The sequence below is a fragment of the Sceloporus occidentalis genome, unplaced genomic scaffold (genome assembly GCF_023333645.1).
Source record: "Sceloporus occidentalis isolate IW3139 unplaced genomic scaffold, rSceOcc1.0.p SCAF_43, whole genome shotgun sequence".
Classification (NCBI taxonomy): domain Eukaryota; kingdom Metazoa; phylum Chordata; class Lepidosauria; order Squamata; family Phrynosomatidae; genus Sceloporus; species Sceloporus occidentalis.
In genome coordinates, this window is record NW_028317023.1 from 8,118,047 (window position 1) to 8,262,225 (window position 144,179).

The window sequence follows — 144,179 nt, forward strand, 5'->3', positions numbered from 1 at the left end:
CAACACTGAAGCCGCGCCCACCGCTGTCCGTGCCCTCTGAACCGGAAGAAGACAGAGAAGACAGAAGAACTGAAGAAGAGGAGCGAAGAGGAGGAAAAGGAGCTGTAAGGAGAAAAGAGGAAAGGTAGGAAAATATTCAGTGAGAGTGGATTAGTATATATGTGTGGATTGGTATATAGGTGTGGATTGGTATATGTGTGGATTGGTATATATGTGTGGATTGGTATATATGTGTGGATTGGTAAGTGTGTGAGAGTGATGGGTGTTATGCTGTACCATTTCCAATGTCTTTTTCATGATCTAATTATGCTCTAAAAGTACATCATAACTCCCATCACTCTATACTGTTCCATACAGTGGCAGAGCTGGGAGGCAGAGGCTTTGCACCCTCACCGCAGGACTCCTGAAAGGTAAGTGAACTTCAAAGAGGGAGAGGGTAGATAGTTAGGAGGGGGTAGATAGGGAGAAGGGCGTGAGACGGGGGAAAGGGGGTAGATAGGGGAGAAGGGAGTGAGAAGGGGTAGATGGGGCAGAAGGGAGTGAGAAGGGGTAGATAGGGCAATCATACTCCTATCATGCCAAGTCTGCGAGTACATCCTGGAATCTGGGTATGCCTGGGCATGATAGGAATGTGATTGCTGTTAACAATCATATATATATACATATAATATTGTTTTTTAATTGTTTTGTCCTATTTTGGTGTGTTACTTACTTTAAATAAAAGGGGTTTTTTTATGGTGTGGGGAGGTCATATTCGGTTTCGGACAGGTAAATGCTGCATTTTCGGTTTCAGTCCAGAATTCGTTTCGGTGCATCCCTACTACTAAGCCAGACTATGAAGTGGTAGGCCTACACCACAACAATGTTTGGCGTAGTATATAGTGATTGGGGTTATGCTGCACTATTGTCAATGTCTGGCTCAATGTATAGTGATAGGGATTACGCTGTACCACTGTCAATGTGTGCCTCAGTATATAGTGATAGGTGTTATGCTGTACCACCGTCATTGTCTGCCTCAGTATATAGTGGTAGGTGTTATGCTGTACCACCGTCAATTTCTGCCTCAGTATATAGTGATAAGTATTATGCTGTACCACCGTCAATGTCTGCCTCAGTATATAATGATAACAGTGAGAAGAGGCAGAGGTGGTAGATAGTGATACAGGGGGATAGATAGTGAGAAAGGGGAGTTTTGTTACAAGTTTTTATTCCTTTCTTTTTTTGGGATGGGGGGGCACCAGAGGAGTAGTCCGCACAGGGCGGCAGAACACCTAAGGCCGGCTCTGCCTTAGAGTGGCGGACCCGGTTGCAGTTGCGGCGGGCTTAAGGGGCTCTGCCTTAATGCGGCCATATAGGCCCAGTCAGTCCGGTCCTGACTGGGCCTATTTTAAGGTAGGAGCCTGGAGCTGCAGCTCCATCAGCCCCTAAGTCAATCCTGCCCTGCCACAGGCACGGTCGCAGTTGCTGCTTGCTCTGGCAACAAGGTAAATAGGGTGAAGGAAGGGGCTGCAGTGAGAAGGGGCAGAGGGGGGTTAGGTAGTGAGAAAGGGGGAGAGGGGATAGATAGAGGCGGTACATATTGAGAAGTGGGGAAGGGGGTTACATAGTGAAAAGGGGGAACATAGTGAGAAGGGGCAGATAAGATGATGAGAGGGGGTAGTGTGAATGCGTATGAGAATGAATGAATAAATGTGTGGATGAATTGTGTGAATGCGTATGACAATTAATGAATTCATGTGTGGATGAATTGCTTGAATGATTTGTGAGACTGCATTAATGAATGTGTTAATGATTTGTGTGAATGATTAAATGCAAAGATGGTACATGAAGGGTGGGCTTTAACAATAAATAAATAAATAAATATGGGCTGCTCAGGCTTAAATGCCCGGGCCTATTTTTTGTCCCAGTCCGGGCCTGCCCAGAGGAGAGCCTCGGACTGAGTGCTCTACAAAAGAACATTCTATGGCACTTATCCCTGTACCCAGGAGGGGCTACATCGGAGCAAGTGACGGCGGTGATTAAAATGTGTCACCAGGAACTGAGCCAGAGTGGGTCTGTATCTCCCAGACTAGGGGAATAGACCACCAAAATATCATACCAGGATATCCAACCCTTCCGAGAACCAGAGGATGAGATAGACCGGGTTACAGCCGAGGTGTGTGAGCTGGAACACCAGCAATGGCAGTTAGAGTCTGTGCCTGCAGACTGGAGGGATGATTTCTCCCATCCCTGCTTTGAAACGTACTGGGCACAATACTGGACAATATGGGATATACGAGTTCCACTCCTGGGGGGAGAACCCGTTGCCGGAGTGGGAAGACGAATTGAGGGGTCTCGTATATGCAGAGCTCGACCTCCAGAGCCGCTACCAGGGATTCTCCCAGCAGTTAGCAGGTGAAGACCACAGCGACCCTCTGATGCTGTATAGCCCCGTCGACCCAGGACTGATATATGATGCCTTCCAATTTGACTCGTCCTTCGGAAGCCCCTGCCAGTACCGCAGGGATACAATCTGGGACAACCGTGCAGAAGTCCTGGTTTATGCTATTCCCCCCGAGCTGGAGGCTGTTATGGATTGCCTGGTCCAAGAGGAATGGCAGCTCGAGAGGGACTATAAAGAATTGCTGCAGAGAGTGGAGCTCCAGGAGTTACAAGGAGACTGGGAGCATGATACTACAACTTGCGGGAGTGGGACCGAGGTCCTCTTCACCTACTCTGCGGCCCCTGCCCTGGCGAGAAGAACCGAGGTCCTCGCCAGCAAGAAGAAGTGGAGGAGGAAGCCAAAAGCTCCGACCCAAGTCCTCACCAACAACCCTGGCTGCTCTACCCCGGCAGAAGAGATGACTGTCCCCACCGCCCGAGTAAGTGGCACAATCCCCCTCACCAAACCCCTAGCTATGCCCGTAGAAGCCAGTGCCCCAGACTGTCCCCCTGATTTCCCGAGTGTCCTGGAAGAAGCCCAGGTCACTGCCCCAGAGGTTCCCTATGAAGTCCCCAGTGACCCGGTAGAGGCACCGTCCCCCGACCTAGCGAGGGCGCCAGAGGGGCTGCCGAGTTCCCTGGGTCCTTTCAGTAGCCTGGCGCAGGCCCTGGTTCCTATCCCTGTGTTCTCCGATTCCCTGAGTATCCTGGGAGAAGCCCAGGTCCCTATCCCTATGTATCCCCCTTGTCTCCCTGAGATTACCGCAGAGCTGTTTGGTTCTGCGTGGCGCCCCTGAGAGTACCTGTGACCTGAGAGAGGTACCGGCTCCTGAACTAGTAAGGACGCCGAAGGGGCTGTGTACTTTCCTAGGTCCTTCCGGTGACCTAATACAGGCACCAGGTCTAGTCTCCGAAGTGATCCCTGGTTCCCCAAGTGTCCTGGTAGAAGCCCAGGTCACTGTCCCAGAGTGTTCCTCTGACTCTCCCCGTGCCCAGGCAGAGGCACCTGTCCCAGAGAGGAAGATCGGGGGTCTGCTTAACCCTCCCGGTGGTCCAGTATTGGCACCTGTACCTGCCCCGGAGTATTCCCCTGGGTCCCCTGAGTACCCCGCAGAGCTGCTTAGCTCGCCCAATAACCCCGTAAGGACACCCGTTCCTGTCCCAGAGTGTCCCCTAGGTCACTCCAGTGTCCCGGTAGAGGCCCCTCTTACTACCTCTATGTGTTTCCCGAGTGCCCCTGGCCAGATCAGCAAGGCTGTCCTTCCATGCAACCGCCCTGGCCTGGCAGCTGCCCCAGATTCAGTTCCCAAGACTAGGGAGCAAGAGTCTCCAGGTGCCCCTGTTACCCTGGTGAGGGGGATAGCCATGTGCCCCCGGCTGAGCTGGGACCGCCCTCCAATTCACAGAGGACTACTGACTATCTTTTTGGGCAACCAGGGCCCTGGCCCACCTTCTATGGATGCTTCTGACAAAGGGGGCCATGAACTAAGGCCTGCACCTGTGAACTTTGTCCACTCGGACAGCCTGCAGCAGACCCGTGTGGATCTGCCTGGTCTGCCGGACCGTTGGTCAAGGGTGAGATCTGTGACAGGGCCAGGCTAGCTGGCTCATGTGTCATATGAAGTTTAGCCGGGTCATGGAGCACTTGTGTGTCCGGTTCCGTATACCGTGACCCGGTAATATTTTATAAGACGTTTTATTGTGTATTCGGCCCGGAGACTGATGTGGCTGCAGCTCCAGCCTTCAAAGAGACGATCCTATAATCTGGCTGGGGATCTTAATCAGCCAACACAGCCCTGTCTGCCCAGACGGCACCCGCACTACAGGGGGGATAACACAGGTGGGGGAACCCATTGTATTCTGTAATCCCCTCACCTGATACATCCCCTGTATACTGATGGGATTTGTGATGGGATATGGCTGATGGGATTGGGGGTTGGGTTCGGTACACATTGCATTGAGATTGTATATAAATTCTGTGTGTTTGTAATAAAGAGAGTTCATCTTGGTTTACTACGAATGGTGGTCTGGATGATCCGTGGATAGCTGAGTGCTATCCGTATGAGGGACTGACAGTTAGGTAGAAGGGTTGAACTTGATGGACTTAGTTTGTAAGGTTGAAAAAAGACCTATGTTACTATGTTTGAGCATTTGCTCACTGAATTCCATTCATGCCTCACTCAGTTTACATACACACATATACACTTACATATGTACATACACACACAGCCACTCCAACACTATACACTTTCAAATACATACACAGACACCCCAACACCATACACTTACACATACATACATACATGCACACATACACACACTCTCTAAAACTTATATAAACTTACACATACAATTATTATTTACTAAAATTGTAGCTCTTAAGATATAAATTTTAAAATATTATAGGCATTTCTGTTAATCTGTATGATTCCTATTTGATCTTTACCTGCAATGCAGGGTTTGCATGCATTACTCAAATGATCTCTATATTTCTATGTGGTTCTTATTTGATCTATATCCACAATGCAGTGTTTGCATGTGTTACTCAGTCGATATTTATGTTTTCATTTGGCAGCTGCCCTGCTACTATGGGGTGCAGTTGTCACACTGATGGATTAGGATCCCATGTACAAAGAGCATGGACGATGGCAGGAGTTGACTGAATACCAGCAGCAAAGCGGTCCAGCAACAGGATTGCCTTCAGGAGACAAAATGTAATTCAGGATCGAAAACAATCTAGAATGTCAAAGCAGATTCAGGAAGCAGGAAAACTCTCTGGAAGAGCTGGGTCAAAAAACAAAAATCAGCAAACTGGAGCTGTATAAAAATGCTAGAAGCAACACAAACTCAGTCAAGCCGGGTTCAGGAATACAGAGATCAGCAATCATCAGAGAAAGCCACACCTAATCAGGAACACAGCTGAATGCACTTGCATCCAGAAACAACATAGGGGCAAGGAGGAAGTGAACCTTTGCTATCTGTTACTGACCTTATCCCAGATGCCTGGGGTCGAGAAGGCTGTCAGCCTCACAACAGGAATAAACTTTTTATTAAAAAAAAAAACCTTTTCCCATTCACATTTGGAGATTTATATGCTAATGTCAGTAGAGAAAGAAACCATGATGAAACTAAACAATGTCACCATTATTAATGTCATGGATTCAAAAAGCAGCTTGCTGCAAGGGATGTTATTTGCTTAAAACATCTATATGGCAGTACACCACAATACTGGCAAACCTCCAAAACTATTATGCTGTTTGTTTACGAGGCATTCTTACTTTGACACACCAAAGATATTTGCATATTTTGATAATAATTGTTCTTGGACTGTTGCAATACAACTCAACTATTTCAAACATTAAAGGGTTATTGGGACTGGTAATAAACTATTGTTTAACAGATACTTTGCAAATTTACCTCTTGAGAATAATTTTTTTGAAGACTGCTTAGCAAATAAGTTTGCAAATTTGCTGTCATTTTTTAAGAAAGGTTTCTTTACATGTTAATTATCTACTGTAAAAGTAATTTCTGTGTTTAAAATAACTTTATCAGTAATTTATTTAAATAAACTTGAAAATGGTATTTCATACTTAAAAAATGTACCAATGCTCTCCAGGTTGGCACCAACCAATTGCATGATGTCATGGGGCACAGTGATACTAACAACTACATGTTTTTATTTCAATATACTTTAAAAATGTGTGGTTTGTCTCTCTTCTGAAAAAAAATATATCTGGGCCAGGACCTCACAGGTGTCATGCACACAATAATGGCACCACGAAATATGGGGCTGGTATTCAGTTATTTTCAGGGCTGTTTTTTATCCCCAGTATGTTGAATAAGGGTGGGTTATCAGGTGACACAATGGGAAGCAGCAGCTGCCGAGACTTTCAATCTTTTACATTTAAGAAAATAATGTGAAAAACAGCATTACTGTTCTTTCAAGTATATGGGGGTTTTTTCACTGTAATTTCTTCTTCATGTCTGGCTCCTAACAGCAGCACCAGTTTTAATTAATTCAACGATAATATAGACAAATTATTATTATGCTCTATTTCTTATCAAATCATTAATTCAGAAAGTGTTAATCTCCTTATTACTGTTCTGGGAGCATTGCAGATGACTGGAGGCGTTGCAGTGGCGCATCACATTAGCAGATATGGATGCATCCGTGATGCCGGGCAGCCTGTTTCATGCGATGCGTGAAAAGCCATCCTCAGAAGTGACTTGGAAAGCAGAGCACCTGCAAACAGCCAGGATCTGTTTTTTTACTCTTCTCTAGATAATGCTCAAAAGGGAAATGGGTTCAATTAAAAGGTAATTGGTATCATCATCTTAAAATCAATTCAATATGTGTGAAGTAATCACTAAACATGTCTGAGTGCAGTTCCTTTTAATATTCAGCTTTCAATAAAAACTATATTTATGTTGCCCGTAGACGTACACTCATTCCCCTATACTGCATTTCCACGTGGTTTTTCATTTCAAAAGATCATATTTTATCTCAAATTAACATAAAATTATTGGGTTTCTCATATTTATCATTTATTACAAGAGACATGTTTTCAGGTTTAAAATGTGGAAGGAATTTGTAATAAGCCTTCAGTGGTACCTACAGATTTACATATGATGAAGGGTATATCAAGGTCATTGAGGGAAAATGATTTCTAAGTGGCATTGCTTGATGAAAATAAGACACTGAATATTTTTAAAATTAAAGTGGATCCCTAAGTAGCTCTAAGGTGTTTTATCTGGCAAACAATCCACTAATGCCACTTACGTATAATGATATTCACCCTGAAAATATATCCCTTTTATGAGAGCAGGGGAGAGATATATTCCATGAACACAGAGATGCCCTACCACCCATACTACATCTTGCTCACATCCTCTTGAATCGTTACGTCAAGGTACAGAGAAAGGTCTGTGCGCAAAAGACTAATATATATAAAGGGCTCGTTGTAATTAAAATGACTAATATTATAATATCCCTCTATTTCACTGCATATTGGACCAGGAGCAGTATCAGCACCAGGCAGTGTAAATCAGGGGTACAATGGGCAGTGGTATATTTTTCACAGGGAGGATGCTCTGTAGTGGTAGCAGTCCTTTCAAAATCAAATTCCTCAATTTTTTATCCTGATATCTTGCGTTAAAAAAGCCTATGTGCTGCATATGAGTGTATAACAATGGTTTCCAGTCATGAAAGTCAAAAATTTTTTACATACAACAGCAGGGCAAAAAAGTGTGTTTATAAATGACAAACACAATAATTATACATACATACAATTAAAGACATTGGGTATTTTTTTAATTTAAAAAGTGATCGTTTTAGTGCTCTTTTTTATTTTACAATTACAAGCTGTTGTTGTGTTTCGGTAGTACACTTGCATAACCAGGAAAGCCTCATATTTTGTTGAGAACAAAATTAATAAATATTGCGCAGAAATTAGGAAGGCAGGCACGCGAGTATTACATTTCTTGAAATTCTGTCCCTGGGCTTTGTTTCAGATATACACTTACACTACCAACAAAGCCTCATATTTTTGTAGCGCACAAAATAAATTTGTGCCATTAATAATGATTAATAGTTACACAGGCCAAAGCAAGGGGTTCTACATGTACTGCTTGTTCAAGTGGTCCTTCAGTTGAACTTTTGTGTCCAACAAAGCCAGCTCCCCCATGCTCTCTGTGGCCACCAAAGAAGCCAATTTTCATTAGGCAGAGCTGACAGGCGTGTATGACAAAGCAGTAAGATAACCCTGGTAAAGTAGGCAGAAGCCTTTTTGCCCAGAGTCAGCAATACAACAAGCCGCATGCAGCTTCAGCAGAAATAACAATACTAGCAAACATCCTGACCCTAGTAGTGGTAAAATATTCTCCAAGGTGCAATTTTTGTTACTACCAAGGTATCACAGAGGGGTCATGTGCTGGTACCTTGGCGGGATCAAAGGCAAAGACTGCTTGCAAACTACTCTATGATGAATCATAGGATAAATGTACTACTAGATGCCACCACAATCACCACAGGTGCCACCACTACCACAAGCTTTGCCAGCCATGTAATGTTTTTATCTCCTCATAGCAAAGATGAACAGGCCACTGATAGTAGCAGGTCTATTTTAGGTCCAGAAGAAAGTGAGGAACAAGAGGGAAGGCATCAATTCATCATAATTGTCCAGTTTTGTAGGAAAATAAGTCCCATAGCATGTGCCTCATTGTGTGCCTGTCTACCAGTGCCTGCCCATTGCCCAATTGCTGCGGCTGCTCTATCACCCTTCCTTACTCTAAGGGATCATTTTATCAAAACGCTAAACTTTTGGGGAAATTCAGTTCCAAAGCATGCTGCTGAATATGTATATGCATTTGTATAGTGCTGCTGTTGTGCAATGGAAATGTAGTCTGCATCTTTTCTTTAAGTACTTAAATGCTGCTGATGTACGTGGAATGTGGGTCCAGAAGGTCGCAGGACCTCCTCCATTGAAAATATTGCTCTGAATGTCGTTTCCCAGTAAAACAACAACAACAAAAACTCCAAATATACTCCAAACTGAAAGGTCAGGCAAACAAAATGTGTGGTTCAAAAATGAACATGGAAAAAAGAAATAAGATTTGAATCTATTTTGCTTGCCATACACAAACCTATTTAGAACTATTATGGAATATCAAGGAAATTACAGATTAACAATTTTAATAATTTTATGGTACCAAGACAGATTAGATCTGACAAGCACTTTTTCATTTGCAGATATAAAAGGTGGATATATTTTGGAGATTAAATGTGTCGGGTGTTATACATATCTACATTTTACACATTTTGAGCTCAATTCTACTCCCAGACATTTGTAGAATACGAAGAGCCCACATTAAATTCACAAGTAAGGTAGTAATTCAACTGCAAAGGCACAAGTCCAAACAACACAATTTAAATGCACTTCGAATTTAGTATGCATATTTAATCATCACAACCTGTTTCCACATCCAAGCCTCTGCATGACCAATTAGATCAAAGGAAATGCTTCTAATTGAAGTTAGCAAATCTCGTTACCACAGCAAAAAGCCCTACAGCCAGTTGAAGGACAGTACACTTGCAACAATCATAATATGTTATAATAAACACCTGCACAATCATATGCAGCGTGGTTATTATACACGTATGAATGTGCGTTAAGATACAGCAAATGACAAAAGGATAAGGACACTATAGCAATAAGAGAGACACAACGGTGTATTCACTAAAGGAGGAGTTCATAAGAGAGTTTGCAGGAACATTGTAGTTTCACCTCTCCTACTTCTCTATTTGCCATCAGAGGCCAAATCTGGCAAGTTTCTCTATCAAAAAGAGCTGAATTGGTCCTGCATAACACTGTCATTGCTTTCAATGCATTATACAACCCAGCTCTTTTTAATACAAAGGACTATGATGGAGTTGAGGTGTTCATCTCTCCTGCTTTTGTAAATAAACCCCAGAGGGGACATTATATTAAAACTAGTGATCATGGGGTAGGGGATTATCAACCAATAGTACATATTGTACACTTATCAACTACCCCCCGATTAAAGTACGTCTTTTGTACATTAAGTCAAACTTTATTATGTTAAATAAAAGTATAAATCTCAGGAGGAGCATAATTAATATGCGAATGACAATTAACCATTTCAGTGTCTGTAAGGAACGCTGTGCATTGATTTATCTCTACAGAGAACCAAGGATTATATCATAATATAGAGCAGCTTCTATTACATTTTTTTCTATGCAGCAGGACGCTGTCTCACACACTGGATTAGGAAATCTAAGTATTTGAGGCAGAAGGGTCGTTCAGTAATCAGTCCATTTTACTGCTTTATCTACACATAGTCAACCTTCATTACTTTTTTTCATGTGAGAAGGGCCATATATCAGAAGTTCAACAGATGTCTAAATCATCCTTCAATAATACAGTGTTTTTCTATTGTATAGCATAGGTTGTCAACATGGATCAGAATCTATTGAATTCAACACTTTTTGTGTAAATATCCAAATAGAAACATAATCTAATGCTGCTAAATATCCCAAACCTTCCCAAAAATATATCTTTAATTATGCAAAACTTGGTGTAATTCATAATTTCTGGGAATACTTGTCATGTGGCCCAAAAGCAGACACTGAAAGATCGTTGCCAAAACACTCCTTTTGTTTTTATGTGGTTAAACTTTCTTTGGAAAAAAATACAATGACAGACCTGGAGTGCAATTAAGTATTATGGAACAGCACCTTTAAAGACTTGCTCACTTGAATATTCTGAAGATTTCCCTAAAAGTGAAGGGTAACGCTGGTATCGACCTCTCACTTTCAGTACCTAGAGAAATGCTGTCTGCACCTCATTGATGGGCCCAAGAGGACTAAAAATGTATAACTGGAGTTGGACTATGGAGCCTCAGATACTTTATCAAGGGGATTGGTCTGGTTCTGTGCCACAGGATTCAACCTGTGTCGCTGTATGTGGCCCAGGCATGTCATTGTTGAGCCATAACCAGGATGGTGTCCTACTTGTTATGGGTCTCCAACATGGAAAGAGTAAAGTGCACAATCATGTAGAATTACCCTTCCAAGGGCAATAAGGTAGTTCCCAATATACCATATTTGCTGAGAGCCTCTTTTGTGTCTTAACTCCGTGGATAGGACTCTGAGAAACATTGCAAATGGCTCTATAGGATCCATGTCTTGCTTTTTCATGCTTCCCTCTGGAGGGACCTGAAATAGGACAAGTGGGACAGCTCCATCCTTTACAACCAGAATACACACTAGTTTTATCTGGGTGTTATATATTTTGTGAGCAAATGCTCTGAAAAATACCCCTCGTCTTATAATCGGGGTCATCTTATAATCAGACCTCAACTAGGTCTGACTATGAGACTAAGATCCAGATCCCCCGCAGCGATGCAGGGGACCTTGATCCTCCTGCCCCCCCCAACTTACCAGTACTTCAAGTCCCCGGTGCGTAGTCCGGGCAGCGTGTAGAGCTCTACGCAATTCGCGTAGACAACTTCCGCTGCACCCGGGAGGAGGTGCAGCTAGCACCGGGGGTTGTCTGCGTCCATCGCGCAGACCTTCCCCGGCCGTCAGAGATCACGGGGAACTCTGATCTCTGACAGCCGGGGAAGGTCTGTGCAATGGACACAGACAACCCCCGCTGCTAACCGCACCTCCTCCCGGCTGCAGCGGAAGTTCTGTACGCAAATCGCGTAGCGCTCTACACGCTGCCCGGACTAAGCACCGGGGACTTAGAAGTACTGGTAAGTTGGGGGGGGGGCAGGAGGATCAAGGTCCCCAGCATCGCTGCGGGGGATCTGGATCTTAGTCTCATAGTCAGACCTAGTTGAGGTCTGATTATAAGACGACCCCGATTATAAGACGAGGGGTAATTTTCAGAGCATTTGCTCTGGAAAAAACCTCATCTTATAATCGAGCAAATACGGTACAACTCTCTTGAAACTCTCCTGACAACTCTAACCTTAGTGAATAAACCCCGAAGACAGACATTTATGCATGCTAAAGGGTTGTGCAGATACCTTGTACATGATATGTATTTTATGGATTGAAATAAATTCAACATGTATGTGTGCCGTTCCTGGAGCTCTTATGCAAAAACATGGAACTAAATTGGACCAGAATACATTTAAGTGATCTGTCTCCTTTAAAGCAACCTTGATATGGCTGAATAAATCACAGATAAACTTATCATGATTATTAAGGAAAGCATGTACGTCAAAGTAATAATGTAAGTCTTACTACGGTAAGAACAAATATACCCAAAGCAAAATGCAGATTGTAATGAATTCCACAATGACTCATCTAAAACAACATAAGCAAGCTTGAGTTGTGTTGGGTTTTCAATTAATATTCATGTAATGGGTTTGAAAAGGACAGTTTCCTCCAGGGAAGAAATAGCCGATCATGATAATGTTCATGATGCATTTATTCACTATGCACATATTAAACATTCTGGAAAAAAAAGTCTGGTTATTTTGCTTAAACAATTAAACATATATGTGTATGCAACATTATGGGCTTGTTTCCAAATATCAAGCAGCGAAAAGCCAGGTAATGAATCCTGATTGGATGACTTAATTCTGTTGATGTTACATATTATCCAGCAGACAGTTGATGAAGATCAGTTAAGGCTTTTCTTCAAATGGGGATTCCAACCAGCTTGCAACTTTTTAACCACAATTTTCTCTGCAATTCTTCGTCGTAGGTTATATCTGCAGATTTCGTTTTATTCCCATTATACAGATAACAGCCCCCCATTCCTTCAAGGTGAGGGGAAACAGATGCATATATTGATGTAGCAGCTCCTTCTTCTGCTGTCTGTAAGATTAAAAAGTAAAAGTTTCAAAGTTTAGCCATTATTTAAAAATAACCCAATTAAAATATTCTATGAAAATTAAGTATTTAGGTAATCATGCTAAAGGGTATGTGTCACTGAAAATTAAACCTATTTCATGGACAGGAGTAGGCAAAGTGTCCATACAAAGACACCATTATCCGTGACAAGGGTTGTGAAGGTCCATAGAACATCATTAAATTGTCCACCACAGACTCTTGCAAATGTCCACCATAAGCAAGTTGTTTTCTACCTCTGGTAATGGGCTTTATAAAGTATGCAATTTGCGTTACTTTGCCCAAAAAATGGCAATATTGTGTACTGCCTTCACATTTACTATTTGCTTTATGATGTGTCAAAAACCACATGCTGGATATATGGTAACTGCATGTTTGTTGGCAGGGTGCATTGCTTTTGTGATAGCAGGGCCTATGAAGGCTTGTATAAACTGATGGGTGGATGTGATATTACTACCTTCCCTATTTATACAGCGGTTCACAAGTCTCTGGAATACAAATGCAGTTAGCAATCTCTAGCAATCAACATAAACTGCGATAAGTAAACAATTGTGCTTGCAAAACCCATTTATTTGTAACTTAAAAAAAAAAGAAACTCTAGGCAGGTATTTCCCATTGATTCCGCTATCTAGTTGTACATTTTGCATGAATAGATCTTGGTAGTAGAAAATTATAGGATAATTAAAGCATATGCAACACTGTTTAGCTGTTTGATGCAATCATGAATGATTAATTGTGGAACAGTAGAAAATCCATGGTACAATCCCTGTAAAAGTATGCAGACAGCAACCTTTCTACATATTCTGTTGACAGAGTTTCACATTTCAAATAATAATCATGCAACTTACATTGCGGAAGGTGCAGGTCAGTGCTATGAGCTCATAATGTGTCCAGAAGTAGTAATATTTAAAGCTATATTCATGGGGTAGAATAAATGGCATTTTACTGATGCAAATGCCACTAGTAAACTTTTTGTAAGCTGTGCGCTTCAATGAGAACTGAAGAAATAACCTTTCTTCCTTTATCTCCATCTTACTTTATCTCCATAAACTCATTTGCCCCAATTGCTCTTTTTTGGGTAACTAGTAACAACATGGACATAGTAGCTGCATTGAATGGTACCCCATAGCCAGACCACAGGCCTAACTGCATTGCACCACCCTTGTTATCATAATACATCCTTAGGATATGTTATTAGACAAATATATTTATACAAGCCTAATGTGAATCCCTAAAAATTAATGTAGCATCTGCCCTATAATGTTAACGAATTTTTATAATTGACATGGGTATACTTTATTTGCCTGTTGATACATTTTCTTTATAATATTTTCAAAGTCAGAGAGACACATCATGTCCTGGCCTCTTATTCTATAAGTACAGGAAGCAGCAGTGAGAAAATAAGAGAATTATTTGTACCATGCAAATGAAAGTACATTGAGCTGCTGGGTATTAACTGTTCCAGAAAAAGCATGTAACAGATTGCTAAGGAAGCTCAAATGCCAAACGAGAACCAATTTGCTCCACGCCTTTCAAATCAAAGCTTTCCAAAGTACACAGAAATGGCTAATTTTGACTAAAAGCCAAACTGCAGACTTTAGGAGGTTGACACAATTTTTCAAAAAATGATTTGTTTCTATTTAGCCTTAGATAATTTTCCAATGGCAACTGCATATATCATTGATTGAAATGATAGTTACACTAAACTGTTATAAAATTACCTTGTTTATATATTTTTTTCTTTCTAAATTTTCAGAGATATAAGTGAAATAAGCTAATATTTGTTTTACAGTAGTACATAAAAAGCTGTCTGAAAAGAATTTGAAAGCTAAATTTTTTTTCATGGCCAAAATAAGTAACTTCTTTAAACCTATTTCAGGTAGGGTTACTGCCATCATTTTTTGTAATATACCTGCCAATCTACTACTTCCACAGGACTATCACTTGCCATAAAATGTAGTTTAAAGAACTAATTCTAATAATAATTCTATTAATTGGTAGTGCAGAGGCAGGCAACCTTTAACGAGGGCAAAATAACATGGCTACCCCACCATACTCACAGAACATTGCTCATCAGCTCATCTGGGCTTTTGTGTCACCTTGAACTACTTTGAAGCAGAAAAAGGCTTGAAAGCAATTGGCAAAAAGCTTAATATCCATCAAAGAGAATATGTTAAGAAAGCTAAACTTAATTATTCAGATCTTTGTGAGTCAGAATTCATAGAGGAAAAACCCAGCTGTGCTTGTATTCCAGGTAAACTCAAGATCATTTGCTTAATTTGCATAATTGGTACTTAGCATTTTTAAAGAATTAAGGATATTGGATTATATGACATGTAACAGGTTGTAACAAAAGCAAGTATCTAGGGGACTACGTTTAAAGGGATGCCACAAGTGGCAAGGGGTGGCTTAATGGTAACTCTACCCACTCATGGTATGCCTTGCCCCCTCCTGCTTTTGTTCTATTTATTTTTTGCATTCACTTCATAAATCTGACACCTATACACCAGCTAATAACATTAGGCATTTTTTCCAATTGGTTTTAGGATGTGGGGATGCCAACAGTTTTGAGGCAACCTAGATGTAGCTAAATTTGGCCCTGTGTCTTCTCCGATATCAAAATGTTACATGCTAGCATTAGTCAATTAGCAAAATAAAAACAGGAAAGAGGGGGGGGTCGGTAATTGTAACAGGACGGTTTGTAGTGAGAAATGGATGGCAATAAAATATGGTAATAGAGAGACAAATTAGAGGAAAGTCAGTGAGTCTGCTTTCACCAGATGTGTGTCTATGCATGGTCTGCAGGGTTCTCAATTGGAAAAACCAAGTGACACAAATGTTATAATCCCTTTATTCAGTTTATCACACTATAGAAAGGGCTGTAGGGATTCTCCTTGAGGATTCTAATTGAGTAGGGTTGTCACACTCATTGTGTTGTCCAGTCACACTGCACCTACAGTTCTGGCAGCTTGTTGTGGCTAGAGTCATGGCTACCTGAACCATTAATGTACCAGTCAAGATGCTGGCAACAAGAGTGCAACAATTGTCTTTTTATTAATGTAAACCCAGCCCACATTGCTGTGTGCGTCCACAATTATCAGTCTGATTTCTACCAACCATAATGGCCATGTATTAAATAGTCTTTTACTGAGCACTACAAAGAAAATACTACCAACATTTCCCTAGTACAGAACAATTCACAGGATTCTCATTCACACGCTACCTGTGTGAATGACATGTGCCACTTTAAATCATGGAAAAGCTGTCATAAATTCTTGGTACAAGTATCAAGTCTCTGCTCTTTTTTGATTGCAGTCTATTAGACAGATTATAATTGTAGTGTTTTAGATCTGTAATTTACAGTATACTGTGGCAACAGATCCCAGGTGAAAGAATTATGTAAGATGATATGATGTGGTTTACATATTTCCCTGATTATAGAGGAGTTTTTAGAAATGCTATTTAGTGACTTAACACACAATGCTTCTCTGGCTTAAAATCCACTGGAAGCAACAGTTGAATAAAGCCAAAGGGAAAACATACAAGCATCAAGCAAGGAGAGTACTGCTTTAAAATGCAGGATCTGTACAATATCACACATCGCCAGATATAACGGATAATTTGTTGCGCTCTCTTCTTCTTGCAAAAACTGCAAAGTTATCCAAGGTCATGGGGAACTGTAAATTGTATCTATGCTAACTGGTATTGTACAGAAACACAAAAAAGAAGGACATGAAACTGGTGATTAAAATTACACTTACAGCCAGACATCCAGGCCAAATTCTTTTTCCAGTCATTGACATATACTATTTTCCTATTTTTTTTTTATATGTACACTCACTGGCCACTTTATTAGGTACACCTTGTTAGTAACGGGTTGGACCCTTCATTCTTCATGGCACACTTTCTACAAGATGCTGGAAACAGTTGCTGCAGATTTCTAGACTGCACATCCATTATGCGAATCCCCTGTTCCACCACATCCCAAAGGTGCTCTATTGGATTGAGATCTGGTGACTGTGGAGGGCCATTGTAGTACAGTGAAATCATTGTTGTGTTCAAGAAACCAGTTTGAAATGTGAGCTTTGTGACATGGTGCATTATCCTGTTGGAAGTAACCTTCAGAACATGGATACACTGTGGTCATAAAGGCATGGACATGGTCAGCAACATACTCAGGTAGGCTGTCACGTTTAAACAATGCTCAATTAGTAATAAGGTGCCCAAAGTGTGCCAAGAAAATGTCCTCCCCACACCATTGCACCACCACCAGCCTGAACCTTTGATACAAGACATGATGGATCCATGCTTTCATGGTGTTTACGTCAAAGTCTGACCCTGTTATTTGATTGTCGCAGCTGGAATTGAGACTCATCAGACCAGGGAAGTTCTTCCATTGTCCAGTTCCCTGTTCTTAGCTGACAGGAGTGGCACCCAGTGTAGTCATCTGCTGCTGGTTATTTGAGTTACTGTTGCCTTTCTGTCATCTCAAACCAGTTTGCCCATTTTCCTCTGACCTCCGAAAACAACAAGGCATTTTGGTCCACTGGATATTTTTGGACCATTCTCTGTAAACCCTAGAGATGGTTGTGCGTGTAAATCCCAGTAGATCAGCAGTTTCTGAAATACTCAGACAAACGTGTCTGGCACCAACATGCCACGTTCAAAGCCACCTAAATCCCATTTCTTTCCCATTCTGATGCTTGGTTTGAACTTCAGCAAGTTGCCTTGACCACGTCTACATGCCTAAATGCATTGAGTTGCTGCCATGTGATTGGCTGATTAGCTATTTGTGTTAACAAGCAATTGAACAGGTGTACCTAATAAAGTGGCCAGTGAGTGTATATAATATATATGCCCAGACATTCATGTGGATTGCACACAAATCCATGTGGATGACAGCATACCACAGGATAAGCACATGCATGTAAGAAGGTGTTAAACCTGTAATCATGCTACAGAAGCAAGTATTTTTTATTAAAAAAAAAGAAAAACAGGGTTACACTAGAGAGTATATCAATAGGAGGTAATAGCTGGATATTCTCTTGTCAGAAATAAAACCTAACTTTTATTAAAACATATAAAATTAGACATTGCTCCAGTTTCCATAATGATGTCAACAGCGAACCTTCTGGCCATATTGAGTTTTTTCTTTTATGGTATAAATGTAAGCTATAGGTAAAAATACTCAATACGTGACTAAAATTATTGTGGTGCCTTAAATGTAATATAAATAATATATTACATATAAACAGTAAGTCCACCAATAAAAGAGCATGGTATAGCTCTGTAGTCAGCAGTTTTAAAGGAGGATGAGGGAACTGGCAAAAACGTCACCATACAGCTGTAGAGCATGAGATAAGGAATGATTAATAGAAAGACAGTAGTGTAACCTAGACATAAAATAAACTGGACTAATAGAGCTTACTTACTACAACGTCAAAGAGGAAAAGCCCAGTAGCTTGGTGATATATGGATCGAAGGCATAAGCTATTTAACAGTAACGTAGGGTGTCGATGATCATCACTCTAGAAATAATACATTTGTAATTGTTCTTAAAGATAAACCATATTATCTCCGTGTAGGTGGATCAAACTGGGAAAACCACTAACACGAGGGTTATATATCATGTGCATGGGGCTTGTTGTGAGTAGAATAACCTCTTAAGATGAAGAATCATGGTTACAGACCACAAATGAGTGACCTTGAATATTGAATCATGCTGTGTCAATTCTATATAAAATAACAAAATTGGTTCAGCGTGTATCGCATGTGTAAAGCAATAGGCATTTTATTTGTTTGTCCACAGAACTTACATTTTTTTTTGGTAGCATTACCCTCTCAGAAAATTGGTTAAATCAGCTTTGTGAGGTGCATTTACAACCATAGAAACACAGGGCCAGTCTCAGAAAACTCAGTGTGAGGCTGTCGGAAAAAAGCAGTTCCTATTGCTTTTAGAATGCCGGCATTCTTTATTTGCCTTGACTCAATCCTTTCTATTTATGTAGACCTCTGTTTTAATATCACTCAATACTGTAGTAGTCTGTTCTTGTGCATGCATGCTGAGCTAATGCAAGTGCTGTATGCTGGCAGCCGCTCTCAGTATGAATACAAAATGATTTTCATTTCCTTTGTTCTGGAGACAAACATCAGGAACAATAAGATTCACAAGGCAGAAAATAACAAAGTAACTCGGCATATCATAGTTGGGAAATAAGAAGATATTGTATAGGAAAACAAGTTTTTTTGAGGGATTAGATAGGTAAGAAAACCCCTACTTGTTTATCTGGTTTATATATGTTTTATATACCATATTTGCTTGATTATAAGACAAGGTTTTTTTCAGAGCAAATGCTCTGAAAAATAGCCATCGTCTTATATTCAAGGTTGTCTTCTAATCAGACCTCAAATAGAGGTCTGACTACAAGACTAAGATCCAGATCCCCCGCAGCGGATCGCAGACAACCTCTGCTGTTGCCGGCACTTCTTCCGGGGCTTCTATGATGGAGCGCCGGTGTAACATGACCTTCTGGTGCTCATTCATAGAAGCCCTGGCAGAAATGATGGCAGCAGCAGCAGAGGTTGTCTACGCGAATCGCACAGACCTTCACTGGCTGCCACCACTACACACCAAGGAATCTGAAGCACGGGAGAAGTCTGGTAAATCTGGGAAGGGTAAGAGTGGCATATGGGGGGTAAGGGCTTTCTGGAGGCAGAGTGGCATATAGGGGGTATAAGGCATATCTGGCAGCAAAGTGGCATTTAAGGGGCTATAAGGCATATCTTTAAATAAATTATATAACCCTTTCAGTACAAAGGTTGTTACATTACACAGGGTTAGTAATAAAATGGGGTGAGCTAGCAAAGACAAGCAATGAGCTGAGCCGGAGCCCATCTTGCTCAAGCAATCAGCATGCAAACTAATAGCCAAGCACCTCTCAGCAGACAGTGATCTTCTTTTATAACCCAAAGGCTAGGGTTGAGCAGGATGTTGCGGACTTCAGTCACACATTAGCCCAATGTGTGGCTGCAGCTAGCATCTCAAGAGAAGAGGATTACCAGTGGTTCTTGTGTATTCCACAGTGTGCTAGAGTATGACAAGTCCTTAATTAACGATGACAGCATGACAAAACACTACATTCTCAGTTATATTAGCAGTTGATACAGTACAGTTAACCACAAACACAATCCATTGGATTGATGTGACTTCAAATGGAGGTGGTGCAACAATTGTTTCTTTCAGTTATTTCCCTAAAACGTAACCGTTAAAAACAAATTTCAGATAAGTCATTGTGAGACTTTGAGCAACTTAAGGGCACTGAACTCAATAAGTTGTATCTAACCAGCTCAACAGCTCAAGTGCAATCAAGCTGTCCTTCAGTATCCAATATGAAGATTACTAGGAAGACCCAACAGGATTAAAATTTCTCGATTTAAAAGACTGACACATTTTATTCATATATTGTTGAGAGCTTCATAAGACCCTGTCAGGGTCCTCAGCAAGGACCCCAACGAAGCGACTCACCCGAGTACCCGCCAATGGTGGGCACCAGTTCCCACGCCGCTGCCGTCCTCACTGCTACTCTGTCGGCTGCTTCTCTGTCTGAGTATAGACGCGCGCGTGCGCCCCCCCACCTCTCTTTGTGGATTCCTGAATGGAGAAGGCGGGGAACGCGCGTCAACGGCATTACGCACGGAGGCGGGGCGACCCCTGGTGGTAGCTTTAAAAACCAGCACTGAGTATCACTCAGTGCTCAGTTATTGTGCCTAACGGAGCTCTATAGCATTGCTGATTCTGTCTATTGATTCCTGTTGCTGACCCTTGGCTATTTGTACACCGTTTATGCTGACTTCTACGTTCCTGACCCTTGGCTATTTGTACACCGTTTATGCTGACTTCTATGTTCCTGACCCTTGGCTACTAAATACCGTTTATGCTGATTTCTCCGTTCCTGACCCTTGGCTATTGAATATCGTTTATGCTGATTTCTCCGTTCCTGAACCTTGGTTAATAAACACCGTTCACGCTGTTTTCTCCAGTACTGGGCTTTGGCTATTTATTCCTGGACTTGCTGAATTGCCATCTATCCTCACCGCTGTGAGGTATCCTGCATTCCGGGTTCCTCACCTCGAATCCCCGACAGATCCTCAAAAACCGTCAATCAGAACATTTGGGGATAGAACATTTATGGCTTTTTCTATGCGAAACACTGAAATATATGGTGTGGGCTTAAGTATACTGCTATCATAATACAAATGACAGAACATAAATATGGAGCCTTGTCAGATTTTGTTCACTCGAGAGCCTTGTTTCTATTGATTAGAATGTAGTTATGCAACCCTCCTCTGACGCAGAATACTAGTCATAGTCGTAATTTTACAAAGGTTTACTATGTAATTGATCATCTTTTCAATCCATTTATGAAAACAGGAATGAGTTCTGTTATCAGTTACAAGCATTAATTCTATTTTTGGGCAAGATAATGATTAAAGTTGTGTAGCCCTGACTATTTATATTCTTTAATCTGTTTAATGGTATGATATCTATAAGAGAACATTTAAACTATTATACTGCATGGCTAAACTAGTGATTAATTAATGAAAGTACATAAATTTCCTATTCAATGAACAATGATTATGAAATGAAGAATAAAGCAACATATTTACAGTGCTGTGAAAAATTATTTGCCCTTCCAGATTTATTCTATTTTTACTTATTTGTCACATTTAAATGTTTCAGATCATCCAACTAATTTTATACGAGACAAAGACAACACGAGTAAACTCAAAATGCAGCTTTGAATGATCTTTTTATTTATTGAACATAAAAAGTTAATCAAAATCTATATCATCCATGCGAAAAAGTACTTGCCCCCCTAAACCTAATAACTGGTTGTACCACCTCTGGTGGCAACAACTGCAATCAAATGTTTGAAATTACTGGCAATCAGTTTTTTTATATCACTATGGAGGAAAGTTGCTTTAATTGGAGTTTTTTTGAGTATGGACTGCCTTTTTAAGGCAATGTCAAAGCATCTCAATCAGATTTACGGCAGGGTATTGACTAGGCCACTCCAAAGCCTTAATTTTGCTTCTTTTGAGCCATTCACAGGTGGACTTGCTTACATGTTTCAGGTCATATTCTGCTGCATAACCCAACTGCGCTTGAGATTTAGGTCAGCAACTGATGGCTATACATTCTCCTTCAGGATTTTTCCAAATTTTTATTTGGTTTTAAATGGTGCAGTTGAGTAAACATTTGGTCTGGTCACTTCTGTAAGAAAGGAACATAGCTTAATTTTTTACATTACTGCAACATCTCTTTACACATTGGCGCCCCCAGCAAAGTTGCTTGATCTCTGGTATTTGTATGGATTCCATTTGAAGTAAACACTTGAAGCCAAAATTTAAATTGAAAGCTAACATGAAGAATTACAGCTACTTCGATGTGTTGGTTGTATTTTATATTCAAGCTAATATAATGTTTATAAGTGTTTCTGCATTGAGGTAATATAAACACATTTTAGAAGGTTGACATTTTACCTTTAGGTTCAAGGGACAGAATGAGAAATTTCAACTGGATTCTTCCCACATCTGGACTCATATTTGGAAGGGGCTAGTGGTACCTTCTCTATGGGTGGCTCTTATCTAAAGGTCATAGACCACTGCAAGTTATTATATGGTTCTATGTTCCACTTTGTTGGCTTGCATGCACGGGTAGGGCTACCATTAAGCCGGTTTAATAGCTGCTTATGACCATTGCTGTTCTTAGGGACCCTGAAAACCTAACCCCACTCCAGCTTACATGTGTCTATTATTAGACATAATATTTTTTCCTCCTCGTTAACTACGTTTTGTAGAATCCTACATTTGGGTCCTCTCTTACAAAAATGTACTGCTGCCAACTTGTTGAGTCTGTTGTTATATTTAAAGGTCTTTATGAAATAATCCCCTAGCTTCCTTTGAGGTCAAGTAACATAATTTAGTCACTATAAATGTGTAAAAGATTTGGAACAATTTATTATTATTATCTACCGTTTAATATAGCGCCATCATATTCCATAACACTCTACAATGGGTAGACAGGACATAACAAGTAGTTATGCTAGCCTCGAATGCCAGGTCCCGCGTCGCGTCTGCTGCTCTCTCCTAATCCGTCTCCCGCATGGCTGCTTCTGGGCGCACGCACGCGCACCCTCACCAAACTTTATCTGTCCCTGATGTCAGAAAGTGGGGAACACGCTCGAGTGACGTCACGCGCCTGGGCGGGGCATCCACCAGCGGGTAGTTTAAAACCGAGCACTGAGTTTCACTCAGACCTTCGTGCCCTTGCAGTATTTCTCCTTTTTGACTTCCCGTGTACCAGACCCTGGCTATTCTATTAAAGGCTTTCTGATTCCTGTGTACCAGACCCCAGCTGTTCTATTACGGTTTGTTGACTTCCTGTGTACCTGACCTCGGCTATACTTTCATTTCAGATCTCTGTGTTCCTGATCCCAGCTATCCGTGTTGACATTGGCTATGTTGTACCCCTGACTCCATCTATCTTGGCGTTTGTGGGTTACGAGTGCCTGCATTCCGGACTCCACCATTATTCTCCTGGTGCCGATTCCCGCCGGTGACACCAGGTAAGAGAGTTAACAATAATTAAGGCCAGAGATAATGGGGTCATGGACAAGAGCCTTAGTGGCATATTGTGTTAGGAAGAGACAGATGTGGGCAACATTTTTAAGATGGAGATGCAGTTTTTAGAGACAGACTGAATGTAGTGAGTGAACAAGAGTCAAGGGTGATACCAGGGCAGCAGGCATGAGGGGACAGGGAGATGATTGCACCATTAAGGTAAACTGATGAGGGAATGTTAGCATTGAAGGAATGGAAGATGAGAAGTTCAGTTTTGGAGAAACTGAGTTTTAGCAAATGTGCAGATATCCAGGTAGAGGCAGATGCAAGGTAGTTAGTTACACAATCTCGGGGGAGATGATAGGCGGATCTGGGTGTCATCGTCATACCAAGATCATGAAGAGTTTGAAGGAGAAGAGGGTGTTCCACAGTGTTGAAAGCAGCAGAAAGATCCAGTAGGATCCAGTAGTGAGAACTTTCTTTATACAAACTATAATTTAGATCTAATTTGGATAAAATGCTATATTCAACTCAACACTTAAGAGTTATAAATAAAGACCATCTAATATTGGGATCCTGGTATTTATTGTAGCTAAAATACCCTTCAACATCTCGCTAAGAGACACAGATAACAATTGAATAACAATAACAGAGTATTAAGCTGTTGTATGTATTCCATTTAATGGTCACCCCATATGAACTAGGACCCGATAGATTTGTACATGAGTTTGAAAGAATAAAAAAAAAGTACAAGTTTAAAAAGGCTGTCACAAGAAATAAACTTGACATTTATCAATACAGGAAAAACAAATGTCTATATGTTTTCCTGTATGTTTTGCAAAAATATTTCCTTGTTTTTTAGTTATGTGCCACAAAAAAAGCAATATTTATAAAAGCATTTATTATTTTAAAAAATCTGACAAGACTTAGTTTTATAGCAATGGCATTCTACAATACAGTCACTAACTAATACTGAAATACCTGGGCTATAACTTTGTGAATAAGATGCTATTTTTGGTAGCACTTACTATCTATCATACATCATCCTGTGCTAGAGACTGGATAAAAGAAAATACAAATGGCAAACAGGACAATATCATAGCAGAGCCTGGATAAATCGATCTTTGTGACACATCATGAATCAAAGGACAATGCAAAAACATATAAAGTGTTTTCTTCTTCAAAACTGTTTATTTTCATCATAGAGAAATTAATGTAATTCTTTGAGGGATTATTTCAGTAGAATGTGTGTGACCTTCACATACCATTGAATTGATATTCTCAAGACCTATTTGAATCATTAGATGTTATAAGGGAATGTGGCAGATGTTGGGTCAGACATAGGGAAGTTAGTGTGTTTGAACAGATGGAATGAAAAAGATAGCTTCCAGGATTAAGAAAGTAATGTTTTACAAGTAGCTGTAATTGATTTCATTATCTGTTTAACTGATTTGAAACTGTTTGTAGGTTTTAAAAAGCAAATTTGGGATATTTAATTATGCGTCCCATGACTAGTAACAAAGTACAAAGGAAGTCAATGCTGCTTCTACATATTGTAGTTTGAAGTCCTCTTGGTTGCTAGCGGTGAGTGGTGTGACATAATACTTTTCTATATAGCATTACTTAAAGCACACCAGTTCTACTGATTTCTTGACTTTTGCTTTGCCTGTAACCTTTGACTGTAGTAATCAATAGTCTAAACCAAACTACAGAAACAACTATGTTTTCCCTATGGTGCCATCAGACCAACAACCAAACCCTGTGGACAGATTGCCACCAAGATCACCATAAAAAAAATAGGTAGCACTGTAATCCTTTTTTTGTTTTAAAGCTAGTAAATTTGAGTTGTAGTTCAAAAGATATTCACGTTTAAATGTGAAAAACAAGCATTTTTACCCCAGTTAATATGTTGGCTGCGCATGTGTACTAGAGGCAGCTCAGAATCTCTCAGGCTGTGAAGGTTCATTAACCATGACAATCATTGCTCCAGCAGGGGACATTTTTTTAATCTGACCTAGTGGGCATGCTGCCTCAACACATCTACTTCCCCCTTATCTCCTCAACTGTCCCCAATCCCAAACTTAATTTCTTGCTTGAACATAAAAAAGTTGGAAAATACAAGAAAAGTTATTTGAAAAAAAATTCGCCCCCACCTGCTCTTTGCAAATAATATCAGACATGACATCACAAATGACATCAATGACATAGTGATGACATCACAAATGATATCTTCAATGGAACTGAAAGATAATTTATATGATATATTTAATTCTAGAATGTCTGAAGCGCTGCTGAACTTCCAGGAAATGATTAATACAATAAGGCTAGCAGGGGCACTGTTTTGATGTTGGATTACAAGGATTATTATGTTAGATTAAACGTAAAATTGCAGTACACATTTATTTTTGCACTGATTGGTTATCGGTGCATATTTACTTTTAGGAGGATGTGTATGTAGTATCCTCCTTAAATGATGTACTATATAGTAGACTTGTGCGTTCGAATTGCAAATTTAACAAATTTTGAATCGTACAAAGCACAGAAAACTAGACCAGACAACCCCCCCACACACACAAATTGGATGAAAATTAAGCACAATTCTCAGGATTTTCTTCTGAAATTCATAGGCCCCTTTACTGCTCTATGCATCTCCCTTCTGGTCTCTGCTATCTTTATCCACATCTCCGCAGACATAACCCAGTGGGAACATCAGCCAAACCGGTAGTCCTTGTAATTGGTTAGAGAGGATGTCACTGATAGCGCCGTCATTATGCCGTAACTTGTACTTAGGGCAATATGGCTGCATGTCTGGTGACCTCCTCTACCCGATCCTCCAATCAGGGGAAGAGGATATCACCGAAACACCATCATTTTGCCATAAATTAAACTGAGGGCAAAATGAAGGCAATTGTGGTAAGGATTGTGGCGAGGATGAATTCTGCCATTTTGGCAGAAAGTAGAGACAAGCAGAAGATGCAGAGAGCAGAAGATGCAGAAGCGAAAGTGGTTGATGGAAGTGGTCAGCAGAAGCGGAAGTGATCAGCAGGGAAAGTAAGGAAACATTTAGAGAGTGTGAAAGAGTGAATGACAGTGTGAGAGAGTGAATGTGGGCATCGGGCAATGAATGGGTCAAAAACAAACCAAAACATTCTTCCTAATCGTTTTTGGCCAATTTGCACATGCCTAGTATGCAGATTGTTGCGCTGCAAGTCTCTTTGGTGTTGTTGGACAATTTTACATATTAATTAGACTTGTGCATTTGTCTTCGGGCGAACATAAAAACGAACACGAAGAGTGCGTTTTCATGTTCGTTCCTAAGACACGCCGAAGAGAAGACGGCGGCGGTAAAACGTAGGCGAAGACGAAGACACACACCACGAAGATCTTCGTGATCGTCTTCGTCTTCGTCTACCATTCTCCCCCCCACCTTGTAACTTACCTTGTCTTCGCGGCATCGCGGCAGTTCCCGGAAGTGGAAATCCGCAGGTTCGCCGTCACGGGTTACAGGGCAGTGCGAATGAGCCTATTGGTCGCCTACAGGGACCTCCTCTGGCATCAACCAATTGGTTGATGCCAGAGGAGGACCCTGCAGGTGACCAATAGGCTCACTCGCACGGTCTTTGTAAGTTAACCCCTGACAGCGAACCTATGGGTTTTAAAACCCCAATGCTGCAACTTACCCTTAACTTACCCTTAATTAAATGTCCGTACGAGCGACCAATAAAGTCGCTCGTACGGACATTTAACTAATTGAACAGGGAGGGAGACCAGTGGGATGTGCCGGGTAAGTTACGGCACCAGGACTTTAACAGTCTGTACGAGCGACCCTATTGGTCGCCAGCAGGGGGCTCGTCTGCCATCAACCAATGGCAGACGAGCCCCCTGCTGACGACCAATAGACTTGCTCATACGTACATTTAAACTCCTGGCGCCAGAGCTGCGTTAACCCCGTATTAACCCCTTAACCGGGAAAACGAAGAAAAAACAAACCCGAAGAATGTCCACGAATATTCGCCCGAAGAGAAGACAGGAACAGGCGAATATTCGCGGAATACGAAGATTTTTTTCCCCCCCGAAGACGAGCACGAAGACGAACACGAAGAGCCCCCTGGTGCCCAAGTCTAATATTAATCTTTGGAATTGGAGTTAATACTGGATGGTGAGTCACATTGCAGAAGATAAAGGGGGTTGGTTGTTGGGTTGGTGTCTGACAGGGATCTGCATTTACATCATTGGTATGCTGTCAAAATATTCATTGCAATATTAATGTTTTGTTTTGCTATTCTAAACACCTCCAGCTCTATATCAATATAAAGTTTTAGTTCACCATTTATCAATGCTGTAAGTATTGGGAATCTAAAGGGACATTTTTCAATTGTTATAGTGCTGTTTCATTTTTAACTTCTTTAATATAAAAACACATTTAAATTATTCAACTAGCTGTTATCTTCTAGAAGCATAAACCACAACATCAAATGTGCTGCTGGTGGAAATTAGTATCAGTCCCACAAGTAACACAGATCATTGATTTAAATGACTAAACGTGCACTTTATAAACCCTATAAGCAGATAAAGAAAATTAGCATAAAGGATGAATGGAAAACCCAGCACTGTTATTAAAAATAAATCAAAAGGAAAACATATGAAATTTTGTGGCAGAGAAGCAGAGAAGAACCCATCTAGTTTGCTAATTTTTGGATCAAATTATATACCTTAACATCAAACATATGGTAAAATATGTATTATATATATATCAGTAAAAAATGTGTTGCACAGAAAACAGCAATAAGGAGTAATGAAAAAATACTGTACAGAAAAAAAAAATTCTGTACAGATTCAATACTCAGTACAGATTGAATATCATTAATATGAAAAACGAAAGAGAATGCCAGACATAACGTAATAAATATTATATACAATGTTATTGGGCCCTCTTTGTCAAGTCTTACTTTAAAATCACTGGGCAGAGTCACTAGGCAAAAAACAGAGTTCCCAGGTATGCTCATAGATTTGTCATGAATATCTGACAACACATATAAGATGGTTATAAAACATAACGTACCTTGAAAAACAGCCAGCCTGTCATCCATTTTACCAGTTTCGCTGCCCAGTTCATATTCTTATACAGATCGGTGTTCACAACCCCAGGATCCACCACATTAGCGGTCATGTGACTACCTTCTTCGGTCAACTGATGTTGCAAATGATAGGTGAACAATACCAGGGAAAGCTTGCTCTGAGCATAAGCACCATGTGGTGTGTAGCAATGACTGTAGAAAACAAAAATAAAGTTTAAAAAAAACAAAAACTGTGAATAATAAAGCAAAAGTCTGGCTCCTAAACTGTTTTTTTCTTTGGGTAAAAGTGGGCAAAAGTCTTCTGCATGTACAATTTAATTTCCTTCAGCGGGAAACAATCCGGTTCTGAAAGTGAAATAGTTTATACAAAACTACCAAAACACTTTTCATATTCATCTGGATTAAGGAAGGAGTTTGCAAATCTTTGGACATTTGGATCAATGTCACCAATGAAAAATATCTGTCCAGTTAAGGTCCAGTATTTTCTGTAGCATTGCCTGAAATTTTAAAATGGCTTCTTTCCCTCTTCATTTTTACTAAATCAGCTCAAGCTTCATTGTACCGGAACTACCACTTAGCTTTTTTCTCACTGTTTTAATATCAAGGCGCAAAGGAGAAAAGAACATGATCACAGCACTGGATATATTGTGGGTCCTGCTGTTATCGGTACCATCAATTTTTATGACCTTGCAAAATAAAAGACAGACAACAAAATGGGTTTTGAAAAGGCCACAGCTTTATTTATGGTCAAAGCACTGTGACACATAAAATCTTTATTTAAAACTTAAAACATACATTATATTGTAACCCTGTAACCTCCATGACTTAGGGTCCCTCCACCCCGATTACAACACTTCACCTCATGGAGGTTACCATACCTGTGAACTTCGTCACTCCGGCTTCCCAGAGACTTCCCTTGTGGGACGCCTCCAGAACTGTCCACTAACGTCGGTGGGTGGTCCCGCTGACGTCAGCAGGAGTTCTTTAACCCCTTCGTGACAAAGGCTGATTTTACTTTTTGTACCCTTCGTGACAATGGCCTTTTTAACATTTCTGCGCTGCTTGTGTTTAGCTGTAATTTTCTTCTTTCCCGTTTACTGAACCCACACACATTAGATATTGTTTTTTTCAGGACAAGAAGGGCTTTCTTTAGATGACATTGTTTTGATTGTATCATATTATTTACTACTAAAAAAAGTATAAAATATGGTGAAAAATTTAGAAAAAAATGACTGTTTCTAACTTTTAGTTGAAAAATCTCTTACTCATCTATAAAAGGTAATGAAAAAACCTGCTAAATGGATTCTACTATTTGTCCTGAGTTTAGAAATACCCAATGTTTTTATGTTTTTTTGCTTTTTTCTACCCATTATGGGGCAATAAGTACAGGTAGCGTTTTGCTATTTCAAAGCCATTTTTTCCAAATCTGGTAATTCTTCCCCCCATGTGCCATTTCGGGTATCTTTGAACCCGGCCAATGCAATTTACCCCATCAAATCATATATTTTTGAAAACTAGACAGCCCAGGGTATTCCAAATGCTAGTATTTTAACTCTTTCCATGCACCATATCTACCACCAGTTTTTGTCAAACTTTGTGGTAGTCATTTTTTTGCATTTGTTTTGTCACACACATTTTACTTCAGGTATGAATTAAAAGGTTCTCGTTTTTATGTCACTATCACAAAACACCCCAATATGTGTTCAGCAACATCTCCTGAGTACAGCGATACCTCACATGAATGATTTTGCCTGGCTGTTTGGGGGCAAAAGGGCCACATTTGGGGCATGCGCATTTTTCAATGTTGAACTTTGGCATTTGGGGATCCACTGCCTATGCCCTATTTGGTACATCTTTGAGTCGGGCCATTTCAGTGTGCCCAATAAACCCATATATTTTTGAAAACTAGACACCCCAGGGTATTTCAAATGCTAGTATTTTAACTCTTTCCATGCACCATATCTACCACCAGTCTTTGTCAAACTTTGTGGTAGTCATTTTTTTGCATTTGGTTTTCCACACACATTTTACTTCAGGTATGAATTAAAAAGTTCTCGTATATGTCACTATCACAAAACACCCCAATATGTGTTTAGCAACATCTCCTGAGTACAGCGATACCTCACATGAATGATTTTGCCTGGCCGTTTGGGGGCAAAAGGGCCACATTTGGGGCATGCGCATTTTTCAATGTTGAACTTTGGCATTTGGGGATCCACTGCCCATGCCCTATTTGGTACATCTTTGAGCCGGGCCATTTCAGTGTGCCCAACAAAACCATATATTTTTCAAAACTAGACACCACAGGGTATTTTAAATGCTGGTATTTTAACTCTTTGCATGCACACATTTTACCACCAGCATGTTTTCAAAGTTTGCAGTAGTATTTTTGTGTGTGTATTTTTCCCACACACACCTACTTTATGTATGAATTTACAGCTCCTGGTATATGCCGCTGTCACACGACACCCCATAATGTGTTCAGCAACATCTCCTGAGTACAGTGGTACCCCACATGCATGGGTTTGTCATTTTTGTGGGAACTAAAAGGCCACATTTGGTACGTGTGCATTTTTCTAATTGGAAATTAGGTGTGTGGCCATCCTTCCCCCGGTGTTAATTGGGACGTTGTTGAACCTGGCCAATTCAATTTACCCCATCAAATCATACCTTTTTTAAAAGTAGACACCCCACGGGCATTTAATATGCCAGTATTTTAACTCTTTCCATGCGAGAATTGTTTTAAGCTAATATGCTAATTTTAGGACTTGCTCACAAAAATATATTTTTTATATATATATATTTTTTTTTTGCCTTTTTTTTTATTTTTTTAACATTTTTTTTCAACTTGAAGGTTCCCCTGATAGTGACATCAGTGGGAAATTATTTTTACATTTTACTGGTTTTTTACTATTTTTTTTCTAATTATTATTAATTTTATTTTATTTTTAATTTATTTTTTCTAATCACACTGTGATTAGAAAGCTGAGCTCCATTGACTTGCATGGTGAATGCAGTACCTGTATTCAACCTGCAAGTGGAGCCAAAGTTCTCTAGATGGTCTGGACCATCTAGCGAACTTTTAAAATGTGTTGGTTCCTGTTACAGGGCAGCGGCCATCTTGCTTGATGGCGAAGATCATCGGCAGCTGCGGCTGTGACCGCTCTCCGGAGCGGTCACAGCCCATCGAAAGGTAAGTGTTTGGTGTCGCTGGATGCCTCCTGATCGAGGCATTCCAGCGACACCATTTAAGTTTAGGAGGCGATCATCGATCGCCTCCTAAACGCTTTTAAAACGGGCGTCCGCCGCCATACAAAGTATGGCGGATGTTGACGCCCCGTGGAGGGGCCAGAGATGGCCCCTTCGTTCCGATCGCGGCGTTGCTGAATGCCTCGAGGTCGAGGCATTCAGCAACGTTTTTTGGGTGCAGAAAGCGAAAACAGATCGCTTTCTGCACCCGTTTAAAGACGTGCCGGTCCTGGCACGTCAATTGTCGTAAAGCACATGCTTTTCCGTGTCGTGCCAGGACCGGCAATTGTCGTTAAGGGGTTAAACACCCTAATTTAAAGGGAAATGGGTGAGGGGCGGGGCGTGTCAAGACCCAGGGAGTTCCAAGGTATGGAGGTTACTAACACAACCCATACAACAATATTCTAATTTAACCAACAGTTCCACCTCCCACCAGGAAGTCTCTCCAGCTTGTTGCCGTGTACCCATACCATGAGCCGTAAAATGCACTAGCACATGGGTATAAGCACAACTGCCCCCTCTTTCCCTTGGAACACTCCACACCCCTTTTAACCCTAACCTGTCTATATTCTTCCCAATAGACCAAGCATGCCCCTACAATAATCACGGCCAGGTCATGCAACCCCTCTTCTTATTTTGTGTGTCTGGGGCCCACTGAGGTCATGAAAGGAAACTTGCCAGAAGAATGAAAACAGAGCTAGCTGTATGCTTTTTCCAGCTTCAGGTACATGTAATTATTAAAGCCGGAGATGCTCATTTTCTGAAAGAAACACACCTAAAATGTAATGACCAGAACTCAAGGGCCACAACTCCAGTGAATTTAAGAGCACAATGTATTCCACAGTTCCACAGTGACCCACAATGCTGATTTAAAAGACAAATCCTTAATTCAATTCTAGAGCTCATGGTAGTTTTAATTTTAATTTCAACCAATAATTTCACTGATACTGGATCCTGAAGTGTATTTAGTTCTTATAAAATAAGAAATTTCCTTTGTACCAACAGAAAAAATGATATATTAGTGATAACAGCAGTTTTTAATATGTGTATCAATTGATGTGCAGCTGGAACTGGCACAATATTCCGCTTGACTAGAGGTTTAAACACACTGCAATGTTTTATTAAAATGTTATGTGTATTTCAATGAAACAGGCTTGGAATCCATTGATTCCACCATATCCCGTACATGTTGCTATGTTTTCAGCAACCATAGTGGAAAATTAGGAAATCTTAAGGATCAATGGTCCCTTATTGTTACAAAATGAAAGTTATCTGTGGTATGAGGTAATAATGGCAAACAATCTTATGCTTCCCTCATTTTCGCTTCAGCAGTCCTTAAGTTTAAAATGGCTGTAAGCTATTAACATACAATCAAGCGTGATTTGAAGGAGAATACACAATACTACTTACACACAGTCATTTTATCTTGTTCACCTCATTAATTTCACATGGTAGAAGTAAATGTCCCGTGAACACAGCTCTATGAAATATCAATGCATTGCTTCAAGGTATTGTTTGCCATCAAAAGCCAAAAGCAACATATTCACTGACCTAAGGGTTTATTGGAGGGTTGAAAATTTCAGCTCACAGATACCACAGTTCATTTTGTAGTGCCAGTTAGCTCTTCTTGAAGGATATGTTCTCTTTGACTCTTTATAATGAATAGGAATATCAGGAATCTAAAACTTTAAGCTCTTTCACAAACCTTATAAACTTCTACGTTAGTGAACGCACCATAAGGACTACTACATAAGGACCACTATATAACAGATCAAGTGAGCTCCAGTTATCTAAAGAAGGCAGTTGCATAACATTACATTTATTTATATAGGGCTTGTGAGTTTACAGTCTTTGGGGTGGTTGAGGGGAAAATGAGACAGTAGGACTGTTGGGTGAGTTGATTGTAGTGAGGGTGATATGGAAAATCTTCTTGGTGGGCATGGCAAATGGCTTCTTTATTTTGAGGTTATTATTAGTGGTGCTTGAACACATTTGGAGTTGGCCTGTCTGGGTGAAATATCATGGCTGAGGTGGAAAACATAAGAAGTGGTGAGTAATTGCAGGAGCAACCTCATCTAGGGAACTTCTAATCTCATAGTTCTAAACTAGTGCACCTGGTTGTATTTTAATAACTAATATTTTAAACAGTTGGCGGATGCATGGCAACCTGGGTGAACCAGAGACTACATATTAATAGGAAAGTGTGCTTTGGTTATAACATGACTTTTTAGTGGGTGTGACAGAATGACCTGTCATACAAGGCCCAAGGTACTCAGAGATGGCTCCAGTCTGGCTGCCAGACAGGCAGGAACTCCATTGTGTTGACTAATCCCATTAACAGGATTGCTGCAGGGGGGGAGATTCAGTAGCTAAAGGGGATTAAAGGTTGGGTTGTCTACATGTACCTGTTTATCAATGTTAATTTATGTTAATAAGGTTCTGTGGCTATATCAGTCTATGTTTTACAATAATAAACTGTTCATTCCTGCTGTACTCAATTCAAGGTAGTTGTGTCTACTTATTGGGTACACATAGCAGGGTTCCAAGGTGCGCATGCTGGCTGGTGCTGGAAGTGATTCCGGGGACAACAGGAGGATACATGTGGGTGATCTCTGGGAGTTACTACAGCTCTCTTGGTGAACCCATTACAGTGGGCAAACATGTGTTATAGGTAATGTTAAGCATAAAGAGCTTAATAAAGCAAATGACTGCATTATTAAGAAACTTTATTCAAGATTTCATGTCAAATGGAATATAGAAAAATGCCCTACTGGTTTCTTGCTAACACTGATGTAACTACAGGCTACATTCCAGTACTTCACTTAATGAGTATGAATGCAATATTTCTGGCTGATGTTAAACTCTCTTTATTATTTAGTTGTTTAAAATGTCACTTCTATTACTGCTAGCCATTCACATTCTTGTAAAGATGTCAATAATCTGACCATGAGAGATTTTTTTTTAAAAAATACTCAATCCAAAACAGTCTATTTCGCAGACAGATTGATAAGGGGTGGTGGGGTAACTGACACCTGGCCTGCTCATATTTCAGGATTTGGGCCACCATCAAAACCCTTTTGTGTAAAGTTTCATAAATACCCACTATGGTGTCTGGAATAACATGGACTCTAGATACAATATATGGACAAAACTATTGGGACACCTGACCATTACACCAACAGGGACTTTGATGACATACAGAGACACTAATATGAAGTTGCAGCTATGAAATTTTCCACTCTTCTTGGAAGGCTTTCCACAAGATTTTGAAGTGTTACTGTGAGAATTTTTGCCCATACATCCAGTAGAGCATTTGTGAGATCAGGCACTGGTGTTTGATGAGAATGCCTGGCCCACAATCTCTGTTCCAGTTCATCCCAAAGGTGTTTGATGGTTTCAATAATTAAGAGGTGTGTCCCAATACCTATAGCGGTACACAAAGCAAGGTCCATTAATACATGATTGGATGAGTTTGGTGTGAAAGAACTTGACTGGCCCACAGACCCCAAGCCCGAGCCCTGATCTCAACCCTATTGAACACTTTTTGTTTATACAGTGTAGTATGTACACCTTGACTGTATAAATGCTATGCTTCTCATGGGTTTTCCATACAGTCCCATTTGTTAAATTTCTGGGGCAGGACTTGATCATGCCCAATGGGTGTTTGTCCTATGACGGCTACTTAGTTGGACTTGACCCCTGGTCAACCAAAGTGTAATCTTGCTACTCATAGAAACTCTATTCTCAGTTAAAATGTCCTTTAACAAATTAACTATATTTTATCAGAACCTTCTCAGAGATGTTAAAATCGTGATGAAAACCATTTACAATTCTCGGGTTATAGTGATTAACGTCTAGTTTAATGTGTTATATACATACGATTAATGATGTGAATATACTCTGTAAGCATGCAATTACAACACATTGTTTATGTGAATTTATAATAGAGTTTTAAATCAATTGCTTCCATGGTTGTTTCATGAAAATAAGTTGATTTTTTTAAATGGAAAGCCTAACTTTCCTCATCACTCTGTACACAAGAATAAATCATTTCAATAATCCCTAGCTCTGCCTTACAGAATATACATTCTGATTGATCTTTCTAAGCAAAAAAGGGATCTTGCTTCTTAAAAACTACACTCGCAATATGGCATGTGCAGATAGAGTGAAGCAGTGATATACATGTCACTCAAATTTAAAACCCAGTATTAGCGAGATTAAAATAAGCATGGTAGGATCTAATGATAGGCAAATTAAGGACATCTAAATCTGCTTTTTCTAAAGTATAGTGTGTGAAAAAGCACTGCATATAACACGTTAAACAGTTTGGCCTCATTCAATTAAAAGGACAATAAAAAAGTAATAAAATACAGCACTTATCTGACACAGACGAGGCCGCCCTACTGCAGCAGCTGTCCTCGTCCCCCATGATCCAACCTGATACTTTGCCCCCCCAGCTAAATGCCATGCAGGAGATGTGTTCTGCATGAGACACACACTAAATGGACAAAAGTATTGGGACACAAAGTGAAGTAGGCTAAAAGGTCTCAAAAAGCAGTGCATGATGCCGCGATCTTGAAAAAGTAAAAAAAACAGATGAGAAACAAAGTCGACGATATCTATCATTCTGGGAAGTGTTAAAATGTCCTTTCTAAGGCTCAGGGACTCCAGCGATGCATATTGAGTGTCATTATCTACAAATGGAGAAAACTTGGAACAGTAGTGAACCTTCCCAGGAGGGCCGACCTATCAAAAAAGCGTGCATTGACTCAAGATTGTAAGCTTGCGAGCAGGGCTCTCCCCACCTAATGTATAGGTTTGTCTTAGTCTGTCAATTCTCGTCTTGTCATACCCCTTAAATATGTGTATTGTATTAAGCGCTGTGTAAACTGTTGGCGCTATATAAATAAAAGATAATAATAATAATAATTGACCACTCATCCAGGAAGTCACAAAATAACCCAGACTAACATGTAAAGAACTGCAGGCCTCACTTCCCTCAATTAACCCCTTAACGTCCATTGCCGGGTCAGGCACGTCATGCAAAACGGTCACTTAACGACCTATGACGTGCCTGACACGTCATGAGACTTAAACAAGCTTAGGAGGTGATCAACGATCACTTTCTAATCTTAAACTGTGTTGCTGTAATGCCTCGATGTCGAGGCATTCAGTAACGCCGAGATCGGCATCAGGGGCCATGTCTGGCCCCTCCCCGGGGCATCAACATCCGCCATACATTGTATGGCGGCGGACGCCCGTTTTAAAAGAGTTTAATGGTGTCGCTGGAATGCCTCGATCAGGAGGCATTCAGCGACACCAAACACTTACCCCAGGACGGGCTGTGACCGCAGCCTCGGTCCCAATGGTGCAAAATGTAAACACAGCCTGGTCCTTAACTCCTTCAATCCCCTATAGACGTACAGGGACGTCCAAAAAGCCCACTAAGAAACCCCTATGGACGTCCCGGTCCCGGTAGCCCTTCGTGCAGCGTCAGGGACACATCCCAGCCGCTGCACGGGAGACCAGGCTGTCCTGCACTCCCCCCTGGCATCGCCGGCTTTCTGCTGCCCGATCTCCTGTAACAGCTTTCGGCATGAAAGCCGGTAAGCTGTTACATTTGAAAGTGCCCGATCGCGCAGATGCAAATGCGCAATCGGGCATTCCCTTCCGGGTTGAGTCACTGCTGAGCGGGTTGCGTCGACGCTGCGATCTCTATGCAGGTCTGTGAGGACCTGCATAGAGATCACAGTGTGATCGGTGCAGGGGGATCGCGGGGAGGGGAGTGAGAAACCATATCTATAACAAGGGGACATCCTCTACGGTTGGAGGAAAGAAGGTTTCTACACCAGCATAGACGGGGGTTCTTTACAGTAAGAGCGGTGAGATTATGGAACTCTCTGCCAGAGGAAGTGGTAATGGTAAACTCAATAAAAGAGTTCAAAAGGAGCCTGGACGTGTTTCTTGAAAGCAATAATATTACAAGTTATGGATATTAGATTAATAGGGACAAAACGTTGATCCAGGGATCTATTCTGATTGCTATATTTGGAGTCGGGAAGGAATTTTCCCCCTGGTATGGGGCGATTGGCATCTGCTTCATAAGGGTTTTTTTGCCTTCCTCTGGATCAACACAGTAGGGACACAATATGTATATAGGTTGAACTTGATGGACTTTGGTCTTTTTTCAACCTTATGAACTATGTTACTATGTTACTATGTCTCTCACCCCCCCTCCCGTCCTGAAAGAGAAAAGCAGAAAAAAAAAACGTTAGTCCATTTAAAAAATGATATTAAAAAAAATCATTAAAATAATAATATAAATAATACTGAAAAAAATTATAATGTGAGCTGTGATGTCATTGTGACATCACTGGCATGTTCAGGAGGTCCCTAGGAGGACCTCTAACCATTTCTGTGTAAAAAAATATATAAAAAATACCAAAAAAATTAAAAAAATTAAAATAAAATTTAAATTTAAAAAAAAATATATAGAAAAAGATGATAAAAAAATTCTTAAAAAACCTTACTTCCCATTGCCCTAGCATAACATCTAGCCATTATAACCCTCCTGCCCCCGTTCACAACCCCCAAACCCGTTAAGCCTTTAGGCATAAAAATTATACAAAATTGCACACCTTATATTATGCTCCCTGGTGCTGGGAAAGTCCGGAAAATCTATATAAATTAGGTATTTCTGAAATCAGGACACCTGAATTGATAAACTTGGAGGGGATTTTCCATCACTTTACCTAATTTTGTGAGGATTCAGAGGGAAAATGTAAAAAAAATTAGTTTATTTTTCTAATCTTCGCTAGTTTTTACTAAATTTATCATTCTAAATTTGCAGCTAATCATCCAACTATGGTATCAAACTAAAGCTCTATCTCTCCTTGAAAAAACAATATATGGTTTACATGGGTACACTATTCATAGGAAAGGAGAATAATCGCTAAACCGACATACCGCAAAAACGGCAAAATTGCTCTGGGCTTTGAGGTACCAAAAACCCCTGGGATTGAAGGGGTTAAGGTCAATAAGAAAGAGACAGTTGGGTTATGCATGCTCAAAAAAGCTCCAATGTGGCTGAATTAAAACAATTCTGCTAAAAAGATTTCAGCAAGGGTTGGTACAACCAGTTATTAGGTTTAAGGGGGCAATTACTTTTTCACATGTGTGATATAGGTTTCGATTAACTCTTTCCCTTCAATAACTGAAATTATCATTTAATCCCTTAATGACAAGACTGTTTCTTTTTCGTAGTACACTGTAGGACAAAGTCTTTTTTAACATTTTTCATTGTTGCTGTTTAGCTGTAATTTTCTTCTTTGTCATTTTGTGCTCCCACACATATTATATATTGTTTTTTCAGGACAAGCATGTCTTTCTTTAGATACCATTATTATTATCATATCATCTGATTTTCTATAAAAAATGACTTTTTGTCACTTTCATTTGAATTTTTTTTACTCATCTGCAAAAGTTATTGGGCAATAAGTACAGGTAGCATTTTGTTATTTCAAAACTATTTCGTGTGCTGACCCGGCTATCCTGACTATTCTATCCGTGTTAACCCCTGCACTGAGGAGACACGTATCTGGATCCTGCGCTGGTTCCTGCACCTTGTTGGTTCAACTCCGCTCCTAATTACATCCGCTTCTACCTGACCTGACCTCCTTGCTGTTGGGATCATCTTAGTTCTGGTATACTTCCGCTGAAGGCTTCTCCTTTGGTAGGAGTATTCTGGGTGGAAGTACTTCCGCGGTGAGTGCCTGGATAGGGGTGGTCGTGACACACAGCTTGCTATTATGCCCCCCAGATATGCCTTATACCCCCTATATGCCACTCTGCCCCCCAGATATGACTTACAACCCCTATTTGCCAATCTTCCCCGCCTATATGCCCCTCCCCTGACTTACCGATGCATACCTAGACTTCTCCCCCGCGTTCCAGACTCCATGGTGTGGAGTGGGGGCAGGCGGTGGATGTCTGCACGATGCGCGCAGACAATCTCTGCTGCTACCCGGGACCTCCATCGGGCCATCTATGACTGAGCACCGGAAGGTCATGTCACACTGGTGCTCCGTCATGGAAGCTCCGGCAGAAGTTTCGGGTAGCAGCGGAGGTTGTCTGTGCACATCGCACAGATGCTCACGGGCTGCCAGAGAGGAGGATCCAGGTCTCCTGCATAGAAGTCCCTAGACTTCTCCCCCTGCTTCAGATTCCTTGGTGTATAGTGGTGGCAGCCTGTGAAGGTTGCTGGCACTTCCGCCTGGGCTTCTATGAATGAGCACCGGAAGGTCATGTGGCGCTGGCAGTAGCACACCACACAGACGTCCACCGGAAATAACATGTGGATGAATTGTGAATGAGTGAGAGAATGAAACAATTAATGTGTGGAAGAATTCTGTGAATGAGTGAGAGAATGAAACAATAAGTGAGAATGTGTTAATGAATATGTGTAAATGTTTTTTGTGAATGAGTGAGAATAAATGATTGTGACTGAATTATGTGGATGAAAGTGTGAATTAGTGAGTGACTGTAAAAGTGTTTGTGTGTATCAAAGATGTATAATTGACTGGTGGAAAGGCAAATATGGCACATGCAGGGTGTCTGAACCTTGGGGACCAAGATGGCACAGGCATTGTGTTTATGGGACAAAGATGGCAGGGGCCGGGCTGTTTGGGGACAAAGATGGCAAGTCCTATGTGTGTTATCTGGGTGCTGGTCAGGTTCTATGTGGGCGGTGTGGACGCCAGGGCTGGCTTTGGGGTGTGCAATCTGTGATGTATGCTTGTAATTTAGGGGGTTTGTCTATACCTTTAATGCTGAGTTTTTATGTCATTTCCAAATGATCTACACATGCAAAGCTGGGTTTGTGTGTCTTATTCAGTTGATCAATACCTGCAGTGCTGTTGTTTATTTAATCTATACCCTCACTGCTAAGTTTACATGTGATTTCCAGTTGATCAACACCTGCAATTCTGGGTTTGTGTGTTATTCTGTTGATCTATACCTGCAATGCTATGTTTCCATGCATTATTATTGTATACCTGCAAATATAGGGTCTCATATTAATATATATTGGCAGCAGGGTCTAATATTAAAGAATGCCAGTTCTGCTGTTATTATTAAAATCATATTTCAATCACGGTCTTAACCTCAAAGAGATAAGTACATATTATGTAGTTAAAAATGCATGTCTAAAGTATATATATATATATACCTGTGTTTGTAATCATGCACTTCATAGTGTGTCCCTGAATGGCAGAAATAAAATTTGGTCACCCTACCCCTACCTCTGCTAGTGGCTTGCGTATTGCCAAGCTGAAGAACCTGTCTGTGTGCAGTTTCCAACCCCCTTGTCCTTGCTACAGCTCATTACCTACTAGACCTTATGAACTGGCTTCTGACCTCTGGCTTGTTCAAGGATTACCCCATCTGTCACTTGCTCTACAACCATTGGCTTGTTAACTGTTTGGAACCTGGGCTGCCTGACATGACTTCTTGAGCTGATCATTTGGTTTTTAAGGCTGATTTCTTTGTTCTCATATCCTCTGCCTCAACCTCCCAATCCAGTCCTGACACAAATCTAATACAGAGCCTTGATGGTTCATTGGCACTTGATATATATGACCTGGTAATTGGTTTTCCCTACTGCTGCTCTAACAATTCAATATGACATATGTAGGCTCTGAATATTTTAAATTAACAAAAGGATAGTATATCGAGTAGTAGTATTCTAGAGTAGTATTGCTCTAGAGCTTTGGGATAAACACAAGCATACAAAATGCTTGTCTCAGCTCCAAGAGAGCTGAACATAGGAATAAGAAATAGGAAAAGAGGTTTTGGTTCCAACGATTAGGTGTGCTTATGAGTGAGATACATTGTGAAACAAGTCTCTATAAGTCAAGTGTTAAATATCAAATTATTTGCATCACAATTGTGAGAAAATAGGCATGCATTATGCCTTTGCTTTCTTCCATAGCTTTCTTCACTTGAACAAGCAGGGAAGATCAATCAAATGAATAGGATCTAAATAGTATGCTTAGGGGACAGAGTTCTGAAATATTGATTCTTCCATCGATCTGCCCAGATGACAGCATCACTTAATACCTTTAAATACAAATGTTACAATATTTTGGTCCCCTAAAGCTCCTACCCATCAAATTACCATCAAAGGGCCTGCCAAGAAGATTGATGCTAACACCTACTACCTAATGTTATTTTGCCTTTCTGAGAATCTCGTAACGTTGTTTTGCTAAAGCACATTATATTGATGACTGTCAAAAACATGATTTGCAATTTCAGACGTTTTTACATTGGGCTTTTTCATCTGAAAATATTGGTCCTTTTTTACGTCCAAGAAAAACAGAGTTACAGATGAATACCCTTTCAGAATTTATTATACATTGTTTCTCTCAAATGAATAAAACATATTAATTAATACATGTATGAGTGTATATGTATATTGATACATAAAAAATTATTGTGTCAGATTAAAAAAACATATATATCATATATCATAACTAAGAAAAATATCTATTCTAAAGAGAGAGGTTTTTGCAAAAAATATGTAATAAATAAAAACAAAGTTTTTAATAAAGTATTGCTTAATACATTCAATATTTTGGCAAATATATATTATTAATAATTCATTTAATAAAGAACTGATCAATGATTTCCAACAGTTCCCGATTACCAACATCATAGTTGGATTCATTAGGGGAGAATTTCTTGGAGAAATATACCCACTGATGCGGTTTGCCATGAAACTGCCCCCACTCAGAGGCACCAACCTCAACAATGAAAGGCTTGGAAGTAGGGTAAAGACCAATGCTGAGGCAAAGGATGGTTTGAGCAGAAGGAAGGCCTGAAGGGCTTCCTCAGACCAATATTTACAATCTGCACCCTTCTTAATCCCTTTGATAATAATAATTAGCAAAACCTAGGAGTCTGAAGGCCTAGGGTGCCAGGAAGTGATTTCTAGTGACCAAAGAGACCAGGTGGGGTTTGTCAAGCCCTGTGTATTTCATATAGGACATATTGGAGAATTCCGAGGGAGGATCCAAAATGGTGGATGGTTAAAAAATATCAAAGGAACACATTATGTCAAATCAGAATAAGAGGACAAATACGCAGATACACTAATCACATTTAATATGAATCCATCACATATTTACTTTAGCAAATACATTAACTTTTCATTACCACCAAGCAATGTTCCCTCTAATTTTTCTTGGGTGATGTGCGCAGAAAATTTCTGTTGTGCAAAATTTTTCCCAGAGCCAAAATTTTCTGCGCACAATATGCTTCTACAGTCCATATAAAGTTGGTGGAGCTGGAAAAAAAAATCACATTGCAAGGGGGTGGAGATATATATTTCCAACCCTTTCGACTCCATGGTCTATTCTAAAGGGGAAATTCTCACCGCAAAAATTAATTATGAGCGAATCATGAGCGGGGGCTCCGGGCTGCATAAAGGATCCATATATATATATATTATTATTTTTTTTTATTGGGAAAAACTGCATACCATTGACAGGGGTACAGCATAACACCTATCACTATATACTGAGGCACACATTGACTGGGGTACAGCATATCACTATATACTGAGGCACACATTGACTGGGGTACAGTATAACACCTATCACTATATACTGAGACAGACATTGACGGTGGTACAGCATAACACCTATCACTATATACTGAGGCACACATTGACTGGGGTACAGCATAACACCTATCACTATATACTGAGGCAGACATTGACGGTGGTACAGCATAACACCTATCACTATATACTGAGGCACAGCACAACACCTATCACTATACATTGAGCCAGACATTGCACATAATGTAGCATAACCCCTATCACTATATACTAAGCCAAACATTGATGTGTTGTAGGCCTACTGCTTCAGTGTCTGGCTTAGTATATAGGGATGCACCGAAATGAAAAATCTGGACTGAAACCGAACATCCAGCATTTACCTGTCCGAAACCAAATATGACCCCCCCCACCATAAAAAAAATCTCACACTTTTATTTAAAGCAAGTAACACAGCAAAATAAATATATATATATATGATTGTTAACAGCAATCACACTCCTATCATGCCCAGGCATACCCAGATTCCAGCATGTACTAGCTGACTTGGCATGAGAGTATTTGGCACCTGGGGCGGATCCTGTATGTGGTACCCCCCCCCCAAACACTTTAAAAGTGCATAGCTTCTATCATTATATACTGGTATGTGGTATATATATATTCACTTTATTAAAAATAACACACCAAAATTGGACAAAAACCCCCAACAACAATATTATATATATATATATATATATATATATATATATATACAGTACACATATATATATATATATATATATATATATATATACAGTACACACATATATATATATATACACATATATATATATATATACACACATATATATATACATATATATATACACACATATATATATATACATATATATATACACACATATATATATATATACATATATATATATATATACATATATATATACATATACATATATATATACATACACATATATATATACATACACATATATACATATACATATATATATACATACACATATATACATATACATATACATATACATATACATATACATATACATACATATATATATACATACATATATATATACATACATATATATATATACATACATATCTATACACATACATATATATACACATACATATATATACACATACATATATATATATACATACATATATATATACATACATATATATACACATACATATATATACACATACATATATATACATATATATATACATACATATACATATATATACATATACATATATATATACATATACATATATACACATATATATATATACACACATATATATATACACATATATATACACACATATATATACACATATATATACACATATATATACACATATATATACACATATATATATACATATATATACACATATATATATATATATACATATATATACACATATATATATACATATATATACACATATATATATATACATATATATACACATATATATATATATACATATACACATATATATATATATACATATACACATATATATATATACATATACACATATATATATATATACATATATATACACATATATATATATAATTGCTAACAGCAATCACACTCCTATCATGCCCAGGCAGCCAGTACATGCTGGAACCTGGGCATCATATTAATGTGATTACAGCCTCCCTATGCCATGCTACCCCCCCCTTACACATCCATGCTATCACACACACACACACTCATTCACAAACATTCAGCATAAACTACAGCATAACACCCATCACTCTCACACACTTACTAATCCACTCTCACTTAATGTTTTCCTACCTTTCCTCTGTTAGTTACTTTTCCTCCTCCTCTTCGTTCTTCCTCTTGACTCTTCTTCTTCTTCTGTGTCCTGTCCTTCCGGTGCAGTAAAGAAGGTGGGCGTGGCTTCAGTGCTGTGTGCCGGGATCTGACATCAAATCCCGACGCACAGCATCAGTTTCCGCACACATAGCAAGGGAGCAGGATCGGAGGTCTGTATTAACAGACCTCCCGCTCCCTTGATTGATTTTAAGCCGGTTGGGGTGAGATTTTTGATCTCCCCAACCGAGCTTGCTCCTCCAGTGGCGGACATTAATGTCTGTATCTGGAGGAGTGCCAGCGTCACCCTGGACGGACTGCCCGCCCCCCCCAGCTCCCCGTTAGGTACTGTGCGCACAATGTTAGAGCGTGTGCGCTCCCTCGAAAAGTTATGTGCGCGCGCAGAAGCGCACAGCTTAGAGGGAACACTTCCACCAAGGTAGGGTGCTGTCATGCTGCCTATAACCACACTATTTCTGTTCCCGCATATTCCCAATTACCCAACACATATAAAGGATACATGCAGCCTGATTCTGTTCTGTTGTCATTTTTCTGGTTCTCTACTCAACCATTTCTCACAAATATCCATTTAACTAAAAGGATGACGTATGACCGATTCTCCTTTATTTTATATGCAGTTTGTATGAACAAGTAAAATGGATACATTTCTCCCTCTACATTTCAGACTGTAAAATCATTTGTGTAACCTTCACTATACCTAACTAAACTAATATACCCCACTGCATATTTACAGTCAAGTAAAAATAAACCTTATCAAGGACATCTAATAATTGACTTTGATCAATGTAGATCAGAAGAGCTTCATTAAGGAGCCCATTGCCATTATTCTGGGATCTCAGCCAACTCAATTAGAAACATGTGTCTCTTCTGACTCATGATGATTGAAGTCTACTATTCACAGAACTTAAAACAGTTACTCTTTCTGTATTACCATTCAGTGATTTAATCGCTATTTTTTGAATGCAGATTTTTTCTGTTAGGTGTTAAATAGTGCTCTTTCTCCTCTATTAGGGAATAAACCGTAATCAGCATTTTCTGTGTCAAGGTCATGCGCTAAAGTTTTTTGTTTGTTGTTTGCATTTGATCTAAAAAGTGACAAAGTGGTAAAGTGTCATTTATTTCTTATGTGCATTTTGGTTGAGAATGGTCATTCATTAGTTTTTAGTCAGGTGCATTGGATTATCTGGTAAATCCTATGTAGAGAACAATTTTTCCCATTTACCCTTTCTGAAAGCCCCAGTGCACATAGACATTGATCTTTTCCCTAACTTAGAACACAGCATGATGTACTTGCATGCCATTTGTATGGAAAGTGGCCGCCTTATTGAATTGCTGAACCTAGTGTGTGGATCACATAACTAGAGTGCAAGCAGCTCTCTTAACCAACTCAGTTATATGTGGATTAAGTCCTACCAAATCATTTTAAAGTTACCATTATGAATGTAGAGAACAGTAAGTTGCTTTATGTCAAAACAGAAATAAAACTCCAAGGGGCATTATCTTTTGTGCTTTGTCGCAATTAACATCTGTTATGGTACACTTTTAATTTTCTTCATTTCATATGTAAGTGGGTCTTCTACACCTGTTATATTATTTGTAAACTATATATGACAAACTAATGCGAAATCATCTATGAATACAAAATAATCTTTTGCAACATGATGCACAGTGTACAAAAACAGCTCTACGGTGCACATGACATTACAGTAAATTGGAACCTTACTCAACAATTCTGCCACACGCAATGGAATCTAATCTCAGAACAGACAACAACCTCCATCATAGGATGACATTCTGCAGTACCAGCCATTTTCATACAATTTTTCATTTCCAGGGCTGTCTTTAAGGGAAGGCAATAGGCATAGCTGTCCAGAGTTGGCACAATTTACAAAGGACCTACAACAGTTGGCCCCTATTCCTAATTCAGGTGAAGGGAGGGACAAGTCAAGGGCACAGAGGGACTGAAATGTGTAGATGGTATATTGGCTCTGGGGAGTCCTGCTTTGCCAATCTAGAATGATGGAAGGTATGTGACCTTCTGAGGATCAATGGATTTTCATCTGAGTGTGTGGTTTAAAAAAAAAAATCCCCAGTATAATAATAAATCCTCAGAACTGTACTATGCATATTAGAAAGAATTCAACCAAAATTGTTTACAAATAAAACAATATAAAATCAGTAAATTCCTTTGTAAACAATGATATTTTCTGACATGCTACCTGCTTTGGAGGTCATCCAAGTTCAGGTCTCCAACGTAGTGGGTGGCAGACGAGACTGTGACAACACGAGCATTACTATCATGTGTTCCAGACATCCTCAGGGTTTCCAGTAGCAGGTTAGTCAGTAAGAAATGTCCCAGATAATTCAAACCAAAATGTTCTTCAAATCCATCCACTGTTTTTCTCTCCGGAACCAGCATTACCCCAGCTGCAACAAATTGAAATAGTTAAACATTAAAATGTACTACATATTAAATGTGATTGCGTTTTATATTAAACTAAAAAAGAATCGTATGGATGTTTAAGAAAATACTACATCTTTGAGGGACAAAAAAGGAGACATGACAAATTTGTCTCTTTGTCTTTGCCACACAAAGGTTATTGAAATTAATCAAACTGTCTAGCTGACAAATCAGGGTGCTTTTTCAAAAATACAAAGGACTTATGTGACGCAAAATGGTTTGTGCATTTAAAATTACATAGAATATAGCACATTCAATATCTCCTTTATCAATAGCAAGAACAGGCATCTTTAAGTTATGGTCCTTAGCACTTAGATGTCACGAGGCCATACATACCCCTTCAAAAAAATAATCTATCATGGCTTTGTCCTGCTGCTCTCAGATAAGAGGGTGTATAACTGGGTTGGTTGGAGGTCAGGTAAGGGTAGCATTAGTGTGTACCATTTTATGTTTAATAATGAGGAGAAGGTGTAACATGGGGACCATGGGTGATTGGTACTGGCAGCAAGCAGGCCAGCTTGTCTAAAGGCTTATCTACCAGCTTCTTTATATAGGATAACATCCAGAGCAATTATGGAGAATATATGTCTGAAACTCCAAGTTTATTAAAGAAAACTATATGTTGAAACATCTGTATACCATCAAATTGACAAACTCACACATAAAGGTTGACAAAGTCCTATGTGCGCGCTTACAAAGTGAATTATGGGATATGTAATGTGTGTATGGGGTGTTTGAGTGGTGTGGAAAACTACATTTCACCCATTAACCTCATTTCAAATGACCAAAGAGGGACACTTATCATACCCCGCAAATAAAAGTATCCATATTTGGTCATTTAAAATGAGATTTATGGGTGAAATGGCCTTTACCAAGGCTTTATAAGTGACTTTTGCAAGCCATTATTAACTATTTAGGTACTATTTTACTATTTAGAAAGACCATGGGGAGTTAACTGGATTGCTGCCTGTGCCAAGGCAAGATTATTCTTCTTTCTACAGGGAGCCTAGACCTTGAAAAAACCTGGGATTGCTTTAAAAGTCCCTGATTCTGGCCAGCACTACAAAATCCAATTTCTTCACAGAACTTGAATTATTAAGGGTAATTGGCTAGAAATAATGTGGTAAATGTTGAAGGCACAGAGATTTGAGTAGTTACTAAAATGCTAGGTTTGCTTGATGGTAAAAGTCAGGGTGAAGGCAGAGGGGTAAAAGTAATAATCTCAATATCACCTAAATATGGTGGGATGACTATGCAATACACAAAGGGTTATCCTATGCATCCTACATCTGTTCAGATGGTTTCTCAGTATCAGTTAATGTTACAAATGTAACTTGTTGGACAAAAGAGTATCAATTTATGAGTGTGAGGGAAGCATGACTCCAGAACGGGATGATTTATGATGTACAGCAGTTTTCTAACAAAGCAAGTTTAATTATTTTGTGCCCAGAAAAAAACATGTAAAGCCAAGTAAATCCATTTTGATACACAGATGATAAATTACAGTTTTCTCATTTTTTTGTATGAAAATAACTTGTTTAGCAACAGCTCAACAAATCACTGCAGCAGATGCATCAGGAGTACTTTAATAATCAAAGACGAGTGACAAAGACTCAGCTAGATGAAAAGATTATAAAGCTAAAGCTTTATGGAAATGTATGAGGAGAAGTGACTCACTGCGGCAAGCTTGTGTTCTTTGTCCAGAGGGGCAGCTCACTAACGAAGAACGCATATTAAAATACTTTGTAAGTGCATTAACATGCATTCTTTAATGCGAAAAAATGAAGCAGTTGCGAGACCCTCCAATTTCACCTGTCTAGCCCTCTGTGTTATATACATGATCAAGGTCTGTGGTTTTGCAGCACACGCCTCAATCTTACACATCCTCTGTAAGACCTTTTAAAAGATGATATGACATCATTTCCAAGGCACCTGCTTCAAAAAGCAGAATGGAGGTGTCACGTCCTACCCAGGCTGTGGAGCTGCATATCTCGCTCTCTTCAGTTTCCCTGTTTTGCTTCGATCCATTCCTGGATTTCCTTTTGCGCTGTTCTGATCTTCCATTCCTTGCTTCTGCTTCAGCTCTGTTTCCTTTATAAGGTGTGCCCCACCTGTGTGTTCTGTTTGTCTCAATCTGCAGTCTAAAGGTATGTCTCAGTGCTATGTGTTTGCATTTCATGTTTGGTTTGTTTCGTACCTTTGTCAGTAGGGATTAGCGTTAGGACCCACCGTCATTGGAGTACTTTGGCGTAGTGGTGGGCTAAGCATACTATGGCCATAAAATGTGACGGAATCTCCAATTGTTATCTCATAGTCCTAGGCTAGTTCCTGTATTCATGTTTGTCTGTCTCTTATGTACCTTTGCCCTCCTTCCCTGAATCATCTGAGGATTTCGGTTCCTCTCTCCTCTCCCCATGTCCCAGTTAAGTAGTCCTATCCTTGCTTAAAGGAGAAGCGTCCGAGGATTCCGGCTCCTCACTCCTTCCCCTGTGATCCTTGCCTTGTTCTCCGTCCTTTGTTGTGCCCTGTATCATGCATGTCGTGTCTGGTTATGTTCCTTGCTTGGTCCCTTGCTCCTTGCTCTGTCCTTGCTTGCTACGTTTCTGTTGATAATCTGCTTAGCTTCCATTCTCCCAGCCTGCAGCATCCTGCACATGATTCCAGTGCTATGTTTCATGCCTGCTCCAGGGTGCCTGCAGGATATCTCCAAGTTTGTTCGTTTTGTCAGATCCAAGTTTTGTTCGGATTTCCACATCTAGCCAAGTTTCATTCTGCTTTGTTCTGGACAACATCCGCTGCTATGCAGGGGCATACCTAGAGTATTTGGCACCTGGGGCGGATCCTGTATGTGGCACCCCCCCCCAAACACTTTAAAAGTGCATAGCTTCTATCATTATATACTGGCGCAGACATTGAAGGTGGTACAGCATTACTGTTATCATTATATACTGAGGCAGACATTGACGGTGGTACAGCATAACACCTACCACTATATACTGAGGCAGACATTGACGGTGGTACAGCGTAATCCCTATCACTATACATTGACCCAGACACTGATAATAGTGCAGCATAACCCCTATCACTATATACTAAGCCAAACATTGATGTGGTGTAGGCCTACCACTTCATTGTCTGGCTTAGGGATGCACCGAAATGAAAATTCTGGACTGAAACCGAACATCCAGCATTTACCTGTCCGAAACCAAATATGACCCCCCCACCATAAAAAAAATCTCACACTTTTATTTAAAGCAAGTAACACAGCAAAATATATATATATATATATATATATATGATTGTTAACAGCAATCACACTCCTATCATCCCCAGGCATACCCAGATTCCAGCATGTACTAGCTGACTTGGCATGATAGGAGTGTGATTGCTGTTAGCAATTATATATATATATATATATATATTATTATATTGTAATTATATTATAATATAATATATTATGTTATTATATTGTTATATATATTGTTATATATTGAACTCAGCACTGGAGGCATAGAATCAGACATACAAATCCCGTATTTGCAGGTATACAATAATAATGTATGGAAACATAGCAAGAGATAAAACTACAGGCATATAGTTGCACAACCCAAAGCCAGCCCTGGCGTCCACACTGCCCACATAGAACCTGACCAGCACTAATTCACACTTTCATTCACATAATTAATTCACACAATCATTTATTCTCTCTCGTTCACACAAATTTACACATTCATTAATGCATTCTCACAAACTCATTAATTATCTCCCTCATTCAGACAATTCATCCACACATGAATTCATTCTCTCACTCATTCTCACTATCTACCTTTCCCTCTTTTCTACCCCTTCTCACTATCTATCTACCCCCCCTCTCCCCCTTTGTAGTTAAAGTTTTTTTACTTACCACCCTGCGGTGGGAGTACGACGCCTCCGTTTTCCTGCTCTGCCGCTGCTTCCTGCTGAGCCACTGCGCTGCTTCACTGCTGAGCGCCGAAATATGACGTCATATTTCGGCGCTCAACATGACATGCCGGCACAGCGACGGAGTTAGAGGCCTCGCGAAGGAGACTGAGGGGCGCCGAGCGGTTGCTAGGCGCCCCTCTCTCTCCTCCGTGTAAAAAAAAATGTAAAAAAAATGACGATGCTGCCGGGGATCCGGACATGTGGTCACCCTAGGCCGTGGCACCCCCCTGACGATCGGCACCTGGGGGGGACTGCCCCCCCCCGCCCCGCGCTAGGTACGCTACTGCTGCTATGTCAGGGTGCTGGTATGTGGCTGCACAACCCTAGGTGCTCAACACCCGGGTGAGTGCCGTCGCCCTGCACCAGGCCCTGTCCAACTCCACTACTGTTCAATACCTCCTGAACTCCATCTTTGGGCGCTCTGGGTCTTTACAGTTGCCTGTATGGACCCAGTTCCTGACAGGAGGTTATATGAGAGCAGCAAGACTGGTAAGTCCCCACTTTTAGAAAGGAAGGGATCAGCGTGCAACCAACAAGTACTATGTAAAAGACGTAAATATTGGAGATTTCGTCACACTATACGGCTCTATGTTTCGTAGCCTGATGCTACGTCACAGTACCTATCTTTGGCAAGTCCTATCTAATCCTAACACAACCTTGGAGCTGAAACGGTGGGACAGCACTGCCATTTTACCCACTGAGACTCTGCCTCTCTGGACATCATTAATGAGGCACCTGTGATGGGATGCTTAATGACCAATAATTATATTGTCTGCTGATTCCTTGCTTTGTTATATGTATATATTGGTCATTTTAGCAGCACCCTAAAATCTGAATTTATGTGCTTTTTAAGGTGTGCTTTTTTTATTTTTTGAAGCCTATGTCTCATTTGGGACTGTTTAGCAGCCCAAAAGCTCAAAATACCCCCCACAAAAGTATATACTTTTGAAGAGAAGACCACCCAGGGTATTTTACTAGGATGATTCGGATACGTATCATGCAACCAGTTGGCCGCCAATCCCTGGCAAAATGAGCAGTAACATTGCTTTTTTTCCCACCAAACTTTCCATGTTTTCTAGGATTGTTTGCACAGATTACATGAACCTGCAGAGAAGCCCACCAAACTGTATTCAGCTACATCTCTAGAGTACAGAAATACCCCCACATGCATAGGTTTTTGTATAATCGTATCTACACTACACCTACAATACATGACACGCTCATTTCGCTACGAAACAGCACACAGAATATGGCAAGGTAGCCACAGAAAATAAAGGGTTAAATGATAATACACTATATAAACACAGCTTAGATACATTTTCACAAGTATGCTAGCCTTTTGCTTCTCTTCCACCAACTTTTGTCATCAGCTTGAAAAGCAAAAGGCTGACACCAGCCCATTTCTCAAAAAAAGAAAAAATGTGGTTATAGGGTATTTCGGTCACTGGCAGTGCACACCGCTACTTTATTTATGATATTCCATGCCATCATGATAGTTTCTTTTGGCCACTTTTTTCATGATGGCATTGAACCGCGTGAAGGCTTTAACAAAGTAAATAGTATTTGCTAGGTGTGCACTAATTACTCGCTTTGTTGTCTGTACATATCAAGTCATTTTAGCAGTACCCGCAGTATTTTTAATACCTATGTGACATAGGATTTACTTCTATGTCTTTGGAAACAATGATCAAGCTCTGCCAAGTGCAAAACACATGTGGTGTTTCATCCAATACTTTGGAGTCTCCCTCTCTTCTCTTCTGGTGGATATCTGCTTTGCATATCTTGCACTAATCAAGGGATTAATCAATAAATAATTTATTCATGCAGACATTAATTTTCTCCATTTGTTTCCTTTGGTAAGAAGATCATCTTACCTCCTATGTGTTTTTGGATATTAAGGCTCAATTCGGACGGTGGGGGTTGCTTCTAATGCAGACGCACTTTTTTTTTTTTCCCATTGGTGACCAAGATGTAATGGTACATCAGACAGCCTGGAGTCTCCCCTGTCACCAGGACCTAGCATCACTACCTTCATGCTTACTGATCCGACGTAATGGCACCAGACTAGAGGAAAATTCCCCGAACTTCCCGTAACACCTGTAAAACACCTCTAACAAATCGTCCTGCTTTTGGCTCCAGAAATGCTGTGGGGTATGTGACTAAAAATCCATTCTATATTAAAGTTGACATTTATATGTGTTATTATTTTGCAAGATCCGAGGTTGTCTATAACCTCATTTGTTATTGTTTATGGCATGAGGAAGCTTGGGGAATTCTTCCAAAACTCTGAAAGTAAATTTTTTTAACTGACCACGATGGCAACATTGAATTTGTATCCTGCAACATCAGAGGGGATAAGGGAGTTCAGCAAAATAAAGAACATATGAGATTTTCTAAGTGAAACACTATAGAAAGAAAACAAAAGAAAAAGGAACCTTCTCTCTGTTATGGATATCTTTATAAATATTTATTTACTGGTGAAAAGAGCCTCATCATCCATTTGAACTTTATTTAGTTCCAGTAGAACATACAGTACAAGTCACATTGTATGTGTTCTGCAAGGAGTAGGAATAGCTTGGATAAAAGATAATTCCTCAGGGTCAGGGACGGACTGTGGAAGAAAAGTGTCCCAGGCCCTTTAAGGCCAGCGCCTGTTAACTGACATACATGTGGCTACCGGCTAGATATATGCTACGCTTTTATACTCTTGCGAAGTGTGGCTGCATGTATCCAGCCGACCACCGACATTGAAGCACCAGATCTGCAATTGGAGTGCCAATCAGGCCACAGGCCCTACTGGCATTTGTCTGGTGTGCCATATGGCCAGTCTGGGCCTGTGCAGTGTGTAGTATGTCGCATTCTAGCACACACAACATAATTTGGGTCTATACTGGTCAAGGATGTATACATGCACAAAAAAGGGACTAAGACTGTGATTTCTATAGAACTTGTGGTGGAAAAAATATACAATAAAATATTAAAAAGTATTTTATGAATGTATTAGGCCCACCTCACCTTACTCCAGTCTTGTATAGATAGAGAATCCTTGCAGGCAATTACAAATGTTGTAGAAAGTGGCATTAAGGTGTTATGTTAAACTAATCTGTCATGTGTATGAGATATGCAAGGTTAACGTTGACAGAAGCTTACATAATTTCTCCTGATTCATTTATGTATTGCTGTTTTTATTATTTTTCTTTTTTCTTGCATACATACACATAAAAGGCTAAGCTGGATTTATTAAAGTTGTAAAAATGATCTTTTTTTTGTATTTCTTCATGAAAAGAGTGTTTTATCCTCCCACGCACATCCTGAAATGTACTCCACACCCACTGGAAATCCTAGTGGAATCACAAGCATGAGGGTTTCCCTAAGATCACGTCAAATCCTATAAATGTAACAACCTCTGTTCCAGGCAGCTCATCATAATCTTGCCAGCTTTAGAATCCATTGTAAAAATTTATAAAATAATAACAATAAACTCAGATCATATGGGTATTTTACTGGCTGTCTAGTCAAACATAGTAAACACGACGATTAAGAACAAAAGTCATTCTCTGCTTGAGATGGTAGTAATCATTATAACACAAATTACTAAATGTTCATTTAATTTTCTGTAGCAAGTTGCTTTTTCTGTTGTCAGGAACGGATAGTCCTCATGTCGTTCATTCATACTCTTCATGCATGCCTTTTATGTGTTTCTGAAGAGTGAATTGACCTCTAACTGACATTGCAAGAGTGGTATCCATGTTGATGAGCACATTAGCTACAGGCTATATGGAAACATCCACAGAATTTCATCCCCATCTGCAGCCAAGAAGCAGGAAGATTTTTTTTACATTTAATGTATTCTGATAGACTTATCTGTTCTGTGAAGAATTAAGCATATCCACGATGTCTGAAATGGTATATGGTCACATAGTTAGGTTGTACCGTAGATTAATGAAACCAGTAAATGAGAACATTGGGCTCTTATTTTTTTTTTTAACAAAGCCCATTAAAATAATAATAAAATAAAAACAAATTGTTAAAGAAATTGAAGAATACTTGCAATATACATGATGCTATCCTGAAGATCAAATACTTATCATTACCAAGATTATTCTGAATTTTCAAAAATATCAGCCAGTGGGTTCTAAATTTACATATTTTATTTCAAAATGACATCTCTTGTGTCTTTTTATTAGCAAACTTGTTTCTTATGAAAACAAGTTAGTTGTTATGAAAAAAACACAACTGTTGTTGTAAGTCTATATGAGTAATCTAGTAGAACCATAAAAGATAAATATCTACTTAAGTAATTGCTCCTGCAATACAAGGAATGAGGGAAGCATCAAAATGTAAAACTGGTCTCATCAACCATTTTTTCCTCTACTCCATTTTAAGTCCGCTTTAAGTCTTCATGTATTTTAAAATTTCACAAAAAGTGCCCTGATGCTGTTACTACATGGAATGTTCATTATTATTATTTATTGTTTTATATAGCGCCATCAAATTCCATAGTGCTGTATAATGTTAACACCTCAGCCTTCTGAAAAGGACAGAAGGTCAGGGGTACCAATAGGTTATATGACATAGTGACCGTTAGGTAAAGTCAAACAGCAAAACGGACAGCAAAGGAAATGAAGAAACAAGCAAGTTGCTAAACACCCAAAGAAGACAAACCATGGTTCAGGATTAGAGTTGTATAGGTCGTGTGACCATTTAGTGATGTGTCTCTATCATAGCAATGAGGCTGGGTCATGTCAAATAGGTAGTAGAAAGCGAAGAGGGATGTCACTCATGGACAAAGGACATAAATGTAAACAATATGTCTCCCTCTTTAATGTGCTTTGAATGGACGATTGTGTGAGAAATATTCATAAATTCCTTTTAAAGATAAAGTATTCAAGCTTTTATACTTGATTCTGTTTATGATTTCTAGAGCAACCTGTCTATTGTCTATTTGCACATGCAAATGTTGTAGGTCATAAAATTGAGCATTCCAAACAGAATAAGAGGTTTTAGTAATCTCAACTAACCTTGGGTTACTATGTAGGAAGTGTTTATTCTTGTACCCTAGGATTTCTACAACAAAATAAGTTTTCTATTGCCAACAATAGCTCTGTAATACAATATATATTTCATATTCATGTCAATTTTACTTCCTACGAGGGTAATGCCTGTTTAAGAAAGAGTTAGACTCTCCTGGGGTAGTATCGTAGAGGTAACCAATTTAATGTTTTGAAGATAATCACTGAAGATCATTGACATGAGATTGCTGGTAGGGGGGGACCATCTTTTTCCTCTACCAGTGTGCATCCAATGCACTTCAAATGCAAATATCCAAAGTAGAAAATATTTTTGCACTGATTTTACATTAAAATTTTATGTAAACATGCATACACATGATACCACATTTGAATTTCTTCAGCATCAGTTTAGAAGCAGCGTATTCTGGAAATTTTAAAAAGGCTGAACATATAGGCTTTTCAAAAACTTGCTTAAATAATTTGGACGTTTGTAAGAAAAAAATCTTTCGAAAATATTTTGTGAAGGCTACTTATTCTTGTAGTGACCCATGGGTTTGTCAGATATTGCAAGACAGTTGGCCCAGTTTCTGATGGCTTTTATGCCCACAATCTAGATTTATGGAAGGAACCAATTAGTCAGATATACATCCCCCATACTGCAGGGCAGCATATTATCTGGGCTGGTCAGCAATATGTAAAAGTTATATGTGTCCTGAAAAATATGGCTGATGTGGTCACCCTAATGCCCCATAGACCCTTCTGTATTGTCTCCAACTAGCCTCACATTGTATATTTATCCCACCACCCAGCCCCCTTTAGTATTGATGTATGTGATGTCTCCAGCCAGCACTCCCTTGTGAATTAATTCCCCCACACCCTTGCATATTGCCCCCCTCCATTTAGTATTATGTCAGCACCCAGACTGCATCCACAGTGTTGGGATAAATAACACACAGGACCTGCCCAATACCCAGATTGGAAGCATAGGATTTGCCGTTTTGCCACAAACAGTCTCCCTGTGGCATCCTAGACTAAAACGGCCTCCCTGTGCCATGCCTCCCCCCCCACTTACACATCCATGCTATCACACACACATATTCATTCATTTACTCATTCACAAACATTAATTCACTCATTCATACACATGCATTCATTCATTAACAGGTACTCATTAATTGACTTATTCAAAGATGCTCATTCATTCCTTCATCCCGCTCGCAGACTTCCGCAGGGGCTGCTGACTCCCTCTATACCACCCAGGGAAAGCAGAAAGTGGAGCACGGGTGCTTCCCCTGGGCAGTACAAGAGACGTTGCTCGCACAAATGTGTGGGAGCAACGCACAGGTAAGCAGCAACGCCCCGGTGGAAGTGATCGCGGGGTCGCAGTTACGACCCCTGCAATTGCGGTTGCTGCCAGCTTTTCCCCAAAAGCAGCTCCATCAGCTCCTAAATTAATCCAGCCTTTATAATACATAGTTAATATTGTGAGATTTCCAGAAAGTTAGCTGATTTGAGCAGGGCTCCCTTATCTCTTGGTTCTCTGTAAGTCAAATTATGTTATACACTGTTATGTCCTGTTTACCCACTGTACAGCACTGCAGAATATGATGGTTCTATATAAAACAATAATAATAATACCTATTTAGTTATGCACAGATCATGAAAATATTACATTTTCATAAGTTACACTCTTTAAAATGCCTGAAACAGGGCTGAACTTTTTTTCAGTTTACAAAAGTCATTATATACAAAGATACCATTGTTTATAACAAGGAGTTTAGTTAGATGTCAAAACAAACCCTGTTGCTATCGATTGTTTGTGCTGTACATTTATTTATTAAAGACATTACTAGCTTGTAAATTTTGGTTTTAAATCAGTGTAATTGTCTATTTTTTTATACAGTAATTTGTGTCTCCTACTGATGTTATTTCCAATACCTTCACCCATCCTTGCTTCATGTATTTTTAAAAATGTTCACTTATGCAAATTTTTGTTTAGTTATGGCATCAAAGTAAATTTTTTTTAAAGTCTGGTACTACACGAAATGTCAAACTCTCAGACTTGTGAACAGGACACAAGGTAGCAGGTATCATCAATGTGCAGCTGACCTAATGGTGACCATTAGGTAGAGTCAAACAGAAAAGCTGAAAACTAAGAGAATAAAGAAACAATTAAGGTGTCAAAAACATGTGAGACAAGCCATGATTGAGTATGAAGTGAAGGCTCTTAGATATCAAAGGAACCGAGCATCAGCTTAATAGCCGTCCTTATATACATGTTTCTTCAAAACTGTGTAGGTCATGTGACCATCTAATGGTGTATCTTTATCAAACCATTGAGAATGGGGCATGTCATGTATGTAAAATATAGCAAAGTAGACAGAGGAACCTCATGCATTGAGCGAGATAAAATTGATCAGATCCAAAGGTGTCTGACACACTATAGATATGCTTGGTAAAACAAAAAAACGTTATGTAGCCGTAATATCTTAATAATTGTTACTTGCCAATTGACAACCTTTCTCTACGGATAACAGAACATGAAAATTACTTGTTAGTGGTTAGTAGTTTAATGCATGCGATAACTGAGTATCTCCTTTAAATTAGAGTGACAGTTCAATATCCTTGACCCTGAACAATGCATTTTAAAAAACTTAATGAGTACTATAATGTGCATTTAGTGAAGCAAAAAAAATAAACCTTAAGGAAACCATTAACCTTAAGGAAAATCTCCCATCCTCTGTGGTCTGATGATTCTTGCCACTGATTGGCTGCTTGAAGCAGCCAGCCACTGGCATGAATATGCTACCATCGAAAGCAATGGGAATGCTTTCCACACATTTGCACAGATATCTCATTAGGCCACCCTTGCGGACACATCTCCTCCACAGAAATTAGTTTGGGCACATGGCACATTACACAGTGTCATGATTTATTCAACAAAATATAGCCAAAGTGGAGATTCCATTTGTGAAAAACTAAGTACATGCTTACTTCTACACTAGAAATTAAGATGCTATGCAGCAGACAGGTGCCCTTGATTAATTGATCACCAGCAGGTGTGACCACCTCTATAAAAGCCAAAGTATTAGCAATCTGGAGCATTCAGGTGTGTGTTAACACAATGCCAAGAAAGAAAGCGATCAGCAATTGTTGCCCATCAATCTGGGAAGGGTTATAAGGCAATTTCCAAACAATTTAAGTTCCATCATTCTACAGTGAGAATTATTCGAAAGTGGAAAACATTCAAGACAGTTACCAATCTTCCCAGAAGTGGATGTCTCAGCAAATTCACCCCAAGGTCAGTCCATGCAATGCTCAGAGAAATTGCAAAAAAAAACCAAAAACAACAAGAGTTACATTGAAGACACTACAGGCCTCAGTTAGCATGTTAATGTTCTTAACAGTAAAATTAGAAAAAGACTGAACAAGTATGGTTTGTTGGGTTGGACTTGACAAAAAAAATTAGCAGATTCTTGTGCACCCACAGGGAACTTACAAAGTAGTACCAGCATAATCCAGGTAAAAATGTAAGCTCTATTATCACATCCTAAAAGCATCATGGCATGAGGAGAACACAGCCTCTATGATCAATCTATGATTAAGCCTACTAAGGTGAAATGCATGAGACTGTATTCTCCTCATGCCGTGATGCTTTTATAATTTATAATAATGCTTGAATTTTTACCTGGCTGACTCTGGTACTACTTCATTACTTATTAGCATACCTGGGAATCTCCGGGTGAAGCACTGGTGCTTCGGGTCAACACTCCAATCCTCCGGGTCGTGGGAGCAAGTTCATGCCCCGTTCCCCACCCATTTGCCCTTTAAATTACGTCAGTGGGCAGTCCTGGCCGCGTCCCGCAAGCGAAGGCTGAGTGAGTGAAGATGTTCCCAGGTATGCTTATTAGTTGTAAGGTGTGCAACTTTTTTTGTAAAGTTCTCTCTATAGAGGAAGGAGGCATCGCCTTGTGCTGTACTTAGTGGGAGCAAGCCGTTGGTAAGAGATGTTGGCTGTCCAAGATTGCTAAACATTCCCTGCAGGCTACGTATTTTGTTTGGAAGTGTCAGGAGAAAACCTCTTCTCTATAAAAAAAAATATGGCACCACAGTTTAGGTTTGCAAAGTTGCATCCGAACCACAAGACCTCTGGAGCAATATCCTTTGGACAGACAAGACCAAAGTAGAGGTGTCTGGCCACAATTTACAGCGCCACGTTTGGCCAAAACCAAACACAGTATATCAGCACAAACACCTCATGCCAGTGGTGGAGGGGTCAATGATTTAGGATTGTTTTACAGCCACAGGAGCTGGGATCCTTGCAGTCATTAAGTCGACCATGAACTCCTGCGTATACCAAAATATTCTAGAGTCAAATGTGAGACCAACTGTCCGACAGATAAAGCCTGGATGATATTGGTTCATGCAACAGGACAATGAACCCAAGCACATATCTACAAAAGAATGGCTGGAATAGAAAAGAATCAAGGTGTTGCTATGGCCCCGACCGCAACCCAATTAAAATGCTGTGGCAGGACCTTAAGAGTGCAGTGCATAAACAAATGCCCGCAAACCTCAATTAACTCAAAAAAAGTGGACCAAAATTCCTCCACAACACTGCTAGAGACTTATAAAGCAATACAGAAAATTACTTTAAGTTATTGCCAAGTTATGGAGTCATAAGATGTACTTAGTTTTTCACACGTCTTCTCCATTTTGTTAACTTTTTTTCCTGTATGCTGGCCATTTAATCACAGATGTGACAGCATGCTGGCATTGTAGCAAGCCCCTATTGTAGGCTCCCTGCTCCATGAACAAAGTTTTTTTTTTTTTTTAACTTTTGAAGAAGCTGATCAATATCTGCCTGATCAGAATTCTCTTCCCTAAAGAAAAAAGAAAAGAAATAATAATAATTATATATATATATATATATATTATCTTATACATAATGGTTGGTATACTGAGTCCAATTTCCTACTATGTATTTCCTATATAGCATGCACTCTAGGGATGAAACCACTTGATTGCAGTATCTGTCACAACTGAGTAATTATTGTCCTTTTGAGACTGTTTCTATCAACACATTTAAGTGTCATTTTTATTTCTCAATTATTAGAATAGCCGGGAGTTTCGAGTCCACAAAGACAAAATATCCTCATTAGTCTGAATGTCCTCTGATAAGCTTGTAATTCTCAAATTGTTTCTGAGTGAGTGATTCTGTTCCTTCTAAGTACTGACAGAGAGCAGTGTTAACCAGAAATTATGATATCTGTAAATCCCTTCTATTTGTACGGATACTATACATAAAAAAAGTGTGCAATGTTAGATAATATTAATATTAATTAATAGAGTACATTTAATCCAGAGACTGCCTAAGAAAAATACATTTAAATATTGCATTACCTTTAAAGGGTTAATAGTCTATCACATACAGAGATCAAAACAGACACTGTAAACTTTATTTTATTTTGTTATGAGAATTGTTAATCTGATCCGAAAGTATTTATTATACAGTTTACATTTACACTGAAAAAAGGCACTTAATGAGTTTCACTGCAGCTTCTCCTGGAGGTAAATACTGAAGTTTCTTTAGAAGTACTTTATGCATGCATGCAGATTTAGTAAAGGCATACTAAGGTACTTTTAACATGCATTTGTATTTAATAATTTGTCTAGGAACATCCATTTAAAATTGAAAGAAATGGATGGTTTTACATTCATCTCGCAGTCTAAAATTGCGAGAGCTAAAATGGCTAGACTGCGAGTGCTAAAATGGTTACATAGAGATTGACAAGAAATAACTTCACCTAAGTGATTGAATAAGGGGTGCAAAAAAATAAATTGGAAGCTGGCCAATGAAAAAGGGATAGATTTAAAATATAAAATAATAAAATGAAATAATGAAATAAAATACCAAGTGTCTAAAAAATGCTGCAAATGGTCCGAAAATAAGGCACAATCACCTATTAAAACAATACAACAGAAAATCAACTGAACCCTGCGCAGAGTTCAGTTGATTTAATAAAGTATGCAAAATTTTAGCATATATTAAATTTATAAATTGAAGTTAAATATTCTACATCATTAGAAAATAAGACAGGTCTAAACTAATTTTACCCCTTGTAAAAAATAAAAAAAAAGTAAAATGATGGCTTATGTACAAAAGACTCTTAAAACAGTTTATTAAAGACAATTTAATTCATCTGTTGCTAAATTAAATGTTTTAAAAGCTTTTTCTATTTTTCTCTCTTCATATAGATAACTAGTGCAGTAATACCGTATTTGCTCGATTATAAGACGAGGTTTTTTTCAGAGCAAATGCTCTGAAAAATACCCCTCGTCTTCTAATCGGGGTCGTCTTCTAATCAGACCTCAAATAGAGTCTGATTAGGAGACTAAGATCCAGATCCCCCGCACCGCTGCAGGGGACCTGGATCCTCCTGTCTCACCCCCCCATCATACACACTTACCGGTGCTTCCTGCTGTATTGCCGGGGCAGCGGGTTGACGTCTACGCGATCCGCGTAGACAACGTCCGCTGCAGCCGGAAGGAGGTGTGGCTAGCAGCGGGGGTTGTCTGCGTCCGTCGCGTAGACCTTCCCCGACTGTCAGAGATCTCTGATCTCTGACAGCCGGGGAAAGTATACGCGACGGACGCATACAAACCCCCGCTGCCAACTCCACCTCCTTCCGGCTGCAGCAGAAGGCGACGTCAACCCGCTGCCCCGGCTGGAAGCACCGGTAAGAGAGGGCTGAGAGGGGAGAGAGGGGAGAGAGGAGAGGAGAGGAGAGGAGAGGGGAGGGGAGGGGAGGGGGGGAGAGAGTGTGTGTGTGTGTGTTAGTTAAATGGGGGCATAGGGCATTTCTGGAGTGGCGTTAAGGGGGCATTTAATAGAGCACTCTGCCTCCTGAAATGCCTTATACCTCCCTATATGCCACTCTGCCCCATAATATGCCTTTTAACCCCCTAAATGCCAGAGTGGCATATAGGGGTATAAGGCATTTCTGGAGGCAGAGTGCTCTATACAATGCCTTTTAACTCCCTTAATGCCACTCTGCCTCCTGAAATGCCTTATACCTCCCTATATGCCACTCTGCCCCATAATATGCATTTTAACCCCCTAAATGCCAGAATGGGATATAGGGGTATAAGGCATTTCTGGAGGCAGAGTGGCATATAGGGGGTCAAAAGGCATACCATGGGGCACAGTGGCATATAGAGGGTTAAAAGGCATATCATGGGCCACAGTGCCATATTGGTGTGGCAAGCCTGGGGGCAGATGTGCGTAACTGGGGGACAGGCTGGAAAATACAAGAAATAAAAACCAAAAAAATATTTTTCTCAATCATAGCTTTTATTAAAAAAAATAGTTTACATGAATTGACATTTACTGGTAAAACTTTTTTCCTTTAGGGTCGTCTTATATTCAGGCTTTTTCTTTTTTCCTAAGTTAATATTCAGATTTTGGGGGGTCGTCTTATAATCAGGGTCGTCTTATAATCGAGCAAATACGGTACATTTCTGGGATTTCAGCCAGAAATTATACATGTGTTAATTGAACTAACCACTTCAAAGACATTTAATTGTCCAGCATGCTACAATAGTTTCAATAGTAACTGAAGAGGGTTTTTCACCAATTTTGAAGATTCACGTGTCTGAGTCCCATGCCAGATCTTCATGGTTGAAAACAGAATCAAGATGATCAATGAAGTGCCACTTCTCCATGAATCGAAATATGAACGTGTTTAAATTGTCCTAGGGACCCCCCTGAACAACAAATGCATTTGGAAGTACTATGTACATACTTTCATATACATTTATTTAACTAAAAAATAAAATATTTACATTAAGGTGAAGCTGCAGCTGCACAGCTCTTATTAGACCACTTATATGATGTTTGATGTGTTTTGTTTAAATATTGTGATTTATCTGTAGAGAACCCTCCTAGTTTTCACACAATATACTGGTGCACTGTAGATCCAAAACACACGAGGGGCTATTTAAACTATCTTCCATAATCCAACCACACCATCCCAGACTCTCAGGCTCCATGATCAAATTTGTCTCTGCTCATTTAAATTAGTAAAAGTTGGAGGTCAACCATTGCCAGTTCTTTAATTCAATCTGCTTAAAGGTATGATAGTAGTAAGAAAAAAGTTGGTGAGAAACAGAGGGGTCTAATAAATGTGCAGTACAGAAGACCCTCCCACAGGTAAGTAGCAGGGCTCTTGTTGTAGCAGGGCTTGAGGTGCGGACTGCGTAAGATCGGTTGCCCTGGCTGCTGATCTTACGCGGGCCGCACCTCGAGGTCTCGCGGACCGCATTTGCTGCGTTTCTATTGGGGGGGTTCCTATGGCCCTGGGGGGGATTTCTTCATTATCAGTCCCCCCCGCATGAGTTACTGGGGGGGGATCTGTCCCCCCCGTCCCCCCCCGGTTCCTACGCCCATGATTTCAGCTCCTATGCATTGTGAAAGCAATGATCTTATGCTGCAGGAAGAGCTTGTCTGACCCTAGTAGATAATGTATAGCTAAATCAGTGAGATCTATCTATCTATCTATCTATCTATCTATCTATCTATATTTCAGAACCTTGCTTATGAAACCCAAACCACATAATAATGACCCACATATTTCCAACTGATTGCTTTTGTCATGTCATTTTACAAATGTCTAAATGAATGTTAGTCACAACCTAAATAAAATACATAGTACTCACCATTATTCACTAGGACATGGAGGCCAAGGTTCTTTGCCTTGAAATTCTGTACAAATTGTCGGATGGACTTCATAGAAGTTAAGTCACAGCATAAAAATTCCACTGGGGGGAAAAAAATAATAAAAATAATGCATAACTTCCAAGTGTTTAAGAGAAAATGTGCCCTATTTCACATAGGATAAGAAGTCCTCTGTTAAATATGATTAGATACATTTACATAGAATCTGTGCAATGGTTTATGAGACTGGGGAAAGAATGTTCAAGGAAAGACTGGAGGACAATAGAGGAAAGACAATAACTAGAATGCAGGGACCAGGGAGGAAAGCTTTGAGGGAAAGACAATAAGACTAGAATGGAAGATTGAAGTGAATAGAATTCACACTGCACCACTGGGTAGTTTTGTTTTGCTCCTTGTATGCAAATTAATCAGATACTAATCCTATACTTTCAATTATTCATGCTCTCAATTTCTTTTAATTCTTGAAACAAAGTGTGTGTTGACTTTTATGTAAAATTGTTTGAGTATCCCCTTTTTTTGATAACTGAGCAATCAAAACCCCTTTGTTCTCATCAGATAGATTCAATTATTCAAACAAAACGTGCGCTGATTAATAGTCCTTTTCAATGTGAAATTGCTTTTTACTACATGTACTTAGTGTGGCTCTTACCTTATGTTTAGTACCTTGTCTATTTGGGCCTACACATTGCATTTCATTATTTTTTGAAATTATAGATGCTCAATAGAATTAAAGCTAAGCATAGATGTCTCCTTGTTTTGTCAGTTCTAATAGAGGCTGGGTTAATGCTAATTAGGATTGGTAGGCAGGGGTTAAAAATAGCGCAAACACTATGCATTAAGATAGTAAATAAAAGTAGACAACTCAAACAAAATATTCATATAAGCCAATGTTGCAAAATAAATAGATAAGATTATACAATGACAATTATACCACAGTCAATAGGAAAGTCTCTAAACAAAGTCAATCAAAGTCATGTATGCTTAAAACCTCTGATTCCATACTTCATTAAGCCACAAATATTATTTTCCAACATTCATTCAGATCCATATATTTAAATTAGAGCATGACTTCATTTTAATGGTAGAAGTAGCCCAGGTTATTAAAATTACTTTTAGATGTGCTTGTGATCATTACTTCATTTTAATTTGCAGGGAAAGTCATAACCTCGTTTTACACTTCAAAGAAATTGGAGCTCACAGTAAGTTTAGGTTGCATAGTGATGTGTTAATCCATCAAAAATTGAAAATGTGCTACATATGTGAATTCATTTTGACCTACCTTAAATTCAGGTTTGTATAATTGTATAAATCAGATGTGAAATTTAAATGCAAGTCACAAACCATGGCTGTGAAATTACTTTCAGATGCAAGGGGATCTAGAAAATGTAGTCTTCAATTTCCTTTTAAATCTTTTTCATGTGTTTTCTTGATTTCACACATACCTTTCCATAATTCCTTGGCATACTATTTCACTGCATTAGAGTCCTCCTCGTAAAACAGTCTCTTTACCTTATAGTTTGACAATCGAAACGCTTTGTGTATCTGATACTTTGAAAATGTATCAAATAACCCAGTTTATACCAATTTCCTACATACAGGCTGTAGCCCAGATTAAAACCTAATGTTTACAAAGTCAAGTTAAAAAAAAGACCAACCACAATCACTAAATCCAACCAACAGTAACAGATAACTAAAATCTTTATGTTGAGGGGACCTGAAGTGTTGGGTGAACACATCCTGTTGATTGAGGCCAATAAAAGTAATTACATATTATTAAATGGCTGTGGCCAAAGACCAATATCACTTTTCAAGGAGTAGCTAAATGTGGTGGGGTGGAGTGCAGTTGGTTGGAGTGATTGTTTTGTAAGCCCACATAATATAAAGGGACTTTTGGCACAAGACATATAGAACATAAATAGAATTTGAGGGGAATATATTGTGTGGATATATTACAATTTGTGGAGTAACACAATACTCCATACAATACTCCATACATTGCCATTTTCCCCTTGATGTGCACCAGAAATTGTGATCCTACTTAAGGTTGGAAAGAACTGGACATCAATGAGGGTGTCCGGGTCATATAACCTGTATACCATACCTCTCGACTTTTAAAATGGACTGAGTTGCGGCTTAGGCAGCAGTGATTTACAGAGCCTTTTTATGGTTTTTGTGACCTAATAATAAATACTTAAGAAACCAAGTCGCTCAGAGGCAGATATAATAAGAATAATGCATTCTACTTATGCCATTTCATTGTAATCATTTTTTATTTGTGTGCTTATGTACTGCAAACAAGCTACTCTTTGGAAAGAGGAGGGTTTAAGAAAAGGAAATGTTGACAGGGGCATTTTGGAACCAAAGGGGGAGTGTCTCTCCAAAACGGAAGAGTCGACAGGTATGACATATGTATACATTATACTCATGAATCATTTTACCTCTGCATGGATGACAAAGTGGTTTAATTTACTACATAGGTTTCATTCCTCAATAGTAAATGTTTATTCTTGATATTTTTTTTATTATATTTTATTATTTATTTGTCTTTTACAGCATAATCCGTGAACATATGTTATTACATGTAGCCATTTTATATGTATTTAGTAGAATTGATTATAAAAATAAATGCAATTCAACTGTGCTTGTGTGTATATATATATATATATATATATATATATATAATAATTTTTTATTTTTTTTTAAAACGGGATTGTGAAGCATGTGATTTGCATGACAAAATACCACCCAGCACATTACATGCAAACGCTCAAGTGTTTCTCAATAAATTTACCAAAAATGTGCGATATATGCATAATTTCCTAATCACTTATGTTTGTTAAGTGCAGCATTTACATTTAATTGCTTATATTTTTAGCTTAGACCCTGTGTTAAACTAGGTAATTTATCTCCAGATAAGGCCAAATTAATCACTGTCATGAAAAGACAGCTAGTAATGAACTGTACAACAGTTGAGATTTGTTAAAAGCTAAATATACCATATTAAAAATGCTTGTACTGTATATACATACATATTATCTAATATATGTATAATATATAGTCTTGTGGCTGCATGTGTCTGTCTGCCAGTGCCTGACCCGCGTCCTGTGGTTCAATGCTCTTCCTACACTAGGGGATCAATTCTTTTTTTGTAATATGGAGAAGGATCAGTCTGTCTGCGAGTGCTTGGCTTGTCCTGCTCTGTGTCTCAATGCCCTACCTTGCTCTAGTGGATCAATTCTTGTTCTTGTTTCTAATATGAAGGAGGATTCAGTCTGCTAGTACCTGGCCTATGCCCTACTCTGCTGCTGCAGCTAAATGTCCTTCATTACTCTATAGGATAAATACATTTCTAATTATGAGGGAAATTCAATGCCCTATTGTAACGTTCACCCTTCGCTGTATGGGCTTGTTTCAACTTGGTGCTACGCATTTTATGTTTCCAGCCACTAGTGGCCGCCCTTGCCACTCAGAACCACTCAGACTGATTATCAGGTCCAGCTGCAGTTGATTACCTGATCAAGTCAGCCTTTATAAACCTGCCCAGCCCTGCAGTCTGGGCTTTGACATTAACGTTTAACCCCTTAAGGACCGGGCTCATTTTTCGTTTTGTACCCTGTGGGACCGAGGCTGTTTTGACACTTTTGTGGTGCTTGTGTTCAGCTGTAATTTTCTCCTCACCCATTTAGTGTACCCACATAAGTTATATATTGTTTTTTTCAGGACAAGATGGGCTTTCTTCAGATACCATTTTGATCGTATCATCTTATTTACTATAAAAAAAAACAAAAAAAAACATGGTGAAAAATTGGAAAAAAACATTTTATGACTTTTATTTATCGCCTAAAAAAGCAAGTAAAAATACCCAATGTTTTTATGTTTTTTTGCTGTTTTTTGTAAGTTATAGGGCAATAAGTACAAGCAGCGTTTTATGATTTCCAAATCTTTTTTAACAAATCTGGTCAGTCTGCCTCCATCTCCTCTTTGGAACATCTTTGAAGTCGGTTAAGTCAATTTAACCCATTCAAACCATATATTTTTGAAAACTAGACACCCCAGGGTATTCCAAATGCTGTTATTTTAACCCTTTCCATGCACCAATTATACAACTACACTTTGTCAAACTTTGTAATAGTATTTTTTTATTTTGTTTTTCACACAAATTGTACTTTAGCGCCCCACTAAGTGGACTCCCAAGTCGAGTGCCCTGCAAGTGGGCAACCTGCCGTGTGCCCTGCAAGTGGGCAACCTGCCGTGTGCCCTGCAAGTGGGCAACCTGCCGTGTTCCTGAGTTGCGGCCAGCGCCCCACTAAGTGGACTCCCAAGTCGAGTGCCCTGCAAGTGGGCAACCTGCCGTGTGCCCTGCAAGTGGGCAACCTGTCATGTTCCTGAGTTGCGGCCACCGCCCCACTAAGTGGACTCCCAAGTCGAGTGCCCTGCAAGTGGGCAACTTGCCGTGTGCCCTGGAAGAGGGCTTCTAGTTGTGTGCCCTCCAAGAGGGCTTCTAGCCGTGCCGTGTGCCCTGGAAGAGGGCTTCTAGTCGTGTGCCCTGGAAGAGGGCTTCTAGTCGTGTGCCCTGGAAGAGGGCTTCTAGTCGTGTGCCCTGCAAGAGGGCTTCTAGTCGTGTGCCCTGCAAGAGGGCTTCTAGCTGTGCCGTGTGCCCTGCAAGAGGGCTTCTAGCTGTGCCGTGTGCCCTGCAAGAGGGCTTCCTGCCGTGCCGTGTGCCCTGCAAGAGGGCTTCCTGCCGTGTGTGCCCCATCCCGAGGGCTTTCAGCCAAGAGACTTTCCTTGTTTGTATGTTGTACCATCATCTACAATACAACTCTTAATCCGCGTCTTCTATCTGTGGTTTATTTCCGGCGCCTGTCTGTACCAACCCCAAGCCATCATGCATCTTGGGGTACAGACAGAGTCCCTCGTATCCCCTGCACCTGGGCTCCTATCAGACCTGCTCCCCCGGTTCGTGACACCTATACAGTGGGGCTGGATATGTGCCAGTGTCTACCTACTCCCTGCTACTACTACTGCTGCTGACATATCACCTTCATTATTCTGAGGGATCAATTAATCAAAATGGTCCAATGTTTGGAGAAATTGAATCCCTTAGCATGCTGCTTGATGTGTGTATCCACTGATGAAGTGCTGCTGTTGCTGGTGGTGGTGATCTTACAGTGAAAAACCAAGTGTGGATCTCTTCCTAAACCTTGAGATGGTGCTGCTGTAGGTGAAAGGTGAGTCCAGAACGCCTTCCCAAACTCGTTTAAGAATCAAAAAAGGCCCACGAATTTCGTCCGAGCCGAATAGACAAACACAAATGTGGCAAATGTTTTGCCCAAATCAATTTTGCTTACTGTGCACAAGTCTACTACAGAGTCCCTTTAATGGACTGAATACCGAACAATAACAGTCTATAAAGCGACCCCCATTTTCGCCCACATCTTCTTCCCACGCACATTGCTGCTCTCCCCAGCCACACACATAGAGCCCTGGAATGTCATGTAGTATGGTAGCCAGAAGTGGCTGCAACAAAGGAAATTACATCATGTAGGAGGAGGTAAGCAAGTAAAGAGAGAAAAAGGAGGAAAAGAGAAAGTGAAAGAGAGGAGTAAGAGACAAGGGAAGGAAGGAGAGAAGAAAGAGGGGGTGAGAAGAAAATGAGGGGAATGAGATTAAAATGAACGTAGGGAGAGAGGAGAGAAGAAGGGAAAAGAGACATAGGACAGGAGCAATGGAGAGAGGAGGATGGGAGCAAAGGTGTTAACGGTCTTGGAGCAGAGGATCCTGGATGCAGGGAGAAAGGAAATATAATAAGGGCAAGTTTGAGTGTTTCACTTTCCAACTACCTTTCCTTGGTGGTTGAGCCCTCAAGTTCAGGTGGCTGTGGGACTTAAGATGATCCACAAAGTCAACATGGAAATAAGGATGTAGAAGCAGGGAATGGGGCAAAGCAGAGAATAGTCAGGTCTTGGTACAGGGTCAATGCAAGCTGCAGGGAGGAATTGTCAGAAAACACAAAGGCTCTGAGCAAAGTAAGCAAGGGGTTTAATTACCACTACGTCACCCCCTAGATGATGTCAGCAATCAGTGTCAGGAGAAATGAAGGCCTCTTCTGACTATGCCTGCTTTGCAATCATGCAAGCGCACTTCATCGATACCAGCACGTGCGCACCTCTATTTGCCCTCTGCTGTGGGCGGGTGAGCCGCGACGCCAGCCCTGGAGCAGCTACCTGCGTCACAAAGGGGAAGAGGAAAGGGAAATCAGAGATGAGGAAAGAAGTATGAACGAGAGAAAAAGTGGGGTAAAGGGCAAATAGATTTTTGGCCACATCATTTCAATGGCGGGCACATATGTATGTATATACTAGAATATATTATTAAAATAAGACATATCCTCTCTCTCATATCTCTCCCTTTCTTTTCTTCCTCTTCCATCTTTTTTGTCTTTCTGACCTTCTTTGTCTTTCCATTTTTTCCTATCTCATTTTTTGCTTTTTCTTTCTTTTCCACTTTTTTTCCATTTCCCTTTTGTTAATCTATTTCTTTGTTCTGTCTCTTAATTTTTCTTATGTCATCTGTTTATTTGTTTTTTCCATGGGAATGTAGTATTTTTTTTAATTTTTCCTAAATGTATTGATTAGAAAGCTAATAAATACTAATAAGGAAACTTCATCAAAGCTAATTCAAATAAGAGTATTTGCAAGGCCTCCAAACTTAGCTATGCAGCTTCCATTGCAACTGGCCTGTATTTAAACTTGTAGATAAATTAGGAAAATACTGATATTGTATGTTCTCTAACATTGCAGGAGTCCAATCGGGTGGGAAGGTGGGTATGACATATGAGGGGCATGGTCGGGACCACTTACCGACCATTCTGGAAGAGCGACCACAAGGAGCTTAGCTTCAAAGCATAACAAGGAGGCAAAAGCTGCAATGGAAGGGTTCCATTGATTTTACAGATCTCTGGGGAGATCAGAGGATGTCCTCAACCGGCCCTTGATCACCACTGCCCACAAAAACAGGGCAGTGGGCCAGTTCACGGAAATTAGCAATGTATCCAAAAATCATGACAGGGGGGGTATGGCAGGATTATTTGGTAAAAAATGACATGATGTGAGATGATGTAAGTTTTTAAATAACATGCAAAATCAATTATAATGAATAATGATGAATATCATAAATTTACTCCTGCCACTTGGCAGGGGAATACACAGTCATGGCTTTGCAAATAAAGTTCATAACCTCATTAGATTTTTCTTGTTTTTCCATTAATAAATAATGATTGTTTTAATAACATGCAGATGAAGGGAATGCCAATTATTTAATCACATCAGAGGACAAAACTCACATTCTGGCTGTGATTAAACTTGCTGCCTGTTGTATATTTGTGGAAGAGAATCCTGACATTTCCCCACACTAGGAAAAAATCTCCAATATTCTGATATAATATACGTTATCAATTAAATTAAGAACCTAAGCAAGATACTTAATTTATAGTATATATAAAAACTGGTTGATAGAAGGCAAAGGAAAAATACTAGTGTAAGTAAGAAATTATAAAACTTTTAATGAACACTTAGCAGGTTTCAATTTCCCTGTCATGACTACCCCTTCCACAAACTCTTAATTTCACTCTCTCACACACTCTGAACTTCCCTTGCTGCTTTACACTAAGCCCGTCCTTTCACTGAATATGAGGTTTCTGCGCTTCTCCTTTCCTCTTGCCCACCAAGCACCAAGTAAATATATAATGTATAATACTACTAACACATCCTCTGTGGTATTGGTGTGGACTCAAAATAAAATGAGTCTCACAATTTTCATTAAACTTCTACAATGGGTGAAGGAATTGTAGTAATATTAATAAGGGATCTCTAGCACAGCCAGCAAAGAAATGAAATGGGTTTGTTAATCTTAAAAGGGATGACAAACATTAACAAAATTGGGCTTTTTCATAAAAGTGATCATGGTGCAATGTTTTATAAGGGGTCTCATCACCATAGCAACCACTAGTAAAATCAACCAGCAGGGACAATACGCAAGTTGCTGCAGTAATACTACTTTGTAACCTTTGCACCAAAATTATTTCAGCAACTGAAGTTACTCCCAAATCCTTTTCAATTCCTCCTTACATTTATGTGTGCTTGTGTGTGTGTGTGTGTGTGTGTGTGTGATATATATCTATATATATATATATATATATAGATAGATAGATATATATACACACATACAATAACATACAATAATAACTTACGTTAATTTATAATAATTTACATATGTTCTCAAATGATAAAATTAATTATTTCATGAGGGTGCCGAACTGTACAAACTAAATTGCATTCTTATTCTTAAATTATTGTTGCTCCCTACAAATAGTAAAGTCCAGCCATACTTGCTGCACAGGCTAATGAGGCTGGATTTTAGTAAGCTTGGTTGTCTATATCTTATATACAAATAGGGCATATAACTCCCTCAACTGAAAAACTGAAAATCAAAATGCTCTTCGGTCAGCTTGAGAGAGGCAACAATATGTTGAAAAATTACTTGAATCTTTTAAAGAACTTTTATACTTTTATTTTTTATACAATGTTAATCTTTGCACAATAAATGTTATAAACTCTGATTTTTTGGCATAACACAATTTTATCTTCCACTGATCAAACATTAAAAGAAGAATTTTGAAAAATGCTCCTCTTCAAAGGGGCATTTTGGAATAACTGCAAAAAAAATGTAATAGTCTTCTGTTCTGCTATTGCTATTTCTTACAGTACAACCATGATTTATTATTGTAGGTCTCTAGGTTTCATAAGGAGAGCTGATTAATTGGGAGTGATAAGTAATATAACACACATCTGTCATATGGCTCGGTTTGTAATTTTTATACATCGATATTTAGTGTCAATCTGAATTGCCTATATCACATCTTATTGAGAAGATGTTTTAATAAACATTTACTTAAAAAAACACATTTCTTAAATTTTCTATGTTGTTTAATAAAATATTAAGATCTGTGGGGAAAAAGCAAATTTTTGTTCTGTGCTCCTTCTTCCAAGAAGACTTCTTATGGCCAAGTACAAACGCAAAATTTCTCCTACAGTCTGTTGGAAAAAATATATGATCCAAATAGCTTCCTTACTCAGAATGAATGACTCATTATACAAATATATTTTAGCCTTCATTTGCTATACTTTTTAATAGAGAATGCAGGAATTATCTAATGTCCTCATAATCATTCTCGGCATATCATTCAAACTATACTATAATGAAATGTATGTAAAAAACACATATATGGAGTTATACAAGAGTCAGCTAAATAAATAAATGAATAAAAAACAGGGCAACGCATATCCATTATTTATCACATTTCTTACCAACCTCTTGACATCTCTTTGCAGTAAATGGAATTAGTCCTATCGGTTCTACTAACATATACCAAAAATATTATCTAGTTGTGACTGTACTGATTAGTAGGAATAGTAGACCAGCAACCAGTTCCTAGCTAGAGAAAAAACATGATCAACGTATCATCTTGTAGAATAATTGAGAAGAAATAATAATAATAAAAATAATAATAATAATAATTAAAAATAGGATACAATTTATGTGTTCTTGCACAGCATCCAGCTGTCTTTATGTAACAGTGAGTGGGTATTCAAGGTCATTAAGTGGTTGACAATGTCAGGAAAACATTTAGGAATACATCAATGCATGAACAAACTAGTAAGTACATACCTACATGTCTACTATAGGTATTTACACAACTTCCAAAAATCGTTATGCACGTATCTAACAGATGCATTTTTATTACGGAAGTCAATTCCAGACAATTCAACCCTTTATTCTTTATTAAAAAAAAAGGAACAGTTTCAATTAAAAGTTTTCCATTTCAATGAGTATAGATTTTGAGCTCCCTTTCCAAAGTTAATTGAATTCTGTAAGGTAGCAGGGCCATATAATACGTCTCTGAGAAAATGAAGCCAGATGCACTGATGATCAGAGTCAAGAAAGAAAACAAAACAATAAGGCACTGAAGTAGATAAGCAAGCTGTATTCTGATGTCCTTTGTCAGATGCCTCTTGTTATTTTAAGTTGACATGAGTACTACCAGCTGTCACGCAGTACCACATTTTTAGCTACTTTTACAGTACTATTGCGATTTAAAGGGAGGCAATTGTTCTTGTGCCTTCAAAATTACAGCATAGTTATGCTTGATGCCCAAGATCTCTGTAGTTTTCATTGCTCTGACATCCCCTTAAAATCATCACAGGACGCTTTCCCTATTCTCAGTACATCACTCTAAATGTTGTCTAGTGCAGTAATGGCAAACATTTTTGGGCTTGAGTGCCCAATTTTCTGCATTAAACCAAGCTGCAGCGCCAACACTGTATGCTCAGTACAACTCCCATTCTAGTAAATGGGAGCTTACTTCCAACAGCTCTAATTGAAATCATTGAGAGTAGCCGCAGCCTATCATATGTCCGCTATCCAAAAAATTAGGTTTTACTAGCATGCATGCGACTAGATGTTGCCTCAGCTGAAGTGCTACTGTAAGTTTTACATATTAATACTTATTAGTTTTAGTAAAGGAAGCCAGGGGAGGTCTTATGTGAGACATAAGTCCTTCTAGCGCCAATAATTAAACATGCATGCTTCTTTTTACAGGCAGTAATATTAACTGGAGTTCATGCAAAATGTGCTCCAATATGAATATAATATAAAAATAGGGGTGGTGTGCTTCTTTAATTTATCGGAAACAAATATATCAAATCAATACCCATGAAGAATAGAGTGACATGCCCCCTCCATCGATGCCACATATCTGTCCTTGATTTCTGTAAATAAAATGCAGTCGCCCCGCTTCTAACACACATTTTGTGAGCGTATAAAAATGTATTTGTAAAAATAACATGAGCCATAGTTCAAAAACAACTGCTTACAGGATTGTATTAAGCTATCTGCCTTCATCATTCCGCCAGGTCTGTTTCATAGTAATTTCTTTTTTCCGTATAAGTTTTTGTTTATGGTGATTCAAGAAAGACATTGGAATGAAAAGGTTATTCAATTTGATATTAGTCTTTCAGTATATTTTATTACCAATGAAAAATAAATTTGGTTGCTTGTAAGTGTACCCAACTGGAAATAAAGAAATATTATTTTTAGAATATCTCTCCTCTATTTTCTATTTCCAATGTTACCACCATTACTGTTAGTTGCATATTCTATTTGTCTCTTGTGGCATCACTTAAACAGTATTCACAGTATAAAGTTAAAAAGCAATATTGAAATGACTGCCTGTAAAAATTTGTTTTATGGGTTTTTTTGGTTTGTTTTATTAGTTGAGCTGAACATGTTAGTCAAACTTGTACAATTACTTATTTACCATATTCAATAAAGTTAACAGCTATACATGGATAGTGATAACAGAGCACAGGAATACTGGAAGAATGAAGGGGCTGTGATTTTAAATGACCCCCCAGCTTTCTTCTCTGATTGTGGTTCCTGGGATGGAGGCCCCGCTTGCCCATGCCTAAGGGTGGCCCTGCTAGTTGGAGACAGGGATAAGCACCAGGATTGGTACTAGTTTCCAGCTTATTTCAACAAGCCATGGACTTCAATAGGCCATGGAAGTGACCACATCAAGTAGATTGGGTGCTCATAGAAAAACATGTAACAAGGAACAAAAATAACTCCAGCTCACCATTCAGATGATTTACAGAGACGCTTCAAATTGCAGGGAGCACGGGATAGAAAGCCGAGCCATATTCTCGGTTAATCCGAATAGCAATACAAGTAGAGGATCCCACTCCACAAAAATAGGAGTTTAAAACTTCAAATTTTAATTAGACCAGTTAAAACATAATAGACAAAAAAAAGAAAAAAACGTGATTGAAAGGTAATACACCAAAGCGTTTCAAAGCTTACGGTTCTTAGTCATGGCTTCCATAGATTGGGTGCTCACTATATAACTTTTTCACATGGAATATTCTAGAAGGGCCCACCACTTGCTATGACACTAGGCTAACACATTTATATATAATTTACTGGTGAGGTAGACTAACAGTTGAATCCTGGGAAATCCTGTTAATTTCCACATTTCCAAGATCAATGTAAAAGCCGACATTATTTGATATTGCTTATTCGTATCTATTTGTATCTGCACTTAGGGCCCACTGAATAAATCTTATTGCATGATACCTATCAGGAATGACATGTGTAGACTACTGCATAACAACAGGACACTAAACTTAAGGCAAATGTTGATCATACCAAATATTGAAATGTTTTAATTTTCAGTTGGTACTAACATATTTCTACTTTTAATATTGCATTTTTGTTTCAGAGATACATTTTATTTTGTCAAACGAGGGAATGAGGGATGAGAGAAACAAGAAAGAAGGATATATGTGAGAAAAAGAAGGAGAGAGGGAGAAAAAGAAAGAATTGAAAGAAAAAGGGTAGAGAAAAGGAGAGAAGAAAAGAGGGATAGAGAAAGATTGCAAGACATGTCTGTCGCCTTTCGTTTAATAAAGCCTTGGTGTTTAGGTATAGCACGTATAATTGTCTCTAAGGGGAATGGAGAGGGAAAGGTCAGTGTGTCTCTCGTGTTCCACTGCATCTAGCTTAGTGATCTGATAACGGATGTCTGTCACCTCTTGTCAAACATCCAGTAAAACTGAACAGAGCAGAGAGCAAAATTACAGCATCTGCCCATTTGTCACAATAGATTGGGGACAGCTTTGTTTTTTGTCTTTTCTATGCATGCCACTCCAGGGCACTCACCGTTCTACCCTCACTTTAAATTTTACAGAGAGGCTGTTTTTCTTTTTTTTTTTTTTTTTTTTTATAAACAGAAAAATCCATTATGTGTTTACTTAGAAACAATCTTAACACAGCTATTATATAGCACAGCCCAGGCATAGGGGAAGCTGTCATTTCAGATTTATTTAAACCAATTATTTTCCAAAATCATTACATTAGTTTAATAAAGGAATTCAATGACAATATGAAATGTGTTGATCTTGCGTTTATTCTGTGGTTATTATGAACCCTTTTCGTATGTGATGATGCAATCATTATGATTATAACACTGAATGGGTAACAGTTCTGCCCTAGGGAAGGTTATATCAGAAAAGGTGAATTTGTACGCCAAGTGTCATTTTGCCCCTAGCATGATGCACACAGATGGATCCTTTTTTTTCCACCAGGCAGTTTACTTCCCAGTGGCAGATCATTTATCCTGCTGCCAATTCCCAGTGGGTTATTTTATATTCTTTAGTGTACAGCGCAATATGCCTGTTGTATTGATAACCAATATAAATACCACATTAATGGTTAGCAAATTCCCATCAAGTTAACCTATAAGTAAAAGTGTCGGTTTTGCGTAACCACATGAGCTTTGGATAATATTTCCCGCATAGGTTAGAGGTATAAATGTGTTGCATGATTTGATAAATGGCATGTATGTTTTGGGGGGGTTTGGGGCTGGATAACTGCCGTGAGGAACAAAAAGAGTGCAATTTTTGCTGTTTTTCTCCAGCAATGTTAGAATTCAACCATGCACCTTGTATGCCATTAAAGGGAAAGCGTAGCTTAATCTTAAATTCATATGAATTACCACATTGATCCTACGAATAGACATGTAGGGCTTTTTTTTTTTTTAAAGCATATTCATATATGTAAGAATTTCTTCTTTTTTTTTTTTTTTTATATATATAAATGGCAAAAATACCATAAATATATTTGATAACTTGTGCTGATTTGGAAAACACTATTATGTTCCTTTTTCCATTCCATTTTATTTTTAACCCCATGCCCAAACCTAACTCTCTCTAATTCCCCACTAACTAACCCCCACTACACTAACTGAACAATCTAAATTAAAAAGTACGTATAAAAAAAAAAGCACCTTAGGGTCAGGGGTTAAAGCTAGTGTGTCTGAGTATTTTCTTTAACTCTTTCAATAAACTTATATTTGTTGCCAGAAAATGTACATTGATAATATACACACAGTATATTTTCTCTTCTTCCCAATGACTTAAAGTTAAGGCGCCAGATACAACAGAAAAAAAAACGCTTCAATGAAGTACAAGAGGTAACAATATTTAAAAGGAGGAGAAATGCTACAATAAAATGTCACTGTCGGAAATAAGAGGCTTAGAAGCCATGTTAGAAAGTAGTTATGTACTAAGAGGGTGGTGAATATGTGGAATAGGGTTCCAGCCAAATGTTAGGGAATTTAAGCATACATGGGATAGGCATAAGGCTATACTGAAAATAAGACTTTGTATAACTTGTTATTAATGTGTCAGGTTTTATAGCAGGCTGAAAAAAGCCTTGATGGACTATGTAGCTCTGTAGACAAATTGTATATTCCCCTATAAAGCCTTGCAAACATTTTGCTGTACCAGTTAAATATACATTGTATTAAAAATGAAAAAGAAAAAAAAAGCTTTACTAAAAAATATAATATATGCAATTAATGGCTCACTTGATTGTGAATATCAATGTTTTCTGGCTGTCAAATCTTGACTAGCATCATATTTATATCAGTTTAAAAAATATATATAATAGCCAGGAAACAATTCTGTTTTTCATTACCAACACTACTCAATTCTAAGCAGTAAGAGGCATACTGTCAACACTATAAATCATAAGGACATTTTAATACAGTGAAAATGGCTTTGTCCTGTGCCGTCAGAACAAGGATACACTGCTGGGAGCAAGTGTGAAAAGGATTAGCATGAATACCACGAAAAAAATCAAAAGAATTAATGAAACATGACAAGAATTGACTTTTAGCATAGACAAGCAACACGCATAGATTCACAAATATGCTAATACAATGTTGCCCAGTAATTTCCTCACATATAATCCATTGTATCATGTGTTACCGCAGAGAGGTGTGTTCTTGCCTAGTAGCTCGAAAGAAAATTGAGTCTTTAGTCAAGTTTAATACCTCTCGAGACCTCGGAGATCTATTCTTCAGATGGAAACATCTGATATTTGAAATTCTGGGCATTTTGCAACTAATATATAATCTACTGCAGAGGCATTGCATGACCAATACATGATTTGATCACAACATGATCAGAACTACATCCTTACATACTCTGCACAGAAACACATTAAGCATCCAGCAGTTACAATACACACACATATAAACACACAATAAAATTATCACATACACGTTTCACCTACTAAATAGACTCCTTGAGGAAGCCTATTTAGTAGGTGAAACGCGTATGTGCTATTTTTATATTTTTACTGATCTTTTAATGATTTTTAACCAGAAAGCTGAAAATAAATAAGTTTTTTTTTTAAAAAAAACATTATTTTTTGCTCCTGGTAACCTTCTAATGTTTTAAACACGCAAGTTCCAACATCTGACCTGCGACCACTATATCCTTGGTGTGAGTAATCCATTTATTGCTCACAATAGTGTGAGTGCATAGTGAACTGTTTTTATTTGTTTTATTTATTTTACATATACAGAAAGCACTATGTCTATTTCTGTTTAACGTTTCATGTGCACCTCATCCTGAGAACGAAAGAAAGAAAGAACGACACAGGACTGCGGTTAAAGATATCTCCAGGTGAGGATTGTATCGCCCATGCAAGTATTGTGGGACTTACTAAAAATTGGTAAAGTCCCCGAAAAATGTGAGTACCCATTCTTTAACTCTTTACCACATGGTGCCACTATTGTGACTTTCTTCTCATCTATGCGCAACCACTATCCCCTGTGACCGCAAAGAAGAGGAAACCTTGGCGAGTTAGGAGACATTATAGGACATTTTATTTTGTCCAAGTGTACTTACGGACATTTTATTGCTGTTTTTACTGTTCTTAGCGCTTTTACCTTCTTATTTTTTGCTGCATTCAATGTATAATCAACAAAACAAGCACGATGCTCACTTAACAGATCACAGTGTATGGCCATATCTTGTTTAGTTCACCACTACGTGAAAGTACCTGATCAGACCCCAGGTTTAGTACCCCTTTTACCACGCAGGTGCATTTTTTATCGTCTTTAAGGAGGAATTTAAACTGCCATTTAAAAGTGTGGGGTCACTTGGTAGTTTTCATGAAAAACAAGGACATTTCTAGTTGTAACATAATTGCAAAAGAGTTTTCTAATAATCAATTAGCCTTTTAAACCTAAAAACTTTGATTAGCGAACACATCTATTTGATGCTGTTTTATTTTGCTTTTCTTTCAAAAACAAGGATATTTCAAAGTGACCCCACACTTTTGAATGGTAGTGTATATTAGATACATTTATAAAAGGGTAGTCAGTGGTTTCAGAGAAATATTTTGTTTTAGTATCTTTTATTATTAGGATACCGTCCAGAAAAAAAAGCATAAAGGAAAGCTTGGTAAGCTGTTCATAGAATTGTCTCCTAATTATAACTAGAGCAAAACTATGAAAATTATACTGACTCTGCTAATTCTGAGGGGCTCTCGTCTACTTTTGCCGCTTTCCTCCTCCTGGTCCTCCACAGGTAAGATTATACAAACACAATGGAAAATTAATGGTGACACTTACATTTATAGCTTAATCCAGTAGGTATTTAAAATGTATATAATTGTCTACCAACGAGGGTTATAACCTGCAGATCTCATTAGTGGCAATGAATGCATCAGCATGTAATTGTCTACATGTCAACAGGTTCAATTTTCGCTCGTGTTGATAGTAAGACAGTTACAGTAAACCTACTGATGAGTAACAAAGTAAACGTGGTATTATTAGTCATATCAGTCTGGCTGCTCGTGAACTGACCTGATAATTACACAGTCCATCAACTCAGCCTTCCCTACACTACATTTCTGTTCAAATTATCTAAGTGCGCAACACCATTGCCTGTTTCCACTGTAAGGATGGGTAACTTCAATTTAAAATGCTTGATTTATATAAAATAACATGGTACTATAAGGAGCAAAATAACTGTGTGGTCAGTTTTTGTAGAAATGTATTGTAGATTTTTTTTGGACCAACATACAAAAAGATGTAAAGCTGTGGGAACCTCAATAATCTCTTCCTCGGATAGAAATTATAATGATGTCTGTTACTGAGACAATTCAGTAGCCCAAACTATTCTTGACCGTGCAATGTTGTGTTTAATGTCCTAACAGTCGACTTTCCCATTGACATATTTGTGAATGAATAAATAAATAATTATTTTTTAAAAAAAAAATAACACTTAATTGAAAATAACAAAATATGTGCAGTGACCTGAGTGTGGATTTTTCACAATGAGACACTGGTTTAATGCCTTAGATTTTCAAGCAGGAACAAAATATGCTGGTTCATGTACAAACCGATCCTTCTTACAACATCCTTCAAAGCCTGGAATAGAATACTAATTTCCCTGATTGGATGTCATCATTCTACTTGCTAAACTAATACGTTCCCAAGAAACACAGTCAGTGATAGAATACAAATCATGCTGTCTCATGAGATTTATTTCTGACAGAGTACCATTCAGCACAGATGGTGCCGAGGTTCAAATACATTTCCCTGTTTTTCGTTATTGAAATTAATTTATAAGACCTGTCATAACAATCCACAAGGATTCAGCTTAAATGCTTTATTGGGTTTCTAAGAATTCTGATCATGGTCCCCATAGCAGAACTTGCCTTATGTGTGCCACGCAATATGTGCTTGTTCTACTGACAAATAGATAAACTGATACAAGCCATGTGCATACAAATAAAGATTGTTACCAATGGGCACTTAGTCAAAATGAGGTATGCATTATGCAATTAAAATCGTGAATGTGTTTATGGAAGGTTACTACCTACCAGGATGGGAAATTTCAAGTAGTACCGTATTTGCTCGATTATAAGACGAGGTTTTTTCCAGAGCAAATGCTCTGAAAAATACCCCTCGTCTTATAATCGGGGTTGTCTTATAATCAGACCTCAAATAGGTCTGACTATGAGACTAAGATCCAGATCCCCCGCAGCGATGCAGGGAACATGGATTCTCCTGCCCCCTCCCCCAACTTACCGGCTGCAGCGGAAGTTGTCTACGCGAATTGGGTAGAGCTCTACACGATGCCCAGACTAAGCACCGAGGACTCAGATGCAGGGGACCTGGATCCTCCTGTGTTATGCCTGCCCCCAACTTACCTGTGCTTCTGAGTCCCCGGTGCTTAGGCCGGGCAGCGTGTAGACCTCTACGCCATTCACGTAGACAACCCTCTATACTCTGCCTCCTGAATTGCCTTATACCTCCCTATATGCCACTCTGCCCCATAATATTACTTTTAACCCCCTAAATGCCAGAGTGGCATATAGGGGTATAAGGCAATTCTGGAGGCAGAGTGGCACATATGGGGTCAAAAGGCATATCAGTGGCATATAGAGGGTTAAAAGGCGTATCATGGGGCACAGTGGCATTTAGAGGGTTAAAAGGCATATCATAGGGCACAGTGGCATATAGGGGGTATAAGGCATTTCTGGGGCAGAGTGGCAAGCCTGGGGGCAGATGTGCATAACTGGAGGGGCAGGTTGTAAAAAAAGGAAATAAAAACAAAATATTTTTCTTTATCATAGCTTTTATTAACAAACAATTGTTCACATAGTTTACATGAATTAACATTTAGTGGTAAAACTTTTTTCCTATAGGGTCGTCTTATATTCAGGCTTTTTTTTCCCCTAAATTAATATTCAGATTTTGGGGGGTCATTTTATAATCAGGGTCGTCTTCTAATCGAGGAAATACGGTAATAATTGAAAGGAAATAATGAACAAAGTTTTCCCCATTATACATCCCATCCAATTAGATAATTTTCACAGGTTAGCATATTAAATGTTATTATACCTACTGCCCACACTTAGCATCAATGGCAATAAGAGGCTACATAAACAAAAGTTTGCTGGCGTAATAAAGTAGGTTGGGACAGAAATAATTTACAGGAACAGGGGAAGGGGATTAGGAATCTTTCAGAAAGAGTTGACTTTACCCAAGAATAGCTTCAAGATAATATTTTTGAATAGGATCTCCAGTCAGTTTACCAACCGAGCTATCTTACCATGTCCATCAAGAAGCTTTAAGGGTCAATTGGGGCCTCGTGAGTAAGATTTCCATGCTGTCTTAGATTGTGGCTAGCTGCATTGCGAAATATTTGTTTCCCTAAAGTATGTGTTCCATGAGTTGTACAAAACATTCCAAAGTTGGACAAACAGTTTTAAATAAAATGAAACTAATGGGGTTTCAAACCATGTAATCTGTGGAAGCTGGTTGTTCGGTTGGGGTCTCCTACTGTTCCACACAGCAAATGACCACAGAGGTTAGTAGATTTTAAAAAATTTATTTATGCATGTATTTTGATTTGGTAATAAACGACTTCTTGACGTGTCATCTGTTCATCCTAGCACTTGATAACCTCTGCCTGTCTACACAAGAATGTGTAGTCAACTGCAAAAATCTATTAGGGCCCAATTCTGCATTATTGTGTAACTACATCCACTTACCCACCATGTTTTTCCAACAAAAAGATGCTCCCAGCAAGTGGCAAGTGTGCAATCCTTGTAAATTTTTCACATCAATGTCTAGGTGAGTGGTGAGTGGCAAATTTCCCTTATGGAAATCCATTCTTGCAAATATTTAAGATGTCAATTTCTAATTTCCAGCAATGACTCATTTTGGAATTTCACCATAACACAAAATTGCGTAGAATTTTCAGTATCATCTTTTAGTTTTTAAGTGCATTATTGTCTTCTACAAGTCACACAGAGGTGACAAAGCACTTAGATTACATAAGAGGACTATCTGTGACTTTCAGGTTATTTCCAAACAGTACTTTATTCACATTCTCTGCATAACCCATGCTCTTGCTTCCCAGTGGAAAAAGAGCTATTCTGAGCTTTCATAGTTGTTCTTTTGTGAACGAAAATAAGCAAAAACTATCCAGAGATAGAATTAAAATGGGAATGAAGAACACAGCGAACTTCAGTCCGCAGTTTATTTCTCAAAAAAAACAATTACCTAATTTGAAAAGACCTGAAAAGACTTTTCACATCTGGACAATTTTTATACAAAGATACAAAATGTTTTGTAAGCTAATCAATTACATCATATACGAAACTGAAAGAATAAGAGTTGAGTCCGATGTCCAATAGGAGTTACATTTAGCTGTACTATATCCACACTCATTGAAAGAAAAAAATATCATAAGTTTTATTGTGTTCACCATTGATTAAGTTAAAGGTCAGTAAATATCTCTTGTTACTGAAGCTGAAGCAGTAAGAAGGACTGCTGTACTATCTGAAAAACAGTCTAGGAAGCCAAACAATCATATAGGAAGATCCCCTATGTCCACAGTAGACAGCATATGAGACTTCTAATAAACAATCCTATAAAATCATCAGGAAACATATACAGACAGCCAACAGATGAGCACATATTTTTAGAATGTCATCATATTGCTTATTCAAAAAACACTCATTCAACCAAGAGCATTTCTTATTTAGATTTCATTTATAATAGACAGATTTTTGTTTTCCAGCAATATGCCAAAGCATTGTTAATCCATGTTTTCATTATAATGTTTATGTGGCAAATCGTATTTGGGTATAGGTTGAATTAATGTTTATGGTTCTTACATTTTTTTCTCTCTCAACATTCCCTTTGCCGAGTGCCTATGAAAGATAGTATTGACTAACAACTTTTCATTATTGATCCCTTTTATTTACATCCCATTTGTCCCATTTGGTCATTTGTATATTTATAAAATCTTTTATAAATTGACTACCTATGGTATTTTTCAGGACAAGGACATCTTTAGATGTCATTTTTTTATCATATCATTTACTATTAAAAAAAGTATATGGTGAAAAACAGAAAAAATTACTTTTTCTGACTTTTACTTGAAAAATCTTTTACTCATCTATAAAAGCTAATGGGAAAAAAAAACGCTAAATAGATTCTATTTGTCCTGAGTTTAGAAATATCCAATGTTTTTATGTTTTTTTTATTCTTTTGCATGTTATGGGCAATAAGTACAAGTAGCATTTTTGCAAATCTTCCCCCATGTGCTATTTCAGGTGTCTTCAGCTGGCCAATGCAATTCACCACAGTATTTTAACTCTTTCCATGCACTAATTCCACCACCAGTCTTTGTCAAACCTTGCGGTAGTATTTTTTTGCGTTTTTTTTCCCACACACACATTTTGTTTCAGGTATAAATTTACAGCTCCTGGTATATGTCATTCAACACCTCAATATGTGTTCAGTAACATCTCCTGAGTACAGTGATACCACCCATGCATGGGTTTGCCTGGCTGTTTGGGGGCAAAAGGGTCATATTGGGGGCATGTGCATTTTTCAATGTTGAACTTTGACATTTGGTGATCCACTGCCCATGCCCTATTTAGTACATCCTTGAGCCTGGCCAATTCAGTAGTTATATATATAAAATATATATATATTTACTCACAAAGTCCATTGCACACCATTCCAAGTTTCCCAAGCCTGGTGCTAGTAACCAGCAGTTTCAAAAGATGGTCAGCACTCCAGGTCTTTAAATTAACAATCTCTCTTTATTCAAAGTCAACGTTTCAGTCATTACTGACTTTCCTCAGGACATATGTTATATATAAAATGGCATTCAGAGATGAGAGAATAATTGTTACCGTAAGATATGCCTGAAGAGACCAGACCTAAAATAGCATTTTTAAACATATATTATGACTAGATACAGAAGGTAGGAATACATCATACGTTATACTACCTGTTTAATATAGATTTGTATTTTATTATGTACAATAACACTAATGCCATTGACGAATAAAGAAATATACTTTATTGCCCCCACACTTTTGAGATGTTATCAAAAGCAATTAACTTGAAGATAGTTATTGTTGGCTTCTTCGTTTTGACTAACAGATGTCTCTTCGGATGATGAGAAAGGAAAGGGATTGACAGTATAAAATACACTGTAAGACAATGGAAAGATAAAGAGAAAGATATAGGGAAGAGAAAATGAAGAGGAAAGAAGAGGGATAGATAGTAGGGGAAAATAATGAGAAAGGAAAGATGGGGATAAAGGGAAGAGATAATAAGAAAAAGGAGAGTTAATGACAAAGAGGGAGATATGAGAGATGATGAGAATGTGGAGGATCACAGTGAAGTGGGAGATAAAAGACAAAGTAGAGAGGTAGGTAGAAAAGGGAAAGAAAGTGAAAAAGGGCAGAGATAGGAGAGATAAAGAAAAAGAGGAGAGATAATGAGAAAGGAGTATGGAAAAAAAGGAAGAGAGAAAGAGGAAGGGGAAAAAGAAAGTGTAGGTATAGGGAAAAGGGTGAGGTAATGAGACAGAGGAGGAGAGATTAAGAGAAAGGGTGGGGGGATTTTTAGTGTGTGCATATGTGTGCATTCTGATAGTCTGTCTATAACTGTTACTATCTTCGGTCTAAAGGGTATAGAATGAATAAAGACTGTACCTGAGCTAGATCTGGGCAAATCCTGTGCATGTGCGTAAACTGGGTGCTAATTCAAATCCTGTAAATGCAATCAGTGCTGAGGCAAGTCTTGTGGGTGCAATCTGGGTGACAGGGTTTCCATGCATTATTTATTTGATCTATACCTTCAATCCTGAGTTTGGACGTGTTTTTTCAGTTGGTCTAGTGTATAACTGCAAGACTGGGTCTATGCGTTATTCAGTAGTTCTATACCTGCAATGTCATGTGTAGTGGGTTATTTATTTAATCTATACCTTCAAATTCAGTGCGCATATACTTTTGTAACAGGTAAAAAACATAAGATTTCCGTGCACACCAACTACTAAAATTTAGAGTGAAAAAAAAAAATTGAAACGTCTCCTGTGTGTTTTGAATCAAAATCTATGTGTCCCTCTCTTTTCCTCTGGTGTGCCTCTTTCATATGAGCTCAGAATGTTTACTTGGTATGAGTGTATCACAGTTTTTTACAACCCTAAAAGTCACAACATTAAAGGGACAGTTAAATGTACAATTAGTTTACTTGTCAGATGCTTGTATATAAAACAACGTTATAAGGGGGGAAAAGGGGTGAAGACACTACTAAGGTAGTAATAGTAATTTCACATGTTACTGCCTGGCACATTGTGGGATATACTGTATAAACAGTTATCTAGCTATATAACCAACATACCACAAGACAACATTTTCTTTTTTAAAGCCCAAAGTTAACTGTGCTTCCCACTGTCCGATGATAAAAAAAAAAGTTTAACTGGGTGCTCCAAATGGTAAGACCACAGTGGAATCCAAGTCCCCAGTCTTCTTTGTCAGGGGATGCATTTCTTATTGGAAAAATCAAGGGCTGGATCTTTTAAAACCCCACCCAAAGGCCGGAGGACCAAGATTTCATTGTCCCACCTGTACTCTTTGATCTTAGCCAAGAAGAGTATCAATAGTCTAGACAGGGCCGGCCCTACAATGGAGCCGAGTGGGGCAACCGCTCCAGGCGGCACTTTTGAAGGGGCGGTACTTTGCCGCCCCAAGCCCTTTTTTATTTTTATTTTTTTTTAAAGCGAAAGAGAGAGTAAGCGGCGCCGAGTGGTTTTCGCTTACCAAGCTGTCAGTACCCGCTCGGCGCCCCTCTCTCTCTCTCTCTCCTCTGCGGCGAGTTTTCCTGTTCGGTCTCGGTGCCGGCTTGTAATGCTGAGTGCCGGAAAATTTCCGGCGCTCAGCATTACAAGCCGGCACCGAGACCGAACAGGGAGACTCGCCGCAGGACTGCTGAAAGGTAAGTACAAGGGGGGGCGGCGGGGGGGGGGGGAGGAATGGTAGATAAGGGGGGGGCGGCATTTTAAAATTCGCCCCAGGCGGCATTTTGCCTTGGGCCGGCCCTGAGTCTAGAGGCCTTCTGTCCACACTGGAAAATGTATAAGGTATTTTAGTATGAATTTCAGTATCTGAAACTGACTGTAAATTGCTGCGAGTCACACATAAGATTTCACCTTTTTACATTATTTCCCTTAAGCCACTAACTTAATTTATCCATGCAAACTGATCTGCTGCTTATAACATACCAGACAAAATAATATTGTCAGTTACATATTATATTAATCCAACTAAAAGCTGTACAAAATATATAGCAAATACCTAAAACACACAATCTGGTATTATTAAATCACCAAAAATCTCCCACCAGGTAAAAGATCTCACAGAAAGCACCGCCGTTTTACCCTAAGGTGAACTTTCGCCAAAATGTCAGCTATTCCGGTCATCTCCTGCCCCCCTCCCCTTTGGAGGATCAAGGGAGAGCACATTACTGGAAGTTTCGCCATGTTGGCAGAAGTTCACACCAGGTTATGTCCGCAGAAGTGTGGACGAAGAAAATAGAAGAGAAAAGCTAAAAGAGAGAAGATGAAAGAAAGAAAATAGAAGAGAAAAGACAGAAGAGCAAGAAGATGGGAAAACGCAAGTGGAAGCAGAAGCAATTGGCAGAGAAGGTAGGGAAACATTTAGAGAGCCTGAGAGAGAGGGCAAACAAGAATGAGTGGGGGGGGGGGGAGTGAATGTGAGCACCAGGCAACAAATTTCGTTCTTAATTTAAAAATGGGCAGAGAATGTAATTTGCTGCCCGAAAATGAATGGGCCAATAATAATATTTCATAAATATGGTATGGATAGTTTTCCTTAAATACCTTTATCTAGCTGCTTTTCAACTTGTGTGTGTGTCTCTGGCTTCCTTCTTATATCATGGGTAGCCTGCAGGAGTACCCAGGTCCCCCTGTTTCTTAAGTGTCCTACGCAGCTGGAAAGGTGGCAGAAAAATATGCCCGATCCCCACAAATTGTTGTCCTTAGTAACACCCCCACATGTACACACTAACTCCTTACATACAAACTAACACCATATACTTTGATATATATCGGTATATATTTATTTATATACATACATACTGCCACCCCTCTCCTCATTTCTTTCTCTCTCTGCCCCTTCTCCATGGCTCCACTAACTCTAGGCTTATCCCTGAAACTCTAACACCATATGCTGACACACACTCATGCTATTACTCTGCTTAGCTTCCCTTATCCCAGCCTGCAGAATCCTGCACATTTCTCTGTAGAGCAGGGTGCCTGCAGGATATTACAAGTTTTTTTTGTCAGGCCCCTGGTTGTAGCCGCACAACTCTAGGTGCACAACACTCGGGGGAGTGTGGTAACCCAGCACTAGGCCGTCTGACTCCGCTGCTGCGCATTAACTCCTTAACACTATCATTGGGCATTCTGGGTCATCACAGTCATCTGTATGGACCCCGTCCCTGACACCCTCATTCTCCATCTCTCCTCTCTCGCAGCCCTCATTCTACTTCTGCATTCCCTCTCTCACAGCCTTTATCCCCCCTTTTCCTTCTTGCTCTTAAAGCTTTTCCTCACCTACTCCCCCTCCCTTTTACCTCACAAGGAGTCCTTTCCTTCCCCTGTATGCTGCTGCTCAATGGACCAGTTACACAATGCCAACTCAGCACAGCCTCCATAGTCTGCATTACAAGGCACTGCGTGCCTTTAAGACACACAGTACAGGGAAATTAGATCATATATGGAGGGGGTGGCTAGGGGGGCTTCTCTCGGTCAGGCCTATGCCAGCACAGAAGATAAATACATAATTATTGCCTATATGCCTAAGTACTCACACTATCCCTTTAACATTATGTTCATTATTTATTGTTTTATATAGCTCCATCAGATTTTGCAGCATTGTACAAAGAGTAGACAGAACGTCACAAGTAGTATGTAACAAAACAAGTGAGGAGGGCCCTGCTCAAATGAGCTTACAATCTACATTATAAGTATCCAAATTTTTTTCACTATGCATATGGAATAACATTAAATGTCTCCGATTATTTGTTCCAGCTCATGATTTACAAATTTGAGTCTAAAATAAAGACAGTAAGAAATTCAGGTAAGTAGTCTGTCAATGAAGTCTTCTGCCATGTAATCGATGTTAAATCATGATCATCTTTTTAATCAATATGGAACGTGAAAAGCACAGTCTGTACTTTTTCAATGGCCTTTTAGAACACAAAGTGATGGGCTACAGAAGAAAGGGTGGGCAAAATTGAGAGTAGCCTAGTATTATGTTCTCAATAATAGAACATCTTATTTTTAAGAGATTGCAAGGAATAAACACAATGCACTTGAATATATTAGGGGGAAAAAATCTTGTATAAGTGGTAATATGTACGTTATCTTCTACATGTGTAGTACAAAACCAACAACGATTCATTTTCTCCTGTGAAAATAAAAATAAACTGCTTAACAAACAGAAAAGGTAAACTAAGGCTCCATTTTTGGTATTAACAAAATATACAATATATGGACCTGCATAGCGAGGAGACTTTAACCCAGAGTACTAGAAAAATATCACTTCATCTGGAGACTTCAGGTGATATTCACAGGTATTTGCATAGTCTTATGGGGTTGTAGAAGTCCCACACTTGTTTAACTGAGAAGATACTAACAACAGTTGCTTCACTGATGAAATTTGGGTGTTAGTTTGTTTTTAAGAAGTCTGCCACAAACTTTGCTCATGAGAAGACACGTCTTGAAAAAATATTCCATACTTAATTAGGTCCCTTTTTTATTTCAGAATTCATATACCTGTAAGCATCTTTCTTTAGAGCATTTTCTGAACAAAAATGACTTGGAAAACTATTTTGATTCTCTTCAGATAGCTAACACTCTCCACTAGAAATCACTGTAAATATAACACTTAAAACTGGTAAGAGAATCATGATTAAAAAGGAGTGAAACAAAACACAGGGAACAGAATACCGCTCGAGGCCTTGTGGTTACGCCAGTTGCACTGAACCATGTATAGATTTTTGTATCTGAGAGACAAAATCCTGACAAAAGGATATTCTTCAACTAGGTCAATCTAAACATTTGATGATTTGAATTGTCACCCAAATACAGATCAATTTAGAGGAAAAAATTGGGCAAGTTGTTGGAAATCAAAAACCTTTTTGGTTTAAAATAAACACATCCTGACCCTCTCTGTCCTGCATCAAAAACTCCTCACCAGTACTATCCTAACACACTTACACATACATGCTATCACACACACATGCTCATCCAATCATTCATAGTGATCTATTCACCAAGAGGTCTCTACAAAAGACACAGGGTCATCAGTTGAGACTTGAGGAAATGCGATTTCACCATCATCATAGGAAAGAGAATATGGAATTCTCTACCTAAGGTTGTTGTATTATCTACCTCTGTGGATATTTTTAAGAAAGGTCTGGATGCTTTTCTGGTTAAGCATAACATAAAGGGCTACAACTGCTAAAAGGACAGTTGTATTAGAAAGTTGATCCAGGGAGTAATCTGATTGCCGCTATGGAATCAAGAAGGATTTTTTCCCCTGTTGTGGCATAATTGGTAATTGCCCCAAGTAGAGTTTTTTGTTTTTTTTCAAATCTCCGTTTATTAAAAAGAAATTGCACAGTACAATTGGTAGACAGATAAGATGAAAGTACAAACGATCAGCGTACATCAGGCAGTCGACCAGCAGAAAACATGAGGCAGATATCTTAAAAGGAGGTACAAATTGAGCCTAATACACATCATATGTAAAAGCAAGTCAGATGGTACAGGTACATATATAAACAGAACGTAATGATGATGCAGAAGCACCATAACGCAGAACGTCGCCGTGTACAGAAGCTTAGTCGGAGAATAACCAAAAATGAACGGTTAAACAAAACCAAAAGAAACTGACTGAAATTAGATGGGCTGAGGGCGCGCTAAGGTAGACATGAAAACGAGCCAATAATATAAAGGAACAAAAGAAAACCTCTAGTATGAAAATACATGAGCGAACATGTAGGCGGAGGTCGAGGACCTAAAGTACCAGATCTAAATCGGGGGGAGGTCCCGTATAGTTACCCAGGACAGTATGAAAGGAGGGAGACAAAAGGAATTCCTTCCATGGAAGCCACTTCAAACCGTTCTTATACCCAAGGCCTCTGGAGGACATTACCAAATCTTCCATCTGGCAGATAAAATTGACCTTACCGAGCCAAGCTGAAATAGGGGGGGACAGAGCTTGTTTCCAGAAACGCGGAATAACCGCCTTGGCCGCATTGATTAAATGAAACGACAGAGACCTCTTGTAGGAACCCACACTGGAGTCGGTGTGGTTCAACAACATCATTTCGGGGGAGGCCTGGAAGTCAGGGTCATCAATCGCCCGAATAACCTCGGTCACAGCCGACCACAAAGGTCGTATGAGGGGACAATCCCACCAGAGATGAATGTAAGTGCCCGCACTAAGTCCGCATCTCCAGCAATCGGGAGAGATATGGGGTATATAGTGATGTAGGTCCGCAGGAACCCGATACCATCTCGTCAGCAACTTATATGCAGATTCCTGCAGTTTACTCGAAGTAGAGCCTTTGTGTACTAGCAAAACCATCTTATCCCAATCAGCTGGTTCAAACGTACGATTAAGATCCCTTTCCCAGAGACCGAAAAAATACGGTTTAGTGAGAGAGCGTTGGGCTAAGAGAAGTTGGTATATAACGGAGAGAAGATGCGAGTGTCTGGAAGCATCGGTGCACAATAGCTCAAACGCTGTAAGTGGCCGGGTCATAATAGACGTGGGGGATAAGGAAGCAAGGAAATGTTTAATTTGATGATAGATAAACTGCACCCTAAAGGGAAGTGGGACAGTAGGCACCAGATCAGTTATAGAGCGCAGGGAGTCCCCTGCATAGAGGTGGGATACCCGCAAAACCCTCTCCCCTCCCGCCGTGAAATGCGCCATATTATTACGATCCATACCCGGGGGAAAAGCAGGGTTGGACGAGATGGGTGACAACGGACCTGGGTAACTAGTCAGGTTAAATGTAACTAGAGTCTTGGCAATAACTCTTAGCGTGGGAGTGATGGTCGGGTGGTTAGGAAGGACGCACCTGCGATGCTGGGACACAAGCCAAGGGACCGCGGCAATATCAAAGGGAAACAATGAATCTTCAATGTGGACCCATTGTTTCTGGGTGTGAGATGTCCACTCCACCACCCGTCTAAGATGCGATGCGAGCCAGTACCCCTCAACATCCGGGAGACCCAAGCCGCCCTGCTCCTTAGATCTAATAAGGTATGAAAAGGCAAGCCTAGGGGGGCGATTCGACCAGACATATTTGGCGAAGGTCCTAATCCATTGTTTCAGAAAGGATTTGGGAAGATAAACAGGTAGGGTCTGAACTAAATACAAAAAGCGGGGGAGAATATTCATTTTTAGAACACCCACGCGGCCGAACCATGAGATGTGAGAAAAGGACCATTTTTTGAGGTCCGACGAGATAGATGATAAAAGTGGGACAAAATTGGTTTCTACCAGCGTGGAAAGGTCAACTGGGATACGAACCCCAAGGTAAGTAAGGTAAGTGTCAGTCCACCGGAAGGGATGAATGGCCTGTATGTGTGATTTGGTAGTGGCGGAGACATGTAACCCCAAAATTTCGGATTTCGTAAGGTTGATTTTATAATAGGAAAAAGTATGAAATTGTTGGAGTTCGGCTATGATCTGTGAGAGTGAGGTCAGGGGGTTCGTTATCATGCAAAGCATATCATCAGCGTATATAGAGAGTTTATACTCGGTCCCAGCCACCGAAACACCAGTGATACGCGGGTTGGACCGCATAGCGTTAGCCAGAGGTTCAAGGGTGAGGAGGAAGAGTAAAGGGGACAGTGGGCAACCTTGTCGTGTGCCATTGGCCAGGGCAAATCTGTCAGATAGTGTACCATTAATCCGCACAAAAGCGGAGGGAGAAGTGTATAGAGCCCTAATCTGCTGCAGAAATCTAGGGCCGACATTCAGTGTCTCCAGGACCCTAAACAGAAACGCCCAAGAAACCCTGTCGAAGGCCTTTTCAGCATCCATTGAGACTAAGAGAAAAGGGGTCCAACGGGACTGAGCTATCGCCATGAGATTGATAACCTTCAGAGTGTTGTCCCTCGCCTCCCTGCCTGGCACGAAGCCCACCTGGTCATTATGAATTAGTCTGGGGAGGAGGGGGTTAAGCCTGGAGGCAAGAACTTTTGCTAAAATTTTGAGATCAGTATTAATGAGTGATATTGGGCGGTAGTTGCTACAAATTTCGGGATCCTTCCCAGGCTTGGGAATAACTGTGATATGGGCGGTGTTGGACTGGGGATCTAAATGTGTACCCGTAGCCAGGGAGTTAAAAAGAGTCACCATGTGGGGGCCAAGAATTGAGAGAAATTTACTGTAATATAGCAATGTGAAGCCGTCAGGACCAGGGCTCTTTCCCCCGGACATGGATTTGATTGCTCTCTCTATTTCTTCCAAGTGAATGGGGGAATTAAGACTCGTTCTATCCCCCTCGGGGATTCGGGTTTTGAGATTCTTACGTAAATAATCGACCATACGGAAAAGCGTTGGTTCGTCAGGGACTTCACCCCCATCTAAATTATAAAGGCTTTTATAATAAGTAGAAAAACAGTGGGCGATGTCCTTCGTAAGGACATGGAGTTTACCCTTAGCATCCCTAATCTGAGGGATATGAGTAGTTAACCTCTTTGCCCTAAGCGCCCGCGCCAAAAGCTTACCTGGCTTATCGCCCAGTTCGTAAAAATGGCGCTTAGTAAGAAGAAAGTTCCTTTTAACCCTAGAGTCTAATAAAGAAGAGAGACGGGCACGAAGGGCGGTGAGCTGTTCAAGAAGACTATTGGAAAGGGAAAATTTATGTTGTAATTCTAGCTCAGCTATCTGGCGGGTCAGAGATATTAAAGACAGATGGTCAAGGCGTTTTAAGCTTAGCCCCAAGTTGGATAAGGTGGCCTCGGATGACCGCTTTATGGGCCTCCCAGACCGTCGGGATTGGGGTCTCTAAATTAGAATTCTCTTCAAAATAATGTTGTAAATGAGATTTAAGGCCGGAAAGAATGTCGGGGTTTCGATCAGGTTTTCATTCAGGCGCCAGCACCAGACTCTGGGAGGGGTTAAGGGAAGGCATAGGGTCAGATGAACAGGGGCATGGTCACTGAAAGTCAAGGAGCCTATGTCCGAGGAGCGTAAGTATGAAAGGTGGTGATGAGATAAAAATAAAGCGTCTATTCGCGTGTAGCGGTGGTGGGGAGACGAGTAGAATGTGTAATCTAACGTGGAAGGATGTTGGGCCCTCCAAACGTCGACCAATTGGTTGAGCAAAACCATACGTTTCACCTTTTTAATTTTTGTGTAGGGAATGTGTGATGCACCTGCCGAGCAATCGAGCCTGGGATCAAGGACCATGTTAAGGTCACCCCCAAAGATCGTAAGGCCCTCTTGAAAATCCGCCAATTTAGACAGGAATTTCACTAAAAAAGAGGTCTGATCCCTATTAGGGGCATACACCGTTGCTAGGGTTACCTTGTGAAGACCAAGAAAGCCCTTAACTAGAATACCCCTGCCGTCAGGATCCCTCCACGCATCTAGCAGTTTAAAGGGCAAATTTTTATGTAGCAATATGGCTACCCCTTTAGTCTTGGAGGAGTGGGAGCTAGCAAAGTAGGCAGTATGGATATATCTGTCAGTAAGTTTAAATTCTCTAGTGTGGAGAAAATGGGTTTCCTGGAGGAATGCGATATGGGTTTTGAAGGAACGTAAAACGTAAAGCAGCTTAGACCTCTGTTGGGGTTTATTCAATCCTCTAATATTCAGAGAAGTGCACTTAAGATCGGTGGTAGACATCCGAGCAGAGGGCTAGAAACAAAAGATATAACAGTACAGGCGCACCAAATCATCCAGTGGAACAGAGAAGGAGAACAACAACATAAACAGTCAGAAACATAAAAACAAAAACATAACCAAACAGGGCAGATGACTGCCCGACGCATGAACGTCGAATAGTGAGCATTTTGACCATACCAATGGTCAGTGACCGTGTTTCCTGACCCGTGGGACAGGTAGGTATGCTCTGGTGGGGTATACGTGTGTGAAAGTAGATAGTGGACGTAGAAGATGAGAGTAGTGACGAAGTAAGGACGAGGAGAGGAGTGGCAGCGGCATGGAACCCTCTCCATGTGTAGAGAGAAATGTAAATGTATGGAAAGAGTGTGTAGTGTAGAAGTATGATCCTGCAACGCAAAAAATGAAGAATCCACTGAAAGGTTCTGGGTTACTGAATGCAGGGTAGGTGAGTAGCGAGAACCCACAGATGGAAACCGATCATATTAGAGTCGAGCAAACATCGGAATAAGAGCCAATAAATGCATGACCGTATACCCAAATAAGTCAGCTATAAAATGCAATACAACGATATAAGGGCACGGCGACGAACAAACAGAACCAAAAGGACAAAGTGGAAGTGTAACAACAGACCGTGAACGCCACGAAGGTTGTCCGGGAAGCCCCACAATGCGTGAAGAAGTCACAAACAAAAAGAGGACCCGGTATGTAGCCCAAGGCACCACAAAATCGAGGCGGATGATGACCTGCTATTCGAATAACGCGGTGTTCAATGAGCCGAGTGAAGGTAGGTCAGATGATGTACGAGGATGATGTACAGTCCTGGTAACCTCAGCGAGGACGAGACGTAGACCTGCGGATCTGCAGAACCGTGAAGAGTCCAAGACAGGAGAGTGGAAAAGAGCAGGAGGAGTGTAGGCAAAAAGGTGAGTATAAGGTTCCAGTAGGATTAAGTCGTCGGTAGCTTGGAGCGTTTGTTTCTTCGCGGTAAGGGCGACCAGACTTTAGCAGGATCCCGCAGGTGAATCGGGTTGAGGAGGGCCGTTTCCCAATCAGACCCAGGCTATCCAGGAAAGACGGAACATCGGAGGCTCGACGGATAGCAAAAATTTTGTTGTCCTTACGGACAGACAAGGAAAACGGAAACCCCCACTGGTAGGGGATGGAGGCTTCCCGAAGAGCCGCCGTCAAATGCTTCAGAATACGGCGCGCTTGGAGAGTAGTGGGCGACAAATCAGGGAAGATGGCGATGTTGTGATCATTCCAGGAAATGTCCCCCTGCGACCTACACGCCCGTAGGATGTCCTCCTTCACAGGGTAGTCGTGCAGTCTACATATAATATCCCTTGGGGGATTCGAAGCGTCTCCCCGCGGCTTTAATGCTCTGTGAGCTCTGTCAAATTTAATCGGCGTGTCCACGGGGCGCCGTAGGAGGCCATTAAAGATAGTGTGCAGGGTAGATGTAATGTCCGGCGGCAAGATATCCTCGGGGATTCCCCGAATTCGTAAATTATTCCGGCGCCCCCTATTATCCAGGTCCTCCAATCTTCTGGCCATTAGACGTAAGATATTAGAGTGATCAGCCAGTTGTGAGGAAAGGGTCTCAACGGTATCCGTCACTTTGGCTATGTCTTCCTCGACAGAGGCCACGCGGTCCCCAAGCTGTTGTACGTCGGTTCTAAGCGCAGACAGAGTGTCACGGATCCCCTGAGTAGCCTTCTCGATTAAAGGAATCATCTCCTCCTTCGTAGGTAAAAGACGAAGGGTATCTTGCAGTGAAGGATGATCTCTAGTATCCGGGAGGGGTTCCTCAGGACAATCACTGCTGGATCCGGCAGAAGGCGCCATTTTGTGAAAGGAGTCCCTGGAGTCTTGATCCAAATTTCCTTGGAAATAAGACCGGACTGAGGTAAGTGAAGGTTTCTCCTTACTCCCCGGGGGTTTGGGGGTACCAGGAGCCCTATTTGTCTTGCCCATCTTGCAGAAAAACACACTTTGTTCGAAAGAACACGGAGAGGGTTCACGGAGCCAAGAGCTTATGCTGCCATCTTCCTCTGTAGCCGGCCATGCCCCCCCAAGTAGGGTTTTTTGACTTCTTTTGGAACTACGTATGTGTGAAAGGTTGAACTTGATGGACTGAAGTCTTATTTCAACCTACTATACTATAAAATCACTCTTTTACACTCTTCCACAGATACTCATTCACAAATACTCATTTACTCACTCACACATACTCATTGATATAGCATGCCTAGACCTTTACAAATGCACATGGTCCAGGAGTCTACCAAGCTTTTGCCCTCAATGCCCAGAGCCCCTTTATTTCATTTACAATATAACCTATTCTTTTACTATGAACAAAAAACATTTTATATAACCTATCCAAAAATGTTACAAATTCCCTTCATCTAATTTGTATCACTCTTTATAAGTAATAGTCCTGGAACACACATTTCTAGCACCACATTCTACAGGGAATCAACATTTTACAATGTCAGCAGAAACCATCTGAATGGAAAAGCAGAGGCTGGCCTAAAGGAGAAAGGTTATCATTGCAATTGCATTTACTGAAATTGAAAAGTACTGCTTCACATTCTAGGTATGATATAAAAATTCTGAATGTGTCTAGATATCTGAGAGTAGTGCCGTTAGAATTTTAGTAATTGAGGAAGTCCAATTTTAACAGTATGTAAGAGAAAAATGGCGGATATTGATTTAACCGTAACATTAAAGCAAATCGTCTATGGATGCATTTTGCTTTTTACATATTATAACATTGCATTTTAATGTGTAGAACCCCTGAACTGTACATATTTTTGTAGGATATGTTCCTGTCCTTCATTTGAATGGCAGCCCTTGATCAGTATAGGGAGATCTGCTTTTGTTAGTTTATCAGCAATTTCATTCAATGGAAATTATGTTTTTTGTTGGTACTAGAACCCAACTCTAAGTAAGTAAGAATCTAGGCACCGAAACTGAACAGTTTGCGTACTGGATTATGTTAAAATAAGTGCCACTAATATTCCACCAAGATTGATTTCATATTTTATCATTTGAATTTTCATAGTCGTGCTGTGCAGTGATAAAAATATTTGCATGGCAGTCCACCTAGATGCTTATATTGTTGGGAAACAATCTTTGTGCAATGTCATAGGAATTTCCCATGATAACAAACATAATTACAATATGTTCTTGTGGTGCCATAATAAGTGGGTGCTCCAAACCCCAACACATGGGAAACAGTGGATTTATCATTTGCCTTGTTCAGTTGTATTACATATGCCATTTCCGCAAGGCACACAATTTGCTGAAGAACTGAGCAAAAAGCCTAGCACATGTTAATGAATGTTTTTTTTTTTTAAACAAAAGTAATCATTAATAGAAAATTAACAGTACTGGGGTTAACTGTGTGATTCATTTGAGACACAAATACCAGGTGGTCCTTCTAAAGAAGCCTGTGTTACACCAATCCTTGGGAACTTCCCAAGGTCGGCTCCCCCAATTTTGAGATGTAGTTTATTGTGGGGGTGGGGTTATTGGCACTAGGGGGCTAGTTCAACTTTGATTTTAGTGAGCAGAAAGTGGATAGTAGCAGATGAGAAGTGGGCAGAACCTGGCCGAGAAAGAGTGTGACCCAACTCTCCCTGCCCTGAGATTGAAGAAGCTCATCCAGAGTCCTGGTAGGCAGTAAACTTGAAAAGGTCCTCTGTATGTTTCAATAATCTTGCTCAGCGTGTTGAAGCAGAACCCTTGAGCAGAGACCAATGGATACCGGAGGAAAAGAGATACCCTTGCAGCAACCATGAAAGTTAGTGATAATCCACTCCCTTATCTGGTAGTTGGATAATGGTAGAACAGTCAAAAAAGCAAAAAGGTCAGGAAATCGCATACTTTAAAGCAAAAGCCAGGGTCAGGATGCCAGAAACCAGAAGCAGTGGGAAACAAGCAGTATTGCAACAGGGACTATATATAATGCACTGGTACTGGACACAGGCAGCACCATCCAATGGGAAGGGCTATTTGTGTGTGCTGGTTACTTAAAGGACTAAAATAATGAACCTAATACGCAGGTGTGGGTTCGCTAAAGTTCAGCTAGAAGCCTCTTGATGTGAACAATCCAAATCCTTAAGGCTCTTATGGTCAGTCAGCAGTGTTCAGACCTGCAACTTGGGAGTCTGGCGTTTAAGTCAACCAGGAACCGTGACAGGGATATGCAGGTCTTATTACTTCCATTGTACCTTTGGAGTGTCTCATTACTGTGCAAATTTAAGTTTAATTTACAACTTAACCTAGGATCTTACTCTTCTCTTTTTATGCATGCTTCACAGATTTTTTAAGAGGTCAGCTTAGCAAAAACTATTTATTATTTTATTTTTCCTTCATTTCAGTGTGAACAAATCATTGCTCCATTTTTAAAACTGTGATTTCAGACCCTTCCTATTACCGTTTTCTATTTTTCAGACATGTATTTTCTCAATGAATTACAAGCAAGCGAATCACTGTGAGCATTTTATAAAGCTCATATTGTTCTCTATTCAATGGAACAATGTGATTTTCAATTGCAGGCATCTTTACAATGGAACAAAATATATGTTTATGCAAGTCCAAAACACACTATTTATGGCCCTGGAAGAGCATAATACAATTATGTTTATTTTTGTCCCTGGGTGTACGTGGGGGAAAAAAGAAAAAAAATGCACAGAGCAGACAAATCCGGTCATTGATTTACCGAATCCTTTCTAAGTGAATGGCTGTGAATGAAGTGACTAATGAATTAGGCATTAGCTGATTACAATTATACTACACAGTTAGCCTGCTCTACTTTATCTTAACAGCTCCAAAGTCAGGCCGAGACTGGCCATCTGGCACACCAGCGACAGATCAGGTGCTGCTGCATGTGGTTAGAACGGGATATGCCATGAATGCACTTATGACATCAGGAGGGCACTGGCCTTAAAGTACAAGGGCCGTCTTGTCATCGCATGTCTGGTCCTGACCAAACTAAACCAATTTGCTTAAACATACTCAAATTTGACTAGAAAAGTAAAGTTTACAAATTTCATTAAAGTGCATGTTAGGAAAATAATATTTTATCCATTCTAAAAACCAAAAAATATTGTAAATTATTAGGATGACCAGTTTATTATTATTAGCAAGTACATAAGCGTCCTATTTGTGGTCACTTTTTTAACTTGTCTGCTTTTCTGTAATAAAAGTAAATTATATAGATAATTTAAGAGCACAGGAATTAATTAAAAGGCACATAGTACACATGCTTTAAAAAAATAAATTCATCAATTCTCTAATATATATGTAGCTGAAAATATATATTTTTTTAATTCACATGCCTAAAGTGCATCTTTTTTTTTTGTTTTTTTTTTCTTGAAAAACCATCAAGTTCTGAAACCAAAGCACGAACTTTAGCACTGCAATCATTATGACAATGCGGTTGTACTATGCCAAATCACAGGGAACAGCAAATGAACATCTGGAATGGCTTTTAAAGCTCATGTTATACATGCGCATTATATATATATATAGTTATGTTGCCTTATGTATATATATATATATATATATATATATATTTATATACATATATATATATATATATATATATATATATATATATATATATATATACATACATAAGGCAACATAACTAAAATAATGTTATATTGTATAGTATGCATGGCACAAAATGTATGTTGTTATAGGATAATTGATGGATTTCTTACAAATTATGCAGCAACAGTGACAATAATAGTTATTTTAAGGGTTACTGTATAAATAAATCGGATGCAAATGCAAATATGGGCAGGGGATAAACTTTTATAAAACTTCCTAACACTACATCTAAACCTCTGACCCTCCAGTTTTAGATTATATTTTCTAGTTCTAACATTTCTTTGAAATAAACTTTCCTCCTGTACTTTAAATCCCTTTATGTATTTAAATGTTTCTATCACATCTCCTCTCTCTCTTTTTTCCTCCAAGTTATAAATATTTAAATCCCTTAATCCACTTGCCATTTTAGCAGCCCTCCTCTGAGCTTTCTCCAATGCGTCAATATCTTTCTGGAGATGGGGTCTCTAGAACTGTATATAATACACAATGTAAGATCTGACCAGAGATCTGTAAAGTAGCAGACCCACCTCCCTCTTTCTGCTATTAAAACCTTAAACTGATTCCCTTTATAGATGCTTTATTGCATTGCCTGCATACCTTTAAGTCTTCAGAAAAAAATACTCCCAAAACGCTTTCTTCTGTTGTAACTCACACAGCAGTGCCCCAATTATATATTCTGCCTAGATTATTACTTTTTTTAAATGTATTTTTAAGTGCATTAATTTATGCATTCAACATTAACCTGCCACATTCTCCACCATTCTTCTAATTTATTGAAATCACTTGCATGTTTAACCAGAAATGTCTATCCTGTTCTTTGTATCATCTGCAAAAAAAAGTCCTTACCATTAAGACCTTTTGTAATATTGCTAAGCATACCATTTATCATATACCATAATAGTATGGGTCACAATACCGATTCCTGAGATGCTCCACTAGTAACAAGACTTTCATCTAAATACACACCATCAACTGCAACCATTGCCTTATCCATTCAATAGGTCTCCAGAATATCTCCAAATGCACCCAGAAGATGCTACATTTAGACAAATGGTGTACAGCTAATAATTCACTAAATGATTTAACAATCATCAGTATGTAGGGACCTTTGGGATATGTATATACAATACTATATATATTCCAGTATAAGAGCAATGTGGTGCAAATTTGTAAAAAAAAATGCACAGTTACTATATAAAGCAATGGAACCATCCTTATAATTGCTCCACTTTCACCTGTTTGATCTAGAACTGTTATGCACCTCAGAAATTCTGTCCATATGTCTGGGGATACTGTCCTGGGTCATAGGCTTTTTGTTGCCAATCCGTATAAAGGCTACAGGGGGCGTCTTAAAAGAGGGACACCTGGATACATTTACATCAACAATTACCCCATTAGCCAGCCGTATAACTTCCAGTCTTCCTTCCCTACACCTTGCCAGATCATTGAGGCTCAAAGGGTGTCTAAATCTACCATTCTTGAAATTGCCTCATGTGTTCCTGATATTTCTTTCAGTCTTCTGTAGCTAAATAAAGAGAGAGGTGATTCTGAAATTTTACAGGATATCTGGTCAGACCTCACAGGGAGTATTGCGCACAATTTTGAAGACCATATCCCCAGAAGTATATTGACATATTGGAGGATAGAATGGTGAATGGTTTGCAGCATAAATATTATCAAGAAAGGCTAAAGGGGTCTTAATATATATACCTTGCAGGAAAGAAGAGGAAATGACTGAAACATTGATATACTTAAAGGGATTTAACTAAGTACATGCACTGGATAGGCATACAGCTATCTTGAATCTAAGGCAAGACCAATGACTAATTAAGGTCTGAGACTCTAAACAGCAAAAATGGGGAGATTAGATGGGCCAAATGGTTCTCATCTGCTGCCAAGTTCTATGTTTTTATGGGAATGGGGGCTCACGAAAGGTATTGTTTTCAGTCTTTAGAGTAGTATTATGTGTGTTTACTTTCAAAACAGTCATTCCATACTAAGAGGATATATGAAAACCGTTTTTACCTAAAAGCAACATTTTATTCCACTCTGCTAGTAATCAAAAAGCTTTGAAGCAGAGCTGGAAACAAGGGTTGCTTTCATAATACATGACTGAACTGTTTTATATAACACAAGCTTAAAACTGATTACAAGTGCGTCAGAGTCCGGCTCTTTGTCATGCTCTTGATAGACTATAATGGGAGTCAGGGTTCTCCAGAAACTGAAAGACAGCTTAGAGCTACACACTCAGCCTATACTTTATCGTGTGTGTGCAAGCTACATTTGTACAGCTGTGCTACCCTAAGAAAAAAGGTAAAATGAAATATACAAGTTTAAATCCTCTGCATTGTAAGCTTAAGAGCAGGGCCCTCTGTAGCTGATGGATATTTCTGCTTTTCATGGTACCAAAGCACTATGCAATAATCATCATGCTGTATGTTGGGGGAGTTATGCTGTTGCATGGGATTTAGTTTAAAATGTATCCTTAAATGACTAATTAGGGTGTTTTTGTAACATATTGTCCTTTGATCCATGGCCAATGTATCATGTTTAGCAGCACCCTTGCTTGTAGGTTACAGTTCTGCTAAACAGGTTCCACTCAACAGATGGAATAAACCACCCTTTCAAAAAAGTGAACACCCACTACACTGTTGCCACCAATACAATTAATTAAATGATCTGAACTTTGGTACTACAAGGCCATCCATCCATCCACTAAAACAATGAATAATTACCAAGATGTTCATATTTTAAGCAGTCAGTATAACATACTGTGAGATGTAGGATAACCATAATTTATTACAGTTTTGCCAACTTTTGTGACATATCAGCATCCCTAACATTTAAACCATATTACCAAAATGAGTGGGAAAAAAAACAAATGCACAAGCAATACTTGTTTATCTAATGGCGCCAAGATTTCTAAAAGGTGTCAGATTCCCTTTAAGGTAATTTAAAGTTTTTGCTCATATTAGGAGTGAAGTTCATAAATCTTTATGGAAGGTGAGCCTCCATAAAATGTGGCAACATCAGGTTCCAGCAGCAAGACCAGTCATATAGCTTAATTTAATCAATTTTGGTACCAAAGCTTTGAACATCAACAACTCTGGATGGATGTAGTAGTGAAAGAATGTGTCTGAGGTAGACACTCTTAATAATCTATGACAGTTCCCCTGTTATTCTTGAGAAAAAAAATTTGGTCATGTAGTTATTTAGACTTCATAAAGGTTTAACCGTCCAGCAAAAAGAAAATAGGCAATAAAACATGGGGAAAACCTACTAAAGCTCAAATTTATATGTATGAGGTATAAAATAAATCCACACCATCAATGCCCAGTGGTGCATATATGATTGGAGATTTAACTGATAAAGAAGAGGCACAATTCTTCTTTTCCCCATGATTTACTAAAAAATATATTTTACTGGAAACCGCACCATTAGCACTCAGATTCCACTTAAAAGCTTACCATTTGCATTCATTGTTTGCTGTTGTATCCTCTCAACTGCCTCATTGCCTTCACAGTCATTGTTTCCTGCTGGAATGAATCAAAGAAAACTCTTTATATTCAAAATAAGCATCACATGCTCTGGAGTAATGCGTAATTTTAGTTCACCATTCAATAAAATCTAAAGGGAAAATGAAGTATATCGGGTAATAGAAACACTGGGGAATTACTACATATATACACACATTACTATATATATATATATATATATATATATATATATACACACACACACACACACACACACACACACATTAACAGATCAGCCATAACATTATGACCACCTGCCTAATATTGTGTAGGTCGCCATTTTCCCAATACAGCCCTCACCTGTCGAGGCATGGACTCTATTAGACTGCTGACGGTGTGCTGTGGTATCTGGTACCAAGACATTAGCAGCAGACCCTTTAAGTCTTGTAATTTGCTGGGGCCTCCATGTGCTCTCCAAGTAAGCGACGCACAAGCTCCTGGCCATCCATGTGATGTAAAAGAAAATGTGATTCATCAGACCAGACCACCTTCTTCCATTCTTCCACCTTTTTCCAGTTCTTATGCTCGTGTGCCCATTGTAGGTGCTTTCGGCAATGGACAGGGGTCAGTAAATGTGAGGTGTACTCACTTTTGTGAGATACTGAATATATATATATATATATATATATACACACATACACACACGCACACAGTATATATTTTCAAGAAGGATAGTAGCAAAACCCAAAACTATTGCTCATCTTAAAACATGTGTACACATTATTTTACACACATTATTTATGTCGATGTAAGGTACTAACATTAATACCTACCAATAATGACATGCATTCCAAGTTTAGATAAGTGTAGGGCAGTGCAATATCCAATTCCCTTGGACCCTCCTGTCACTATTGCAACTTTTCCATGTTGTGGTGGAAGGACTACGAGGAAAAAAAAAAAGAAAAAAGAGTTGTACAATTTTAAATTTCTATGTGGCTCAAATACAGTATAGAATACATTGTATACAAAAATCCAATAAATGTGTACACTGAGTAACTTTTGTATTGTAGCAGATACAGCAAGTATTTTCTGCATAATCAGAAAATATTTTCCACACGGTTTTCATATTTTATGTATATTTGCCTTCTGAACAACCCTATAGGTACTCTATAAGGTATGAAGTAGCAAATAGTTAGAATCATGCTGCTAACCATTTATGTACAAATGGATCGACAGTATGTGTATTAATGTAAGAATTAACTTTTTGCTTAAAGGGGTAGTGGTATGAAAAAAATATATACAGTGCTCGGTTAAATAGACTGAATGTGGGCTACTGGACTGGATGTATGCTTGAATAACGGTATCTGCTAAATTGGCCATTAAGACCAGCTGAGTTAGGCTAGGCACGTATAGATCAATTTTGGCTTTTATGTAACTGGTTAAGTTATACCTAACAAACTAAACTAAAGAAATGTGCCCTCCAAAGACTTAAATAAATAGTTGTGTCTGATATTTTTATTACTTCTATGAAGAAATCCCAAATGTATCTTGTGACGAAACCCTCCATCACTGGGGCCACTGGAGAGGCCTGACAGCCCGCCTCCTCCCTACCGACTATGGGCCCTGACTTGTGTGGCTACCCCCAGCAGTATATCAATCCCATTACTGTCTGAGGGGATTATCTCCAGCAGACAGCCAGGATCAGCAACCAGGGTGTGACCGCCATTGTTTTAGTTTAATGCTGTATAAGTCAGTCTCCTACACCCCCCCCCCCCGGTTCCACCACTACAGGGGGAACTGATTTTGGCCAGTAATAGATAGTGGAGGTTGGGACCCTATTGTACTGTTAATCCCTGTACTGCCCCTGTTGTCTCTTAGAGGCAGATTAAGGGGGCAGCTTGTATCCCAATATCTTGTTTTATGTTAATGTGTGTTTTGCTGGATATATCCAGCCCTGTGTGTCTAAAATAAAGTAGTCTTCATTTTCGTGCATACCCTACACCGAGTCTCGGCTAGTGACTGGGAAACCGGGGAAAGTGTGTGTTGTCCCAGGCTAAGGGAGCACAAGTCAGCGGAGGTAGTCGTTCGGACTAGCCACCTCCGTGACATATCTCAATGATGCTTCGCAGCTAACACAACTCAAGTAGTGCCAAAGCCAGGGAATATTCTATTTGTAGGACACCGTTATATATTTTGCATGTCCTAACAAAACCCCTAGCAGAGATATTTAACCAGTCACTATTGGGCAAAGTTGTCCTAGAAGACTGTGTGTTTGCAATTATAATACTAGGTCACAAACAAGGTAGCAGGGAAGACTAAGGGTGTTTTACAAAAGAGGCCAAAGTGCCACAGTCAGGAATGGACCAGCCACACTAGTATAAGTATTGCAGGAAAGGGACCAGTAAAGGTAAGATAAGGAATGTGGGTAGTAGGCAAATTAACGGAAACCATGCTAAAAGACAGGATTGTTAAATACCCTGAAGGAAAATGGTTGCATGAACAGAATCAGCATGGGTTTACAACAGGAAGATCTTGTCCAACTAACTTTTTTTACTGCTTTAATTTTTTTTTACTGGGTGACTAAAATAATAGATATGGGTGAAGCTGGTGATATAGCCCATCTAGACTTCAGTAATGGATTTGACACTGTCCCCTTGAAAAAACATACAAATAAATTGCAGTGTTTGAGTTTGGATGTCAAAATAGTTGAATGTATAATGCTATGGTAGAGTGGCAAAAGGTTGTAGCTAATGGTGTATATGCGGAGGAAAGACATGTTACTAGTGGGGCCAGGGATCAGTATTGGGACCTGTAATTTTTTTTTATATATATTTTTATTAGTGATATTACACAAGGTCTTAATGGTAATAGTGCATCGTTACATTCAACATGCATTTAAATACACAAATGGAAGTTCAAGCATTTCCTTCCAGTCACCTCATCATTGAAGTCGCCGGCAAGCACATTGGGGGTCTATAGAGACCCCAATTGGGTCCCCTGCCACAGTCAGTGTGTGAGGGTATGCTGTAGCCCTATGACAGAGCTATCACAGGCCCATAGGATTCCCCTGACTGCTGTAGAGGGTAACACCACAGGGAAATGCTCTACTACACAGTGAAACCCTAAAGGGGAACCCCGATTGCTGTGCTGGGAACCCTGACAGATGGGAAGAGGACCCTACCCATCCCCTAAAGCATTCCCCAGTTACCTGAAATACATTTAGAAAATAGAAATATACAAAAAATACACTTTGCTGACTACTATAGTTCATAAACTATAGATGCCATTCATACAGATGTTAGTTTATGCGTTTTTTTCCCCAAACTATATTCCATTCAGTATTTGTATCAGTTTAAATTGACGAGAAAGAGATTATTCAGTGTATCATTTATAGTACAAATGCCGTAGTGTCTGTAGTATAAAATAGCTTTGATATATGAGCCATTTATGTTTAGCGAGGTTCATTCTTATCATTGTCTTATCATAAGCACAGGCTGAGAGTATCAGTATGAAAGTGTCAGAGTTATCCTCTTGAAATGGAGTTGATTAGAATAGCACCATAATCTGTATTTGGAGAAGAACATAACAAAACATGCATTTATATTGTAAGACTTCTGTAAATACCCTGCATTTCTATAAATGTTGCTCTTCAGAGAATCATTTTTACCACAATATCTATCTATATGAAGGTTTTCAACGTTATGACTAAATTCGGGAAATTAAAACACATTCTATAGAATGAATTAATTAATAGTAATCACATAATTTGTCATAATACAATGGCAACATTTTATTATATATAATCATAAAGTATAGAAATCACATGTATATTCCTTGATATTTTATAATCTTTAAGTACAGAAATCACATACATATTCCTCCTGCCATTTCAAATACCTATAATCACAGTTTTCATATTGTGTTTGGATGTCTGTTGCTTTTAAATGTTTGTATTTTTTTAGCATTCTGTTAAAAGTTTGATTTGTCAATTTGTTACATTTTTATTTAAATAACTGATTTTTAGAACATGTGATATGATCAGGGATTCGTTTTTGAGACTATAATTTCTCGTAACTGAAATTACTGGGGGGGGGGGGATATATGTATGCACCCTAAAAAGTCACATATAAAAGCTACATGTGGCATTCAAGGTCTTATGAACCAGGTGCTGCCAAACCTGTGCTTCCCTTTTACCAGTCAGAAATAATAAATTAAAAAAACAGAATATTAGGGGCACTTCCTATATATGTATTCAAAGTAAGAAAGTACATGTCACAGGTAAACAGTATGTCACAAACAACCAGCAACATAAGACAGCTGCATTATATTTCTGGCAAAGCATCAGGGAAGAATTGTGTGAGGTCAATGGGTTCCAGACTTTAGGCAGTCATTCACTGCAAAGGATTTTCAACCGAGTATTAAGAATGAATGTTGTCCAATTACTTTTGAGCCCTTGAAAATGGGGGGCAGTATGTATGAAAATTTCTGTATGTAATCGTTCATACAATATTTTTGTGAAACCACTTGAATGAAAGCTTAAGGTCTGCACTTCAATCATATCTTCATTCCTTCAATTCAAATCCATTGTGGTGGAGTCCTGACCAAAATTATGAAAATTATTGTCCTGACTGTACTTTTATATCACCTCCTAAAATCAGATTACTAAAAGAATAATCAAGCAAAAGTACAAACATTCTAACAAACAAGGAGAATTTGGGGACTTAGAGACACAGATGTTGGCTAGTAGATCTCTACTCCCCTGGAAAATTTTATATCTCCCATCTTGGACACTGAAATTGACACAGATGATGAAACGATCTCAAGACTAAATCTGTTTTACTCATTTACTTTTTTAGATAAAAAGACAAAATATATATAATACAAAATAACCACTGAAACTTAACATGCAAAACCAATATATATATATATATATATATATATATATATATATATATATATATTATTTACATTTACCTTAATACAGTAATACAAGACTTTGAAATGCACAAGACAATACATTGTGGCATGTGTCTGTAACATGTTTTTGGCTGAGGAAAGAATAGAAAGAGCTACACTTCAAATGACACAGCTGAACAGATTGTATTCTTAAAAAGATTAATTGGTAATTAGGATTTTGTTTAACAAGATTATAATACAAGGTCTTTAATGGGTAATTGCATTCTCTCCTTTAGAATCAGTTAGTACATGAGATGAATCAGGATACCTGCTACTGATGTAATTTCTCTAGATAAAAAGTGACTAGATTGCAATAAATATAAAAACAGATTGTATTTTTGGAAGCTATGCATGCTTTCTGTTGTAGGTGGATTGCTTAGGATATAGAGTACACAGAATCATCAGACATAATGTTCTGAGAGCTAGAAAAGAAGAAAATGCATAACATAAAATGGGGTGTAAGCCCACTACACCAGCATGTTGCAGCATGTACGAAAGCTGGACAGTTGGTCTGGAATGGCTGATTGTAGAGTGACAAATCCATTGTGTGGCAGGAATTATTTTTAAACAATGCCAGTAAAACAAGTCTTGGAGACTGAAAAGGGTGTGAAGAATAAGACCTGGAGTAGAGTCCTGCCCCCTGGCGCCCCCCCTTGAAAGGGAAAAAAGGGTAAAAAATCTTGTAACAAACAACTAGTTTTAATTAGAGATTATTTATGTGCAAGTACAAACAAGTACAATAATATATAACTGGAAACACTGGTAACAACAATAATGTACCTTAAATACATTAAATATAGGAAAAAAACAGCCAACAGTTCAATCTCTGTGACAAAAATATTTTTCCTTTAAATATTGAAAAGATTGCAATTATTTCCTTTGCACCCAACTCCACACACCCTAGCATGCAATCACTGCCTTCGCTCCCACACCAAATAAAAAAATATATTTGCCACACCGACTGCAGATTAGGGGAAGACTGTGAAAGTCCGTTCAGTCTTCCCTCCTTCTGACCCTACCGTGAAAGGTCCTCTCTCCCGTACTCTTCCCCAGAGTGCCTTTGTCCCCTCATTCACTAACCCGCACCTCTCTTTTCCTTCCTCCCTGTAGTTCAGGTATAGATCAAATAAACAACATATGGAAACAGCACTGCAGGTTATCAACTAAATAAGATATACAAACCCTGTATTTGCAGGTATACATAAATACTGTATGGAAACATAGCATAGCAAATATAAACTCAGCATTAAAAGTATAGATATAGAAAAAAAAATTACAGACATAGATCACATGTTGCACACCCCAGGCCAGGTGTCCACATAGAACTTGACCAGCACCTAGATTACACACAAATTACACACAGCCCAGCCTGAGCCATCTTTGTCCCCAAACGGCCCAGCAGAAGACAGCTTTGTCCCCAAACAGCCTGCCCTGTGCCATCCTTGTCCCATAAACACCCTGCCTGTGCCATCTTGGTCCCCAAGCTCAAACTTTGCCTTTCCCCAAATCACTTATAGATATGATACACACAAAACGCTTGTACAGTCACTCATTCGTTCACACAATTCCTTCACACAATTATTCATTCTCTCACTCATTCACACAAATCATTTACACATATTTATTAATGCATTCTCACAATTCATCCACGCATTAATTCATTCTCTAGTTCATTCACACAATTCATTTACACATTAATTATCTCACTCATTCACACAATTTATCCACACATTTATACTCTCCCATTCACACAATTCATCCACACATAACTTAATTTATTATCTCTCATTCTCATTCTTTATTTCAAGATTCTTACTACCCCCTTTCTCACGATCTCTTCCCCTTCTCACTATCTACCCCCTTTCTCACTATCTACTCCCTCTACTACCCTTCTCACTATCTACTTCCTCTCCCCCCATACTCACTATCAACCCCCTTTCCCCCCTTCTCACTATCTACCCCCCACCTTTTGCAGTTCACTTACCCTGGTGAAGTCCTGTGGTGGGAGCGTGAGGCCTCAGTCTCGCTGCCCTGCCGTGGCGTGCGCAGCTTCACTGCTGAGCATCAGGATATGACATCACATTCCGGCGCTCATCATGAAGCGCAGCACCGCAACCATGGCCTTACGCTCCCACCACCGCAGTCAGGGCAGCGGTAGGGAGCAGAGGAGACAAAGGGGGCCAAGCAGTTGATGAAAACTTTTTCATGTGCGACCACTCGGCACCCCTCTCTTTCCTCCTCTCCCTGCCACCTGGGTGGAGTCAATCACTTCACCTCCACCCAATTATCACAGCACTACTTTGGAGATCCAGTAATCTGTAGCTCCCAGGGCTAACCCAAAAGGTGTTTATTTACTAACATAAAAGCTGACAGAAGAGTATGAGGGAAATTTGTGTTGAAGCTCATTGGCTCCACTTTATATTACAAAGAGCTTATTTTTCTTAAAAGCTTTGAATTCATAATGTATAGTGAAATGAGAGGTAAAACCCCAACTCTCCTGCAAACTCTCATTCCAACTCAATCTTAAGCAGTGCCAGGCTAGGCATGAAAAGTAGCCCTGAAATATTTGGACACCACCCCCATATATTTTATTGCATGTTCGAGCTTATGTGCCCACATGCCACACAAGGGGTGTAACTAGAAACCCTATGTGCCCCTTTGCGAGCATTGCCCCATGTCACTCCAGTTTCATAAGCAGCAGTCCCACAGTGCCCAATTTGTCTCCAAACAGCTTTTCTGTGCAATGTTTGCCCCTAAACAGCTTGTCTGTGCCATTTGTACCCCCAAACAGCATGTCTGTACCACCTTTGCCACAGGGCAGCTTCTCTCTGCCATCTTTGCCCCATAACAACGTGCCTTTGCCACCTCATAACAGGAGCCCTGCTTGCTGATCACAGTATGACTAGAATATAAAAAAATATGTATGTGGGGTATTACTGTAAGCAGGGGATGTCGATGAACACAAATTGGGTCATTGTTCAGCTGTACCACCTACTATGTATAGAAGTGTATTTTTTCCGTTTTATCATATATTTTGTTTTTTAAATATCACTAACAATGTTTTATATATATATATATTTACTTGTCCTGAACAAAATGATGTATAATTTGTGTGGGTACATGAAATATGGGAAAAGGCAAATCCTGATTTAACAAACATATGAAAAAGAAAATAATAATCATGGCTTTGGGGTATAAATAAATCTTGGGCCAGAAGAGTTTAAAAACACTGTTTTGTCATGATAAATGTCATTATTCTTCAAAAAGTACTATCAATTTCCAGTTATTACTTCAGTTATGTCTTGACATTTAGGTCTATATTAAAGTATGTCATTTCAGCTGCTACAACTAAGACTGGTGATTGTGTTTCATTTTCAAGATATCTCTTCTCTGTGGGGAAATAGATGACTTTTATACAGCACACTCAGTGGATAAAACTTTATATACATATAAATATATCTACATACGTATATGTATATTATAAAACTAAAAACATATGTGCATTAGCCCCGTAAATGATAGTGCCTTTTTTTATACTTGAAGGCAAGAGCATTCTTAGCATTTTCACTATGCTTTGTCCAACAGTATTTCTGTAGTAACATCTAACCTTGGTTTTTACAGGCAAATATCATAAGGTACATATCACTTTTTGTAAGCTGACATTTTAATATCAGGAACTATAAGACTATAAGTTTCATCGTACTTACAGATTTCAAAACTACTCAACAAAAGTATAAGACAATCTAAGAGTTTTAGCATACTTGCTTTGCAAATTTGCTTAGGGTTTGATCAGTTGAATGGGCGCCACTGCCACAAAAACACTTTATGATCACCAAACTCACTTACTTTTTAAAATATTTTTGAGAAGACAGGACTATATATTTATTATGGTGTTGTGTGTGCTACTGTATGGCATTAGTGTATGTCGGCATATAGTGTATGGTGTTAGTATGTGTGCATGAATGTATGGTGTCAATGTGTGTGTTACTGTATGGTGTTAGAATGAGTAAGCATATGTTAGTTGCAATTTGTTTAGCAATGTAATATTTATTCTTAACGTGATTTACTAATAACTTGATTTATCATCTTATTGATTGGGTTAATGTTTTCCCTAATTCAATTAATTATCACTAATATATATACTTATTTAATATCTTTGCCAAGTTTTAGTGGACTTTTCTATCATTTTTTATTTTGCTTTTTGTACAACATTTTTCTTCAATGCCTTTATGAGAGAGTATTCAACATGATAACTGTCAGGACTCGGGTGACCAGGTCGGGCAGGAGCCCATGCGTAGGGGATACTTGGGGTTCAGTCTGTAACCCACGGTGCATGATTATGCAAACAAAGACACCACAAGCAGAAATCCAGGTAATGCAGTGTATTTTATGTATATAACAGGACCAGCAAATAAGGGTAATACAGTCTAAGCAAGAAAAGCAGCTACCTGCTATTAAGGCTGGCAGAAGCTCCAGCCAGCACCCGGGGGATCAGCAATCGGTTTCTGAAACCTTGTGAACCGGAGAGACGTTCCCCCACCATCAAGAGAATAGCAGAATGGGTTATGCGCAGTGCCCTCATGAATTCCTGTTGCTGTCCTTGGCTTGGCTTCTGACTACACTGATTACTGTCTCATTTTGATATAAGTTGTGACCCTAACTATGTGTTTGCCTAATCCTCTGGTGATACTTGTCCTGACCAGTGACAAACTCTAGCCAGATTCCAGCTATTGGGTACCTGGGTAGCCATTTTCCTAGCCTTCCCTGCATTTGTTTTATTCTGCATCGCAGCCTTACTTCTTACTAGTATCTGGTGGCTACAAGTTGTTTGTAGACACCAGAGATCTCTAGTAAGTAAGGGGTAGCCCCTGATGGTGCTATCATTTGGATCCATTAAATGCAATCCCAAGTGAATAGCGCTACATTAAAATTATGTCTAAGCAATCAGCAATCTAAGGTTTTACTTCAAAGGCACTTGAATAACAATCGTTTACAAGGAGTTTCACATCAACACAAACGTAATTATATACAACACTGGTTAGAAAAAGTAGTAACTGCTTTAAAATGTTGACAGTTTTTTTAGTATATCTCCTCCAAAAAAATGTAATTTCTACAAAAAAAAGGGGGAGAAATATCTTGATTATCCAAAGGTAACTTCTCCCATGTTGCTTTTATGATTCTTTAATAAGTAGGGATTTACTGGAGTCATTTGGTAGCATAAAAATACAGCCATAAAAGAAATGATGTGCATACCATAGGGACACACAGCTTCCTTTGTTCCCATCTACAAAGACAAGAAGACGCAGCAGGGATTCATCTAAAGCCGCTGCCACAGAAAGGAGATACTTAGAAAAAATTGGAGGGATTCATAATTGCCATCTCTTTATGAAGCATATAAATATTTGTCTTTCCTTTACTGCAACTGAGAGACCACAAAAGTATGTATGATACAATCTCTGTAAAGAATATTTTTTTAGATATTTCCTCTTAAAATTAGAAATTCAATTAACATCAATCTGTAGCATCTATATTTTTCAAATATAACATACAGCAAATCTTAACAAAAATCAGCGGCCTCACCCCCCCCCCCCAAACGCTTTGTTCAAGCCCATGGAAAGTGTTACATTGGGAAGTCATGTAATATATTTTCCAGAGATCAGTTTATTAAATCTCATTTTCTTCACTGCTCCATTTCTCTACAATCTAAGAAATAATCTCTCCTGACTTCTTTGATGACTCAGGGTGCCTTTAAAGGTGCACTCCAGCACATGTATGTCCTTTAATGCATATTATGGCTTAGTGTTGCCAAATATTTCACTTTTTTCATCCAAATACAGAGAGGGATCCATCAGATTCCTCTACAGTCGTGTTATTTCTCAGCTTCACAGCATTTTGCCTTGGAGGAGATACCTTCAACACTATTTTGTCTCTCTATAAATGAATATTGGAAAAGACACAAATTGACAAATATGAAACAGGAAAGCAACACTACACTGCCACAAGAAATATGTACATTAAAATGATTGAGGATATATTAAAACATAATATTAATTTCCCATGCAGTGAAAATAGATGCATCTCAGCATTAATACAAATGAGCTGTGTATCAATCATAAAACTATTAAACAATTCTCGCCAGCCATTTGAAATCATGACCCATGTGACATGCTTATTCTTTATACGCTATGCCCACTTAGCACAGCGAGAGAATAGGAGATAAGCTAGCTTGACAGTCCACACGCTATATTGGAAGGGAAAGTTAAATGATCATTGAGTAGTAAAAATGATCATTTATGCTGTATATAAATGGTAGGTATGAGAACATGAAAAGACAAGGAGTATTTAAACTATGGAGTATGTGTCATAGTAATCTTAACACGCTATATACAAAGATGTGTTTCATCTTTATAGTTGCAAAACATGTATGAGATAACTACCTAACTGGGCTCTGTATGCAAACCGCATACCCTCATGCTGATGTGAGCATGGATCAGTATACAAAAGTAAGCTAACGTACTTAGTAACCAAAAGTAAATAAATACAAAAGTTATACCCTCGTTCTATCAGCTATTGTTAGATCAGCTTCTCTGCAACAATTTTATATAGAAATATCAGACATTGTGATGTTACAGGTCCTCCACCACTAGATAATGTGCTCCTCAAAATAAAGGAAACAAATTAAACACATGTATATCTTTATTTTTTAAAAACAATATTTGCAATAACATGTACTTTTTCATCTCTCCTTCTCTTTCTTCACTCTCCTCCTCTCTTTCTTCACAGGTCCCACATACTTATCTCTCAATACCCCTTTCTTTCTCTCGTCCTCTTTTCTACCCCCTCTCTTCTTGTCATCTTTTTCCCTCTCTTTCATATTTTCCTCATCTTTCTCCCTCGTTCTGTCCCCTCTCTTTTTGCACAATGTTCACATTTTGCCTTTCCAAATGTATACCATTTTTTTAAAATCCATTGCGTTTGCATGCTCTCTTAGTTTCTCATTACATGTAATGTTCTATATGGATTATGGAATCTTAACCAATCCCTTTTATCAATTGTAAAACCTCTTACACACATAAAGGGCTTTCCTGTGACACACAGTGAACACAACATGACACAGAAATTACTAAAAAACTTTTATTTTGTCCAAACTGACTTCTGCAACATACAGATAATGATATCAATGCACGTTCACTTCAAGTAACAATTCTAGCATTTTTACCACTTGCATGCATGAAAGATATCACATTAACGTTAGGAAAGACTATAGTGTAAATGGGGAAAATGCAATTGTTAATGGAGATGATGTATATCATTATGTAGAATTATCCTATTTTCAAGTAATAACTCCAATAAAAATTATCTGTAAATAGAGTTTCAGTATGTGTTATGGCACAATATATTGTTCAACTCCCATTTAGAAAGCTGTTGATGTTGTGTTTCAGAGCTTCATATGGCACAAAAGCCCTAACAGGTCTGCTTATGAATGTTTCTTGATGCAAGCATTCAGGGACCACTAAAAATGTTCTTGTTGGACCTCAATTAAAAATATTTTATAATGCCTTGGACAGTATTTTAAATATTTGCTACGGTCAAGTAAGACTTTCCCAGCCAAATAAAGGGAGTTTATTTATCTGGTGGTTCACTGTGTAACAGATCCTGTTTACTGCTAAACTTCAAATATAGAAATCACAATCTCCTACCCAGGACATACAGTATCTGTGACTGACATGATCAACTCACCAACGAAATTGTTGTTCGGCGCTGTAAGGCTCTATGTGATTGATCTTATATGTGACACGAGGAACCAGCTAATGTGAGAGTACAGCCTTCAAGGTGTTTATTTTGAAGTCCAGGCAGAGATAGAACTGCCAGCAATACACTTTAAATAATAAAAACTAGAAGCCATGAGAGACCAGATGAAAATGTAAGCATGCATTTCTAACAAAAGCGAAGATACATTAGGTTGTCTATTAACAGCAAATGTTGGATACCCAATAAGTTTTAACGCTGGTGTGAATATACCGCAGTAAACTGTCCCGCAATTAACCAGGAGCTTGGCCTCGACAAAATCAATGTTAAGTCCTGTGTTCTCACCCAAGACTCAAGGAGAGTTGTGGTTCAGACTCCTTGACTTCACTATACATTATGAGAAGCTAACCCAAGTGAGCTTTGGCTTCAGGAAGAGCTTGGGTGGTCCCGTGAAATATATAGTTAAATCAGTGAGATTCACACATTTGATTATGTGTTATACATAACCAGTTCGGACCTCCTGATGGAGAAACTTGCCAGTGTTGGCCCTTCATAATGAAGATTGAAGTGAGGGAGCTGAAACTACAACTCTCATGCAAATTCTTCTGTCAACCCTCTTTTTAGTGAATAGATGCCAGTTGGACTGTAAAACTTAGCAAGTTAGGGTGCCACAATGCAGTCTCCCATCCTGAAACAAATCAGGATACTAACTCAGACTCCAGATCAACATATAGACACAAGAAGTGAAGAAAACAATGCCCAGCCAGAGAAATCCCTTGGTAAAATATCAGCTTTATCTTTATTCACATAATCAATGCAAATGTATCCACTAAGCAAATATTTTATGTCTGACAGGCATGGAAAGGAAATTTATATATATATATATATATATATACACACACACATCAATAAACAGTGACAACAAATACATATATACATATTAAAGGCTAAAATTGACTATATTTACAGTGAGTAGTGCAGCTAAGTTTTTGTAGCTGTTAAAACAATAAGATAATATTGTAATTCTAGTATATTATTAAATAAGCCTACTGTCTCTTACTGAAGAGGCTGCTCGCAAGGCTGCCACTTTGATATAAACTAAAAAAACTGCTCTTGTTGTAAACCCCATTCCCCTTCTTCATCGTCTTCAGGCTCTACTTCAGAGCAATTGCGTGAGTTTTCATACAAAAATATCTGCTCATCGACATGTGCAGGTGCTAGTCTATTTCTTTTTGCATTTATGATGTTTCCTGATGAACTAAAGAGACGTACAGGGAAGACTCTTGTGGTTGCAATACACCAGTACTTTTGAAGAACCTTTGGTAACAAAGGAAATAATGCCAAACGATCAGACCACCACTTGAGTGGATCCTCATTTAAGCCAAGAACCTTCTGTGATTTAAAATTGCTCAACTCTTCCACAATTTGAGCATGCCATTCCTCTGGGTCCTCAGATGTCCCAGACTGACAGAATATTTCAGCCAACATGTTGTTGATACTACTAGTGGGAGGAGGAGTGGAGGAAACTACCATTTTCTTAGCAGGGGGCTCATCAGATACAGAAAAATCTTTATGGTCACCTCTGAAGTTGTCTTTACTTCTGTCTAAAAGACTTTTGGCTTCCTCTATGACCCTGTTTTCAACTTGTGCACGTTCAAATGCAGACAGAAAGGGAAGTTTTTTGTACCTCGGGTCTAGAAATGTTGCCACATTTAGAAACATGTCTATTTCTGGCATCTGCTGATAGGTGGATGATAGAGCTTTAGCAATTACCTCTTTAGCCATGCTTACTTCCTTTAGGTCAGTCTCTTTTATGTTCAAAGATGTATTTAGCAGCATATGTAAAAGAGGTTTTACCATACTGATTGTAGGATATTTTGATATTGAGAGCATCTCAGCTACTTGTTTGAATGGCTGGAGTAAGTCCACCAGGCCTTCGATTATATTCCACTCACTGGTCTCTAACATGAGATGATGGTTGTTACTGTCTTCCACCAGCACACCAGCAATAGTAAATTGTTGTTCTTTAAGCCTCTGCAGCATTGCATGAGTGCTGCCCCACCAGGACACACGGTCACTTACTAACATGCAGGGCGATAAGTTCTGTTGTTTCTGTTTCTCGCATAGCATGTACATTGCAATAGAGGACTGCTGAAAGTATTCCACAAGTTTCCTACACCTGGAAAGTAGCCCATAAAGCTTGGGAAGTTGGAAAGCTTGTTGTATTCCCATATTAAACGTGTGACCTAAACATGGCATATCTACAGGGATATCCAGCAGGGAGCATGCCTTAGTAATGTCTTTACTATAATCTGTGGTAGCACCAAATACCTTTGTGTGGATTCCCCATTCAATAAAGGTTTCATAGAGTACTCGTGTCATTGATTCTGCTTTGTTTTCCTCTGGCACTTCAAATGTTTTTAAACATCGACAGTTTATTGATAAACCAGGAGATGCCCCACTACCCAAATAGTGAATAAAGAGTGTCACATACGATCGGTTCTGATTTTCACTTCTCCAGATATCAGTGGATACCCCACACCAAAAAAGGTCAGTTAGTTCCTTCAAAACAATTTCTCTAACAGCATTGTATTTTTCTGGCAATACCCGCGTAGATATATACTTTCTACTGGGCACTTCATAGCGTGGATCGGCAGTTTTCAAAAGGGATTTAAAGGTAGGTTCATCCAATATGGACGCAGGGAACATGCCCTCACAGATCATGCTTATTACTCCTGATGTCAGCTCTAACTGTTTCTTGCTCTCATAGCCATGGCTATTTTTGATTGTTAAACTCTCCTGAACAACTTGCTGGGATGACTCTGGTTTTAATTTTGAGAAAGCACTTGCAAATGCTTCCCTCATTTGCTCAGTGTTACTTTTGACCAATTCACAGAACTCATCCATGTGATTTTTTTCAAGGTGGTATGAAAGGTTGGAAGTATTCCCAGAATATGCAATTTGGGCCATGCAAATGCGACAGTAAATCTTCTTCCACTGTAATATACATCCCTCTGCATTGGTATCAAACCCAAAGTACTTCCATACTTTACTTTTTGCTCTTGGGTGAGCAACTAGTTTAAGGTCTGGCTGCAAGCCCTCAGGGCTTTTGATCTCCATTGCTTCTCAGACAGCTTCAGTTTCTCCAGTTTATCCTTCACTCATTAATGAGTACCTGCTAAAGGCAGGGAGATAGAGATAAAATGAAACAGCACACACCTGGCCGAAGCAAAATAGTATGCCCTGTGAAAGTAGTCTCAAAGATATCTTCAGTCTAAGGTAAGTTCACTGTACATAAAAAGGTAGTGCAGTGCGCACGTTGCAGGGTAATATCAAGCAGGATATTATAAGAAAAGATAATAACTCAAACACAAAGAAAACACACAAATGGTTAATAAGCAGCTGCCGTAAACATAGTTTTTTGTATTGTCTGTATTATTAATCTTATACTAGTAACAATACGGTGGGGGTTTTAAAAAAAAATAAAAAAATAAAAATAAAGATTTACCACCAAATATAGATATCAATTCTGGGAAGGGTTGAACATATGGGGTAAGTGAGGGCAGATTTCCCCAAAAAACACAACACTGGAGCTACAACACTTACGCAAACATCATATACATTTATATATATTTTTACCTAATAATATTGCTTTTATATTTTTGTACATATTAAATGTGTTGTTCCAATTGCAAAGCACCTGGAACATTACTTAAACTGCTAAACAATCTTATTGCAAGTTTAGCAACACTTCACGTTGCTGGGAAGACTTAATTTGAATAAGGAAAAAGAGGCAGAAGTCTATGAAAAGTCGGAAAAAAAAAAGTTAATAAAGTTTGTTAATAAGGTTTTAATACATGCAGTATTCCATGAAAATCTTTCTACCTAGTACATAACAGACTGCCTGAAAAGGTTTGGCCATGTTCTCACTAGTGGGAAAGACAGCCCTGGCAATAACTCACTTTCTTGCATGCATTCCTCCAATACAGACTAGTTTACCAAGTTGTAGTCTTAAATTTGCCAACTTATTTGTGTCGGACATGATATTCCTTTTATGAGGCCAACCTTCTTTCCAGTTTGTCTTATCCAACCCCAGTAAATATTCTGTAATATGTTTTCATTCCCTTACAAAATGACATGCAACAAGCAAACGTTCGCTTTGGATAAAACACAAATTGCTGAACCATAAAGGAGCCACCACACCAAAATAAATATACATAAATCAGAATAGGATCACAGAGCAATTGTAATATTTTCCCCTTAACCTGACCCTAAACCGTAGCGAAGCGATTTTGACTAAAACAGCTAGTTATTTACGTGTGCACATAAAGAAACAATCTACTCCCAAAAATGATACTGTTATTGTGTAATGATTGTTGGAGTACGTTTTGCATATCCTCCAATATATTTTACTGTATGCAAATAGGAGAATGCAGGATTAGCATGCAATTTTGCTTCCCCCCCCTCCATAACACCTGGTGTCCCAATATGAATGCCTCAAATGTCGCAGGGTATGTGACTGTTTGCTGCTACTCCCAATAGGAGCTCAACTAGAATGGGGGTTCTACCAAGCAGAAGAAAGGAGCATACTGTGGTATGCTTCCTGCTTCCAGTAGTAGTGTGTGTGTGTATTAAAGAAGAAGGAAAAACTAAACACCTGCACCTATTTGTATGCAGTAAAATGCCCTGGAGTCCAATATGCATTTAATACTAGCACGGCTGGAGTGCTCCTTTAAATTTGCCCCTGATTGACTGTGCACATACACAAAAGCGAGGAAAGACAGCATGTTTAAAAATGATATAAACATCCAATGGAAAGTTCAGCTTTTAAAATGTCTTAACTTGACATCTAAAATGACAAAGTGGATCTCACACTCCAAAATGTACAATGACTTTTAGCGTATACACTATAGCACCGACACCAGATAGGGACCACAAAATACAATGTACACAGATTTTTGACTCGTGCTTCAGCAAGGTATGCACGCATAAATAGTATATAATACGTTTTTAATATCTTGTGTTAATATCAGTGTTTAATATCTTCACAAACTACAACGTGTAATTTAAGTTAAAACCTCAAATAGGAGTGATTAACCAGTAAACTAAAATCAGTTCTCATATGGCTGCATTACTAACCTGACAGGTTATTATTTTAAATATGAAATCTTCATCTGGTTGTAAATATTAAAGATTATAACTACCGGCAAGAATGAGTCTTTACATTTCAAAATCATGATTTAAACCAAATCCACCCTACATGCAGGTGATGCGTCCGTCCAAACACATCTCCTTGCACTTGATATACTTACCTCCAATCTGTCCCAGCTCCGTGCATGGAGCAGACGCATGCGAGTAGAGCATTCCCATCGAATTCAAGAATTGTAGGACCACGGAGGAGAAGAGCAGCTGAAGAGCTGCATTTTCTAGCTCAGGTCACTGCTTAGTTTGCCTTTTTTTTAAGAATACATATTAAAGAACTCAGAGTACTTTAATATAAATTCTTCTTTGGTGGAGCTGCCAGGGGCTTGGAACTGTCCCCTTGAATTGTTGTCTATGTCTGCTTTAGAATGAACAGAGGTCATTTTATCTCCAGTACACCTCATACTTTACACCTTCTGAACTCTGAGGAAATGTGGATGCCCTTAAACCCTACTCTACAAATACTGGCCCACTATAAGGTATCAGAAACTTACTAAGACTAGCCCAAGTAACAGAATGATGTCAGAAAGAATACTTAATAAGGTTAATTAAGTGCTTTTTTCTCTAATAATAAAACTTATTTTCGGAGGATAGAGATTAATGAATACAAATAAACCAAAATCAATAAAAATCCCCTACTACTGGTATGCATTGATGCAATCACTATAGAAGCGTCTCGGGAGCGCGCTTTGACAGGAGGGGCGGGGATTACGCATATAAACAGTGAGCGCCGGTTACAGGAGGAGCGCGCAATGGCTTCAGGGTATATCGTGAGGGAGAGTGAACGCAGGCGGGCTGCGGGCATGCATTCGGAGAAAAGTTGGGTTTTCATATGAAGGGGCGCTTCTAAAGGCCATCTTGTGCATGCTATCGCGATCGACGGGTCTCTGTCACCCTCCATCCGTATCGCCATATCATGTAAGGCTGCATTGTCCACGTAGCCGTAAACTGTCGCACGGCGACCCTATCTAATCTCTCATGACATCTCCGGTCAGTCATATCGTGAATCCCAAGAGAGGGGAGAAAAAAAGACGACCATTACCACAAACCGATGCCGTTTATGGGGACAAGCGAGCTCTCCTCAGAAAATCCCTGCCCAGTATGTCGCAAGCGATTGGACGTAGTGCGTTCACACTATTACTCAGACATCGCGATACGATAGTGGCGCTATATCCCGATTGAGGATGTGACTTTCCGATGGATGACTAAAACCGCGCGATATAGTCGACATACTGCATTGTATGAGTTTATTACATTGGGATATCGTACGACAGCTAAGAAACGCCTCTTAATTTGTTACAGACGTACCCATTTCCCCCTCCGCCATCTTCCCGCCCAAAGTGTGACAGACGTAACCTGACCTGGTAAGGTGAAGGGACGGAAGACGAGCTGCTGGAGCACCACTTTAATGCCGATGTAATAGACCCTCAGAACGGGCAGTAGGGTATTCAGGACCCACATGGTGTAGCCTGGAGATCACGAACACCACTCCTGCTTGTAGCCGTGACAGTCACACCCAGCGGAAACACCCTGTTGCTGGCGGTTACTGGGTATTATTAGTTCCGTTCTTCTGACACGGAGGTCGTTCTGTCAGCGTAACGCCAACTTAATTCGGAAAAGTATTTCTCAAGTCTTTTTAGAAAGTAAAACACAAAAGCAGGAGGCATAGCATTAAAAAAAAAAAAAGCGTTAAGATATTTGATCTCAACTGATGGCATGGACAGGTACGAATGGGTTAAGTGTGGAGGCACAGGTTCATTTAACCTTTGGCTTCTGGATCACTGAAGCACAGGTCTATTATGTGAATGGTGCCTGTTAAATGATAATTTGGCATTAATAAAATGGTGTTTAATATTTCACATGCAGCCTCTTCAGTTCTCAAAAGTTTAGTACATTGAATAGAGTATTTTTTTTACCATATATTGGTTTAATCAAGATTCCCTTTTTTCCTGTGTTTGGTGTACCCACACCAATTACACATCCCTTTCTTCAGGACAAGTAGGACTTTATTTTGAAACCATATAAAAACACAAATCTAACTCTGTTAGTAGATTAAAAAAAACCCTATACTAATTTTTTTTCAGTTTTGCTCAGTATTTTTTTCTATACAGTAGTTGCCATTAATGAACAATTTAAATTAGGAAAGATCCTCGTATTACAGCAATACCCCACATACAGTACATAGTTTTTTATGTTCTAAAGGGCCACATCCATCCCTTACCTATTACACTATAACATATTTTTAACACTACTGGCTTAAAGGGTTTGGAGGTTTTATGTACCGTATTTGCTTGATTATAAGATGACCCCCTAAAATTTGAATATTAATTTAGAAAAAAGCCTGGATATAAGACTACCCTATAAGAAAAAAAGTTTTATTCATAAATATTATATTATATATTAAATAATATATTAAATAAAAACTATGATTGAGAAAAATTTTTATGTCCTATTTGCCAAACTGCGCCACCAGTTATGCACATCTTGATACTCTGCTTTGTCCCCAAAGATATGCTTTGTACCCCCTATATGCCACTGCCTCCCTGATATGCCTTATACCACCTATTTACCACTCCCCCTGTATATGCCCTATTCCCTCCTATTTGACAATCTGCCTCCTGATATGCCTTATTCCTCCCCAGTATGCACCCCTGACTTACTGATGCTTCCCTAGACTGGTCTCCTGTGCTCCAGACTCCCTAGTGGCAAGTGGGGGCAGCCAGTGGACGTCTGCACGATGCGCGCAGACAACCTCCGCTGTTACGTGGAACTTCTGTTGGGGCTTCTATGACTAAGCACTGGAAGGTCGTGTCACGCCAGTGCTACGTCATAGAAGCCCCAGTGGAAGTGTCGGGTAGCAGTGGAGGTTGTCTGCATGCATCGTGCAGATGTACACCAGCTGCCAGAGAGGAGGATCCAGGTCTCCTGCAGTGCTGCAGGGGATCCTCCTCTCTGGCAGCCTGTGGACGTCTGTGCGCAGACAACCTCCTCTGCTGCTGGTCAGTACTTCCGCCGGCGCTTCTATGGTGGAGCACTGGAAGGTTATGTCACGCCGGTGCTCCCTCATAGAAGTGCCGGCAGCAGCGAAGATTGCGCACAGAAACACACCAGCTGCCTGAGTGGAGGATCCAGGTCCCCTTAAGTGCTGCGGGGGATCTGGATCTTAGTCTTGTAGTCAGACCTCTATTTGAGGGCTGATTATAAAACGACCTTGAATATAAGAAGAGGGGTATTTTTCAGAGCATTTGTTTGGAAAAAACCTTGTCTTTTAATCGAGCGAATAAGGCATGTGTCTATATATATAATCTTTTTTTACTTGCAGTACGAGTGCAATAGGACACTATTTAAAATAAAATCTTAGTTATAACATATTTTGGGCATCAGGGATCATTATAATATATGGATATTGCTAAGGTCACTATATCGTTTTTTACATTTTTATGTCATTTAGTTTTTAAGGATACAATTTAAAACTTTGCTATTGTATCAGAGAATAGCAAATGTGGTGCCTTGTAAGCCTAACTTCCATAGTGGGGAAAACTCTAAGTAAGTTAAGAGATGAACTCTAGGATTTTTTTTCAGTTAACAATATTATTACACATAGTCCACATGTATTTGTGGGTTATATGTCATGTCACACTTACTGGCTTTCAACAAAATAGTAAGTTTCGTTATAGACCATGGGCATTGGATCTAATGCCTCGGGGTCATCCTTGACTCTAACCTCCTTCATCCCTCACATTCAGTCCCTCGCCAAATCCTGCCGCTTGCACCTAAAAAACATCTCTCGCATCCGCCCATTCCTCACAAATCCACAAAAACTCTGATTCATTCACTTATCATTTCCTGTCTTGACTACTGCAACACTCTTCTGGTTGGCAGTCCACTGTCTCGATTCTCTCCTCTAGTCTCCTCGACTCTCTACTCACATGGGCTAAGGCTCTCCTCCACACGTATCACCTCTTCCTTTTGCCATCTACAAGATTTCACTCAATATAGAAAGAAATGGGGACACCTCCACAAATGGGTGAATGAAAAAATGTATATAGTTACCCTACAGATCTTGCTGCTCCCGAAATTAACACTCCTCACAAGTGTTGTTTTCGACATACTACAAGATTTCACTCAGGCTGCCCCATATCTCTGGAATCTACTTTCATCGAACCTTCAGCTTTCACCCTCCCAACATTCAAGAAACATCTCAAAACTCACTTTTTCAGAGAAGCATACCATCTTAGCTGCTAGAACTTGCTTGTCATTGATACAACCGCCACACTACCTCTAACCCTTTCTCTGTGCCTTATGTTTGTCACCCCATTCCCTTAAGATTGTAAGCTTGCGAGCAGGGCTCTCTCCACCTGTATCAATTTGTCTTAGTCTGTCAATTCTTGTCTTGTCATACCCTTTGAATATATGTATTAAGCGCTGCGAAATTGTTGGCGCTATATAAATAGATAATAATAATGTAATGTACCTTGATTTTGCACCATAGGTTACTGTGTAAACTAAGGCATATGGGATTGGAAAAAATATTTGTACTTAGATAGGATGCTGTGTTACAGAGGGTGGTTGTAAATGGAACGTTTTCCTGCAAGAGGAAGGTCTTCAGTGGAGTTTCTCAGGGTTCTGTCCTTGGGCTGATTCCTTTTAATTCATTTATCAATGTCTTGCAAGAAGGTGCTGGAAGTAATGTCTCAATTTTTGCAGATGACACAAAAATGATGTAAGGTAATAAAGTCTCAGCAGGATGTTATTTCTCTGCAGAAGGGATTTAGACAAAATGGGAGAATGGGCAGTTAATTGGCAGATGTGTAAGAAAAACAATAAAATGCTAATTATTCTCTAAATGGTTATGTGTTGGGTAAATCCTCTATAGAAAAGCATTTGGGTGTTCTTATTGAAAGTAGACTGTGCAGCTGTTGCTAAGGCCAGCAAGATGCTGGCTGGTATGTAGGGGAATAGGTTCAGAACATAATTGTGCCTCTTTATAAGTGATTTGTAAGACATTTAGAATATGCAGTGCGGTTTTGGGCACCAGTACAAAGAAAGGACATAACGGAAATAGCTTTCGAAAGCAGGGGCGCAAAATACATGTAAATGAAAAAACTAAATAAACAATAATAGTGTAGTATATTTAACCCTTAAAAGTGAGCAATGGAATATTGCTTTATCCACTCACAAAAATCCCGGATCACACTAGTTCATCAAAAAAATACCATGATTCTAGAATACTAGAGTATTTTTGGTTGTTATATGGTTTTCTGTTTTTTTTTCATAGTTACATAGTTATATAGGCTGAAAAAAAGACATGCGTCCATAAAGTTCAGCCTTTCCTATATCTGTTAATTTGTTGCTGTTGATCCAAAAGAAGGCAAAAAAACCCCGGTTTGGCTCTTTCCAATTTTGCACTAACCAGGGAAAAAAATTCTTCTTGACCCCAAAATGGCAGTCAGATTTCTCCTTGGATCAATAAGCTGTTTCCCCACAATTAAAGATTATATCCCCGAATATTTTGTTTTCCCAAGTATCCATCCAGTTGCTGTTTAAACCCCTGTACAGACTCCGATAAAACTACCTCTGCAGGCAGAGAATTCCACATCCTTATTGTCCTTACTGTAAAGAACCCTTTCCTTTGCCTTAGACTAAATCTCCTTTCTTCCAGTCTAAACGCATGACCACGTGTCCTATGCATAGTCCTGTTTATGAACAGATTTCCACAAAATGGTTTGTATTGGCCCCAGATATATTTATATAATGTTATCATATCCCCTCTGAGGTGCAGTTTTTGTAAACTAAACAGATTTAAATGAGTTAACCTTTCTTCATAACTATAGTGCGCCACTCCTTTTATTAATTTTGTAGCCCGCCTCTGCACCTTTTCTAGTGCTATGATATCCTTCTTTAGAATAGGTGCCCAAAATTGCACAGCATATTCAAGGTGTGGCCTTTCCATTGAATATACCTTTTAACTGTTTGGGGTCAATTAGAAATTTGCTTGTTTTTGAAATTGATCAGAAATGCATTGTAGACATTGCTAATGTTGTAAATGACTTGTAGCTGAACCTTTTTGTCTGCAACAGCGGGCTAATTTGATTATCAGTATACCTATGTTTATATACTTGGGTGTGTTTATTTTTTCACACATTCCCTCCTAAAAACCAAAACCAGGAAGAGCATTTGAGGTATTTCCAAACTCAAGACAAATATTCTCACAGGAACCATGAGTCTTAGCATGGATTCCTTGCAGTTGTGTTGAAGTCCTTTCCATGTTCTCAACTCCCAAGCACCAGCACTAAGTCTTCAGAAGTAGAAATCATAATAGCTTCCTTGCAGGGACTTTTTATAAACTTTTCCCATCCCACAAAATAGAGAAATACTAGTACTGTGTGTAGCTAAGCAAGCATTTTTTTATTAGGGACAAAATTGGGTCTTTTATACACATCAAAGCAACAGGAAAGTGATTAAACAATAGATAACAATTTGAATTAGGCTTTGAACATAAACCAATAAAAAAGGGAAGTATAAAGAACAGCTAATCCCAAATTGCAGGTTTTGCACACTTTAGAGGCTTAGATGAGGTGGCTCATGAGTGGAGGGCCATTAAATCCACTATTAAGAAATGGAATGAATATGGCACCTCAACAAACCTCCCAAGAGAGGGCCGTCCACCAAAACTTATGGACCAGGCAAAGAGGGCATTCATCAGAGAGGCAACAAAGATAATGGAAGGAGCTGCAAAGCTCCGCAGCGGACATTGGAGTATCTGTTTATATGACCATTTTAAGCCGTGTGCTCCGTAGAGCTGGGTTTGACTGAAGAGTGGCCAGAAAAAAAATCATTACTTAAAGAATTAAGCAAACAGGTTTGCTGTTCGCCAAAAGGTCACTGGTCAGATGAGATTAAAATGTAGCTTTTTGGCCATCAAGGAAAACGCAATACATGATGGATAGTGCTAGAGCCAGGGAAATTCTTGTGGGAAACCTGTTTCAGAGATTTGAGACTTGGATGTAGCTTCACCTTCCAGCAGGACAATGACTCTATGTTTTCTGCTAAAGCAACACTCGAGTGGTTTAAGGGGAAGTCTTGGAATGGCCTAGTCAAAGAGTAGGCTTCAATCCAATTGAGAATCTGTGGTATGACTTAAAGATGTCATTCCCTTATCGACAGGAGCAATACAGGAATTGCTATAGGGGCTGAAGCATCTCCATGCATGGAATGGCAGAGCCATAATTTGATCTGATCATAGAATCGGACACAAATCTGCTTGGTTTGGGGAGCTTATTGTTGTTTAAATTTATCAATTCAGGTGTCCTGATTTCAGAAATACCTAATTTATGTAGGATTTCCATTTCCACATTTGATACATTCGTTTTTCATTGTTCTGTATGCTATTTGTATTTAAGGACTTGAAAACAACATCTTATTCACATTTTTCTACATCATATTTAGAAAACATAAAGATGGAAAATTCACTAGCATGGTCAAAGTGACCCCTCCATTTGTGTGCCGAAAAGCTCTTGATACCATATCTATATACACTTTTCTGGTTGAGCATCATGAAAGCCCACAAACTACTGGAGGTGAGCGCTGCTCATAAAATAGATAATTACTAGATGTATGCATTTGTGTTGAAAGGTGCATTTCCATTTAGATAAAACATTGAGCGCTAACAACAAAGCTTAGCAGATCTGTCATTTTATTTTTCCCACTGATTGTTTAATCTTGTATAACAAGAGAGAAACATGAAAGTTGTGTCTATTGCCATGGAAACAAGCTGTACATTTCTGATTTTGTGTCACCTGACATTTATGCATTCCCAGAAAAAATATAAATAAGCACTAGGAATAATGTCTCTAATGCTGCATTTAGTTATAAAAGTGTTTGTGTGTTTTTCATATATAAACCAGCAATATTCTCCTAAATGTAATCAAATTATTTTATCCAGAGATTAAAATATGCCATTAAGGTTTGGTTTATTACCACATTTCATTTTGCTCTGTGCATTTGTATGTATAAAAGGGAATTTGGTTACGGATCCTTTACGTTTCATGAATTAATAGAAACCATAGAATGAAAGTATAGATGATTCTAAATGAGGATAATAAATATGTTCAAAGTTACATGTTTATTCTTTGCAAATGTATTTACGTTGAATACCTTGACATACATACATATTGAAGTCAGAAATTGGTACACAGTAATGAATACAAAAACATTTTATTTAAATACAAAGACACAAATTAACTAAACATTAAATAAACAAATATAACAAGATGCTGGTTAATACAAGAATTGCCTGGCCCATGAGGCAGTGTTATAATACCCCTTCCAATAGTGAACCAGATTAAATAAAAATAACATTTATATATTTAATGAATTGCCAAAAAAAATCATGGTAATTAAGGGTATATTGTACCAATAGCTCCAGAAGCAGTCTACATTTCTCTAGGTTGTATGGATTAAGCCTGTATTCTGTAGCTGACATTAGACAAGAAGTGTTTGGGTTGTTCACAGATGATATTTAGGAATATAATCTTTTCATTAACATGGCTTCCCTTGACGTTTAGTGAATCTTAACTGTAAATAAACACGAGCCGAGGTGTTACTTTGCCGGTATACAAGCTTGTAAATCAAAATTAGCTTAAATCCCTTGCAGTAATTCAAGGTGGTGACACTTCTAATGTTTAATTGGGTTTCTTTAGGGTATAAACTTCTCATTAACTAACTCAAAAAATATACCGTATTTGCTCGATTATAAGACGACCCCGATTATAAGACGACCCCCCAAAATCTGAATATTAACTTAGGAAAAAAAGAAAAAGCCTGAATATAAGACGACCCTAAAGGAAAAAAGTTTTACCAGTAAATGTTAATTCATGTAAACAATTTTTTTAAATAAAAGCTATGATTGAGAAAAATATTTTTTTTGTTTTTATTTCCTTGTATTTTCCAGCCTGTCCCCCAGTTTCGCACATCTGCCCCCAGGCTTGCCACACCAATATGGCACTGTGGCCCATGATATGCCTTTTAACCCTCTATATGCCACTGTGCCCCATGGTATGCCTTTTGACCCCCTATGTGCCACTCTGCCTCCAGAAATCCCTTATACCCCTATATCCCATTCTGGCATTTAGGGGGTTAAAATGCATATTATGGGGTAGAGTGGCATATAGGGAGGTATAAGGCATTCCAGGAGGCAGAGTGGCATTAAGGGAGTTAAAAGGCATTGTATAGAGCACTCTGCCTCCAGAAATGCCTTATACCCCTATATGCCACTCTCGCATTTAGGGGGTTAAAAGGCATATCATGGGGCAGAGTGGCATATAGGGAGGTATAGGGCAGAGTGCTCTATTAAATGCCCCCTTAACGCCACTATGCCTCCTGAAATGCCTTATACCTCATTATATGCCACTCTGCCCCCTAATATGCCTTTTAACCCCTTAAGTGCCAGAGTGGCATATAGGGGTATAAGGCATTCCAGAAATGCCCTATGCCCCCATTTAACACACACACACACACACTTACCGGTGCTTCCAATTTCCTGCTGTATTGCCGAGGCAGCGGGTTGACGTCTCTTTCCGCTGCAGCCGGAAGGAGGTGGAGTTGGCAGCGGGGGTTTTTCTGCGTCCGTCCCGCATACCTTCCCCGGCTGTCAGAGATCAGAGTTCCCCGCACCGGTGCGGGGAACTCTGATCTCTGACAGTCGGGGAAGGTATCCGCGACGGACGCAGACAACCCCCGCTGCTAGCCACACCTCCTTCCGGCTGCAGCGGACGTTGTCTACGCGGATCGCGTAGACGTCAACCCGCTGCCCCGGCAATACAGCAGGAAGCACCGGTAAGTGTGTGTGTGGGGGGGAGACAGGAGGATCCAGGTCCCCTGCAGCGGTGCGGGGAATCTGGATCTTAGTCTCATAATCAGACCTCTATTTGAGGTCTGATTCGAAGACGACCCCGATTAGAAGACGAGGGGTATTTTTCAGAGCATTTGCTCTGAAAAAAACCTCGTCTTATAATCGAGCAAATACGGTATTTGATGTTTCCCCAAGATGGGAACAGGTTATCAGAAAAAGGACAAATGTATTTTAATACACCCTGCCTTCGACCTTCCATAATCCTTCCTCATCCAGGGTTTTGCAGCAGTTGTCAGCAGTTTGAGACCCCCACTAACATGAGTACAGCTAAATTTCTGGTAAAACAGTATGCATGCCTAATGTGGGAACCTTTAGATGCGTGTACAGTGTTATTTTGTACTCAATCCTTATTCGTAATTAAAATTGGGGAACCTTTTATTACATGTGAAATTTTACAGTAGTTTGCACCTTCTTATAGCAGGCTTGAGAGATTATAAACCAAGCTTGGAACACACGTTAGATTTTATGGTTTTTCATTAAAATAATGGATTTGTCCTGAAAAGGTTTGCCCAAGGATCTTCAGCCTTGTATATGGAATTTCTTGTAGCGAACTGATAAAACCAGCATTATTCATGTTAACTGAGCGGTGTTCAAAATAATGAATAAATGTGAATGACTTCACGTGGAAGTCGTTAGACACCATAACATTGCAGACAAACAATTAAAAAACACATTCAACAATTGTGACAACAAAGAACAAAGAATCATTGCGTCCCATGATGATTCCAGAGTGGTAATTCTTGCAGAATGGTGATCCATCACTCTCTGTTTCATCATTACGTAGATGTACGTATTTTTAGTGTCCCAGACAAATAAACTGAAATAAAAAAAAGAGGATGGACATAAGAAATAAATCACATTTTAGTATTAAAATACATTACAGTTGAAAGAGTAATAAATCTGACAGTAAAGGCTTTATTGGTGCATATATGTGTAATCTGAAACCATATGTTCTATGCGATTATAGAAACATAGAATTGAATGGCCAATAAGAACCATCAGGCCCATATACTATGTCTGTTCTTTTCTAAAGTAAAGAGTCCTCCACTTATCCACCACCTTCACAGTAAAGTAAAATGTCCTTGCTTCTGACCCTCTAGATAGATTGCAGATACGATTATCTTTGCCATCCTCACACACATTCAGAGGAGGAGGAAAATCATCATGGCTTGTATATAATTTCCACAAGATGTGCCAAGAGGATGATTTAGACCTAATTTGGCTAATTCTGTGCTATGGCTTGCTTGCCCACTTACACTGATCTCCTGGATCCCCATTACAACTGTCTTAAGTAAAGCAGTTTGGATGGGGCCTGGTTACAGCTCTACATTCAGACCCTGTAGTTACTCCACTATATCTATTTTGTAGGTCCTTACATGAAGGAAGGCAGTAACAAAATAGGTAAAGGTGATGTTTCTGTGTTTTTATGTGAATAGACCTTAAGAGGAAGAACAATGGCACGTTTGCTAAAGCCCATTTGCTTAGAATACTGGACTATGAATTTTATTTTCATAACAGCGCTTTTAATTTATAATGTATTACATTGAACGTTCACAAACTTGAAGAGTTTCCTATAAGTAATTGCATTATATAAATGGATGAGATAATTTTTTTATTTTTTTTTATAAACCACATATATATCGATAAAGCATCATTTAGTACCAAAAATATATTTTTTACAAATTCCCTAAAAGAATTAAACCTATTTATACATTTTTTTTGCTTTGGGTCCATTCGTGTTAAGACAACAAATTTAGTTTCCTGCCCTTTCAGTTTGGACAAAATTCGGAGGGCTTTTTACATTTGGCAAACAAAATTTGTTGTCACTCACCCTCATTCACTCTCAAACACTCTTATATTCTCTCTCACTCGCACACTCATTCAAGTTCTAACACGCTCTCAATGTCTCCCTACCTTCTCCACCGACCACTTCTGTGTCCCTGTCGCCTTTCACGCAGCTCCACTTCTTTTCTTGCATCTACTTGTCCTTCAGTCTTCTGTGCGCTTCTCCCCAAGCAGACAAAGACAGAAAAACAAGAAGATGCAAGAAAAGAAGAGGAGCTGCGTGAAAGGAGACAGGGACACAGAAGTGGTTGGCGGAGGTAATGAGACATTTAGAGAGATTGTGAATGAGAGTGTGAGAAATCAAAAATAAGTGAAAAAAACAATGAAATGCAAAACTTTATTTTTGTGTGTTTTCGTTGGGGTGCCTCATTATTTTTGGACATTCAGGATAACCTGAATTCACATGTGTAAAAAAATATATTATTTACATTATTTATATATGTTTTTCTTTTGTGTTTTTCTACCCTAAATCTAGGAATCTGTAGTAAGAAATGTCACACCTTTAACTATTTTAACCCTACCACCCTTCCTATCCTAAGCATGAAAAAAACAACTGATCACTCTGTAATAGTTATCAATCAGCAGAAAATACAATTTTTTTAAATTTTATTTTAAAAATGGCAGTGTTTAATGCCCCTTTCTGCCTAATACGGAGTTAGGCACACAGACTGAGGCAGAGATTACTGTCAATGTGGCATGGAAGTGCCTCCTATTGGCTGCTGGTCTGCCTGGGTCTCCAGGAGCCAGCAGTAGAGAACCTGAGATTAAAATAAAGGACCTACGTTTTTGTGAAGACACAGTCAACAAGAGATAATAATTTTTATTGTTGTTCAGGTCCCATAGTTAGGATGAGTGGGATGGCTTCTCCTGCAGACAGTATACCTACGTTTACTATTGGTGATACTATTTGTGATAGTCCACCTTAGTACTCGGTAGCTATAACATATCATGGTGAGTACATTCTGCTTCCTTATTATTTTTTTTATGAATTTGTGCACTAAAACCCCAAGCTAGTTTTTTAAAATAACCAGTGTGGCAAGTACACCAAAATCACACAAATATTTAACCGACACATAAATAATAAAGTGTTGTGCAAATAACACACCCCCAAAATATACCCATATTGTCTACTACTCCATTGATTCCTCTTTATTTTTTATTTACTTATTCTTCTAGCAGCAGCTAAAATACGGATGTTCTGTGAGTTAAATCTGTTCTTTCTTACGCCTCTTTCTACCAAGCAGAATGAGTGTTTGAATATTTGGGGAATGACGTTTGTTCTTGTTTATATTTATATGAAATGTGATGATGATGTATGACCCTTTTATTCATAATAATAATAATAAAAATGTATAACTAAAAAAATAAAAGGAAGAATAAAATATATAACAAAGCTACAAAAATGGTCCAGGCCTTGCAAGGGGAAAAAATGTGTCAACGTTCTGTACTCATAGAATGAAAACTCTTAGGTTATGGTGTTATTTCACTGTGTGTGTATGAAAGCAATAACACATGTTGGGTAGGAATAGACAAACAGAGACTGCAGTTACACATTGTGTTCAAAATCAACATACAGTAGCGTCACCTCCCAAAGGAAGCTATGGATTATAAATAATTAATCAACTGAACCCCCCCCCAAGAAGAAAAGTATGGACTTGTTTTTCCTCTCGTAAGACAGTCTTTGCGAAATGTCTAGTTATTCACTGGTCCGGCATTAGTTAAAACCAGAACCGTTTTTCATGTACTGTATTTCTTTGATAAGTTTCAAATAATTATAAACAAATGTCTCAATATTCACTTAAATGCTGAGGCACTTGGAGTCGCATGAAAGTTATGCAGTTCCAGTCAAATAAACAGTGAATCATTGTCACACGCTCTGCCATAAGGTACTGCTATCAAGTGATGCTTCTGGTATACAGTCTTAAGTGGTTTCATGCAGAACTGTAGAAATAGCAATTAAATATAAAAAATAACATACAATAACAAAAGTATTTTACCTTTGATACAAAGTTGCAATATCCATAAAGGTATTACAATCACCTGCTTCACACCTCAAGGAGCATGAGCAACCGGTTTTGGAAGTGCATAGCCTAATCAGTATGACCATGTTCTGCTAGGCTTTTACCTACTGCTTGCTGAGTTTAAGGTGAAAGAATATGACCTACAAGCAGTAACAGTTGTGAGGGATCACACAATGTTACCCGCTGAATTTTCAACCAGCCCAAAATCCAACCAGTACTTTTTCCGCAACCCCAGTCTGTGTAGGTATGTGTTACATTGTGTATGAATTAAAATATTGCTGTTAAATAAATATTATTTCTGTTGTATTTTAATAGACATAGGCAGTGGTGACTCTAGAAACAATATATAGGGGTCACACAAGATACCACAGTCAAACTGGGGGGCATTCATAATTTCCACCATTAAATCATACCACTGAGAAAATATATATATATATTGCCAAAAGTAATGTGCTATGGAATGATACTTTTGTTATTGGACTAACATAATGCTCGGTCATTCAACATGGGAAGCCTGAAGCCACAATTTAGTACGACTAATCCTTGAAATAAATATTATAGCATAAATAACACAATACCTTAACTTTTCCACTAAATTTTTTAAGGGCCTTGAATGTTTTGTCCCCTGAAGTCACTACAACTTCAGGAGGGCATTTTATCTCTGGATAAGTATAAATTAAATAATTCCAACTGCCAGGAAACAGATAACCAAACACACACCAGGACAGGCTCTGCCACACCGACACCCAAACACACACACAGGACAAGCTATGCCATACGGACACCCAAACACACACACCAGGACAGGCTGTGCCGCACCAACACCTATACGCACACACACCCCAGGACAGGCTCTGGTACACTGATAACCAAAAACACACAAACAGCAGGACACAATCTACGTCACTAACATCTACATCAGGATGGATTTTTCACACTGCATTGTTGTTTATACCCCCTTAGTGTTTTTGACCCTTATGTATTGATGCCCCAGCCAGCACCCTTTTAGTATAGATTAATGTGATGCCCCCACACCCTTGTATAATCGCCTCCAGCCACCACTATTTGTATTAATGCCCCCAGCAAGCCCCTCCTTTTATTATTGATTTATGTGATGGCCCATCACATATATGCATTAGACATGCATTTTTATCTACATAATGAGTACTTATCTCTTTGAAGTAAAGACTATGATGGAAACATGATTTCAAAATTACAGCTGAACTGGCAGTTTCGTTAATATTAGTTCCTGCTGCCGATATATATATAAATATTGGATCCTGCTGCTGATATATATATGTAAATATTAGCCCCAGTTGCCGATATATATTAATATTAGTCCCTGCTGCCGATATATATATATAAATATATATATATATAAATATTAGACCCTGCTGCCGATAGCAGGTATAGATCAACACATTAACACACAAACCCAGCTTTGCATGCATAGATCAATTGAAATTCACTTGTGATCTCAGCACTGAAGGTATATATCAAATCAACAGAATCAGACATACAAATCCTGTATTTGCAGGTATACAATAACAATATATAAAACGTAGAATTGCAGGTATAGATCAAATAAATACATGGAAACAGCATTGCAGGTATTACCGTATTTGCTCGATTATAAGACGACCCCCCAAAATCTGAATATTTAGGAAAAAAAGAAAAAGCCTGAATATAAGACGACCCTATAGGAAAAAAGTTTCCTATAGTAAATGTTAATTCATGTAAACTATTTTTTTTTAATAAAATCTATGATTGAGAAAAATATTTTGTTTTTAATTCCTTTTATTTTCCAACCTGCCCTCAGTTATGCACATCTGCCCCAGGCTTGTCACTCTGCCCCATAAATGCCTTAAACCCCTATATGCCACTGGGCCCCATGATATGCCTTTTAACCCTCTAAATGCCACTGGGTTCCATGATATGCCTTTTAACCCTCTAAATGCCACTGGGCCCCATGATATGCTTTTTAACCCTCTATATGCCACTGTGCCCCATTATATGCCTTTTGACCCCCTATATGCCACTCTGGCATTTAGGGGGTTAAAAGGCATATTATGGGGCAGAGTGGCATATAGGGAGGTATTAGGCATTTCAGGAGGCAGAGTGGCGTATAGAGGGTTAAAAGGCATTTCTGGAGGCAGAGTGGCATTAAGGGGGTTAAAAGGCATTTCATAGAGCACTCTGCCTACAGAAATGCCTTATGCCCCCCATTTAACACCCCCCCCCAAAAAAACCAAAAAAACTTGCGGTGCTTCTGACTTCCGGTGTGTTGTCCGGGCAGCGTGTAGACTTCGGCTGCAGCCAGAAGGAGGTGTGGCTAGCAGCGGGGGTTGTCTGCGTCCATCGCGCAGACCTTCCCCGGCTGTCAGAGAGAATTCCCCGGTGAGTGCCATCTTTGCCCTTCCACAATTACACATCTATGATACACACATACTCATTAACTCATGCTCTCCCTCATTCAGACTATTCATCCACATATTAACTCATGCTCTCCCTCATTCAGACAATTCATTCACACATTTATGCATACTCTCACGCATTCACACAATGCATCCACACATTAATTCATACTCACTCATTAATATGTACCCTCCCTCCCTTATCACTTTCTACCCCTTCTGCCTCCCTTATCACATTCTACCCCTTCTGCCTCCCTTATCACATTCTACCCCTTCTGCTTCCCTTATCACTTTCTACCCCTTCTCCCTCCCTTATCACATTCTACCCCTTCTCCCTCCCTTATCACTTTCTAACCCCTATCCCCTCCTCTTTCCCTACTCACCCCCTTTGTATTTCACTCACCTTTAAAGTCCTGCGGCGGGAGAACGAGGCTTCTGTCTTCACTCCTGAGCGCCGGATATGATGTCATATACCGGCGCTCAGTATGAAACGCCGGCACTGCGGCGGAGGTAGAGGCCTCGTGGAATAGAGTGAGGGGGGCCGAGCGGTTGCCAGGTGCCCCTCTCTCCTCCGCATCCAAAAAAAAAAAAAAAGCGTTTCAGGCTGCCCAGGACTTAAAGTCCCATTGCGGGACTGTCCTAGGCAATCCACTGGATGGTTCCAAATTCGGCGGGGGGGCAAGGAATAACCTAGGGGGGGCAATTGCCCCCCTGTAGCGACGCCACTGGACATAGGAATATAAATTATACCAGTCCTGACTGCTTACATTTTTTACTAAGGGCTTATGGAAATTCTAGGAGGTACTAATATATTAGACCCCATCATAACAATGAGTATTCTTTGAAATTTTTCTTTCTTTCCAAACCAGGGATGTCATTGCTTGACCTCCAGGTGGTGATTGACTGTTAATCCTTCTACGTCTGGCTTGTTTTGTAGATGTAGAACGTCGGTTTTAAATAGGGCATTTAGACATTTAAATAAAAGAAATAATGTCCAGCTTCCCATTATAATTATTTTTTCTAATAGGCCACTTTTCATGTAAATCAACTGTGATTTCCTTTGTAACAAGATCATTTTAAAATTAGCTTTTTAAGGTTTTCCTACAGCATGGCAATTTCAATATATATTGTGTTTTCCAAATATCCTGTATCCTTATTTGACATCAGTTGCTTAGAGTCTCTGGTATCAATAGGTACTGTTTTTAAGCCAAAGTGTGTTCACAGCCTGTACACTACAGGACACTTGCTCCAGATGGGATATAATAGTACTGAAAATATAAGAATATTCGATGCCTTTATTACCAAAAAACCTTTATTGTTCAATAGCCCCAAGGTACTTCCCTTTTCAAAACATGAGTGGTGCCAGTTCATAGGCATCAGCTAGATAGCCATTAGAAATAAGTTAAGTTGGGCCAATGGTCTGGACAGACAGCTAGTGACACATGAGTGCTGCTGGCAGGACTGTCTGATCAGAAAAGGATCATACAATAAACTTTGTTTCAGATGGGATATATCCATATGGAAGCTCTGAAATACTTTAAAAGGTTTACAACCTGAATAATTGCATATTTTATTGTATTTTTTACATGTGATATTTTTTTCTTAGAGGATAAAAACTAATTATGATCTTTTTTCCTCTTTGTTTTAATCTGGAAATTTCAATTAGTTTCTGAATCACACAGTGTTTTTTGTTTCTATCTCAAGAGGTTTTAGAAATGCCTAGATTGGAGTGGAATTTAAGCTGGTAAACAGGTAATAATTGTATGCTAATTGTTGAACATGGCACAGAAAGGCATCCTTCAAAATTTGCTGAAAACCATTTTGATAGGGGTGTCATAGATCTTTCAATTATATTAGGATGTCTAACCTTGCTGGATTTAACCTCCCTACAAATAAGCTTTAAATACCGAAAATATAAGAATACTAGATACCCTTAGTACCAAAAAATATTGACCCAGTCAAATGGATGAATTGGTCAATAGCCCCCAAAGCACTTCCCTTTTAAAAACATGGATGGTACCAGTTCATAGCCATTAGCCTATGAGCAGGCACCCAGTGACACATGAGTACAATAAAACTTAATATGCAGACTGGCATAATATGTGCTATGTTAGCACCTTGTAAATAAGAAATGCCTAACACTGGTCCAATATGGTTGCCAACCGCACCAATTTTAATGTAATACCTAAAACATTGCCTAGTAATACACACTATTGTATGGGGAAAATAGTGAAAAATTAAAATGCTTTTGTAAAGGAAGACTTATAAAATGAAAAAGAAAAATGCTTAACTGATAAAAAAATACTAATTTATTTTTTTCATTTTCCATTTTCCCTTTCTCTATGTGCTTTAATACGCTGTTATTATAATCACGGGCATCGGCACTCTGTCTAATGAACTTGTAGAGTAATCTGAAGAGATGGTGAAGTAATCAGAGGCTAGGGGGAAAAGTAAGAAAATAGGTGATCTGAAGTGAAGGGATAAAGTGGTTGAAATAAAGGCAGTAGGAAGACAATGGTTGCAATTTCAAAATTATTATTACTTATTTAAGATATCATTTGATTTTTTGAGTGCAAAAAGAACCAATTGCATGTTAAAGCTCCTGTAGGATTTCAGTCTTTAAGGACTAACCATATGAGTACATGTATTAATTTGTTATCCACTGTGGTCTAAAGTATATGTGTATGTGTATATACACACTGATCAGCCATAACATTATGACCACTGACAGGTGAAGTGAATAACACTGACAATCTTGTCTGTGTGTGGGATAGACTTTCCTGAGGAAAGTCCACGAGGTGGACTGAAACATTGACATCTTGGTGTCTTGCAAATAAAAATGAAGCATTATTGAAGACCGTGAGTGCTGGCTTCACTACTTTTAGATTATTGTTACTTTGCTATTAGCCATGACCGGGCACCATGTTTTTTGAACTAGGAATCTAGTATTTGTCACCTTGTTTATGTTTAGATAGGAGTGCAGGGCTATTTGTTATTTTTATATATATAGCAAGTGAGCAGTTCATCCTCAAAGTTGATGTGTTAGAAGCAGGAAAAATGGGCAAGCGTAAGAATCTGAGTGACTTTGATAAAGGCTAAGTTGTGATGGCTCGACAACTGAGTAAGAGCGACTCCAAAACTGCAGCTCTTATCAAAAGTGGTCCAAGGAAGGAAAAGCAGTGAACCAGCGACAGGGTCATGGGCGGCCAAGGCTCATTGATGCATGTGGGGGCGAAGGCTGGTCCGTGTGGTCAAATCCAACAGATGAGCTACTTCAGCTCAAATTGCTAAAGAAGTTTAGTGCTGGTTCTGATAGAAATGTCCACACCTTGCAATTTAGGAGTTCAAGGACCTGCTGCTAACATCTTGGTGCAGATACCACACCTTCAGAGGTCTAGTGGAGTCTATGCCTAGATGGGTCAGGGCTGTTCTGGCGGCAAAAGGGGGACCTAAAAAATATTAGGTAGGTGGTCATAATGTTATGGCTGATCAGTGTATATACTATATATATGCAGCAATAAATGCAGCCAATATAAGAACAATAATTAAATTAGATCATGTATTCCTGCTTCCTACATTCTTGTGAAATATAATATACATGTACTTCTAAGGACTGTGTTATTATTATTGAATTATTAATTTAAACAATTTATTGACCGATAACAGCCATCCACCGCAATTAAACAGTTAATCAATAATCTAAAACACATCACAGCAGCCAAAACATTTATCTTACCAGTTTAACTAAAAGGATTACACAGGTTCATAAATTTACTTTTATTAGTAAGGTCTAATTAAGGAATATTTCAGTATATACAGGTTTATAATTTAAAGGTATATTTAATACAAATATATACCGGTATA

General features: G+C 39.1%; 2 protein-coding genes across 2 annotated transcripts; both read right to left on the minus strand.

Moving 5' to 3' along the window:
• Positions 1-12,592: 12,592 nt before the first annotated feature.
• LOC149289838 (polyprenol dehydrogenase-like) lies at positions 12,593-107,595 on the minus strand. Its single transcript, XM_089490284.1, has 7 exons — positions 107,517-107,595; positions 107,049-107,156; positions 106,207-106,275; positions 65,410-65,511; positions 47,475-47,682; positions 28,487-28,698; positions 12,593-12,768 (listed from the first exon to the last, which is right to left on the minus strand). Exons 1-7 carry the CDS (start codon positions 107,593-107,595, stop codon positions 12,593-12,595), a joined length of 954 nt encoding a protein of 317 aa, XP_089346410.1.
• A 12,423-nt stretch (positions 107,596-120,018) lies between these two features.
• LOC149289839 (E3 SUMO-protein ligase ZBED1-like) lies at positions 120,019-122,040 on the minus strand. The gene has a single exon (XM_089490285.1). The coding sequence runs from the start codon at positions 122,038-122,040 to the stop codon at positions 120,019-120,021; it is 2,022 nt and encodes a 673-aa protein (XP_089346411.1).
• Between the last annotated feature and the right edge of the window lie 22,139 nt (positions 122,041-144,179).

Bases quoted from the DNA above. Each gene is read 5' to 3' on its own strand.
- LOC149289839 (XM_089490285.1), bottom strand. From the start codon at position 122,040: ATGGAGATCAAAAGCCCTGAGGGCTTGCAGCCAGACCTTAAACTAGTT.
- LOC149289838 (XM_089490284.1), bottom strand. From the start codon at position 107,595: ATGGCCAATTTAGCAGATACCGTTATTCAAGCATACATCCAGTCCAGT. The intron at 28,699-47,474 runs GTAGCATGTCAG...TGTTTTCTACAG, and splicing joins TTGGATGACCTCCAAAGCAG to TCATTGCTACACACCACATG. The intron at 12,769-28,486 runs GTTATGTTTTAT...TCTTACAGACAG, and splicing joins CTGGCTGTTTTTCAAGGTAC to CAGAAGAAGGAGCTGCTACA.